Source organism: Anomalospiza imberbis, chromosome 5 (assembly GCF_031753505.1).
Source record: "Anomalospiza imberbis isolate Cuckoo-Finch-1a 21T00152 chromosome 5, ASM3175350v1, whole genome shotgun sequence".
Lineage (NCBI taxonomy): Eukaryota > Metazoa > Chordata > Aves > Passeriformes > Viduidae > Anomalospiza > Anomalospiza imberbis.
Genome location: NC_089685.1, coordinates 42,019,975 through 42,164,153, shown reverse-complemented (window position 1 = coordinate 42,164,153; position 144,179 = coordinate 42,019,975). Strand labels below are relative to the sequence as shown.

The 144,179-nt window shown below is 37.9% G+C and overlaps 3 protein-coding genes across 14 annotated transcripts; all 3 read left to right on the top strand.

Moving 5' to 3' along the window:
- Window positions 1-24,319: 24,319 nt before the first annotated feature.
- Window positions 24,320-84,822, top strand: ATP2B1 (ATPase plasma membrane Ca2+ transporting 1). 8 transcript variants are annotated; one of them, XM_068190362.1, is made up of 22 exons: window positions 24,320-24,477; window positions 50,549-50,960; window positions 55,747-55,944; window positions 56,770-57,024; window positions 57,105-57,230; window positions 57,611-57,754; window positions 60,276-60,314; window positions 60,657-60,818; window positions 62,172-62,386; window positions 63,369-63,611; window positions 65,977-66,218; window positions 68,959-69,196; window positions 70,078-70,257; window positions 70,346-70,433; window positions 70,745-70,851; window positions 72,369-72,560; window positions 72,763-72,976; window positions 73,106-73,317; window positions 75,205-75,312; window positions 77,143-77,325; window positions 77,629-77,742; window positions 81,904-84,822. In XM_068190362.1, exons 2-22 carry the CDS (start codon window positions 50,756-50,758, stop codon window positions 82,213-82,215), a joined length of 3,777 nt encoding a protein of 1,258 aa, XP_068046463.1. In that variant the 5' UTR covers window positions 24,320-24,477; window positions 50,549-50,755; the 3' UTR covers window positions 82,216-84,822. The 8 variants fall into 8 exon arrangements, with proteins under 8 accessions (XP_068046463.1, XP_068046456.1, XP_068046462.1 ...); XM_068190361.1 differs by having other exon boundaries at window positions 24,321-24,477; window positions 77,629-77,782; XM_068190355.1 differs by lacking the exon at window positions 77,629-77,742.
- Window positions 84,823-99,420: 14,598 nt separating this feature from the next.
- On the top strand, window positions 99,421-143,760 carry POC1B (POC1 centriolar protein B). Of its 4 annotated transcripts, none has more exons than XR_010999125.1 (13): window positions 99,421-99,579; window positions 99,809-99,893; window positions 107,622-107,793; window positions 108,585-108,764; window positions 110,045-110,152; window positions 111,026-111,141; window positions 111,490-111,623; window positions 112,362-112,430; window positions 115,405-115,557; window positions 123,709-123,795; window positions 134,600-134,728; window positions 135,607-135,776; window positions 142,142-142,288. XR_010999125.1 is itself a non-coding variant. In XM_068190351.1 (12 exons), exons 1-12 carry the CDS (start codon window positions 99,466-99,468, stop codon window positions 143,741-143,743), a joined length of 1,503 nt encoding a protein of 500 aa, XP_068046452.1. In that variant the 5' UTR covers window positions 99,421-99,465; the 3' UTR covers window positions 143,744-143,760. The 4 variants fall into 4 exon arrangements, 1 of the variants encoding a protein (XP_068046452.1); XR_010999126.1 differs by lacking the exon at window positions 142,142-142,288 and adding an exon at window positions 137,737-139,086; XR_010999127.1 differs by lacking the exon at window positions 134,600-134,728.
- Window positions 99,706-103,018, top strand: GALNT4 (polypeptide N-acetylgalactosaminyltransferase 4). 2 transcript variants are annotated; one of them, XM_068190350.1, is made up of 3 exons: window positions 99,706-99,893; window positions 100,064-100,137; window positions 100,383-103,018. In XM_068190350.1, the coding sequence occupies exon 3, from the start codon at window positions 100,383-100,385 to the stop codon at window positions 102,132-102,134; it is 1,752 nt and encodes a 583-aa protein (XP_068046451.1). In that variant the 5' UTR covers window positions 99,706-99,893; window positions 100,064-100,137; the 3' UTR covers window positions 102,135-103,018. The 2 variants fall into 2 exon arrangements, with proteins under 2 accessions (XP_068046451.1, XP_068046450.1); XM_068190349.1 differs by having other exon boundaries at window positions 99,707-99,893; window positions 100,064-103,018.
- Window positions 143,761-144,179: the final 419 nt, after the last annotated feature.

Sequence of the window (144,179 nt, the reverse complement as noted above, 5' to 3'; positions counted from 1 at the left end):
AGAAAAGAGTTCACACATCTGCAAAATGAATTTTCAGTTAATGCATGTTTTCTCTATTCTTTCTAGCACAAGTGCTCAAGACTAAAAAAGCCATTAAAACCACTGAAGCCTTAGTAAATTTAATTTTTTTTTTGCTTATGATCTTGCACTGTGGTCTTATTTTACATCCAGCTGCCTCTCCACTCCTGCATGTTATCCTGCAGAGGCCACAAACTGTGTACTTTATGTCTGAGGGTAGACATCACAGAACTTATTGCAATCAAGAAATTAAACTAATTTATATATGACTTACTGTGTACTGTTGTAGACAAAGCCATATTGAACATTCAGAGGTCACTCAAACTCACAGTTCTGTGTCAACTCAAGTCTCATTTCTTTCTTCATGGCCTTTATTATGATAGGTAAATCATGCCAGAAAAGAGAAGTGTTCCCCTTAGGCACTGAGCAATTACACAGCTTATGCCAGTCAAACATAACTGCCATACATATATTTTTCATAATCTCTTCAATCTAGCACTGCTTCCTGACTGCTCTTTTCTCTCAAGTCTAAACAAAATCATGTGATCTCTTCAGTAATGCACACAGAAACTGAAATTCCCATTGCTATCATATGTCTTAGGATGTATTCTTAAGAGTAGGGAAACATGCAGACAATCAGATAATACAGGAAAATGTGTCCTGTTATAACTTTTAAACTATTATCTTATGTATTAGTTTTTATCAAATCTAGCTTTATTTTATTCGGTAATATGAAGCAGTGTAAACCCAGATTAATCAACCAGTTTTGCACTGTTGAAGAGTAGTGGTCAAGCTGGCTTTGTACATTAATTTCCATATCTCACTTTTGTCAGAGTCTCACAATTCTCGTACACTTACAGAAACATGGTTTAACTTACTGTCGAAAGTCACCAAAAACATAGTCACCCAGCTGAAAAGAAACTAGAACAGCATCTCTTTTCAGGCTGATTCCTGCCTTGTCATTGTACAGATCTGAATGTTGTGGTCTGACATTTCAGGAAAGCATGAGAAGAAGAAAAGCTGAGCTGCTAAGTTTGCATGTTACATGCAGTCAGAGTGGATTTTCTCCCCACAAAACATTCAACTTAAGAAACAGATGTAAGATATCTCTCAGCAGTGTCAAACAAAAGCCCAAACAACTAATTAATGAACCTAGATCTGAAGGTTAACATGTAAATAAATCAAGCACATGGGATTGATGACAGACAAGCTAGATTTGTCTACTCTGTGAATGATACCCTAGCTCTCACCCTACCTTTCCCTCTCCCCCTTTCAGACACATATCAACAAGTGGAAGGGATGGTGGTTGTCTTCAGGGCATTAGCTATACCAGCTAATTTGTCCAGTGGAAAGACTGGCTAAACAACCCTCTTTGTTCGGATGCCCAGATTTCTGTGACTCCTGTGTAAGATAGTCAATTTATTGCCCATTTTTCCTAGTACAGAATATCCAGGCTTCACTCAGCCTTCTTTCTCCTGCTTTTTTCAGATCTGCTAGCTGACACAATCGCCATTCAAATGTTAGGCTTCTGTTAGCACTGTAAATGGATTTGGTGCTGGTGATGGGTCCTAAGGTCCAATCTGGACCCCAGAGAAGGAGCAGCCCTGGGATAGCAGGGTGTCCTGGCATCCCTCCCTGCATGGCAGCCTGCAGACCTCAGCCCCAGGCAGCAGCAGGTACACACCTACCCCTGCCCTGAGCCTGCCAGTGGCATGCAACCTCAGAAACCATTTTACAACTCATTTCATCTTCAATTGCTGCGTGTGGGCATAAAAGATACAATGGAAAAAATTACTCATGAGATGCTATCAAATAATTTTTCCCTCCACAGCCAGTCATTGCTGTGGTAAACAAAATGAGCTGGTAATAGTAACTCACCTTTACTCCTTGCTTTTGATACCAAGATTCCATATGACTACTTTCATTTTGGAACAGTATTTATGACTTGCTTGTGATTCACTGCAAACTTGTGCCAGTTTACACCAGAATAGGTGTACTGACTTCAGGGACAATTTTTGCAGTTTGCATTTATGCTTAGATTTATTTTATTTAAATTACATTTATGCCTACCTATTCTTTGCATCTAGATATAAGCAGATTATTGCGTAGACTCTGTTTACAAAACAAATATATTCACAGTGATAATCTAGGTCATCAATTTTAATCCAACTAATTTCTGAATAGAGCTTCTGATTGAACTACTTTCATGTCTATGAAACAAAAAACAGTCTGAAAGAACTGAACAGAAATCCTTTGTCTCCTTTGACAAATTATTCTAATAGTCTAACAGGTTTGCTTAACAGATATCTCTGTATCTTGGATTAGTTTTGCCGTTAGGGAAAAGTAGTGGATCCATTCTAGTAGAGTGCAGAATATGGATGATGGCTGGAGCAATTGGAGTGCCTTTTGAAAGGAGACTGGTAGGAGGTTGTGGTTGTATAATCTGGGTGTTTCTCAGTTGTATAATCTGGGTGTTACTCAGTAACATGAAACTGCAGCAGATTCAACCAGCTTCCTTTTAGTAAGCGGATAACATGTGCCAGTATCCTCTGTATATAAGAAGTGTTTATATGTGATGTGACATAGGGGTCCCTAGTGCTGCAGATGACAATAGGGTAAGCCAAAATTATTGTATGCACACAATGGAAGCAAGAAGAGCTCTGAGTGGGTGGCTATGGGAAGATGTAAAATGGATTTATATATGCCTATGCCTTCTAACATGATTTGGTGTCATATACCCTTGAAATAGGTGTTCATGATACAGCTCCATGCTCTCATCTCTGTGGCAGTCAGAATCACATAAATCTACACTGATTCAGCAACATGCAAACTTTATCACCATGACACATGCACTGCCTCTCAAATCGCTGACTGTGAAGGTAGCCTGAACTTTATGTTCCCATGAACTCACAGGGTACTGATATCACTGAGAAGTGAAAAAGTGCTGATTTAATTATCTCTCCTGTGATTTTACTAGAAGAAAAATGGGGAACTAAAATGGAGGTAGCTCTTCCCCTTTCCACTGCACCCCAAGTGAAATCTGCTTGCAGTCATGTTACAAGTGACTTCAGTTGTGCAGTTCCAGCACGTCCATCCACAGGGCAGCAATAGCCAACAGCAGCCAGCTTACTTGTTCTAACATCCTTAAGGCAGGATCGGACCTTGATTTGGAAACCTAAACACACAAGCAGAACATTGCTTATCTTCACAATAGCTGAAAATGTTACTTTAACATTGTTTCCTCTCAGTCTTCCTTCTGCCTTTCCCTAGGCCCTAAAGCAAATACAAAACAAATTTATTAATTTATTGAAAACAGGAAAATCAAACCTAAGAACCATACACACAAGCAAATTTTTATTTCATTTAAATCACCAGAATATGTTTCACTGGAAAGCAAACACAATACAAACAACTAGAACAAGACTGCAGATTAAATCTATTTCAAATGTTGATGTCCCTACTGTTCGCACCCTTGTGCATTGTCCATACATAGCATGACATTTATGTAGATTATTTATTGGGCTATGATTTAATTAGAAGCATCTCTAAGGTGACTGGAGTCAAATCTGATATCAAGAACCCCACAGCTTTTAAGCATCATTAACAATTCCAGAATATATCCATATTGTTCAAAAGTCACTGACAAACTCCTATCACATATAAATAAGTTGCTATGAACTTCTGACTTCAACACTATCTGCAAAAAATCCACGTTGTTTAAAACCTAGAGGAAGCAGCATGCAGTGTAAACAAAGATGATGTTTGAATATCAATATTTAATGAAAATGTAAAACCTGCCAAGCCAAGTCTCAGATCAATGTATTTGTTTTCTCCCAACTAAAAAGTAGTTGCTGTTCAGGTTCTAAGTCACAAGTCTCAGATCTCAACCTTGTTCATTTTGGCTTCATGAACAAACAGAAACAAATTGCTTTTACCTTCTCTTCCACTATCAGAATAGAGAAAAGAGGGACTAGAATTGGTACTGCCTAGTGGCTTTAAACACAAGCATATTGAAATTAATGTTTTGTACATAACTCATTCCAAAAGGAAATAAAAGTGGAGAATTGTTGTATGCCGGGTGGGTTCAGTTAGGAGTTTCAATAAATGTTAGTTAGATCGGTTCTGTGTACCCCTATTTTCCCCTCAAAATAGTTCGTTCCAAGCTGTCTGCTACAGGAGCTTTCACCTATCAATCTTGTAACCACTCCCCTTCCCCACAGAAAGTTCTGTGTCAATCACCCCACCTCTGCAATCCCATCTGTCCCAGAATGCTGTACCCACCCCTGTTATGTTCCCGTAGGTTGCCGTGTTCCGCGTCACTCCCCTGTTGTCTGTCCCCATTGGGCGAGGGGGGCTTCCGCCCCTGTCTGCCCACCCCCTATTTAACCGCATGCTCCCTTTGTCCCGGCCGCCATTTTGCCCATGCGGGCTCGGGAACAGCTGCATTGTCCACCACTGCAGCCATGCGGGAATAAAGAGTTCTCAGCCACATGAGCAAAGTGCACCTTCTCTCACTGTTTATCTCGCCTCAGTGTGAGGCTACAGACGTGGCAGACCCACGCAGAGGCTCAACCCTAGAGCTCTGCACACACACGGCGGCCCCGGTCTCACCAAAAGACAGCGCCACTAGTCGGGCACCCCCAGCTGCCCGGGACCGGGGCAAAGAAAAACTGAACGCCACAGAGAATGACACTGAAAAGCCAGATAACTGAAGAGATGGATATTCTGACAGGGTAAAAAACAATACATGTAATACATAATAAGTGTAATAGAACTGTAAAACTTCAAGTGACCCTCTGTGTCCCTACACTCAGTTTTGGTTTCTTTCTTAATTTCTTTTATCTTTCTGCCTCTTTCAACTTTTCCTTTCTTTAATGCTGTTTCCTACCTCACTCGTTGTCAGCCAAGCATCTTTCTTTGCTTTCAAGGCATATCTAAAACTCAATACCTCAATGCAGCCTTACTACCTTACCCAGTTTTTGTTCACACCTTCCTCTTCCGGAACTTCTTCCATCATCTGTACTGCCTAAAGCTTACCTTCAGAAGACCTCCATGTTTGGAACCATGCTTAGGGTTTTTTTTATTTTTTATTTTTGCAAAGCATGGAAGAACAAACCAATAATTAACCTTATGGGTGCTTGAGGCTTTTTGTGGAAGCATTATGCTACTCACAGCATCTTCCTGAGATAAGCTGCTGTGCCAGTAAAGCATCTTCCTGAGATAAGCTGCTGTGCCAGTAAAGGAGGAGGGGAAGTCAACTGGTGCACATTTTTGCAGGTAAAATATTAATTCATCAGACCAGCTAGTGACCTTTTTTCCCACTTCTCCATTGTTTTCCAACTTCTATTTCAGGATGAGCAAATTGAAAGCATCTACCCTGTGGTCTCACAAAAATCTTTGCATGGGCTATAAAAGAGATGTTATTTGCTCCTTCCACACCCTTGTCTGTCTTCTACAACCATGTAAGGGAGACCAAGATTGCCTCTTTCTCATCGTCCTTCCTCCTACCCATATTAAGTATTTTTGCAACACAGCTGAGATAATACCTACAATATGTTGCCAGAAATTAAATGCTGCTTTAGTACCCCACAAAGCATGCTTAGAGCTTTTCTGTTTTCAATCATTGCACTAAATCTAGTCAGAAAACAAAAGTACAAAGAATAAGTGAAACAATGACACCATATACGGTGGTGGGAACTTAGCAACAAATTAAACTTGAAAAGAAAAAAAGGCAACTCTGCAGTACTTTGAACTTGGCAGAGTAGCAATACAAAAGGTCAGTGACAAATAATTTCTGTGTAGACTAAATCTCCATTTTTAGGAATGTTATCCTAAACTTGAAAGAGAAATGCCAGTTGAAGAGAAATGAGAACTTCCCCAAGAATCTCTTTCAATTCAACAAGCTAGAAAAAATTCCAATCTAGCCTTTAAAGTTTACACTCTGATAATGCTATGACAAAATATAGTGTGAAAGATATACAAATAACATAAAGAAAATCAAAGCTTAAAATAAAATGTATTAATATATCAATATTAAAAGATAATAAATATTCAGTAAAAGTAAGATAAAAATGAAAGCATACATAGCAAATCAGATAGTCAAGGTATTACCAAAACAGCCAAGGTCCTTCACCAAGCTTTGTGTCCTTATTATCCTATGTTAAAAAATATTTTTATGTCATATAAGACATAATAGAAGGCACCATGCAGTTTTCCAGTTCCGCTTTATAACACATTTTTATTTATCTCTGATTCTTAAAAAGATTTTTTCTATTTTGCAGTGCAACGCATATTGAAAAAAACCCTGTGGTTTACAGTGCAAAGCACCATGTGTGAGGATTTACAGATCAAAATATGATTTATGTAACAGAAGCTAAGACTTTGACACAGGGAATACAAAGATTTTAATAGAGGTATTTATGGTTTAAAACTGTGCAAGTGTGTTCTGATACAAGTGAAATCCACAAGACTATATGTATACAGTCTGGTTAATTATCTACCTTAAAGTTAGGAAGAGCAGTTCATTTACTAACTTTTAATTGAAAAAATACATATAATTGTGGATGTGACACTCAACAACGACATATAATAATTTTCATTCTACTATAACAGAAGATTTGTGTTACATCATTGATGATGACTAATGGCAATTTTCAAATAGTAGCCCCCTGCCTGGATAAAGATTATGATCAGGTTTTCTTCAGGGCCCACCACATGATACCCCTTGCATTCCTTCCAAGCCTCCTATGGTCTCACCATCATCCTAGCTCTTAAGGAGTATTTAAATGTGTTACTACACTCTGTAAGCTGCAAAGGCTCTAAACCATATCAAAACCCAAAGTCTTGACTGATTTGTCTACTCAGGAAAGCTGGGAGCTATAGTACAGAGCACAGAAGCCCTTTAGCATTTTAAGCAGTGTTGATTAGGTCTGCTCTAAGTAGATAACAGCTGGCAGCTTTGTTTACCCCAACACTCTAAATGCTGCCAGCACCTGAGGACCAAAACAATTGTTAGCAGCACTGGGACCAGTTTGCAGCATTTGCTTGTGCTGAGGAGAGCTAGATCTCTGGCAGTTTGACCCACATCCCTCAAGCACAACCTGCTACCACATGGGAGGAGAGTTAATAGTGCCTGCAATCCTTTCATTTAAATTGGACTGTCTTCTCAGGTTCATTTTGGCTTTGAATGAAACACTGATCACTTATTTATATAAACACAAGGAAAACAACCAGGCTATCACAAATAATAGTAATATTCCATAATACTTAAAAAAATTTAAATCCTCTTGTCATTGCAAGAACAGAAGAAAGCCACTTCTGGGAAACACAGGGCTAAGAAAGTCTCATATCTTTTGTGAGAAGAATGGATGAATTGAAAAAATGAAGCCAAGTAGAAAGAGCCCTCCTTTTCAGCCTGGGAGGAGAGTCACAACGTATGTTCAGGCACCCATCAGTGCTGCTGGCATCCTGGATGTGGCCTCAACTAGATGAACACTGTGTTTCCACAGAATTACTTTTCTTTCTTATTTTTCATCAGAGGAGGCTACAAGAACCAAATACCAAATATCTCAGGGGTTGATATTTCACCAGGAAGTAGAAGGCTGAAATCTCCTAAAAAAGGAAAGCAGAGTCATGTGCCCTATCTAAAAGGTGAGAGGTTTAACCATCAGGTTAGCAGTTAAAGGAGATTCATCATCATTCTCTGAATACATGCAGTGGGTTAGATGATTTGGGAGTCAATTTCTATTTTATGTATTCCAGTGACCCTTTCAGTCCTGTGAGTTTGTCAGTATCTCTGAGCACACTCAGGTTAGACCTACTCCCACTTGCAGAATTCTGCTGGTAAGAACAGGCAACACAGGTGACAGGCAATGGCAAGTTTGAACTTCCATATTTTGAAATTAGGTACCTGCATTTGCAGCCCATAAATAGCACTTCAGCATTGATCCACTTTCCAAACTCCACAGGAATAAGGTTAGCCCCTGGGGAGGACATTCACATTTTACAGAATGAAGCTAGACTCTGTTAGAGTAGCCCTTAGTAAATGGCTACTAGATGCAATGTAAATGGCTACTACTAGATCTTGGCTGGAGGTCACTAGTGGAGTCAAATGAATAATCAGTGAAGACACACATAAGTATATGCTTTTTTGGATCTAGGCTCAGGTAACACAAAGAAAGGGATCTAGTTAAGATAATTATTGCATAAGATGCTCATTACTACAAACCCACTTCAAGTCTGTCATGCTACATACTATTTAATATGTCTATATGGTAACTGTCATGTAACAGTTTCTTAAATTGAAAGTTGCCAAGTTATGGTCTACATGTTCTTCTTAAGCTGCTACCAACATCTTTAACAGTAGCAAACTGCTTATTGACAGTCAGCTTAAATCAACTGTGCAAAACCTACCCTGCCAGTGGAGCCAAGAGCACAAACAAATAGAGGCTGAAAACCTTTCACATGGGTGACTGCTTTGGATCACAGTCAGGAGGGTATGCTCAATCTGACATCCCAAAATCTGTTTAAAAGGAGTTCTGACTGCAAGTGCTGAAGATCACGGTATTTTTTTATCCACTGTGCAGAGAAGACAGTCTACTCAAAGCAAGTGTTTTTAAGCATGATCACCAATGAGATTGCCACAAAATTTCAAAGCACTAAGAAATTAAAGTAATTTAATCAATGCATATATACCTAATTAGAACATATATGCATCAGACCAACCTGCATATTAAGACTATTTTTAAAAAGAATTGACTCTTCCAGAAAAGGCCATTAGTAGACTAAAGGCATTTCAGACTGGCAAGATGGATGAGTCCTGACCCTATCTATTTTGTCAGCTATGAAACCCTGTGCAGTATGGCTAACAAGGTTGCAGGCTGTCCTTACCTTACCTAAAAAATCCATTTAAAACTGGTTTAATTTTCTTTTCACCTCACTATTGGCCCTTTTCAATGATCTCAGTTCTTGAGTTCACTTCATTCCATCTGAAACTTGTAAATAAGAGTATGTACTAACCCTCCAATCTGTTATTTCAGTCAAACTTTCATTTCAGAATTCTGTCTCAATTTCTTCTTCAGGATAGAAATTTTAGGTCTTTTCTTTCTCACCAGTTCACAAATACATCACAGATATTCAACTTTCATTTGCTCTGATCTAAAAGTAAGTAAGTGTTACTACATAAGTGGACAAAATGTTGAAGAAAAATACATTGATCTTTAGAATAACTTTTATCAATATGATAAAGCTCACAATTTCATCTGCTCAAAGGAGAAAACAAATATAGCCAAAGATTTATAAGTAGCAGGCTTACATACAGGACTTCTAAGTGCATACATCTCAAAACTCCTGAAGACCCAGCAGTTAGCAACAAGACAGGAACATTTCCTCTTTCTTCAGATTGCTCTGGCAGAAAATTTCTGCTTAAATAGGCTGACAAAAAAGAATTGAAAAGGTGTTTGTATTTACTTTAGCTCCTTCTGTTCTAAGCCTTTCAGTCTGTTTGTCAGAGAGGACCCATCAGATGATCACAAAGCCCTGCTGCACAAATCAGTTGACCAAGTAGTCTTTACAGTTCTACTTTATTCCATAGAAACTAACTCATTCCTCTATGACTACAATGTTTCAGTTAGCTACACAAACCAACTATACAGATAATTCCACTGAAATTTTACTTCACTGAAATAATGAAGCATCAAGGGAATCAAGGGAAAACAAGTACAACCATACAACCCTTACAGACAAAACAGATTTGCAGTCTGCAACCCAGTGGTGTACAACCTGCAGTATTAGTGACACAAATCATCACAGATAGATGCTTTTATATTTGTACTTGAAAATTAAATGCAGAAGAAAAAGAAACCAAAAACCAAGGATGTACATGACTTTTGGAGATATGAACATAAAACTGAGATCCCAAAGGGAATTCCATAACCCCAATTATAGAAGAAGCAAAATATATGGTACAATGAGAGTTGTCACAAAGGACTGCTTATCCAATTTAACTGCTCTATTGTACCTTGTAGAGGAACTGTCAATCAACCTTCCCATAAAAATTGTTAGTAGGGTAAAAGAAGACATAGCTTCCTTGCAATAGTGAAGAATGTGCAGATCCAAGCTGCTTGCTCTTTCCCAGGAAAATTGATCTTAAGATTGCTATGAAAGAACCACAATGTAGAATTTGGGAAGTAGCAAGCAACCAAGAACATGTTGTAACCTGCTTTACTTTGTAATCCCTATGTCTAGATGAATAGGAATAACTAACATCAGAATAGGCTTTAAAAAGTAGGTTGGGAAATGCAAAGTTATCCTATTAAAGAATTAGTGATGCAGAACTCAGAATGAGGCATATTATCCTCCAGCTAAAAAGTACTATGGTTTTTCCTGCCATGCTATCAATAAAAAAGTCCAATTTTATGAAGTTATTTGTGAAGTTATTTTTAGCACATTGTGGTGAGAAATACTTTTCATTGCTACTGAAATATTGTTTCCATGGAAATTTTCTCACTCAGTGTCTCTTTTATTTGCCCTTACACAGAAGAACAATTCCATTAACATCTAGTTATATAGTTACAATCAGTTCAGAAATCTTACTGAATTCCTTAGTGGTTCCACAGATAGGGAAGAAGAGAAGGAAAACAAAAAGAGAGGAAGGAAGAAAGGGTGGGACAAAAGGGAGAAAGACAGGAGGAGAAGAAGAAGAAGAAGGGAGAAAGAGAAGGAAGAGAAAGGGCTGCTTTTAGACTGATTAAATGTCAATATCCTTCTTCCATCTCTACAAATGAAAAGAAAAAAAAAAAAAAAAAAAGCACAGGTATGGCTACAAGTAAACAGCCTTCTCTGTCTTAATGGTCTATTGCCATGCCTGATTAATTACTCAGCTGGAAATAAAAATGCAAGAAAGCAGATAGTAGATTGAAGAAAACATTAAACCAAATAAGAAATAAGATCACAAGACCTAAGGAAATGCAGAAATTGAAAATGAGACCTGAAAGACAGGAAAGTCATGGAACTTTCCTGTCACAGATAAGGCATATCAAGCAGAACTTTTATGTAAAGCCTTGAACTCTTTCCTCCTTAATGCGGTTCTGTTTACTGAAACTATAAAATCCAGGTCAACAAGTTCGTATAGGGTTCATATGGGGTACTTGAAACCCATAGTTTCAAGTACCTGCTGTGCACTGAAGTGCTGTAGAGAAAAGAATGATAGTAGCAGCATGGTTCAACTGCCTCTGGAGAAGGTTAGGATTTGTTTTTCATGCTCCTTTACAAAAGCTGGGAGAAGAAAACTCCTTAGCGCAGCCAGACCAGTACAGGAGGCATCCTAAGGATGCATGGGCCCCAGCCTAGTGACTTGCTAGCTGGGCAAGATTTGTGCCTGTTTGGTTGTGGTGGGTTGATCCCAGCTGGATGACAGGTGCCCACCAAGTCACTCTATCACTCCCTTTCCTCAGCAAGGCAAGCTGAGGATAAAGCAATTCAAGCACGAAAAAACTCACAGGTCGGAAAAAGGCAGTTTATCACAGAATATTCTGAGTTGAAAGGGTTCCAAAAGGATAATTGAGTCCAACTTTTAAGTAAATGGTCCATACAGGGATCAAATCAACAATCTTAATGTTATTAGTACCATGCGCTAAACAACTGAGCTAATCTCAGCGTTGATAAAGAAAAAGTAAAGGTCATGAACAGAAGTGAGGGAAAAGAAAATATTTATTCTCCACTTCCCATCAGCAGGAGATGTCCAGTCACTTTCTGGGAAGTATAAGTGGTTCTCCAAAAGACCAAACCTCATAACAAATGACTCCATCCCCTTTTTCTTAGCTTTCATTGGTGCGCAGATGCCACGTGTTATGGAATATCCCTTTGGTCAACTGTCCTGTCTGTGTCCCCTCCCAAGAACTGGCCCCTTCTCGGCCTGCTGGTGAGGGGACAATGTTGGAGAGACAGTCTTGGTGCTGTGCCAGCACCACTCAGCTGTAGCCAAAACACCTGTGTGTTATCAACACCTTTCCAGCACCAAGAGGCACCACAGCACCAGGGGAGCTGCCATGGGGAAAAGTAACTCCGTCCCAGCCTCACCCCATGCAATGTTAAATCCTGTCCCCTCACACCCACTGATCATCCAGAATGAGTGCAACTGAAACAATGTGGGCAAGGGTGGCAACACTTTTAATGCCTTAAAACAGAGGAATTTTGCATAAAGAAAACAAATGTATCAGACCAAGGATACATAAGTACAGGTTGAAACTGCTACATTTCACTAATTGCAAGTTCTTAACATTTCCTGTGTTAAAGTGTTTCAGTAGTTCTTTCCGTATTTCTTTTTTCCCCTGAGTCCACCCATCACACAAGACATTTAATTTTAAAGTCTAAAAGGGTCCTCAACACCTATTAGAACTTTAGCAATTCAGAAAAATTGCTAAGCAAGTATGGATTTTGTTTTCCAAATTAGCAAGAAAATGAAATGAGTAGTTAAATGAACCAAAGACAATATATCACAAGACAAATACCTTGCGATGCACTAATTAAATCAAATGTAGTATTTCACAGGTAAATAGTAACTATCCTAAACTGTATGGAATAAAAGTACAAAAATCTCATCAGTGATGCTTCTTTTCCCCCCCCTCTATTTTAAATATATGATGAAAAGTGACAGAGCCATTGTTTGTGTAGAAATTATGATATGTGCTGGTTAGCTAAGAATGTAATAAAGAGGTTATGGTTTCCCAGCAAGCTGACAGAAATTTAGGTGTCTGAAAAATACATTGCAAGTTGTGGCTATGAGTTTTCATTTCAGTTTCTTCTTTCTTTTCTTTCTCCCATGATAACTGAACATATGGAGATTAATTTAAGTGTGGGAGTGACATTGTAGATGCCTAATTAATTGCCCTAGAAAATAAAAAATGTTTCTGCATTACCCACAGAGGCAATTTGCCTAAAGTAGTGCCTTGCATTATCAAAATTTGGATGTAATATGCAGCATTTGATGTAAAAACGGGGCAAAAGGCAGAAAACCTAAGAGTCCATCTTAGCCATTAGCAAACATTTCAAGCTGGAATAGATAAACTGCGCTGCCATGTATGTGTTCTGGTTACTGCTTGTTGGCTACTGAAGAACTACGAATATGAACAGGAACAAGTAAAATAGCAATGAGTTTATACATAACCAAATATTATCATCAGATAGACATATAGATGAGTTTTCTTTCTCAACTTTAGCAGATAATGTTTTCAGGAGAGGTAAGGGTGAAACAGTGCTAAGGGTGGTTTGTTACCCTCATATAAGTCTGGTAGACACGGGATTTACGCTTTCAAGATTTAGGTTTTTATGCTTTGTCAGTTCTTGCCTTAACAATCTGGCAGATAATTTTCAGTAAAAAATTCTCTGAAAGCTCTTCAGTGCAATGTTACCTACATGATGGGGTTTGTTGAGTTTTTTTCTGAAGAGGAGCTGATGGATATTGCCATCACACTGTACAAGCCCGCTCTCCTAAGGGGAATACTCTAAAGAGTTTCAAGCTGCTAGGGTAGAAAAAGGTTTTGCATGGACAAAGCAGCTCTGACAACATACAAGGAGACAGTGTCTCTGAAAAAGCTCAGAAATATGCCGTGGTCTCTGTCTGATAGGCTATGATGCTGATGTGACACAGCACTCCAAATCATTATACAAGTGGTGCTGATTACAGATTTGATGAACAGACATTGCACTACAGACAGAACACTTGAATGACTACGTAAGTTAGTAGAGAGAGATTACAACACTGAGTAGTAAAATACCATATAACTTATTTTATAAGAGAGGTACAATTAAAGGAAGACAACCATCCATCATCAAAAACAGAAACTTGAATTATTGTCCCATAAAGCATCTCATCATTATCCTGCAGAGGCATAGCCCTCATATATTTATATAGGCTATGAGAAACATCTTATATTTGAATCAAGTCTTCAGAGACATTATTTTTTCCTTATGTGTTTTCCATTTCCAAAGGGCAATGCCTAACAAATCAAATGTTTTGAACCTTGCAAACCTGTCATCAAACATCCAAAGTTCAGGAGAAAATTTAAGTGGGCATTAAATAAAAGGCTAAGAGAGTGTGATGGAAAAAGCAAATCGTTTCACCAAGAAACTGGCAGCAATTCAGTGGACTAAAAAAAAAGACTATATCACAGAAACGTTTTGTGGGTAAAGCAAATTGTTTAATTGCAAAGTTATACTATCATTAAATAGGGAGTAACAATTATATCAAACTATATTAATTAAAAAACAACACCATTATTAACTTGTAAAATTCCATTTAATGAGTGAACAATATACGAAACAAAGTGTAAAAAAAAAAAAAACTAATATCTGTTTGTAGATTAGATTTTATCTTTAAAAATTAGGATTGTAAACTTTATTAAGGACATTTGAATTTTGTAAATTAGAGAATGATCTGATATTAATGGTTAATGCATATTTCCTTTCATTATATCTTCTCTTTGTCAAAGCAATATTAAACCCATTGTTAGGATAAATATTAACTATGAAGAACAGCAAATATCAGAGGAGAAAATAATAAAATGTGGATATTTTTCTCCCAGCATTTATTTGGACTGTAAGAAGCTTTACTCTGCCATGCTTATTCTGGTGAATATTGCTTTATTTATTTACCACCTAAACTGGTACTATCTGGCATTTAGAGAATGTGCTTTTTTAAAATCTCTTTCACTAAGAATCCATTAGAAGGCTCTTGCCTTTTAAACCACACTAAAAAGTAAGCATATTTTCTAACCAATGTACACAAACATTATTTAAGCTCATCTAAATTCTCATGAAACTTTGATATGTCTTCCACAATTTTCACAAATATCACCTTTTACTCCTTCATGCATTTCATTTTGACAACATAAAGCTCCTCCTTCATCAGGGACACCTGATTATATTTTGAATTTTTTTTCTTTTTTTTTGCTATATAATCTGATTTATGTATAACAGATATCCTAGTATAAGAACACTGTAGAATAATAAAATGAAAACACCAAATACTAAAAATTATTTCTTCTAAGACATTTAATATACAACAAATATGACAACTATTCTTTAATTATTGGATTAATTAAACAGATCCTACAGTCATCAGCTGAATGTACACAATTTAGAAATAACAATAGAAAAGTAAGCCAAAAGTAGAAAACACACAATCCCTATCATGAAGGAAGAAGCATCATATAACCAGCGTGCAGAAGAAACCTCATGAGTCATGTTTAAAATCAAATCATCGTCATCATCATCATCATAATACCCCAAAACTTGTGTCAGTAAAGCCAAATGGAAACATACCATACCTTACAGATTATGGCATACAAATGAAATATTTGTCTTAAACACTAATAAATTATTTTTGATATGTAATTAAGATACATTTGGATGTGTCACACCTCTTATTTTACTGATAGTTCAAAATAAAAACTAAAGTAATTGGAACACAGGTGAATGCATTTTATATGATTAATTATATTTTTTGTTCAGCTAGTTTTTAATTCCTGTAGACTGATAAAGTTCCTCTAAAGGCAGCCCTGAAAAATAGGCAATGGCTGGATTGCACCAGTCCACTAATGAATATCTAAGATACTATGACTCAGGAGCTGCTTGAGATCCATTACCTTTCTGATTTTCCCTTACTCTTAAAAATTAATAAATGTATTTCTAAATGTTTATACTCCAATAGGTCAACATATTTAAAGTATTAGCTGAGTAAGGGTGTGTGGAACCAGGACTTCATTATTTAATTTTCTTTCTCCCTCCCTCCTTCCTACCACTTCATTAAAGAGCTGAGCACTCAGAAAAGTTGTTCATCCTTTCCACCCAGTGGGCCATAGGTAAAAGGTGGGGAAGCTGAACAACAAAATAAGTTGGACTTGCCTGGTGATTTCTATTTTTAAAAACACTTGCTGATCCTTGTAACCCTGATGAAAATGACACACGCCATGAGGCTTCAGATCACCGTGCTTCTTTGATGTATTTCAGGCCTGCAATAAAGTTGAAATATATTAAGAGAAAAACCCCAACAAACATTCCTTTTTCTGGTAAGGATGGCATATGAGTGCACTTCTTTAAATTTTCAAAGGACAGGTTGCAGTTTTGGAAATTACTTTTAAATATTGCATATGGAAGATAATGTCTATAATGAGAGATACAGAAACTCCCTGACACAACACAAGTAATACAATTTTGTGAGTTCCTTTAGGCAGTTTATGTCCTAAACGTGCAAAGGCATGCACAAGTTCAAGTAATCTACATACGTGTTCTGTTTGGAGCTTGCAACAGAATGACAAGAAAAAAGCCCCATCTAATACAAGTATGAGATTTATATTATTTTTAATTGATTTTTATTTAATTAATTTTAGTTATTTATTTTTCTGTTATTTATAATTGATTTTTCTCACATACCTGTATTTACTTTTTTTCAACCATAAACCCAAAAATATTATAAGACTACATCCCAATGTGCAGAACACATCGCAGGGGAAAAGAGAAATGTTGTAGTAAACTATTAAAAAACTCCACTTCTCAGTCTCAAAACAAAAATTTTTGAGGGGAGGCAAAAAATTATGTTATTTTTATCTATCTCAGTCAACAATGAGAAATTCCACACTCTAAAAGTACTGCAGTATGGGGCAAGAGTATTGTTATAGCTACATCTCTTGAATTTCCTGGCACTATGGGTTTAAGAGAAGCACTTTATCTTAGCTTTACTTGCCCGCCAACTTAATGTTTCATGGAGTTTTTTATCTAATTTAGAAAAGAGGAATAGATCAGAGGAAAAGGGAAAAAAGCCAAACAAACCTTATCTGTACAACACTACCTTTTTTCTGGCTACAGAGGTCTTCATTAACTCTTGCTGTATTTCTTGTGGTTAACTTCCATAGTTTACAGTAAGAGTTCTGGTTCCGTTTGTAAAACACACAAATAAACAAATGAAACAAAAAATAGACAAACAAAACCCAACAACATTTTGCATGGTCCCCATCTAAAACCATCAGAGCTCCTAACTTTTTTTCTAAAATGGCTAATTTTCCTTGTTTTCACAGCAAAACTCAAATGGATAGGGATATATGCATGAGGAAAGAAACAGTAATAAGGAAAGGAACAATTCTGGCTTAGGTAGCAAGGTAGATTATCTAATACTGACAGAATTTATGGTCATTATACTGTTGTCTTACAATTTTTAAATTTTTGTTTTGCTAATTATAATACTGTTCTAGAGTTTTAGCTGGACATCTTTTTAAGTTAGGGTTTCCTTCTGAAGGAAGATCTCTATATGTATATGTATGTTTTTATACTTATTTATATATACCACATCTTTGAGAGGGATTCTTGAGCCATTTCCAAGTGTTTACATTTCCCTGTAATTTGACAGAGCATCATGAACTTCATCAGAACCACATAAAGGTGGGAAGCAGATAAACATATAGTATTTACAAAGATCAATGCTTTTGACATTTTCAAAACAGGTTGTTATATTTCTGGCACTTCGACCCTGCAACTCATACCTTATTCTTAAGAAACTCCATGAACTACATCTGTTAAGGGACTCACAGTCATTTTCTTCCCAGGGCCAGCTGGTCTTGCAACATTTTTAAAGGCCACTACTTATGCTGTCAAGGACATCTCATACAGTTACTCCTACTAGTTTCACAGAGCAGCTGTGGGCCCTTTCTGCTGTCCTGGTGGACCATTCTGAGTGAAGACTTCATAAAAAAGGCACTGCCAGGGCCTGGGGGTGTGAACATGAAAGGCACAGAGAAGTGGTTGAACAGTGAAAGGGCCTGATTGTTTTTTAACATCAAGCTGAGTGAAGCACAATAAATAAACAAATTTAGGTTTTACTGTAGATCTAATACTGAATAGGTCTAAAAGCCTTTTATATGTATTTACTTTAAAATATCTTTTAGTAATCCAAGATATTTTTACTAAAATAGACATCAGCTTTAGCAATTACTAAGCATGTGCAGCTCTCACTGAATTCAGTCTGTCACGAACAAAATATTTTTCTTTTAATCCACTTCTCTTGTAAAACAAACTGCCTTTACTTCTGCCTAACATGTTGTAGCCTGAAGATAACCCACAGCAGTTCTGTTACTAGAAGTGCCCATAACATGGTATATTCAAGCTCTGCTAGCTGAAGACAAGGCTGCCATGTTATCCTATTGACAAAAGGGAACTTAGAGGAAAACCCTATTGATCTTCTCTACTGGTACATAATAGAAATATAGTTTGCGTTACAAGAATTTAGTTAATTTTCCTCATTTTTATGAGCTGACAAGCAACATTTTGAGTTATTTTAAAAAGTTTGTTTCTAATTACCTTAATATATATGATTCTATTATTACCTGACAATAGAAACAACACTCAAGGCAAGACTTTCTTCTTTTGACTGCCCATAGTCTCCATTTAAACACTGTAAGCATACTTGATTTTATATATACACAAATATAAACATTTTTTGAATACTTTTGCTATAATTTATACTACTGTGGAGAGTGATTTGTTTTGATGTTTTCATATTAGATATTTATATCTACACCTTTTCATAGATATCCAAATTTTGACCTTGATAATCTTCAGATTTGTATTTGTAATCTGCAAAAGATTATTCCTGAATAAGTCTTGCAAGCTGAGCCCAGAGGTTTAAACTATTAAAATTGAATGTGAAGTAGGTCATTAATAATATTCCTCAAAAGCAATTTTAGGTAGGTGGGATGATTTCCTTAGTATCTTGAAACCAGACAAGATGATTTAGAGCTGTATGTGATCAACAAAGTAAACAATTTTTTTTTTGTCTATGTTCTGGTAGTCACTTATTATTTGAATTATTAATTCTTGACTAAGGTAGTACAAATAAGGTAGTGCATCTTTTCTGAAAGAAATGCAGAATGGGAGCTGTTACCTCTAATGACTCTTAAATGCTTCAAACCCATCTTGAAAAATTGCCAAGGGGCAGAAATGCAAATGTTTGCTGAAGGAACCTAAAACTTAACTGAACTATTTTCTTATCCAACGACTTAGAACTAGCATTGCTAAGAGATCTTTTTTTTTTTTTTTTTTTCCCTTAAGAAAATTACCAGCACTGATGAGATCAGGGAGGGTCTACATTTATTCTTTGTAAGACAAATTTTTGTGAGTCAGGAGTGTGACTGAGACTGGTCAGTGATGTTGATGAGAAAGAGATAGTTTGGTTACTCCTTTTGCTTCTTATCTTGGGGAGAGGAGGAAAAAAATAAGTCCCTTGTTACTTGATCACAGAGGAGAGGACCACAACTTTACAATTTACAAACAAGATATTCAGTCAGCATGAACTGGAATAGGTCACAAAAGGGAGTGAATCAATGAAGCCTCACAAACTATCAGCAGCTGACAAGAGGCTCTCAAAGATAAGGCCACAGCTTCATCAGACGAGTTAGAAGGGTTAAAAAGCAGTATATATAAAACCACCCATAGTATCATCAACCTAATGAACTAACATTTTTATTTCAATCCAGAACTGTACATACCACAAACCCCCAAAAGGACTTTTGTAGTTTGGTAAGTATAATGGACACTCCTATCATTTTGAGTCTTAGGGTGATAGTTGAGCTGCAAGAGCAATGTTTGTCCATACCAAGGACAGGTACTGTGAGTTGATGCCTAAAAGCAGTTCCTGGGAAATGAAAACAGTAGCTTATTTTTAACAAACCCTTCTAGTCAACTGGACAAAACTGCTTCCAGTTTCTGTAAGGACAGCCTTGCTTGAAACTTTGGCCATCCTTTAGGAATTCAAGAATGAATTTGCCATGGGGGAGAAAGTATCAACTCCAGACTGGGGAAGTACTACATAGGAAAAGACACTTCTGTGGAGGTGGCTGGGTGCTCACTGGATGATTTTTTAGTAGTTATTTACTGAGTGATAGCATACATCCATTCACCAGTCATTTTGCACTTTCACAGAGAGGCAGCCATGGTCATACTGTCATCACCATCCATACTTGGTTCTAATGATTTATGTCTTATCATGAAAGTCTTCGTGAATGTTTTTTTTTTTTTTTTCTGCTCTTTATAGATGTGTCAATTATTGCTATCCCACCCAGCTCTACTTTCCCCTTCTCTCTCGTGCCTGCTTGAATTCCTTTAACTGATCAAATTCTCCATCAATTCCAGGATTTATGCTTTGTTGTTTTGTTGGTTTTTGTTTGTTTGTTTGTGTTTAAATTTGCATGTAAACATCCTGCCCTTGCTCAGGAAATCCCTTTCCACTCTTTCATCAGCTTTGGAACTGTAACGTTGCTGAGCTGCAGAGATGCTTGAAAAGAACAGGTAAAGAAGAAACAGTTAACATATTAAGTCCAGTGTATCTTTTTCTGATATATTTAATACACAATATACATGAAAACCGATTTGTGTAATAACTGTTACTCATTGCATTTCTTTGTTTATTCTTTTAATCTTTCACCCTCCTGATCCTGCAGTATCACAGTAAAACATAAAACTGAATGAAAAGAAAAAAAAAAAAAAAAAAACCCAAATGATCCAAAATTGTTGAGAGGGAAATTGAATAGAGAAAATAAAATCAACGATTTGAAATTATCATATGCATTCTCGAAGGGAAGCATATTATGTACCAATTCCTGAACAGTCAAAAGGAAGAATTCTGAGCTGATAAAAATGCAAATGTTTACAGATAGGCTTCTTTCCTAAGGGTGGAGTGGAGGATTTCAGGATGAAATGGAAATACTGTTATGTTACACAAGGACATTGCTAGGCTGCATGGGTGAATGATAGAGCAATTCGGTCATTGTGCCATCTAAGGATGAGTGAGTGGTCTATTGTTTTCCTATCTAGGTGGCTGTTTAGTGTTTTAGGCAACAGATTGATCTTTTAGAGTGCCTCGAACAATCACAAGATGTAGCCTTCAGGGCCTGTTAGGAACGAGCTCAGGGCATCAGCGAGGAGCATGGAAAACAGGAATCTTCTCATGGTGGACTGAAGAGATTCGTCAAACAGTAGTACTGAACTAAGAATGTTAACTGGGAGACATGTACCTGTACAGAAACATTTGGTTCTGCAAAACCCGTGGAAGCTTAAGACACTCATATCTCCTTGCTCACACAAATATTCTCCTAATTTCTCATGCTTTATCTGTGCTCTCCACTTCCACCCAATCTAATAAACTGACAGAGTTTGAACAGGATCAACACTAACAAAACAGACAAGAAAACAGTTTCAATAAAGTTAAGATCTATACACAAATTATGAAAAGCCTGTTTTCTCTCTTCTCAGATCAAGCCTATAATATTTTGCCAAAAGTCCCCTAGTTAATACAGGATGGTGAGGCGGGCCTTTAGATCTGGTCTCCTTAATAATTTTTGACCAAATATTGTAATGATCCAAATACTCTAATTCTTACTCTTAGGTTAAAAGTCTCATAGTAAGTAGATTAGATATAGGCAATCTACTTATATTTGCTGTGACACATTTTCTGTGTCTATTAAAATGTTTGATGCTTGTGTTGTTAGCATGTTGGTCATGGAATAAGCTGAAGTACTGGCACTGATTCATCAAATATGGCCTTTCCAAATGGTCTGCAAACCACTCTGAATTTTCCTGAAATGGTACTGTTTCTTCAAAAGTTAAATTAAGGATCTCCAGAAATATTCCTTTCTGCATCTTGGTTTTGCTTGCTTTATACTGTTGGTGACCTACATTATAGGGAATGTTTTCTGTTAGTCAATTACATGTCCTAATCTTTAGAAACAGCAGGAGCACCTCTTTTTCACAAAAAGAAAATAAAATTTTAAAAATCATGAGGCACGTTGGATACTGAGGATTAATTTGGAAAATTATTAAATCCTCAGGGAGAAGATTCTGTGGAGATATTAGAAATTTCTCCTTATTTCCAGTCAATGTATTGCATGTTTTTATGCTATCTCTGTGTATCACTAAAGAGGAACATTAAATGACTACTGTGTGCCTTGAAAAATGTATCCACTGAGAAAATTCTATCATAAAAGATAATGATGATATGTACCCCTCCCACCTTTGCTTCCTTCATGTGAAGAATATAGGATATTATTGCCATTTCATAGAAAAAGTACTGAAGCACAACCTACCTATCTTCCTTCAAGACAAACGGAAGCAGGTACAGACATGTACCCAAACTGCAGTGCTTTAAACACATCATCTCCTTCTTAGCTGTACCAAAGCTAATTTTATCTGCCCGAGAGCCAGGAGATATGACAGAAATGTGCAGAACACATCTGCCAGTCTTACAAAGCTGTATTGAGAAATGTAATTTCCAAGTGCCTGGGGAAGGAAGCCTCACTGAGCTACAGCCATAAGTGCAGAGGAGGATGCTGAAGTGCAAACAGAATGCAAAAGAATTTGTTTTATATATGTTCAGATAGTTTTATATTATCCTTCTGGGAAGAAATGCAAGAAATCTCCTCAACAGAACAGTCTGCAGGATTGCTTACCTCATTATTTTGATTTTTCAATTGACCTCTAGATATGGAGAAGTAAGGTAGTATTTTTAGCAACATTCAAAATGGGCAGGAGCCATTTACTGCTCACAGTCCCTTTTGATTGCTTCTCTTGAGCAAGGAGAAAAATGTAACAGACATTCAGGTAAAAAAGAAAGAGACTATGAACCTCAGGCAAGCCATAATAATAGCGTAGTTAGGATGATTTATTTATTTGCCAGTCCTTGTGGGCTGCTTTGTGCTGACTTCATCCTGTTGCTTTAACCCTCTAGGCTCTGCATCATCTCAGATCTGCGACTGTAGAGCTGCATAAGCTTCTCCATTCATTTCCTTTGCAACAGTAGGATTTGAACGATAACGAAGGTAAATCAGGGTGCATAATAATCAGCTCAAAGAACCTGAGAGCCTGGGATGCAGCTGGCCAGTCACTCGAGTGAGATGTCTAACAGATGAGAGTGGAGGATGTCAAAACACAGCTCAAAACCCCACACAAATAGGTTATAGAATGACATAGTTTATGGATGGGTATTTTTCGTTGGGGGGAGGGGGCGGTGGGAGGTCTACTGCATTGGAAGAGAACTGAAATCAGGGTTTTCATTTCCAGTGTAATTCCCAGTCCTGTTATTCACTTCCAGCGTCTCCCCGGACAGCTCACTCGGGCTCACTTGATAACCCCATTTGTTTTTTTCTCCAATCAAAAAGCCTTCGGCGGGAGACTGGGAAGCGCTGAACACCTGCGGCCCCCACACGTTCCCCGTGCTCCTGAGGGAGCTGCCAGGGTTTCCCGAGAGGGGGACACGCCTGACGGGAGGCTGGATCCGGAGCTCCCTAATCCCCACCGTCGGCAGCGAGCGACACTCTGGTTCCTGCCTCTCCGGACCCGCCAGCGGCCCCACGCAACAGGGACCTCCTGCTGCATCGCATCCCGGCAGACACAACGGAGCCTCGCCCAGGCTCCACCGTGCTCCCCGCGCCCGCTGCTCAGGAGCGGCCAACGCGGCTCCCACCGGCTGCTCTCGGGAGGGGGAGGCCGTGGGACGACACCGCGCCTGCCCCGGCGGGCACTGCACGGCGCCCCCGCGCCCCCTGGGGCAGGGGAGGACCGCGCCCCGGGCGCCCGGCGGTCCCGTAGGGCGCCTCCCCCGACGGCACCGTCCCCGCCCCCGGGACGGCTCCGGCACCAGGCACGGCTCCCGCCCACCGGGGCAATAGACGCGCCCCGGTCTGGACGGTGGCCGCCCCTCCCTCGTGGGACCGCGGCCTCTCCCGCCGCCGGGGGATCTCCGCCCCTTCGCGGCAGCCAGCGTCCCAGCTGGCGGCGGCCCGCGACCCACGGGCGGAGAGACGCGACACGACGCCTCGCCCCGCCCCCGCCCCGCCCCGCGGGAGCCGCTCGTGGCAAAGTCACCGACCCCCGAAGCCCGCCGGGCTCCATCAAACGCCGCGGCCCCGCCCGCCGACGTCATGGAAACAAGCGCGTCAGTCTCCCGCCCGCCAGTGGCGGCGGCGGGGGCGGGCGGGCAGCGGCGCGGGGCTCCGCCTCCGCGGGCGCCGTGCCTACCGGGGCCCCGCCTCCACCTCCCCCATTGAAGAGTCCGCACGTCGAGACCCCCCCCTTCCTCGGCCGAGAGAGGGGCCCCGTCACGTGGCCCGCACTCCGCAGGCGGCGAGCGCCGGCGGCCGCGGCGCCGGGAGAGGAGGGGGCGACGGGCGCGGGCAAGTGAGTGACCGCGGCGGGCGGGCGGAGGCGGGAGGCGGGCGGATCGCTGCGCTCCGCTCCGCCCCGCCCCGCCCTGCCCGGTGGCGCCCGGCTCCTGTAGCGGTTGCTCGGCGGCGCAGGGGCTCGGCGGCGCACACGGCGCTGCCCGGTGCGTGCGGGGGAAAGGAGGCGGGCGGGTCCCGGGGAGCGGCGGCGGCGACGGTGGGATCGCCCGCGAGGAGGGCGAATCGCTGATTCCTGCCGGTGAGGCGACGGGGGCGGGGCGGGCGGTCCGCGCCCCCCTCCCTTCCTCCCTCCCTCCCTCCTTCCTTCTCCTCCCCCGGCTCTCCCCGCGCCGGTGCCCCCTCCCTCCCTCCTTCCCTCCCCAGTTCGGTCGCCGCTTCACCCCCCCGCCCCCTCTCCCGCCCTCCTCGCGCGGCCGCAGGGCGGGGGCGGCGCGGCGAGGCCGGCCGGCCGTGGGCAGGGCGGGGAGCGCGGGGACCTTGTGCGCTCGGCGAGCGAACGAGCGGGCGGCGTCAGGTTTACGGGCGCCTCGTCCTGGCCCCCGACCGGCGTCTGTGTTGGCCCCGCGGCGCAGAGGTAAGCGCGGCGGCGGCTCGGGGCGGCTCTCCTCCTGGCTGGCTGACCGGGGCGGGCAACAGCGTGGTGGCAGGTGCAGCGTTGCTCCGCTCCCGCCGCGGGGCTGCGAGCCGTGGCCGGGCTCGCTCGGTGGGGCGGCGCGGCCGGAGGGGCTGGGTGCCGCGCTCCTGGGCTTTCGCCGGTTCTCCCCTCAGGTAACCGGAGTGTGCACCTGGCCGCCACTGTGCAGCCGGGGCACGGCGTGACCTTGAGGGCAGCGGATGCGGGGCTGAGCCTCCGCGGGAGCGCACCGCCACACCGTCGGGGACCCCGCGGCTGGACGCGGCCGGCACGCCACGGCCCTGCAAGCTCCTGGCGGGCGGGCGCACTCACGTCGTGGATTAAGGTGGTGCTCAGCCCCGCCGCCCGCCGGGTTAAGTAGCCGGGATTAGCCCGCTGCGGCAGCACGACACCGACATCCCGGGCACTTCGCCGCCCCGCGGGGGCTGGGAGCCCGGCACCCGCGCGGCCTCGCCTGCCCGCTGCGCCCCCAGGGCGGTGTTTTTGGCCACGGCTGAATCGTACGCAGCTTTCCGTCGGAGCGGACGGGCTGGTTTGATTTATCGATGCCTAGCCGGGCTGCTCATCGACCGGCGCGGATGAGGAAGGGATGCGGCACTACTTCGGGTGCCGGGAGAGCGAAGCCCTCGCGGGCGTTTCGCCGCGGGTGAGCCTGTCCCCGCGCGGGGCCGCTCCGCGGTGGGAAGCGCCTCTAACGGCGGTGTCATCCTCGTCCCGGCGGTGCGTGTAACCTTTGGCTGTTGCGCCACGTGAGTTCGGGAGCGGGCTGGAGCCTCCGCCGGGGATGGCTGGCCGGTGCCGAGCGCGGGAGGCAGCGCTCGCAGTGGGGAGGAGTGGGGTCGGTGTCTACGCCGCCGTCTGCCCTGGCTTTCTGCCGAGCCCCTCGGTCGGTCGCTAAAGGCTGAAGTCGGAAGGACTTATGATTTCGAGAGGAAGATCTCATGAAAAGCGGTCTGTTGTCCCCGGGAGCGTTTCCTTTAAAGCGGCCGTGCGAGTGGCGTTCGCCAGGGGCAGGAAGGGGCTCAGCCTGAGCACGGGGAAGCGTTTAGGAACGGAGAGCTGTGGTTGAGTCTGTCCCAGGGTTCGCAGCCTGAGGGGCGGTGTATTAGTTCAGCTGTAATAGGCGGCTATGAAGTGCTGCGCACGATCCATACTCCACAAATTATGTTTTACGTTCGACTTTTTAAACTATAGGGGCTGATGACGAGAGACATGAACAGTAACAAAATTTCGTGGTTTTTTTTCCTTGTCATTTTAAGATCTACATTTCAGAAATCCTTAAGTACTTGTTATATATGGCATTTGTACATTTATAACTTCAGTTGCTGAGGCTTTCTTCTCAAGGTCTGTTCAGAAAGAACTGGTGACAGTACCTTATGCTGTGTCTGAAACCGACATTCTGAGAATGTTTGCTGGTATCTCGTCTCAGAGTGCTTGAGAGGTGACTGGCTAGGTGATTATTCAAATCATGTCCCTTCTTAGAAGTCAAGTTCCAAGCCCACTGTACTTGTGAAATATCTTCATCATTAGTGGTTGGCAGTCTTGACTTCCTGGGGAATGAAGTGAGCATGCCTTTGGAAAACTACTGCCTGTTAGAAAGGTGCTATATCTCTAAAACATTCCTGGGTCCTAATGAATTTAGGTTAAAATCATGTGTTTTGGTACTTCGAAAGGTGTTGGTTAGATAACTTGCCAATTCCTTGTTTCACGATACTGTGTGTTCAGAAGGTGGTAGCTGGAGCTATAGCCAGGGCCATTTTTTTTTTTCGGCTGTTTGTTGGCACTTTTCAAGGATTTCTTCCAAACACCACAAATTGTGAATTCCAATAGAAGTAAACTTGTGTATCTTTAAACTGTTGGCTCTTCTAGCAGAAATAGCTTCCAATGTACTAGGGCTTTAATACTTATGGCATAATGAATGGAAACTCTTGGTGTCAGTGGAAAAAGTGGTCACTGAATTCAGTGAGGAAGAAAAACTTGTACACTTCCATGTGAAATTTTCGGTCTGGAAGAGCATCATTGTGTGGTTCGGTTTATTGCTGCTCCTACTGATGATTATGGTAACTGACCCAGGCTGAGTTAGCTGAAGGAAATGTGAATCCTGTGTTGTGTACAGATACTTGCAGGTTTTCCCAATCAATGTTCCTATGTCAGTGCTGAATTGCAATTATTACTTCTATCCACTCAAAGAAAAATGCATGAAAAGCCATGTGGATCGCTCAAGTTATACAAGTCAAAACTAATTTTAAAGGGAATTGTGGATGTACTATTTGTAAACACACATACTGTTACTGTTGGATATGAAGCAAATGGCTTTGGGAATTTAAAGCAGAAAACAAGACTTCTGTCACATTAGCATTGAGTAAACTGTGTAGTGGTTTCTTATACAAAGTTGCATTACATACAGATAATGGTACAAGGAGAGGATCTCCATTCATGTAACACATATTCTGCTAATAATCTGGGGGTAATCCTGCAAATTGAAATCCACTGTAGTCTAAAGGAAGAGTCTCTTTTAGAAAGTCACTCTTTTGTGGACTGCAAAATATAGAGAACTTCTGTCAGCTGTTAAAATTGCTAACATCTAAACTGTTTTCTAGAAAGCTTAAAAGGAAATTTGGAGACTTGAAAGTGTCCTGTAGCAAAGGCACAAAGGTCTAGTAATTACTTTTCTTATCTTTATTTTTAGCTGTTTGAATTTATTTGGAAAGAAGAATGTGATAAATGGGAGGTAATTATGAGATGACACTAAGAAGGAAGAGACATAGGGTGGATCTGCTAAAGCCAACTCAAAAACAAATGCTTTGGAAGAATTAACTTCACCAATATTTAAGATTTTAGAGCTGGGAATTTACTATTAACTGACAAGTTCAAAATGAATGTGGCAAAACAATAACATGCCATAGCAAGAAAGTCTCCCTGGACAAGAGGGTAGACAAGATAACCTAAAGTATCTTCTAACTCGAATTTCTTCCATTAAGGTAGACTAAATATTAATGGCATTCTTTACCACTGAAATGTGACCTCACTAATGTCTTTCAGTGTTTGAACTCATTTTTATATATGTTTTCTTCTGTTTTTAAAGAGAAAATAATACTAGTGCAAAAAGGGATTCACATTTTATTTAAAGGTGAAGTCAGGTTTCAGTTAGCAAAATTTAATGCAGAATAGTGAACAGCTATGATTAGTCCTGGGCATTAAAAGTAAATATCTTTTGAGAAATAAGGAAGACTGCTTGACTCTATAAGAGATCTGCGTTATAGAAATGCATGCTTACTTTATTACAAAAGGATCAATAAAATTGCAGTAATAGCCTTAAATTTGTATTCTCTAATATTCTCTACTTGACTTAAGTAATAATAATAATAAGACTTGTTAAAAGTTGCAGTTCAGGAGATAAGGATCTTTTTCTATAGAGTATTTTAATTAAAAAGTAGATAACATCTAGGAGTTGCAGAATTGTGTCTAAAAAGCTAGGATTAGCTCTGCCTACTGGCTTTCTAGAATGTGTGCAATAGTCTCAAGCAGGTTTTTTTGGCTTTATCATTCAAACCTGTTAAATTTTCTCTGAAGACATTTTTATTTCTTGCAAAGTTTAACAGATCAAAGAACAAGGGAGGGAGGAAAGATGAGGTGATACTGTTACTGGTTTGAAAAAAAAAAGTGAACCTATGATACTTTATGTAGAGGATGGGTATTTCTCACAAGCATTAAGATTTACTAATTTATTCAAAATAGCTTGCCTTTATAAAGATTGCATTCCTCCTCTTTTCAATACCTAATGTTAGTGTTCTTCTAACTTAGGTTCAGTTAGCTGAAAAGACCATGTTCATTAATTGAACAGCAGAGTGATAAAAAAGTAAGATTTTTTTTTTTAAATTCGTGAAGCCCTTCAAACATCTCTTAATGCATGTGAAAAACAAAAATGTGTTCAGCAGTTTCACACAGAAGATGTAAGCAATGATAATGAGCAGTATAGAAAGGAGGATTTCCAGGAGGTGACATGTATAATGAAATCAACAGGCAAAATATTAGACTAACCCATCTTGGAACAGTTGCACCTACTCAGACAGAATGTAATTTCTACACAGACACATGGTATTGTCCAGTTTGTCTTTTATTTTTAAATTATTAGGCTTTCAAATACAGTTAATTAAAATTAATTTCTAGTTTTCATGACAGATTTCACTTGATGTGAGCAGTATCTTTGAAGGAGCTGTCTGTTCAAGCTATTGGTATTCCAGTAAACGTTATGAAAATTATTTCTGCTGCCACTTATAAATCTTCCTCTAACTGACAGATGACAGCAGGAGGTGTTATTAGTTTAATTTTGGTGAATTGCAAAGTAGGTATGAGGCTTTCTCCATTGGTATTTCAAAAGTCTTATGGGAGAAGAAATCTAAGGAAAATGTAGGAGGCATTTAAAAAATAAATCAGAAATAGCTTTGAAAATAAATATTACTTATTTTTTTGTCCAGTAAGAGATAATATGTAATTGCTCTTATAAAGTAGACAAATAACATCTGCCTTGCCTTTGAAGGGGAATGGACTGAGAAAGAGAATATATTCCTCCTTTCTGGTGTTTGCAACTGCAGTGTGCAGTTAAAGAGTGTACAGATCCACTTTGAGGATGACATTTGATAAACTAGTGCTGGCCATTAAGTCTGGCTGGTTCTGCCACTTACAGCATGACCAGTCTCAGCACTAGCAGTAGGTAGCCCTGGCTTCTTGCTGGCTATAATCTGATGCTGCTTTGTAGATGAGAGTTAGGTAATTTTCTGGATGGTTTCCTATTTGCAGTGGATTTCAGTGGTTTGCATGTCTCATTTTTCTTAATACTGTGTATGAGCTGGATGTTGCCTTAATTCCCAGTGAGCACAGGAAACACCATGTTCTTAAAACACACTTCTTGGAGCCTATCACTTGTAATCTGCTACCCTTACTTGTGCCCTTATATTCACAGAAAGATAAGGTAGCAGCAGGGAAAACAACACTATTGGTTTCTCACCACTTGGTGTACAGTGTCTGGTCCTGTACAGAGGAGGCCCAGGATGTACCATGCTCAGCACAGTTGATAGCAACAAACCCCAACTCAAGGCAGGAAAGATGATTCAGCCTGCTCTGCTTTAAGCAACTATCTAACTTCTGGGACGCACCCCAAGGGTTATAGTGCTGTGCTCTTTTTCCTGCTTACATCATCATTAAAACTTAAACTTTCATATTAATTTTAAGATTTTGAATCAAAGATGAACTTACTCACCTTTACATTACATACACCAGTAAAAGAAACACAAGTGCTCTTCAGTGGAGTGTTACAGATGGGCCTTGTACATCTGTAGATTTCTACATATGTAGAAATCACGTAACTTTTTCTGCACTTGTTATTTGACCAGTGACTGGTGGCTTGTTTGCATGGCTCTTTCAGGATTGCCCCTGTGTCTCTACAAATACAAGGATGTGTTGCTTGTGGTGTATATTTTGGCTTCTGTCTAGATTTTACATAAAACAACTGGTGACTCCATACAGGGATAGGAGGAAGAGTCACTAGCTGTATTTGGTGGAGTTTTTCCACTGTAGAAAGAAATAACCATAGTGCTATGGCCTTTATTGAAATAAGGAACTTAGGCCACTAGCAATAAAGAAGTCTTGTAGCTGCAGCACACTTTTTAAAAATACTATTGTAGAGCGTTCTAAAAAGTTGAAGGTGGTCACTGTGACTCTCCAAAAGCTTGGAAAACATTTGGTTTTGTATGGAAGGTGTTTCAAGACATAGGAGTCTTTTAAGACCCTATCAAAATATGTGTTAGTCACTTTTGTTAATATGTTTGATGCTTTTTTAATATTCCAAAGTTTTATCAGACTCTTATGACGGCCTTCTGTAGCTGCTGGTTGATCAGCATAATCCAAGAGGCTGGGGACAGAGAGAGGATAATTTGTAATTGCCTATTTGGCTTGTCACTGTGAGTGCAAAGTTTCATGGGCTGGCTGAGGTGATCTCATGGCTACTTTCATTTCTGTCTTAGGCTAACTGCAATAATTCCCCCCTCTTTTGTGCCATCTCTGCCACTTTGAGTCTACTCAGCACACCACTAGATGGTTTGTTACACAATCTTTGTGCACAAACTGGTCTCTTCAAGGTGAGAAGCGAGGCTCACATGAGGAAAGCAACATGAATCTTTGGATTGATGGTTGGGAATATTCCTCCTTGTGCAGTAGTCACGTGAAACCATTCCCTTGGAGAGTATTAACCTTTCCACATGGGAGAACTTGAAGTTATTGTTTTGGCAGTAGGTGGGAGAGTGGTTTTCAACTGGCGCTCAACTAAACTTTTATGGTGTTCCATAAAAGTATATTTGGGTTTAAACACAATAATTATATGCCTAGGTGGTTTCTGATACTACAGTAGAGTAAAAGAAATTTTGTTTTTGTTAAGCATCCAGACTTGTTTTCTGATGTTTTTACGTAGAGAAGACTGAGTAGATAGTAACAATAAATGTGTAGAAAAGGTGGCAGGTATGGTTAGGCCTTAAACTGTTTAAGAAAGATGGTATTTTTTAATCTCTTCTGGTTATTTATATGGAGCAGATAGTAGATCAGGATCTTAATATGCATATTGAACAGGAGTTTTTTCACTTCCATCCAGGTGCTACTGCTATCAGTATTGATATTGCACTTCAAATTGCTTTATATTTCTTGGATCGGCCAGTTTTTCTTCACATGGGAATGAAGCTGGTGCAGAACTTCATGAAGCCTATGGAACACAGTGCAAATCAATACTTAAATTAGAGCAGTGTCTACCAGCCTCATTCAGTTGAGGTTGTATGAAACATGAAATTTAAACCGGCTGTCAGGGTCTGTGCCAGATGGCTTTCAAATATGCATAGTTGAGACTGACAGCTGGAGAGAGTAGGAAAGGTGCTTTACCACTGCTAGCACAACCACTTTACTTCTACTTTATTAATAACTCAAATCATTATGGTTTGTGTTCACCTACTTCTGCTCTGAAATCTGTGTAGTTAACATTGACAGTGATTTTTCTTATTCTGCAATGAGCTTGCTTTGCATATGAAACATCTTGACATCTTCACAGAGTCTGCTTTCAGATGCATTTTGATAATAGGTAGATCTTGTGGTGACCGCAGATCTGAGGATTTGTTCCTAAACTACAGCTGTATTTCTTAAGTGAGTTAAAAGAGATTTGGGAATAAAGGACTAAATTGTCTGGGATTTGAAAAAGGCATGGTCTCTTTCTCTGGATTTTTGTGTATGTGTGTTGTTTACTGGTGGTGGAGACACTAACTTAGTGGAGTTATCCTGCATGTAGAGTTACTCATTCTGCAATGCATACCAGGTAATGGGAACCTTTTGAAAGAACTTTGGTACAAACACACATATCCAAAATTAGATGCCAGCATATAAAGCAGTGTTACATGCTAAGTCTTGCCTGTGAGTGAATAATTTGTGTATGGCTCTCTTTTTTTCTTGTTGATCCTGGTGTTGCTGGGCACTGGACAACAGCTCCTCAAACCATATTAGCAAAATGGTTTAGAAAAAGTTGTCTTGGTTGTGAGAAGTCTGACATCCTAAAGCTGTGTTGTGTTACCTTCTAACACAGGAAATTGGTTTACTAGATGGAAAAATACAAGGGATGTATGGTTGAGGGGAGTACTTCATGTTTTTTGGGAAGATAGTTGTAGCATTCTTAACAGATTAACCTCTCATTCCAAAACTGCAACACTGAATTTGCATAGGCTCAAAGCTTTATATTTATCTTCTATTGATAGTCAAATCTAAGGCTACAGAAATTCTTATGAAGGATGAGGTTGTGTATATAACCCTGGGCAAAATACTTTGAACTGCACAAAGTTAATACATGTTACTTTGAGGCAGCGATTGCAAATTTCAGCGATGGTAAAACAGGCCAATTTGAAGCTCCTCATGAGGAGCTGCCCAAGGCCTCTCCTGAGCATTACTGAGCTGACAAAGTAAAAACACTTCTGATGGGCTTTCCCCTTCACTGTCACAGTTGGCAGTAGCTGAAAATGGTGACGTGGTTTTAGGGCTACTGCATGGCCTAGATTCCTGGAGTGAGGGTGAACAGGAGAGCTGAGGCTGGCTGGCACCTGTACCCTACCATGGGGACGAGGATGCCTGTAGGAAAGGTCTTGGCCACCCTGCAGGACAGGGAGCCTGAGCCAGCTGCAAGGCTCTCCTGTGTTGGCAAGGACTGGCCCATGCTGGGCAGCATGAGCAAGAGTGTGACCAGTGAGTTTTGCCTTTAGTCATGCTTGTGAGGCCACATCCAAAAACGGTGCCTTGTTTTGCACCTCTCATGACGGTCAATGAAGGGCTGTCCTGCGGTATGTGGAGAGAAGTAGAGTGACCTGGCTTTGTTTGACCTGGAAGGGGGAAGGCTAAAGAGGGACACTGGTGATGGTCTGTAGTGGGGCTTTGCAGGAAAGGTGCAGCTAGGCTTGTCTTTTTCCCAGGATGAGCATGGGGGTGTGGAGAAAGCTTCCATGATTGACTTGAGCTTGTGAGGCCTGTGCTGGCTGGAAGGGGCAGTCCCTGTCACTGTGTGACCTTCAGGAGGAACCGCTGGTGTTGCTGCTGTCTTGCTTGTCACCTGTTCTCATCTAGGGCTGTCCCCTGACCTTGAGGTCAGGTGAGCGGCGGTGCTGGCGCAGGGCTGTACCTTCTGGCAATAGCACAGGCTTGGGTATTCCTAAACTAACTGAAGCCACATCCTTCCTCCCGCTCTGACATGGTAGTGCAGCTGCTTGATATGTGAGTTCAGCCCAGCCGACTGTGCTTAACTTTGGCAGAGCAATCCTGGCCACTTACATAAGCGTCTTAAAAAACTGAAACTAGTCACTCTGGGCTGCTTCTGTTGCTGAAGCGACGCAAACGCATCTAAGATGAGATGCATGTGACTATTTTAGATCATGTCCTAGGTGGCTAAATTTAATATTTTGATATATATGTTTTAATTTATCCATTGCTGATTTACAAAAAATGCCTGAAGTGCCTACCTTTGAGGTAGGTGTTCCCGTTTGGTCAGGTGAATCTTGCATATGATGGAAGGAATGTAAAGTTTTAACTCACAAAATGCACATAGGCTTCAGAACTTGAGATAGACCCTTCAGGTGGTGAAAACAGGTGATGGGGCAGAGCACAATTTCAACACTGACTTTTAAAAAAGCTCTTGCATCTGCTGCATGCTGTCTATTACCAATTATTGAAGTACTAAATCATGGGGAGTGATTAATGCTAGAATCAGTAGTTGTTCAGCTGTGTACTAAATGGAAGGGTTTCAGGTTAAAAACTGAGATAACGACAAGCCTCTGTAGATCCTTAAAGACAGCTGTAGTATTTCTAAAGTATAAAATTCTGTGGAATTTGCTGTAGAAACTTCACCAAGATGAAGGATGCTCATGTTTCAAGGGGCTTTTCAGCCCTTTCTTCCACACCCTACTTACTTTATATAAATGGATCATGTATCTTAGCTTGCTGATTAGAATCCTAATGTCAGCCTCTCAAATGTGAAGTGTGTTATAAACATAGTTAGCTGGGAGCTTAGCAAGGCTCTAGTTGCCAGATGAATTAGAATTTGTTATATTTCCTGTGAGTATGGTTTCATATTTGCTTCACCCAAGCAGGTTTGGTGTAGTTCTGTGCCTTGTTTTGAATTGGCACTGACATTGGATTATCTGTGTGGTGAGTCTGGTTAGATAACCATTCTGCTGGGGAAAAAAATAATTCTTACTATCTGTATAAGACTTCGTCTACCTGCAGGAACTTTACTGTTGTCACAAGAGACTGCAATAACTTGGGGAAGTAAGGAATGATCAGAGTGGCTGGTATGCATCCTGACCCTTGAACATCACCATGTTTGTGATGGAAGAAGCATGGCTTTCCTTGCTGTAATTGCTCTGCATAAAATGTATTGAGCAGCCTAGCTGGAGTCCTGGGAACCACCCAGGCACAGCACATAAACAGAGAACACTGCAGGAGCTCTGAATTTCAACAGCAAAACTGTGAGGTGGCTTTGTTGCATGATAGAGGTAAAATTTTTAATCAGCTATAAAATATCATGTAAGCTCTGTAAGATGGGAACCAGTTCAGCCCACTCTGACTTACTAATTTAGTGAATCTGCCATGTGAAAATGAAGCTGAGAAGTGAACACCGCTTTCTTGTAGATGAGGAGAAGAAACAGCCATCTAATTTGCTGAAGGGTGGTTCTTCTATTTTTAAAACCTGAAACAAGTGAAGGCTAAATTATGTAGCTACAGGCACATTCTTCTTCAGTAGGTAGTAATCAAAATCTAATGATTAAAGCTGTCAAAGCTTTTTAAAGTTCATGTGAAGTTTAAGATGATGGAAATTTATCTTTGGGAGGAGGAGTGTTTTGCTGTTCTGGAAGAGGAAACTTTAAGACAAAAGGCATTTATTGCACTTGTATGAGTTTCTCATATGCAGACTTCTAAATAGTGAAACTTAGAAATAACCACCCAAAAAATATTTTATGAATGCTTAAGATTGGAAAGAATTTTATATTAGCTTAGCCTCATGCCAACAAGCTAAGAAATGTGAACTTTATCTAAGAAAAAAAAAAATCCAGTCAATTTTGTAGACTAAAAAACGTGAGTGTCTATTTGTGGAGTTTTTGCCAGGAAGGTAAGGTATGTTGTCTCATACCTCATACCAAGGTATGTTGGCCTAGAGTTTTGGGTTTACCTCCATGAGATGATGGCAACAAGCTATCAAACTGTCTGCTCAAAGCCTATTTCTGTTTCCAAAAGTGTTTCCACAGCCGCCACTGTGTCAACACCATTCAGTCATAATTGTCAACTCGAAAGCAGGCTGATCAATGGAAATGCTAAATAAAGCAGCAGGACTCTTGCCTCAAAGGCTGTGCAAAACCAGATTTGCCAAGAGGTGTATGCATCTGTGAATATCAGCAGAAAGGTTTGCTGTTTGTTGTCTTCTAGTCCAACACTGCTATGTGCCTTCAGGGCTCCTTTGCTTGAGGCTGTCTTGAATTCTGAGTCTTTCAGCTTGTCTTCCAAGTGAAGTTGTTTTCTAAGAAATGGACAACCAAAAGGGTTTAGTTTTTCAGAAACTGAGAAACAGTGGAATTCATAGGAATAAAAACTTGAATTACAGCTATATGACAGTTTTGGTGGTCGAGTTTTTTGGACTTTTTTTCTTTTTTTTAATGCATTTTAAGCATCAGACCTTATGGTACTTGTTAATACTGTTAGAATTGTTCCTGCCATTCATCGGCTATGAGACTTTTAAGATGTGACAGCTGGTTGAGGATCAGAAACAAAACACCGACTCTACTGCCCATTGACATATATGTCTATGAAAGACCAAGGAAGTTCCTGGCCCGCTTTAAACAAAGTGCATTAGATTTGCAGGCACAGCTCTTTTAGTCCTTTCTTACAAGGTATCTTTTTCACAGCTGATAAGTAAAATGATGTCTGTACTCCCTCTGCTGGCTCTGCATAAGTAGCTTTCATGAGCTTAAATAGCTGAGTAGCACCTCTTACAAATATGCCTATGTGTAATTCTGAGTTAAGAACAGTTTAATGAATAGAAGAGGGATTTTCCTGAAAAATGGGTCAACAAATAGTTGCTGAAAGCCAATCAGGTGTCTCAGATGCTATCTCATGCTATAATGGTAAACACTGGTGTTGTATATACCTTTGTAATTGTAGTCTGATCTGTTTTTGTGTATCAACAATTGGATGGGGCTATCCATTAAAATACTTGTACATCCAGTTATACATCTAAGCTCTACTTTTATAGGTATTCTGTTCTATATGTACATGAAGAGCTATGATTAGAAGACTCACATGGGGAAATAAAAGTTATCTCCTTCCATAAATTAGAATGCCATATACCTTTATTTGCTTATTCTGAGACTACTTGTTTCTTTCTATGTGAAGAGATATTCAATACAAAAATTCTTAGCCAGAATGGAAGATGTTTAGGCTTGAATGAAGTCTTGGTATATATATAGGTGTTATGAACATAATCAAAACAATTTCACTTGAAAGTCAATAGACATCTTTATATGCCAATGTAGTTCATTCTGTTATCTCGTTTTCTGATATTATTATTCTACTATACTACTGCTCTGATTATTTTTATTTTGTGGAATTCAGTGACAGCTTCAGAGAACCAAAAGGGTAACTCACCCTAATATACTGGTCAGTAACCAGATAAGTGGAATAATAACCCAAACTGCCTTTTTACTATTTGTCAGTTCAAAACATCTCTGAACAAGAACCTTTGAACCTTGTGGTGTGGAGTCTGACTTTTGGTTGTGAAGTCTGAGGAGATTTTCTGGGTTTTTGACCCTGCAAGATGCATTTCTAGTCTTTTGTCCAGACATTTTATTTGTATAATTCATAACTGTCAAATATTCCAGAACAGTAAAACTCCTGTGCAATCTCAATTAAGAATTCAGTGCAGCCACTGTAGTTCTTTCTGTTGAATTTCTCTTTGGGTGTACCTGTGGCTGTCTGCAGATGTCTTCAGGCATTGCTGTACTGAGAAAAGGCTTTTTGGCTGCAAAAAAAACAGACAGCTGCCCAGGCCTTCACACAGAGGTTAGAACAAGTCGTCTTTTCACAGCAAATGCATTCCCCCTACCAAATATACTCTTCTTTCCCCTGCTATGGTGGATTAAGTTCCTGAAGTTTATCCCCGTGACTTGGTTTATGATCAGAATTTAGAGTTTTACTGCCATGCTTAATAGCCATGCTTAATAATTTTTTTGAAGTCCAAAGTTCCATTTTATTAATCATGTCAATTGACAAGCAAACCAAAAATTGTGGACCTCCATAATATAGGCCATTAAATTTAGCTTGGCCATGTCTGCCTTCAACCCTGGTTTTGTCAGACAAGAACGATGGAGGATTCTCCATGGACAGGAAAATGCATCAATTTTTTAGGAACATCTAATAGTATGTTTCAGAAATCTCCAAATTAAAGAGTCAGAGAATCCTGATCTTAAAATATCTTAAAATAATAAAATAGCTTGGTTTAGGCTTCCTGTGGGCAATTTTGCCATGATGCAATTGTTTAAATACATGAAAATATTTGCTCTGTGAAAAATGCTTTGTGACAGCTGATGGCTTATTTTAATAATAATTGCTCAACAACAAGGTAAAGTTTTAGTAACTACCTACTTTTTCAGATTTAAGGAATAAAGCTGTCTTGAAAGCTGTTTAGCTTAATTATGTGCCTGAAGCATCACACATCAAACTAGATTATGACTTTGATAGACAGCTGTGTAATTGCCTAAAATTGTTTGTTCTTTTACACTTAGTTTGATTCTAGATTCTGACTGTATACTCTTTGATCACATTGCTGACTTCCTTTATTAAATAACTGCTCAAACACCAACAAAATTAGTTATTCCACCACCCCCCAAAAAATAAACCCCAAACAAACTAACCTCTAGCCTAATTTCCTGCTGTATTGGTTAGAGCAGAAGATTTCAAAGGCAATGGATATATGTGCAAAAATCTTGACTCCTGTCTCAGGGGTATGGTACACAAAGTAGCAACTTGCTTTTAGTAACCTAGAGCAAGCTACTAGATACTGGTAACAAGTCGGAGTGCAACATACAAAACTACATATAAACGTTCAGTATAATGGATGTTTTTTGTCTGAAGGTGAACTGGGAACATTTTTTGTAAGCTGTGCTGCTATGTCTGAATAAACATGGAGAATTAGAAGTCTGTTGGTATAAATTTTTGTCTCTCTTAAAGCATCTCTTTGTCCTGTGGTGACATCTCTTTCCTTGAGAAAAGGAGGAAATGGAAAACAAATGTTGTAAAATAATGGACGTGAAATCAAACTAAAAAGTTAATAGGTTACAGACCATGGTAGAACTGGCCTGTCAATCTGCTTGTCATGGTGTACAGATTTGAATTAGTACATAACTTAAATGACCAAAATTTATAACAAATTTGAAATGAGGTGTATGGTTGGTTTTCACTGTGCAAGACTTTTCATTAAATTTCTCTTCATCTTCCTTACCAGTGTTTTCCTTACCTCAGATCTGAAAGTGTGAATAACAAGTCTGCTACTTGCTACTAGCAGAATTACATACTTGCACCAGTTTTTTCTAAGTCTTGTCTACATTGGGTAGGATTTTTTTTAAAGGCTGCTAAAATAATGCTTAATTATAGAGGTTTTCAGATGGCTTCTTTCTATATTTCCCTTGACAAACTAATTAAAATAAACCATCCTTAATGGGACTGAAAAGCAAGTTTTTGGAGAGCAGTCCTAGTACAGCTGCTTCCTAGTTGTCTGCTTTCTCTTGTCCAAATGCTACATGTCCTTCAAGCTTAAGGCTTTATTGAAAGTGCCAAGAAACCAGCTGATGGCATCCTTTGAGGAAAACAGGGATACAGTATTTTGCTTAGGAAAGTGGACCAGTAGGACCAGAGAAGGAATCTCCCAAAATTACCTTCAGAAAAACTGAGTCCCTATCTGTGGGAGTTTGGGTAATTTGTGCTATATTTTGCTTCATGGTGCTGCATCATTTTTTGTTTGTTTCACAATACTTGATCTTCTCAGTCACTTCCCTCCACTGGGGAAACAGGCATTTCACTGCGTATTACTAGCCCCAGGCTAGAGGAAGCTCTTGTCTTCCTTACTCTGCTTTACCTGCATGCTGCATAAGAGAAATTTGTAAATTGCAGGGTTTAGATTAAAAATATGGTTGGCTTCTGACTTAACAAGGGTTGGTCTGTGAGCCTCTACTCAGCTGTATAGTCAAAGAATCTCATGCTGAGCCGAGGTGTGATGCAGTCAGCCGTGCAATGGCACTGGTCCTTTGAGGAAGTCTGTTGGAAGCAGTGAGCTGAACATACAAATCTTGGTTATTTAAAGAGTTTGTGCCATCAGCAGTTGTAACATGCACAAATTCAACAGGATGCTTCAAGTTTGTCACTTGAGTGGAGAAGCTGATACTGCCTTTCCCAATTCCCTTTCTTCGGAGACACTGTATGCTTTTGGTATTACTAGAAACAACATGATTGCTAAAGTTGCACACTGTTACAATGTGTCACTGTAAAGCAAACACTTGTGGGAAGTAGCTTTGTGTAGAAGGAACAAAATATGTCTGACTTTGCCAAGACAGAATGATGACCTGTAGTCTTCATGGGTGGGTAGCCTCTTGGCCCTGAGCTGCAGATGAACTATGAGCACTTATCTGTGCTAAATGCATTAGGGTCTCAATCCAGATGCCATCTTTTGGAAGGACAAATATTAAGCTTGTTAAACTAGCAATTGCTACTGAGGATTCAGAGCTTCCTTATCAGAAGAGTAACACCTCGCTGTGCGTGCCAAAGGTAGCTATGCTGCAGGCATCTGAGTGCCTGCTGGTTTACCACTTTACTTCTGCTAGCCTTGTGTCTTGATAGGGCAGGGGAGAGAAGGGAATCTGTGGCTGATCCTCAGCTCAGAGTAGGTTCAGCTTGTTGTGATGCAGTTCAAGGCATGGCCTTTCCCTGCCTAGGGGAGTTGTGCCAGTGCTAAATTAGACACCTAGCTTGCCTCATCATTTGAATGATTGCTGATTAGCCTGGGAGCAGAGCTGTCTGCAAAGTGCTAGTGAAGACTTAAGGCCTTTGGCTTATGGGAACTGGAGAAGGGATTTTCTTTATTGTGTGGTATAGGACTTATAAATATTATGACGGAGCATGTTTTTTTGTGTTTTTCCTGAGTTGCTTTCTTTTTTCTAATTCATTAATCAAGCACTGATGTCTTTGTAATCTCAGAAACCTAGAGTTATGCACAATTAAGTACTTCACAACTGAAGACTTCAGAAATGAAGATATGATTATTAATTGCACATAGCCAGTTTGTATAGCAATTTTATATAGCCTACCGAAACTGAGAAATTAATCAAATTTACTAAATCTGCTTAAGCCATTGTCTAACAGTCATGTGAATTTGCTGTTCACTCCAAACAAACCTTGTCTGCCCTTACTGAAAAGTTATGTGCCATGCTATGGTTTAGTGGCAAGTCAGTTGACTTGTGTCCTGGATTTGCTCAACCCACTGCAACTTGAAATAACAGAGGGAAGAGGAACCTTCCCTTGAAGGCAGATTTAATGTTATCTTAAAGGTGGCAGCCATATAGTTCCATGATAAAGAGGCTTCTAGCATCTTGTCTCTTAAGCTGGCATATCCACGTTGCTTGTATGACTTCTACAAATAAATGAACCCCTCCTGGTGTCTTGTGGGAAAACTTGTTCAGACAGTAGAAATGCTGCTATTTAAATTTTTCCACAGAGGTGGGGGAGATCCTTTTTGGATGACAGCTCTCTGTACCACACAGCTTCAAGTAGCCCACTCACAGGTGTAGAACCATGGCTACCATCACAGCTAGTGGGAGAGTGCAGGCTTGGGACCACGGCATGGTGCTTTCTTGCTTCTTGGATCCTGAGGGGGGCAGATTTCATGACTAGGAAAAAAAATTATTTGTTTTTAAAGATCATACAAGTACATGGAGGAAAGAAAAAAAAAAAGTGAAAAAAGAAAAAAGCATTAGTAAAGGAAGAAGTGCCAAAACTGTTTGGAGTGCTGTATATGCCATGAGAAATTGACTTAGAACAGGACCCAAAATGAAATACCTTCCCTCAGAGGCTGAGGTGCTGTAAAGAAGAGTAGAGAAGCGCACAAGAAGTGTGTGTTCTGGGCCCAAGGTTGCCTGTGTGCCTGTTGCAACAGCAGAGCTCCCATACTCTGTTACTTCATTAATGCAGTTGGCAGAGTCGATGGCTTTTCCCAATGCAAAAGGATAAGGGGGGCAGGTGTAAGTTGCAATGTTGTTAGTGTCAAATAATGAGAGCTGCTTCAGGACCTCTGTGAGTGGGAGTGTCACAACATGTCACTGTAGCACAGCCATACCTTTGGTTGCCTGAGGATGTGACAGACTTGCTGCTTTGTTAGAGTTACAAAGTGCTGTGATGGGAATCTCAGCTGTGTGCATTCTGTCTACTAACGCTGCTTATATATTCTCTATGTTTAAGAAACAAACTCTTGAGAAAAGTGTTTATTATCTTATATTGGATGGTGGACATGGGATTGTCATGTGTGTACTGATCACAGAGCAGAGAGGTGTACTGATCACTCATTCTACAGAGGGGTGCCAATAGCTATATTGCAGAAATGCTTCAATGTGTGTAAAACAATCCCAGACCAGCAATCAACCCTGCATAAATGAGAAACTTTGGAGTAGCTAGAAGTGTGTGACAATGCATGGAGCATGACAATTTAACCTTTAAGTGGGTGTCAGACATCAGAGAGATGGAAAAGTATTATCATGAGTAAAGACTAGTTTCGAAACTAGGGATGTCCCTGAAGGATGAAGCAATATGTAGCCTTACAAAATATGTCAGATAATACCATGAGGTGAAGCATACTGAACATGCTTGTTACACTGTACCAGAAAGAGGAGGCCCAGTAGAATGGATTAGTGAGCTAAGCTCTCAAAATTTACCAAAAAGAGCTAAAGGGATGACCAGTATAGTCATAATAAATAATTTTGCGAGAGATTTCACTCTTGTGTTTCTGCAAAACTGTACACTGGAGTCTCAAATTCAAATATTGAGGTAAAAAAGCCCTTACCAAACAAAAGAAAACACAAACCAAAAGAACCCCTGAACCTCTTGACATAACCAACAGGAGCAGCAAAGTTGTGAAGAATTTCTTAAAGTGCTGCTCAAGTGTGGACTAGTTATGATATTTGAATTTAAAAACTCTGTCTCCTTAGGAAGAGAAGATGGCAAACATAATTGCAGTTTTTGAAAGGGATTTTCTCAGAATGACTCTTTTAGCCAGTTTATTTAGTGTATTTCTAGCAGGCAGGAATTAATTACATTCAGGGGAAGCTAGCATGGCTTTCAAACTATAGGTTTCTGAAGAAGTAAGGCTCTTTGAGGGTTTGAGGATAAGGGTATACTGTGGTCTGGTATTTCCAAAAGTCTTGTGAAAAATCTGAAGTTGAAGGTTCTCAAACTGGCTTGTTACAGGCCAAGAGGGAAGTTTCTTAAATTTTGACCACAAGAGGACAAAACATATATCCAATTTAGCATCATAGTGTGAGCTCATTGAGATGGGTGACCAGACCTGAGGTTTTTGTTTAATTTTTCTTACATTCCAGACCCTTCCTTGGTTGGAATGGTGATTTTGAGGATCATAAATGGATCCTTTACCACATTAATATCACGATTTGTATATTATCTGTTTATGGTTCAATGAGTGTATAGACTATTTTGTGGTACTGTTTGTACTTAGCAGTAAGCTAGTCCAAAGTAGCAAGAAAAGCCTCAAAACTTTGCCAAAGTTAATTTTATTGCTCTAATAGAAAGGAAATAGTTATATACAGAGGGTCTTTATTGAAGTAATTTGGCTCAATCTCATAGGCATAAATATTTCCTAGTAGTTTTAAGACTAATTTTAAATTTCTTTGAAGTTTTCTGAATACAAGAAAAATCAGGTAAGAATGGACTTTTGCCTTTTGCCTGAAGGCTCATAAATCTAAAGAGCTTTTTGCATCTCTTTGAGGTCATGAAGCATGATCACAATCAAAAGCCTACTGCTCTGCATAAATGGAGATTAGCATAAAGTAATACTTTCTGAAAGAAAAAATGGTGAGTATTCAAATCAGGATGAAATGGTAAATATAAGTTCTGTGAAAAAAAGGTGAAAAGATTTCTCAAGACAAGTCATATACCTGTAGGAATAACTGAAGAAGTCAGCTTCTGGTTTGCTGACATTTTCAGAACTGACCAGCTGGATGAATTGCAATGAGCTCTAAATGCAACAAGTATCTGAAATCTAGGAATCCAGCTCCATCTCTGTTGGATGCAATTTGGTACCATCTCAGTTTACCTTTACTTGAAACTTAGTTGCATATAGTGATGTCATATGCCTCATTTAACACACACCTGTCAGGGTTTGTGACCAGAACACATTTTGCACTTTGGGAATGCCAGTAAACTCTGTTGTAGTCTTATGATGTGTAATTTTAGCGAGTTGGTTGCCATGCTACCACCCTATCTTTTTTTAGAAAAGTTCAGCTTTGTCTTGTCATTTTTGTCAATATGGTTTTGACAAATGTTGATGAGAAAAGTGTGGTAAGTTGTTAATGAACCTTGTAATGTGAATATTTGTTAATGGATGACTTTACTACATTTCAAAAAAAAAACCACTTTTAGGTTTATATATTTAGCTATTAATATGGAAGATCTGTTAAAATAACTTAGTTTACAGCATAATTATCCTAAAGTGTGCAGAATAAAGAGACTTGAAATCCTCAGTTATCTTTTTTAGAACTCAGTGGATCTGAAGGAAAGGAGAATATTGATGGGCTTTGGGCAAACATTTTTTTCCTTGCATCTTAAACACCAGCAGGTTTGCCTTCAGCCATCAGCTGCCTTAGTCGAAATTTTGACAGCTTCACTCACCTGAAGTTAGATGAGGAAATGCATCTAAATGCATGTTAGGCACTTGAACACACTCAAAATGATTCTGGATGGGACAGAATCCCATCTAGAGGTTAGAAGTTTTTTTTTTTTCACTGGGATTATAGCCTTAAACTGGAGTAACCTTGTATCACAAACAGTCCTCTTGAATGTAGCCTTTAGTTTATAGTGTCATCACAGAGCAAAAAGTAGATGAGTTTAGGAAAAAGAAGTACAGATAAGGAAGCTTCAGGGCCTGCGGGTGAAGAATAGAGAAGCTGCCTGAGTGTTGATCATAGCTGTGGACTGCAGAAAAGTGTTTAAAGTGGTTACAAACTTGACACTTTCGCATGGTTTTGTCTTAAGTGTTTATCGTCTTGTGGACAACCAGCAATGTGATATGAAAGGGGTGACTGTGAAAGCCTAGCATTTCAAACACATGGAACACTTGTTGCTTTCTTTAATGATGATCACATTGCTTTTGTCCTCTGGGATTTTCCAGTATGTTTCAAAGTCTGATGTTGAAAGTGGTCATAGGTTTTTCTGGAGCCCTTATTATTGCCATCAGTCTGTCTATTTTTGGATCAGTAATATCTATTTGGTTACCTCAGAAAGCTAATGATTAGTTTAAACACTTGAGAAAATAGTTTCCTACTCAGACTATTCTATACAGCACTTTCTGATCTTGTTTCTTAATCCAGGTGACACTTCAGCTGCAGCTGAGTTGTTTAGTGAGTGGGGAAGGCCGTGGCTTGGACAAGGCAGGGCAATGCAGGCCTGTGCAGATGGTTGATGGCATAACAAAATGTCTGCTTGCTTGCTGGGCTCCTGGAAGAGGCTGTGGACCAAGCTGCTTTGTAAGAGAAGCTTTTGTCCTTCATGTTATAATAACTCACCTTCAAGACGTACAGTTTTTCTTTGCTACTATCAAAACAGGAGGAAAATTATGCAGAACCTGCGTAATTTGTACTACTACCAAACCGACTTCAGACTGAAGTCCTAATTTGTTTGCTATAATTTCAATAAGAAATAAATTTGGGGTCTTAAAGGAAAGAAACCACCAATGGATGAAATGATTTCTACAAGTGTCAATCACAGTAGGCATCAGAAATCCCTTAAGGACCTTTAAATGCCATCTTGTCTAACCTCCCTGCAATGAGCAGGGACAATACCAGTGTTTAGATCCAATGCAGAACCTAGGCCAGTTTTTATTTCAGATGGGTAAGTACATCTGCTTCCCAGGAGATTAGGCTTCAGAAATAATCAGATTTCTCTTTGAAAACTATGCAAAAGTTTTGACCTTTAATGAATTTACAGTGTATAGCACATAAGCTGTAATAACTGAAACTTGTCATTGCAACACTGTTGGGCATATTTAAGGCTGAAGATAGTATGCTAAAATCTTTGTTTGTGCCCTTTGCCTCCTAGTTCTCCAGTCTACTTGTACATGTCTTTTCATAACCAGGCTGTCTGAGATGTTTGCTCTAAAACAGTAGCAAGGCACTGAAATTATTTAACTCCTATTTGTTCAATTAGGCACATTTTAACTTACAGAATAGAGACTTGTAAATGCATACTATTCTGTATTAATGTTTTGCTTCACTAGCATTCATTCATATTCCTTGTGAAACAGCTGGTGAGTTTCTGTGGCCTGTCAAGTAGGTGGGAGGATCTGTCTCTTAGAGTAAGAAGTTAGACCTTTCAGAGTACAAGACTTCAGTAAATTTCAGTTTGATTTCCAGGTTACTTTCTCAGTTACAGTCACTTTTCACTGTAATAATATTCCATTATAATAATATTGCAGGCAACTTCCCTTCTTTCTTCCCCACACCCCTGCAATGTTATGTGGTGGCTTGAAGCTGTGGATCCCACCCAAACTGAAGTATGCAAAAGCATATTATATTTTTTTCAATATCTTTGAAGCTGTAGGCAGGTTAAAAGGCATGACAACTGAAACATATGAGGACAGTTTTTATCACAACCACAACAGCTTCTTGATATGCAGATCTATCTGGTATTCCTTGAACTAATTCGATTAAACAAAGGCTTTCCTGAGATAATCACTTTGCAAGCACTTTCCTATATTACAGGGCCCAGTTTTAGTGTGTTCCTGAAGGCCAAATGCTACCAGCTAATGCTCAATATCTGAATGCATACTGTTCAAGCAGATGTATAAATGAAATTGAACGACACAGTATTCATAATTGCTGAAGTTTTGACTCTTGAGGTATGACTGTGCTTAGGTGTTTTTATATTGATTAAGAAAATTGTGTTTCCTTGTAGGTTAGTGAAGCAAGTATTAAATGTAATCATAGGAAAAGCTTGGATAGGGGTCTAAGGTATGCTAGGTCCTGTGCATCTGGGCAATAGTAATTGTGCCACCACTGGAACACCTCAAAAAACATGTTGCAGTTTCTAATTTGGTCAGTGCAGAATGTTCTGGTAGCACTAAATAGACAAGTAATCTGTCGTCTCTTCATGCTTTGGTAAGCATCTCTACATGTAGACTTCTGTTTAGAGCTTTTCCTTTCTCCAGTCCAACTACAGAAGCTTATGATGTTGTTGATCTTCCAACACTGGCAAAGTTGTCTAACCTTTGTTTAATGGGTTATGGGTTTGAATTAGTGTCTTTGTCTGGTAACGAAACACAGTCCGTTAGCAATAAAGTGATTTGATTTGGGTAAGGAAGTTATTCCTCATAAGCAGCTACAATGATATGATGTGTCAGTGAGGTTACTACAACCAAAGAACAGCAAGGAGGGATTTACATAAGTATCTGAATCCTACCTTTGAGAGTATGTGCCACTATTGAAATGTGCCTCTGCAGTTCAAGTTTTTTAGTCATTTGAGTGTGACAGAGAACACCTTTAAAGGTATTCTTAGTCTCACTGATACAAAGGGATGAACCAGGTGTCAGTGATAAAGTATTATCCAAAAGTTGATGTGTCTAATGAAAGACAGACATCTTAATAATTTTGTATGCAGCTTGTTTAAGCTGGACACTAACACAAAACTTCAACTGAATTAAACTTTAAATAGGATGGAACTTCATCATTGGTGTATAAATGAGTTTTAGCTTGATAACTGTTTCTTGAATTTAAAATTTGAGATATTAACAGATTGGAAGTTTGAGGTGAGTTGCTTTAAACTATAGTGCTTCAGAGCTCATGCTATTCAGTTATTTCAAAGGACTGATGTAATAATTGAGAACTGAAACACTGATGAAAACAAATAAAATATTTCATTAGCTGGGAAGATAAATACTATTAGATGATCTTTGTAGCTTTAAAATGCACTTTCTTTTATGCTACTAAATTGCAGTCATAATAGTTTCATTTTGCATCATCATTAATATTACAAAAGTGGACTCTTGGAACTTGCTGTAACAGGAACTGATTGAATGTTGCAAGATTTTACATCAAAACTGCACTAAGGATATTTCTTAAAGAAAGTTTCTTTGTTGATTCCTACAGAACAATCTGTGTTAGACTAAGTCCATCCTGTACCTGTATGACAAGAAGCTCTCTCTGTTAAAATCTCTACTGAAGCAGATCCTGGTCTGAATTTGTGTTAAAATTGATAATGTTTAATTAAATGTTTAATAATTTTTTTATTATCTGGAGCAACACTGCACTTGTTCAGCATTCAGAATTTGAAGTCTTCACACTGTTCCTTTTGATTTTCCACAGTTCTTTGATAACATGAATGTACCAAATAATTTCTATCACTACTAGAGCTGATCTGTAGAACTGCACTGTTTTTGTAGTTAATGAATGCTTATTGAATTTGCCTGTGAACCCTAAGGGTCCATTGGTATGTTGGGATGGCATTTAGAGCATATGAGGACCCCCTTCAATATAAAATTACTAATGACTAATCTGGATTATTACTTATTTGTAAAAATTGTTATGGCTGCTAGAGAGGTTAGAACTGGAGTGCAAAGCACACTGAGTTATGACTAAGCAGAGTTACCGCTCTTAAGTTTAGTTGCATATAAAAGCAAGTTTGGCCCACTCTATGCATATATATGGAGACAGAAAGTCCTAAAACTTTTTGATGACAAGTGAACAAGTGACTAGAGCTGTAGTTTTTCCTATCCTTTTCTCTTGGATTTGGGTGTATTTAGGCATCAAGTACAGGGCTCCTGCCAGAGGCTTGAACAGAGCTTTTCTTAATTAAAATTGAATCAAGTTTGATGTAATTGGTTGTGGGGCCTTCTGCTTGGTCTATTTTTTGCCTAATTAGCAGCTGCAGCATTTTCTCCATAGCTATACAAACTCATTTGCCTGATCTGCTTCTTGTTATACTGTCATAGCTTATGATCAGATGCCAGCTGATAAATCCTCCTAGGCTACCAGCTGGACAACAACATCCAGCTTTTGGGCATTAGATAAGAATGTGGCATGTCTTTAAAGAAAACTCTTTCATACACAGTTTGCAAGAAATTCTTCACTTGCAGGATACTCTAACAGAACTTATTAGAGTCTTAATCAAAACTATATCCTAGCAATGCAGGTTAACACCATCATCATAGACTCTTCAACTGTTGCAACATTTTCTTGCAAGTAACAGAGAAAACAACGAAGATTAAAAATTAATTTTTAAATTAACAACTTTTTTGATGTTATAGAATGTTGGAAGATTTATGCATGTGAATATTGATTGATTTATGCTTTTTGTCACTCTCTGAGAAAACAGTGGTTTTCTCAGAATCTCCTGTGACAGGAAGAGAAGAGCAGTTGCAGTTGTAGAAGTTGTAGTACTGCCAGAGATGGGCCTGTCACTTGTGGTCAGGTGACACCAGTTCAGGGGTTTACAGTGTCAGTAGTTGTTCTCAGGGCAAACAGTGCTTTAAATGGTTGTTGTTCAGTGAACAGTTGTTCTCAGTGGCATGGTGCTTTAAATGGTAGATTTAGTATAGCTGCAAGAGATTATTTCCAGAGCAGAAATCTGAGTCTTTCCTGGAACCAAGACCTTAAATTTCTGGTAATTGGGTGCTTATACCTTTAGCACGGATTCAGCAGTTCAGCCAAACAGTCCTCTAACCCAGCAGGGAATAGCTAGAAATCTTTTGTTTGCTGATGCTTTGCCTTCATATTTTTTGCCTTTGCTAGACATATGACACCTGAGGATCTTGTTGACCTGTAACTGTCCAAGTTATTGTTCATCTGAGCCTGGCAGTAGTGTTTCATGGGGAAATATATTGTTACACATGCTCATTGCACTTCATTATGCCAATAAAGCTGATTTACGTGATCAGAAGTCTGGTTTTGGCACACAGCAAATCTTTACACAGGCATGAGGAGTTAATGTGTGCGCTGCCCTGTTGTGTAGCTACACATGTACATGCAAGATAAGTCAGCTGAGCAGGGATTATGTATAGAATCCCTGTGCAAGTTCAGAGTCCTGTGGCTAGATGATAATTTCTCAGCTACAATACATAGATCATCAGACGGAAGAACTGCTCTCATTTTGCTCATCCTTTCTGCAGAAAGGTGATATTGTGCATTTTCCCCCTCTCTTCAAATAATTAAATGGAGATATTGTGCAAGGCTTGAGTTGTGATGAAGTGAGCTGGAGCAGGGCTAAAACTGTATAGATGTGAAAAATTTATTAAGAGCTAGGTCTGCCTGAAGATATAATCCTACTTAGAATATGAAAGTACTTCATGTGTGGCTAGCTTAGTCTTGAAGTTTTTTCTTGAGTTTTGCACAAACGAATTAATGGGAAGACAAAACAGCTTGCTCTTCCCAACTCTGAGGTGAGGGCATCATTGGAAAGTGGGATTTTTAACTTGAGCGTGTTCTTTCCCCATGTGACATCACTCGTGGATGTTTCCATTTCCCTGGAAACAAGATTTAATTTTAGGTATTTTTAAAGGTTGCTGCTTGATGATGAACCATATGAACATTTGAAGGAAAATGCCAGTGTTAAAGGCACCAGTTGTTACAAGGTTAATGATTTTAAGGAAATCCAATAATGCAAGGTTGTTTTGGGATGGGAAACATCCATTTTCTTCCTTGTCACTATTGCCTGCGGAATGCAAACTAAAAATATTATAGGAAATTAAAAAAGAAATTTGTTCTGTAATCTTGGTATAAAGAGTAAGGATTGTCTTACAATGCATTTCAGTATAGCTGTTATGTAACTGAATGTGTATTTATTCTCTCCCTAGACTGTACATGCCTTTTGGTTTTGGGGAACAGAACGCACCATGGGACAACCTCAAAGATATCTCTCCAGATGGGCTCTCTTGCTTGGGTGATGTGTCTGCTCTCCTGACTGTCTTCATACCCAAAGGATATATTTTCCTTTTGGAAATATTTTAAGTTGAAATTTTGTTCCTTGCTGGAAACTGTCTACGCTAAAGACTGCATGCATCATGGGTGACATGGCAAACAACTCAGTTGCATATAGCAGCGTAAAAAATGCTGTAAAAGAAGCTAATCATGGAGATTTTGGAGTTACTCTTGCAGAGCTCCGTTCTCTTATGGAACTTCGAGCTGCAGATGCACTGCATAAAATACAGGAATGCTATGGTGATGTACATGGCATCTGTACAAAGTTGAAAACTTCACCAAATGAAGGTAAGTAAATTTTAACACTTATTGAGGAAGCTCCATTTAGGAAAAGCCTTAGTCAGTAAACTGCTTTTTTTAATAGAACAAAGTTTGTAAAAGCATTTTCGTTACCATAACAAAATATTGCTTCTTTTTCCTTTAAGACAGAAGTATGTCATGGTAATAAGAAAGCAAGAGTTTTTTTCAGTTGGTCTAGATGCATGTGAGAGGTTGTATTAATGAAGTTGCACTTGGAACAAAGTTCATTGAGGTAGACATCCACATATGAAACAGCAATGCAACATAGCAGTGTTCAACTCACTGTGAAAGCATCAGTTTTCTGAATAGTTCATATGACCTATAGTTCACAATTCAGATCATGCTGTTGTAGAGCACAGGGTTTTAATATTCTAATGCAGGGCGTATTAATTCTTCTGTGTGGCTACCTAGTTCTTGGATTTGCTAATGCAGCAATTTTTAAAACTGATTACATATTTTCCATTTGTGTTACATTGGATTCTTAGTAGCAGGATCTAGTTTTTAAATCTGCAGTATTTTTGTAGATTTCATTTGAGCTATGCAAAATAACTACCAATATAACTTGAAGCACTGATGTGTACTCTTAGTGGAAGGTTTGCAAAGTGATTATACAATCTTATTCCCTAGAAGTAAGCATCTCTTATGGAGTCTTTACCATGCTGGACTTAGTGGCATTCTGTAAAGTGTGGCTACACCATGCTTTTGCTATCTAGAGTTATTACTCCAACACAGACTGTACAAATGTGAAGAAATAAGTAAATAAATGTATTAAGTCTCCTTCTTGAGAACCTTCCAGAAGTTCTCCTTAAGACCTGGCTTTTTCTTACTGCTTTCTTCCAATGTAAATCAAAACTATTAAGTGTATTTGTGAAAGATAGAAATCATACTTCATAAGGTACTGTAGTATCTACATACTGTAGTACTTGCAGTAAACTGTACTTAAATAAAAATATGTAAAAACATTAACTGAAACTTATTGTGAAGTCCTGCTGTTGAGAGCAATTGAGAATTACCAAAATCAATATTTTGGCAAATTGCAGTGTCTCGGTATTCAAGGACTCACATAGATTTTAACCGATGTGGTGTCACGTTGGTAGCAGTAAAGTACCTGCTGTCTTAATCCTGGAGAGCCGTTGCTTTCTGTTCTTCAAAAATGCTATGGAAAGATTTGTCTTCTTGGACCAAGAACAGCCTACTAATGCCGTAAGGTACCTCTGGGTACATCTGCATTTAGCATGTTTTGGCTTGATCTGCTTTTGAAGCCAGATTTCCAAACTCCTGAAATTATCAGTAGATGAACAGGGTTCCTCTTACTGAAAGTAGCCAGCTGACATGGCTGAACTACCAGTGAATGGGAGCAGATGAATTTCAGGATGAAGAAGTTTGTGAAATGTGAGCAGTACAGACTTCTGTTTCTTGGCAGTTGTAATGTACAGTGCATGTGTGTGAAGCACTGTAGTGTATAAGCAGTATGACACAGCTCAGGAGCAATCGGCTCTCGTTACCCTGTTGACCTGTTGCATAGTATTGAAAGGCAGTTTCCTTTCTCCATGAAAGGAAAAGTTTCTACAACTGGGAATTGAAGCAAGAATTGAGTTCTGTTGTACAGTGATCTGCAAGGCTAAAGGTCTATTATTGCTGCAATCTAGGTGGACATTTTACATAGCCACAATGCGCTAAGCACCAAATACCTTGTGTACTGCAGGATTCACTTTGTCTCTTAATATGACAAACATGCCGGTTATTAAACATGTCATGTGTGAACCAACTAAAACTCAAGGGTTGGATGCCCTTTCCTGCAGATTGATTGTGCTGTACTGAGGGCTGTGTGATCAAAGGCCTTTGACATTTAGATGTACACTGCATTCAGTTACATATAGTCGCTGACTTAATAAAAGGGTACCATCCTTTTTTAAGTGTGAGAGAAGCTCATAAACACACCAAAGACTCAACAGTTGAACATGTAAACAGGCTCAGAAAAGGTTAATTGAGTTAGAACAGAGCGTCCAACAGAGGTTTTATTTTGACTCTAAACTACAACATGAAATTTTAGAGAATCAGCCTCTCTGTCAGGTAACTTGCTGTAAATTTTTTGGAGGTAGTACTGGAGAGCTCTTGTACAGGTAGAACTAGGTCTCTGCTTTTGTCAAATTCTAACTGTAAGTATAGAAAGGGAGACAATACTAATGGAAAAAAGTCTAGGGTAAATCTTGCAGAAAACTGTTATGCATTAGGCTAATACTAGCACTCTAAAACCTCGTGTGTATACCTGCAAGACCCTATGACACTTTTTCCTAATCACATGCTTTCTTTATGACAATGACACTCTTACTGCTATGTAATTACCAGGGGCTTCACAGGAAAAGTACAGGTAGTTCTGACATGGTACACAGTGGATGAGTTCAGCTTGTTCCATTTCTTGCTGTGAAGTTGACAAAGTAAGACAACGTCTATTTTCAGGCAAAATTTGGATCAAACCTATCTGATTTGAAATGAGAAAAATCCCTCACCAATATTACTTAAAAAATGGACACTGAGCAGACTTTACTACTTACATGTATGCAAATGTGCAAAATTAATGTTTGATGTATCTTTAGTAGCAAAAGTCTGTCTAATATTCTGGTCAGATATATATATTTCTAATAAAATTTGAATATGAAGCATTAACTAGTACTTTGGCTAATATTTTTCAAACTTAACCCCAAATAACATAAATTGCCTAGTTAAGACACATAATTAAGAATATAATGGCAGTAGTTTTGATCTCAGGATTGTAGATTGTGAACTGTGGAATTGCCAGCTGTCTGGCAAATGTAGCAAGTTCAGTAATGGTGCATGGTGTATTACAGTGTATTTTAAAAATACAAATGGTTTTTGTCTTTGCTAGGCTTATTTACTAATCTACACTAAGTGGTTCTGATAGTAGCTTGACTCTAGCCTCATTTGGAAAGACTTTTCATTTTTCAAAGACCTTTGTTGTGTACTTCTGATGTTCTGCGCTGTGGTACCCTGGAAAGGGAGGAAGAGAGTGATGTTGCTAACATTATGTAAATAAATTTCCAAACTCTGACATGTTAAAGGAATAGAGAAGTAGTATCTTTTGCAAAATAGCAATATGGCCCAGCCTTTTGGAATGACCACGCTGTCCTGAGTTTCTGTAGATCCTGTAATGTATAGTTTGATTTTAAAAATAGTCTTGCAGTGCTCTTTGAGTTGAGAGTGAAAGTAAGCACCTTAAAGCTTGAACTGCAAGAAGTGTAAGGTTATGGCTAATGAGTATAATTTCTTCTTTCTATTAAACCTTCAAAGACATGAATTCAAGGTGAATTAAAGACTGTTAGAATAAGTGTAATTTGTCATATGCACAGAGTATGTTTAATTAATTTCTCTTTTGAAGAGATCTGCATATAGTTTGCTTTTCAGTTAAGTGATTCCATAGCAGTTGTTAGTATTTAAAATTGAGCTTTGCAGCTCAGTAACCTTTGCAAAGTGTCTTGAAATGTGTGATGATTCTTGGAAATGTCTGTTAGAGTGCTAAATACCCCCCTTATTATGAAAGCCAGCTGCAGTGGCTACTGCTCTTATTTATTACCTAACATGTTTGCAATGCCTTTATCACTAAGCAGTTGAATTAGCTACTAAAAAAATTGCTACTAAGAAAATAATTGTCTTTAAGCTGGTACTAATCATAACCTTGGGGTCAATATGATTCAAGTATCCAGACCTTTGCTGTGAACGTGCCTTGATGTTTGGCAATTTTGATTTGAAAAATAAGCTTAATTCTGAATGGTGGGTTAGTCAGCTGGAATTGTTTAGAGGAGTAGCCAGGAGATGTGCTCACAGAAGACCTTGAGTGCATGACTTTGCACTGAAGATACTTGGTATTCCTTTATTCTTATTCCTTTAAGACCTTGGCAAGCTCTTGAAACATGCTGTAGCCTTTCATGTAGGCCCCTCAGTCTTGTCTGCTAGTGTCACTTAAGGATAGCACAAGAGTTGAGACAGAGGAGGACTCACATATACCATATAAGAAAGAAGATAGGTACAAAACTGAGGTGACAGACCTGACATAGTGCTAAACATGGGTTCTCTCTATGTGAGAGGAGATAGAAAGTGAAGCTTCAGAAGAGCAAATAACTACCACCACTCCAGGTGGAAGCAGCATCATAAAGTGGTTGCATCTTTCCACATGATGCCTGCAGAGAGCTTCAACAACTTTTAATAGTATTTTATATAATAGTTATTATGGAAATATAATAATTATAATAGTTACATTTTTAATTATAATAAACATCTCATTACAAATGTTACATTACTTTTAGGATCCTAGGATGTTGTGTCTGAATACAGAATCCCTACACTGGGAACCAGAGCTGCCTTCACGGGCTGTGGTCTTGCTAAAACTTTATGGTGCTACTCAGTCTCAATAGTAGTAACTCTACTAATGATCTTGTCTTGCAAACTTGTTTACTTTGAACGAAGGTATGTGTGTTATTATTACTCTGTTCCTATGTCATATAAAGTGACATATTAAGCAGGTAGACCATCAACTTTATTTTGGCAAGGTGAGAATTGTAAAATATAGCTGGCTTTCCATAGTGATTCTGATTTAAGGGTATTACTTACATAGTTATGTTTGAGATGTGGTTTTTCTTTGGTTTTGTTACTGAAATATGGAGTGGGACTTGATTCCATGAGTGGGAGACTTCAGTCACTTCTAATGTGAGAGTGAAATGTGTGTAAGTGTCACTAACTTTGTCTTATTGTTAAATAGGTTTAAGTGGAAATCCAGCAGATATAGAAAGGAGAGAAGCAGTTTTTGGGAAGAACTTTATACCTCCTAAAAAGCCAAAAACATTTCTTCAGTTAGTATGGGAAGCACTACAGGACGTTACACTAATTATATTAGAAATTGCAGCCGTAGTATCCTTGGGCCTTTCTTTTTACCAGCCTCCAGGAGGAAATGAATCATGTAAGTAAACTTCTTGAAAAGTAGGTATCAACTATTACTATACTACTGACTTTCCTGGTTCAGCATGCCTATATGGTAAATCTGATGGGAGACAGTAAGTCAGTGGAAAAGCAGCTTATTGTTCCTTATTGAGAGCACATTACTAAAACTCTAGCTTGCCTTAAAAGGGCAACATGAGTTTTCCTTTGTCACGATCTGGTATTATTCTGACCATAGGTAAATTACAAGCAGCAGGAACAAGGACTTGTTTGAAATCCAGTCTCTGTGCAAGTGAGGTTTTTTTAGCTTTGCCTCAAATATTTAAGCAATTTATTAGTTGCACTCATGGGCTTTCTCTGGGGAGTCAGCGAGTCTTAAATTTTCCTTGATTTGTGATATGACACTGGTAACTTTAGAATTTAAGAAATTAAGCTATATTTATATTTCTAAACAGAAAATAAAGGGATTGGGACTTCATTTAACTGAATTTTTGCAGTGATATGTGGTTTGTTAAGACAAATGTGAAGTGGGATATGTTGACAAAGCAGAATGTTGTTTACCAATCTGGCATTCGTATGCCATCATTTAACAAAATAAGGATGGGAAACTTTCTCTGTATCAACTTCTCTTGTGTTCAGATAAGCAGCGTGGTTTAACTTCCTCAAGTTGCACTAGCTTTCAGATTCTTTAGCTTCTTTGTGTGTTACCCTTATGGAAATGAAGGTGAAATTGCTGAGAAGACTAGCATGGAAAATGCTTAGCAACTCTAAGTTTTTTGTTTGTCAAAACTTTCATTGTTGAAATGTCTTTGTGAACTTTCTTAAATCTAAAACCTGTTTTCTGCAGTATGTGGATCAGTAAATGTTGGTGAAGAAGAGGAGGAATCTGAAGCAGGTTGGATTGAAGGAGCAGCAATCCTCCTATCTGTAGTTTGTGTGGTATTAGTAACAGCTTTCAATGACTGGAGTAAAGAGAAACAATTTCGGGGATTGCAGAGCCGTATTGAACAAGAACAGAAATTCACAGTCATCAGAGGTGGCCAAGTCATCCAAATACCAGTAGCTGACATAATTGTTGGAGATATTGCACAAGTGAAATATGGTAAACATATTTTTAAAGTTGAACTTTCTTTTATTTTTAAAAAAGGAACTGCAGTCAACAAACCCAGTGATCTCTCGTAGGTGACCTTTTACCGGCTGATGGTGTACTCATTCAAGGAAATGACCTCAAAATTGATGAAAGCTCGTTGACTGGAGAATCTGATCATGTCAAGAAATCTCTGGACAGAGATCCTATGCTGCTGTCAGGTGTGTAGCATTTGACAATTTTGGAATAAAGTAGCTTGCTTCTGCAGTAAGCTGGTTATTTAAAATTTTGTGGTTAAAACTAGCAAATTGTTTTTTTATCTAGGTTTACCCCTAGAATTATCCCAAGCCAGTCCAAAAAGTACAGAACTTTGTTGGAATGATCAGATGTATAAAACTGACAAACATTTGCTGTAGTTGCTTATCGGTTTACTCTCCAGATAGCTTTGGCAGCTAAAGCTTTAGGGGGGAGCACAGTGGTACATATACACAGCTCAAAGTTTCATCAAAGTCAAGTTTAAAAGCTTATTTTCCCAGAGTACTTGTGTGCCCTGCCATATAACTGCTCATGTCTCAGTGGAAATCCTGATTCAATCTTTCAGGTACACATGTGATGGAAGGCTCTGGAAGAATGGTGGTTACTGCTGTAGGTGTGAACTCTCAGACTGGAATCATCTTTACCTTACTTGGGGCTGGAGGAGATGAAGAGGAGAAGGAGAAGGAAAAAGAAAAGAAGGAAAAGAAAAGTAGGCATATTAATCTTAAATACCTTGGTATGGGAGTGGGGATGGTGGTGAACTTTTGAATATTACTGGATAAAAACATGTTCTAGTCATTCAAAGCCAGAGAGCTTTTTTAAAAACTCATACCTTCTGTAGGTTTCACAGGAAAAACAATTTAGGTCCAGTTTTAGGTCCAGTGACCTGAGAGTGCACCACTACTACCAACTCTTGTCACATGGAATTCAGTTAAACTTCAGATCTCATTGATGAGTCAGAGTTTGGAAAGTTTGCAATTCCTAACTAGCCATACATACCATGTATAAGTAGTTAAACTCTCATCTTGTGTAACTTCAAAATACACTGATGTCTAATAGCAAATACTTGTTTATGGAAAACAAGTTATTATGAAGTTCAACCTAATAAGTATCTAGTTCTGCATTTGACAGATAGAAAATGCCCCTTATAGGGAGTTCTTCCATAACACTTGAAGGGGAGAAACTTAGGTCTTTCATACTGCTGAGTTTGTGGATAACTTAAACATATATGACTGATTTTGATAAAAAATGAGCAGACACTTTCTGTGGCATTTTGAGTGGCATTTCTGCCACTCCTTTTCTTCAGATGTGAAATTTTGAATGCTCAGAGATATACACAACACAAATTCCTCGTAACTTAGTTTTTGGAAGGATGAGGGGCTTGTAACTGAGCATATTGTGGAGCCCTTCTGTGAAGAATGCAATGTGCTGTCTTCCTTATTATAAGGTCACTTATCTAACCTTAGCCTTTATCTTGAGAATCAAAGCTTAGAAATGTTAAGCAGTAATGTTTTGATAGTACTGCTCGCAAAGCATGTTCAGGACTGAGCTTCTTGGTGAAATTTTTTCATTAAACCATTATGCAGTCTTTTGGATGGGACTAAGTCTAGGTCTTCTTGGCACTAGAACAAAAAATTAAATTATAAACCAAAGTATACTATTTTTTATCAGAGGGATACAAGACAATAATGGAAAATTCACACAGAAATGTGTTTAATATTCTCAGAGACTTTCAAATTCAATAGGTAATTGCTAAAATGTGTGCTCTGTGCAGGAATTGAGATTGAAGAGCAGAAGTCTCTTTGACAAGTAGTGTTTTGGTTTTTCCGAGGACACAAGCTCTTGTGGGGCTTTTTTGTCTCCCAAGATAGATAGGTTCCTCTTTCCCTTAAGTTAGGTGCCTAATAAGATTCTCCTTGATAAAATTCAGGTTAAACTAAATTAACTTCCCTGTGAATGTTAAGGAGATTAAAGTGACTATATTTAGCTGGCTGTGTATGGCACGGTTCAGAGTGAAAGCAAATGTATGTACAAGGAGTTACAAGTAACTCAAATGTAGAACTTCGCTTTTGAAAGAGGAAGTGGGGAACTAGGGGAGAACAAATACAAAATCAGGAAACGATGCGTTCTTAAGAAGTCTGAGGTGGCATCTTCTGGAGAAAGTGAATAGGATTTTTTTTTTTTTTCCTGTTCAGCTGTTGTGAGAACGCTGGGAGAAATCTTATGTATAGAAATCAGACTGTGTCTACAGTAATGGTGTAGTGGAGGTATTAATTGTCATACCAGACAGGCTGCTTGATAATTTGATTTTATTCTACCTGAGTACTCTTGTAAATTTCGATCTACATAACCTAAGGTCAAAGACTTGGTGAATTACCAGTAATACTGAAAATGTTTGGGTTTTGTTCTAAGTTTCTCAGTTTTGTGCTTTCATTTTAGGTTATCACAAACAGTAATCATAACCCTTGCTTCCTCTACTTAGAAATAAAGTTTGTCACTTTCTAAGCCCCCAAAAACAACACATGGTGTGCTAGTCTTCTAACCTTTTATATTTCACTTTTTAAATTATTTCATTATTTCACTGTCCTTCTTTATAATCTGTTGTTGAGTCCCATTTCTGAACACAGGTAGGAGTGATATTTTATTATGAACTTGAGCTATTCTCACAGTGGTGTATAGTATATTGCCTACAGATTTATGCTTGTGTAAATGCTATGCTTGTTTATGCTATGTTTGTGTAAATAGCAATCCAGTAATCCAGTGCTGTACCTACACTAAGCTTTGCTATGGATATATGAATATTTTATACTACAGTAGCTTCTGCAACGTTGTACAAAAGCACTGATTCTCAAAGTGACACCCCCTTCAGCTTATTTACAGAGGTAGCAAGATGGAGGCCACCAGAATCACTTAATTGTCACAAATATCTTTCCTAGAAAAACATGTCAGGCAGTCTTTTGTGAAGCTTTCCTCACAAGCCATAAGTGTCAGTATCAGTAATTTGTGCAAACTTAACCATGGTAGATTAACACTGCAGCAGTCTAGTATGGGAAAAGTAAAGTCCAAAAAGAGCCATGAGTTGTTTCTGTGAGCTGACTTACATGTTTTACTTTTTTTTGTAAATGCAGTTTCCTGTTTTAGCAGAGTAATGTAGTTATTATATAAAAACAAAAAAAGGAATAAATTCTGCACAGCCAGCTTAAAACACAACTTTTTTCCCTCTCTGACAGGTAAAAAGCAAGATGGAGCTGTTGAAAACCGTAACAAAGGTAAATGTAGGTTCTCTGATTCTTTCTTGCAAATCTGTTTTCTAAGAGTGTAGATGAATACAGACTTCCCTATAAAAATGCATATTGAATGCTTATATCCAAAGTGCTTATGGTAAAGATGGCATAAGTGAATCTGCCCAAAACAAGTGTTTCACTGAACCTGGTATTCTATCACCTGAACACAGTACATTTATTTAAACATTCATGTATAGTATGGCCTCTGTGGATACAAGATATTACTCAGTGCTATTATATTTAGTGGAGCTGGATATTAGGCTTTTTAGGTATCCTTGATTTGGGAGACTCACCAATGACTAAACTATTATTCATCTTAACTTCTAGCTAAAGCTCAGGATGGTGCAGCCATGGAAATGCAGCCATTGAAGAGTGAGGATGGTGGAGATGGAGATGAGAAAGACAAGAAAAAAGCAAACTTGCCAAAGAAGGAAAAGTCAGTTCTCCAAGGCAAACTCACAAAGCTTGCAGTTCAGATTGGCAAAGCAGGTAAAATCTCTCAGTACTCTCTTTATGGTGATGTCATCTTAAAAAAAGTTGGAACGTGCATAGTTTGTGTGGAGATAAAATAATCAAACCACTCAAGGCTGGCTACTTAAGTGCAAAATTCTAGTGCATGTAAGTATGCTGCTGTGCCTGAGTATGCTGATGGCCTCTCAGACTATGTTATGTGGATGGCTTTTATTTTTTCTTATTTTAAATAGTGTCAGGCTTTCAAGTGCCAACTTCTAGGAGGGGAAATTCCAGCTTCATAACATTGAACAAATGTTATGGAAGGTCTTTTTAGGTTAGATATAGCATTTAGCAATGTACTAAGAGAACTTTAAGTTGAGTGAAGCCTGGAAAATGTGCTACAGTCAACGAGATTATCTCTAGTACTTTCAGAGGCTTAGAATTTTTTACTTAACATATGCCTTGCTGATACATAGCATTTTTATTGACTTCCTACTTTTCTATCAGCTAATATTCAGCTGCCTTGTCAAAATATTTGGTAGACTGTTGCTGCTTGAAAGTAGGCTAAAACAACAGTGAAGTTCCATATAAAATTTAGGCTATATTATCTAGTGTATAGTGGTTTAATTCAAATCTTTCAGGATTTAATTTGGTCCATGTAAAATTGTTGAAGGGTTCAGGCTGGAAAGAATTTCAGGAAGACTTGTAGCCCAGCCCACAGCTCAAGAAGGCTCACTTTAGCATTTGCATCATTAGACAGTTACAGCCTGAAATGGAGCAGTGAAACTTTTAGGTGTAACACTTTGCAATTGTGTATGGTGATATTAATTTTTCAGTGAGATTAAAATATTCCATTATATGTGTACTGTAAACTACTGTCCTCATCAAAGATTTTTTTTTCATATCTTCCAAGAAGTGTTGTTTTCCTTTATGTACCTTTTGACCCATTGTAGTTCCCCACACAGCCTTAATACTCATCTACTTCATGCATGGAGTTTCCTGTCCTCCTGCTTTGAGACTGCACTGAAGCACTCTACTGAATCAGTCAGCATAAAATTGGTGAAGGCCTCCTGAATTTTTTCACTTCTCGTTCTGCTTAGTCAATTGACTTTACATATTAGTCTGTCCTGTTACTAATTAGCTCCATGCTTTTCAATTAAATTGGAGAAAAAAAGATTTATAGGAATTTCTAGGTGAAATGCATGAGGAAATACTTGCATTGGAAGCTGGAACACCTCTGAGAACTGTCTCCATATTTTGATTTGCCTGTTTGAAACTTTAGTTCTAATCTAGCTTGCATAAGGGCAGAAGTACTTGCATGTATCTAAAGTCTGTATTGCCAAATATTTGAGATAATTTCTTGAAACTGTTCATTCTCTTTTTAACAAGGTTTATTGATGTCTGCAATCACAGTCATTATCCTTGTGTTATATTTTGTAATTGATACCTTCTGGGTTCAGAAGAGACCTTGGCTTGCTGAATGTACACCAATTTATATTCAGTATTTTGTGAAGTTCTTCATTATTGGAGTTACAGTCTTGGTGGTGGCGGTACCAGAAGGTCTTCCACTTGCAGTCACTATATCTCTGGCTTACTCTGTTAAGGTAAGTAGGTAGAGGGCAAATAGATTTTTTTTTTAAGGTAGGTGGGCATATTCATTAGTTGTTAACTGCAAACTGAGTTATGCTGCATTATATATATATACACATATATATATATATACACATATATATATGTTAGACTGGGAAGAAGCTTTTCTTGTTTTCTGAACTGCATAAGAATTCTCCTGCACTACTTTTCTTCATCTTTGAATGAATACACACTGACAAGAACAGTGAGCATTGCCAGCCTGTTGCCACCAGCTCAAGATGAATGGGTTCAGTATTGCATATGCAGTATGGCATATGCATTGTAGCATTTGCTTACAAAACAGATGTCTTACAGTTTGTAAATAATAAACTTTGCTGTAAATCTGAACTTGTACCTAGCTTATTTGTATAATATGAAATTCATCTTCCTCTTAGAGGTGAAAATACTATACAAGCCTGTTAAGGAAAGAATTTAAAGTGATATTTAATCTATGTTACTCATGTAACACTCACTATTTTAGTTGAAACATTAAGTTCCCAGTTTGTATTTGATTATAAGTCTGAATCTAGGATCTTTGAAATCTGTATTATCTGATCTTCAGATAGATCAAATAAGCTACATTAGACTTTTCTCGTAAGCAGAAACACTTTTTAAACATTGCATCTGGTAAAGCTCAAACTTTACCTCTTCTCAATTTCTAAACATTGTTATATTGTTTGCTTCTAACAGTTTGAATAGTATCAATAGTCAGTGTGACATGCAGGTACAGGAGATTAAAACTGTATTTATGTACCTTGTTCAAAATGAAGTTTACTGTGACATAATGGGCTTGGAGGAATCTATACACAAAGTGGCAGCTGCAAGTTCTTTCTCTGCCAGTTGTCTTATTGACTGAGTGTTATCTGAAAGTGCTGTGTAAGAACGGATCCCATAAATGAGAATTTCTGAAGTAAAGTAATGGTCATGGATTACTGTTAACTACTTTTATTTCCTTAGAAAATGATGAAAGATAATAACTTGGTGAGACATCTGGATGCATGTGAAACTATGGGCAATGCAACAGCTATTTGCTCAGATAAAACAGGAACATTGACTATGAACAGAATGACAGTGGTCCAAGCCTACATCAATGAAAAACATTATAAAAAAATTCCAGAACCAGAAGCTATTCCAGAGAAAACTATGGCTTATCTTGTGACAGGAATTTCTGTTAATTGTGCTTATACTTCCAAAATACTGGTAAGTGGATTTTTTCATTCAAATCAAGATAACTGAATAACTTCCTCAAAAGATGCAAATTGTCTGATGGCCACAGGCAGTTTCGATGTAAATGTGTGGCACAATGCAGGGTAAGGTATTTTGTACCTGCTGTAAATTGCTCAACCATTCATTTGAAACTCAATGGAAAAAAATAGCTTATTTCAGTTAGAACTGATCATTCAAAGATAAAATCTCAAGATCATTTCCTTTCACGGTCAAAGTTGTTTGTTTTTATAAGTGGGGCTGTTTACCTTACTTGAAGAGTGTCTTGCCTGGATTTGAGTGCTACTTTAAAATAAATATTAAACAATTAATATTTAAGAGTAATACATTAAATAAAATGATGAAAAATGTAACTACAGGTAAGGATTTTAATGGATTTTTATACCAGATACTGCTGTATAAGTTTGTAAACTTTAGAATTGTAACATATTTGCCAAAATCTTGTTTGAAACTTGCAAAATGTTTTGAAATTAAAGACTAATGGGCTGTTACACATTTTAAATAGTGGATTATTTAACATTTTGTGTGCAGTATTTTCTAAAACTTCAAATATAGCTTCCTTGCTGTAGTTATCCCAACATGTTGTTTAACTTACATTCTTCAGGCAATAAAAATAAGTAGCATTTAGTAAATGAATTAGCATTTTAATATTTTGTAAAAGCCTCCACTGTGGATACTTTGTACACAAATAGCAGTGAAAAGTCAGTCCAAAAGCTACTTATCAGCCAATAAAAATGGTATGTCTGCAAGACTTTCCACAATAGCAGTACTTGAGGCAGCACAAAGTTTGACAGCGCTGATTTCTCTGAAACCAGATGGAAATTCTATAATGAGTTACAGCAAGAGTGTCACAGTCTGTTTTCTAAAGCTCTTTCTAAATCCAGAGCAAGATAGCTGTATGTAAGATGACCAAGTCCCTTATTACTACAATTTTACCTGAATTACATCCACTGCAGTAGAGTTAGGCTGCTTTACAGAATCAGAGGGCTGAAAGGGACCTCTTGAGAGAACCTCTGATCCACTCCTCCTGATCAAAGTGGAGTCAGCCAGGGCACATTGCTTAGGACACTCACTCAGGATATAAGAATCTCAGAGGATGAAGACTTTGCAACCTTTTGGGCAGCCTGATCAAGTATTTTATCACCCTTAGAGTAAAGGATGTTTCCTTATCTTAAAATGGAGTTTCAAAATCTTCAGTTTGTATCCACTGCCTGTTGTGCTCTCACTGGGTACCAGTAGGAAGGTCTGGCTAGACAGTCCTTACCATTGTTCCAACCACCTGCCTTATTCAGGCATTCAATACCCACCAAAAAGTTTCTCTCCCAGAGTGTTGTCTTCTCCCTACTGAACAGACCCAGCCCTTTCAGCTCATCCTCATATGTTAGGTGCTTGAGTCTCTGCATTATCTTTGTGTGCCATGGATGCACTTACACCTGGATGTTGATATCTCTCATACTGGGGCACCCTGAACTGGATGTCTTGAACTGCACATTAAAGTGAATGTTTTCAAAGTGTGAGTATTCAGTACAGCCAAATTCTAAATCTTGCAGCTCTAAACAATGAAAATGGACCACTGACTTATGATTAATGTAGTTCAGTTCTAGCCACCTGAGACATGTCAGATTAAGTAAGTGCTTCTCCCTTTTTGCTGCAAAAAAAACACTGCAGTGTTGTATGTATAGAAGCTCAAATATTTTGAGAGAAATACTTCCTATAGGTCTAGTATGTGTATGTCCCACATTGTTGAGATAGGAAACTTTTTCTGGTATTAAAGGATTGAAAACTTGTTTCTGAACTCTTTCCAGTTAAATAGGCCATGGCCTGGAAAACAGAAGTAGTGAGACTTAAGAAGCTTAAAGACTTAGTTTGTTCAGAAGAAGGCTAACAGGTGATGTGGTCATATTCTAAGTCATTGAAGCATTATTACAGGAGAGGATACTTTAATTTAGCAGAAATAATGCCATTTAGCTTGCTGAAGTCAGTATATGTGAACTTATCTGTACTTTTAAAATCCAAAACAATTGTTCAGGGTCTACACACAATTGATCAGATAAATATTTAAAGTAATGGAAAATGTCTTTTAGAAAGGTCATGTTGGGGCTGATACAAACTTAATGGGTGATTTCTGAAGGATTGAAAGATCCTAAATAGGTACAGAAGTTACTTTTAAAAAGCAGCAGTATGACTTTAGATTATGACTCATAGGAGTTTATTAAGTAATTACTGAAAACGAAAACTTCCCCATCCGAGCACTAAGCTTGTCCTTCCTTGTTTTCTAAGTGCTGTGCTTCAGTGGTTTATAAGTCAACCTAATCAGTGATGGTTCCTGTTCTTCTTGCAGCCTCCTGAAAAAGAAGGTGGCCTACCGCGTCATGTTGGAAATAAAACTGAATGTGCCTTGCTGGGATTGCTCTTGGATTTAAAACGTGATTATCAGGATGTAAGAAATGAGATACCAGAAGAGGATTTGTACAAAGTATACACCTTCAACTCTGTTAGAAAATCGATGAGTACTGTGTTGAAAAACTCTGATGGCAGTTTCCGGATATTCAGTAAAGGTGCCTCTGAGATAGTTCTTAAAAAGTAAGAACAGCTATTACTGTGATTCAGCACTTAACTTCCGCTAAATGTTGTGAGAGGTGGAGAGACTGACATGCTGAACATTGTGACATAGTCTCTGAAATACTTGTTTCTCTAATCACAGATAAGTGCAGCAGTCCTATACCCTTGTGACTGCAGCTTCAAGGCTTGTCTCCTTAAGGTGTTTGACTTTCTACAGTAAGATGCGCCATTAGCACTTTAGTTACTTTACCTCGAACACCCCAACCCTACCCCTCAAAACAAAAGAAAAAAGAAAGAGATGGTCTCATGCTTTAGTTAAACTATTTTACTTTTTTAGGTGTGGTTGATCAAAATGCTCACCTGCCTTATAGTAAATCCCATCAGTTGATATGCCTAAATTCCAGGAAGGGCTTGTACCTTTCAAAATGATTACTTTTAGCATATTACTGCTTAGACTTTGCAACTTCTCTTGAAGTTGATCATTTTAACAGGAGGTTGAACTTGAATGTTCGAGCAACTTGAGGGGTTTTAATGTGACAAAGCAATTGCTTCCTTATCTATCTGCCCGCCTATAAAGTATTTATTAGACTAAGATTAGACTTAGTGAGAGATTAGGTACCACTGGGACAAATCTTTATAGGTGTGAAGGCAGCTGTGGTAGCTCCTAACTCGGTGAGGAAAGACGTCAAACATGTATGTATCATGTTCTCTAGGAACAGCAGTTGGTAGCCAGGCCTGTTTTGGCTCTGATGTCAAACTGTTTCTAGTCTGAGGAGCACATAGATTATATTAATCAGTTAAATTTACTTTTTTGTTTGTTAATAGCTCCCCAAATCATTACCTAGGAAACTACTAAAGTACTGAAAAAAAATGAACTCTTCCTTCTCCTCAACTTTTGTGCTCAGAACTAAATGCCAGTCTTTAAAGGACTCTTGTTCCCCTTGATATGGAACTTAAAATCTGTACTTTATTTTGCATAGCTAGATTTTAAACCAAACCTTATCAATGAATAGGTGTGCCTATATTCACATTACTTCCACCTTCTGAAGTATTTTGTAACTTACAATATTGGACAACTGTACTGTAGAAGTTGCTAGAACTCGGTCATCCCAGACTCATGTGGTTGACTTAGTAAATGAAATAAGAAAATAAATAATAAGGGCATTTGGCAAAGAACAAGAAAACCTAGACTGATTTGGATATTATAGGAATAGTGTCTAAATGGGAAACTACTTCAGAGTATGCACTGAATAGGACAAAGATATAGCCATCATAAGCTGCTTCCTGTGCAGTACTTGTAATCTGGTTTGTCAGTTGTGCTGCTCTTTCTCTTATTATAGCATATGTAACTACACTTGAATACACTTGAATACTGTAACTACACTTGAATACACTTGAAAACTTAAACATGAACATTTATAAGACACAAATGAGTCACTAGTAAGTGTAGAAAAAATTCAGAAATGTTTGCAGGTAGAGTACTTTCTTTTTTCTTTCCTTATCACTAAGTCAAATATTTGAAGTGAGTTCCAGTGTGGTTTTGCATAGAATTTGTTTATGTGTATTTAGTTCTTTTGGAATGTTTGAATTTGTCACCAGCCTTATGATTGCAGCTAACTCTAGATATCCTTAATGACTGCTGACATTTGAACAGATAAGTAAAATCAAAAAATTCACATAGACTTTGAATTTCAGTTATGATATGAATTTTGAAGTTCTAATGGACTGCTTAATTTTAATTTTCTGTATGAGGTGGAAACTTTTAGGGAATTCCCTAAATCTATACTATACTATACTATACACTTAACTGTAACACATGTAATCTTTGTGGGTCTGCAAAGTCTGAACTTGATATTTAATGAAAGTATTGAATTCTATTTTTTTTTTGGGTGCTGTAGTAGTACTAATTTGTAAAATTAATGGTTAATAGTGTTACTTTATGGCAAAACTTTGTAAAAAACACATGTGCAAGATTTAGTTTCTTGTTCAAAATCATTGGTAGTGTTATATTCATGGCATCAATATTAATGAAGTATATATGCTCTCCGTGAAAGCAGTGGCATCTTTGGCATGAAGAAACAAAACTAGGAGAGCATGTATTGAAATGCTCAAGTGCATAGTGGTGAATCTAGTCTCCTATACAAACATTTAAATCAGTTTCGATATTTGTTTTTAATTTAATATTTCACATTGCCTCACATACTAGATGCTCTCTGAATTCTCTGCACTTAGGCTGGGGGGGAAGGGCTGCAAACTTTTTTGTTCTTAAGGGTAGCAGTACCTAAGTTTGCTTATAGTGCTGTAAGTTTAGTGCTTGCAGCTGTTCAAGCAGCACATGCATGTTCTGAAAGTGTACTTATTTCTGAGACTGTATTGCTGTTAACAAGATGGGATTATTTTGCTGAGCTTGAAACTGGATTGCCTGACTCAACCAGTGCAGACAACAGTCTGTTTACATACAATGGAGAAATGGATACTTCCTGGAGCTAATGGATGTTTGTATGTGAAATTTGTCGGGCATTACTTTCATCCTAGGATGACTGGCTCAGTTTAACTTTCTATGGAAAGTATGTTTTGCAACTGAAGAAGTAAAGTGCATTTGGAGAAGATTACCTTAGAGATAACCCTACCGGCTTTTTGTGCCTGTGTGTTCGAGTCTAGCAAAAACACAGTTTATAAAAACTTAGTGGAATTGACTGATAAGCTCAGTGGGTTGAACTTCTGGTTAAAATTTGATAACTCTTTAAACCTTTCTTTCCAGGTGCTTCAAAATACTGAGTGCTAATGGAGAACCAAAGGTATTTAGACCTAGGGACCGCGATGATATTGTGAAAACTGTAATTGAGCCAATGGCTTCTGAAGGTCTCAGAACCATCTGCCTGGCATTCAGAGACTTCCCAGCAGGGGAGCCTGAGCCAGAGTGGGACAATGAAAATGATATCGTTACTGGTCTGACATGCATTGCTGTTGTTGGGATTGAAGATCCTGTGAGACCTGAGGTAGGGTCACCAGCTAAGCTGCAGTGATTCTGTTACATGGGATTCATGTTTTTCATCATCCAGAGTACAAGGAACTGAACTGCTATTGTATGCCTTAAGCATAGTTAATAAATGAAAATCTAATTTCTTGAAGGGGAAGTTAATGGAGCAACAAAAGCAGATTAAAACTACTTAATGTCAGTTATGCTGTGTTGCTGAAGCACTGTACAAACTAATAACTTAAGGTACTTACTGTGCAGGATCTCAGTAAATGAAACAATTTGTTATTTTTTTACCACTTGGAGTATTAGGACACTTGGTTTGGATAAGATTAGCCACTGTGCTTGCAACCAGCTTCTCATGAGGAATGATGGAGAGTGGTGAGCTTCTCACCTGAGAACTGAGGGCAAGGAGTATGGCTTGTGGTTGAGGTGTAAAGTTTTTCAACAGTGAAAGCTTTTATGCCACATGCATGTGGAAATTGGGGCTGATCTGTGACTATTGTCACTTTACAGTAAAAGTTATTGATGAAGTACTGGAGCATGAGCTGTAGTTTATTTCACATAATCATAACTAAAATGCCAGTACTCAGTACAGCCTAATATGTCATGAGGATTTTTGTGGTATTTTGAATACTGCAGTATTTGAAAAATTGCAGGAGGGAGGGGAACAGACATAGCAGTGGCACAAAGCCTCTTGCCAGAATTGCAACTTGTGTGGTTTTTAGGAAAAGAATTGTGGTAAGCTACTTCATTTTTTTTAATGTTCCATAACTACAGTCTTCATTTTAAAATAACAGGTATCCTGTACTGAGCCATAAACACTCCTTTCGCTCACATGTCTAGATTTATTTAACTAATGTACAGTCTCTGAGCCTGTGGGGGTTTTTGTCTTCTTTACAGGTACCTGATGCAATAAAAAAGTGTCAACGTGCAGGCATAACTGTACGTATGGTCACCGGTGATAACATTAACACTGCTCGTGCTATTGCATTGAAATGTGGTATTCTGAATCCTGGTGAAGACTTCCTATGTTTAGAGGGCAAAGACTTTAACAGGAGAATACGCAATGAAAAAGGAGAGGTAAGCATACTGACTCTCTCATCAAGTAGATCAACAGATATGCTAAGTCTCCTACGTGTGTAAAATATAACCAATGCTCTTTCTGCAGATAGAGCAAGAGCGAATAGATAAAATTTGGCCAAAGCTTCGTGTTCTTGCAAGATCTTCTCCCACTGACAAACACACTCTAGTAAAAGGTAGGTAAAAATTATCTGAGCTTCTAAGTAAAGTTGGATTTTCTTTTCCTGTGCTTCTAGGGAAAAAAATAGGACTGAACAATGGGAAATGTCTGTGAAGTTGTTTCCGACTGATTTTTTTCATTTCTGCTAGAGAAATGAAGCCAATAAGAACTTTTTTTTTGGTGACTGTTGTTTTTGGGTTTTTTGGGGCTTTTTTGTTTGTTTGTTTGTTTTATGACTGATAAAGACAAAAACTAGGTTTCTCTTTCAGATTAAGTCTTTGCTGTGTTAATGTAGAACTGTAACACTTGTATGTAATTTTATTTTAGGTATAATTGACAGCACTGTCTTTGACCAGAGGCAAGTTGTAGCAGTGACTGGTGATGGTACCAATGATGGTCCAGCTTTGAAGAAGGCAGATGTTGGATTTGCTATGGTAGGATTTTTTTTTTTACATCCTCAGTATTTTATCAATGACTTATCAAATCACTTCAGATCAAAGAACCTTGTTTTATGAACGGGGACATCATAATGGAAGAGACTGCCAGTTCATGTTCAAAATGGCTTTGGAGGCCATATCTTGTACATCTGAAGTACAATTGAAGCAACAGCGTTTTATGATAGTGTAGTATCTGCCCTTGTCTGGATGATTTGTTAGATTACATGGCTTTCTCAGTTACCCTTTCACGTGGCTTCCAAACAGTGTCTTGGCTTTTAAGTGCTTATCCTGCATAGCCTTGTGTCTTAAGTATGTGGGTTTCAGCTTTCTTTCAAAACACAGAGTAAGACAGATTCCTCAAGCTTCCTTTTGCCACAGGATTCCTCCTCAGTCTTAAATGTAAGAGGTACACTTTGGTCGTGGCAGGTCATTGTAGTCTTGAAGCAATTGAAAGGAATGAAAAAATGAAGACCACACTCTTCCTATACCACATGCAGAAAAAGAAACACTGACTCAGATTCTACTCCTGAGAGAAAAAATGGGAAAGAGATTTCACATCATTCTCAAGGAGCTTTTTTCAAAAACATAACTTAAAAATTTGACAGCTACATATGAAATGTTCTCTAGACTGTAACAGTCTTGTAACAAGTATCTTTGTATAGCTGCTGTAGTTGCCACTGTCGGGGCAGATTTGTTTGTCTGTTTTGAATGTTTCCTGCAGTTGCTGTCTGTGTTCATCTGTGTAAGGAACTGCTTACCTAACTGCTACCTAACTCTCTAACTGCTTACCTAAATAGCACTTAAAATATACCGTATGATATCTAAAGGTAACTTTTAAGGCGTACACATAGCTGTGCAGGTGACTGGTTTCCTTGACAAAATAATATATCAAGAATAGGGATCATAAAATTTGCTATTGAGTTAGTGGATTTGGAATGCCAAAAGAAAAATTAAGATTTTTTGAAGTAGGCGTCTTCAGGCATCATTACATAGAACAGAGCTGTTCGGGTACTGTAGGAGACTAGAGGTGCTTAAAATTTAAGACTGTCATGTTGCTTTGCAATGCATATGCAATGACATTACATAGTCTACTGTTCACTGCCAATGCCCATCTGCAAAAGGTTATTGGTAGTGTTTACCATCCTACTGTGTAGCAAGCACATTGACTGCTGCTGGAATCCATACAACAGTATAATTAGGGTAGAGCTTGAACTGTAGTACTGCACCATCTGGTGGCCTTCAGCTTGAACAGGTTTCAGTAACATTTCTTTGGGAGAACTTAACGTGTCTTTACTGTCAACTCTCAAATTTATATTAAGGTCTTTATTTTAAAGAGAGCATTACTTTGTTTTCATTTTCCTAAGACTTTCAAGTAGAACTTGTTTCAATACACCTTTATATGCTTACATTAAAGGAGTCCTTCAGATGTTGTGCATCCAAATGACATAAGAGCTTTTGTCATAAAAAATGAGTGCATCCTGTTATATTTCATAATGTTTTTCTTTTTCTATCAGGGTATTGCTGGAACAGATGTAGCTAAAGAAGCTTCTGATATTATCCTTACAGACGACAACTTCACCAGTATTGTTAAAGCAGTTATGTGGGGACGAAATGTCTACGACAGCATCTCCAAATTTCTTCAGTTCCAACTTACTGTCAATGTAGTAGCAGTAATTGTTGCTTTTACAGGAGCATGCATAACACAAGTACGTACCAGTGGGGAATTGTTTCAGCTAATAAAGGTTGAAAAAGTCATGACTGATTAATTCTTGAGCTCAAACTTTCACTTAAACAGTAGTCCAAAGATCATAATGCTCTTCAGAACATGCCGATATTGTTATGATAGATGCCTTTAATAGGTGTAATTTCTGCACTTCTCTTGGAGGGTTTATGTATCTATTTTTATAGGATTCTCCACTTAAAGCCGTGCAGATGCTGTGGGTAAATCTCATAATGGACACATTAGCTTCTCTTGCCCTGGCAACAGAACCACCCACTGAAGCTCTTCTGCTGCGGAAGCCTTATGGTAGAAACAAACCTTTGATTTCTCGTACAATGATGAAGAACATTTTGGGTCATGCATTCTACCAGCTTGTAGTGGTCTTCACGCTCCTGTTTGCTGGTAAGAATACTGAGGCTTTACCAAGTTATTCTGAATGTTGTAGAGAGGTGGTTTTTTAAAACTTTTTTTTGCTGTAGTGTGTGTATAGAGAGACTAATCAAGCTGTTCATAAATGCCTTTTATATACAGGTGAGAAAATTTTTGATATCGATAGTGGAAGAAATGCACCTCTGCATGCTCCTCCTTCAGAGCACTATACTATAGTATTTAATACATTTGTGATGATGCAGCTCTTCAATGAAATTAATGCCCGAAAGATTCATGGTGAAAGAAATGTTTTTGAAGGAATCTTTAACAATGCTATCTTCTGTTCTATTGTGCTGGGGACATTTGTTGTGCAGGTAAGCAGATTCTTGGAGGGTGGGGGAAAATGCATTTAATGCACTGATGTACTTGCTTACCTTGGAAATGCCAGTCAACTAGTGCCCAAGATCTAATTTCTGCAATGTCAAAAACCTCCAGCATCAAGCACACAATAAGTAAGTTGTAAGTGCAGCTTTATGGAGTTTTCAAACCTCTTTGAAGTTGGTAATGCTGGAATGTTGTATTTGTAGTTACCTTTCGATTTTTTTATGTTTTTAATTTTATCTTAGTGTTCTAATCTCTTGGCAAAATATGAAAAAATTATATGTGTCATCTGTTCATTCACCCCTTGCCCCTAAATCTTTCTTATAATATCTACCTGTGTATCTGAGCGAGAGTCCATTTAAACAATAATAGAAAAAGAAAAACTTCTTTTATTTTCTTAATGAGATTAGGACATGAATAAGCTTTAGAAATTTAAATATCAGTTTTTACCTTACTGGTGCAGGAACCAGTGATACCTACTGGTATATATTGTAGAAGTGCTGTTTTAAGTGAAAAAAACCCCAAATGTCTAGTTACCTTCTGTTCCAGCTCATAGGGAAACTCATAAAAGCTAGTTAGTTAACTCAGTACATGTTAACAAAGAAAATTAAATGATCTTCAGTTGATTGGAGTCACATGCTGGTGTTGAGAAACACCAATTTAAACCTGAATCTAAAGAAAATAGTTTACAAGAAATATTTTCATCCTCTAAATAGCCTTAACTTTAATTAGTCAGAAGAAATAACAAACAAATTGGTATGATATTTAATTTCAGAATCTATTTTCATTTTGGATTAAGTTATTTGGGACATATAACCTACATATTAAGCTTCTCCTTAGACTTGATAATACATGAAGTTGATGGAAGTTATATCAGTTCAAGCACTGGAAATGTATGCACTGCTGCTTTGCATTAAGTCAGGGAACTTACTCTCTCAGGTTTAGATTGTTGTACATGACACTTCTTCAAAATTGCTCTTATTTTTGGGGTTACGAATGCAGCAGATTGAATCTTGTTGTGCAACCAAGCCAAACATTTAGAAATTACTCCTGACTGCCACTGTGTTCCCTTTATAAATTTGGCAGACTGAATGCCTTCCCAACTCCTGCTTTGTTATCTCAGTATTTAATTTGGAGTTAATAACAGAAGATACTTTTTGCTTTTTCAGCTGTCAGGTGTCCTACTTAATGGTCAATACTGTCTCCTTTTCATGCCTGCCCTGCTGCTTTGAATTGTTGATTCTCCAGGGCAGACTTTCATGCATATAATTCCTATGCAGAGGGACACCTTGCTCATTGGGGCCTGTACAGCTTGTTGCAATAGCTAAGGCAGTAGGAGCTCATTTAATTTAGCTTTTGAGAACTTTTCCTCCTTCCCCCAAGATTTACTACATGTGGTGATTTAAAGTCTGAAATTTAACACTGATGTGATACGTAGTAATATCCTGTAGAAGTACTTTTGAGATATTTCATGTCTTATGGATCTATGAATTATATTAATACAAGTTTATGAATTTTGGACCTAGTTCCAAGATGGGTGTTCATAGCAAAAGTAATCACTATATATTTGTAGCATCAAATGCATGCTGTAATTGTGAAATGAAGGGAAAAAAAGTGGCAAGCAAAATTGAGGAGTCAGCAATTTTTCATGAGTGCAACATTTGAAGAATGAATGGGTAGTTCTTGGAATGCTGAAAAGCAGAAGAATGGCGGCATAGGTTTGGGAACTTGCTCAAACTGCTGAGACAGTGAAAAAATATGCTTAATAAGATGGGAAATCACATGTTCTCTTGCAGAGCTGTCTGTTGTGATCTTAAAGCATTAGGGAATTTTCTAGTAACAGGTCCCTGATACAAGTTTAATCATGTTTTTCTTCACAGATAATTATTGTGCAGTTTGGTGGAAAGCCTTTCAGTTGCTCAGAACTCTCAATTGAACAGTGGCTGTGGTCCATTTTCCTGGGCATGGGCACACTACTCTGGGGCCAGGTAAACTGATTTCTCAAAATGCCAAATATCTACTTGCAACAGTATACTTTAAATGGAAAAAGCAAACACACTGTCTTTAGCATTCAGATCTTTCAAGTGGACTATATGAATATATGAAGACTAACAGTAAATATTAATTATAATTGACTTGTTCAATAGATACAGAAAGTCTCTAGTTGAATATTCCTTCCTCAGAGTGGATCAATTATTAACATTTCATAACTAGATACTGTGGCTGGTTTGTTTAGCAATTTTTAACTAGAAGCAGCTGTAGTTACCTTTTAAATATGAAATTGTATCTTCAGCCAAATATGAGTACCAGAAAATGTGGTAAGAATACAAGATGCAATGAACATGCTAATGTTAAAATATATTTAATTTGGTTCTTAATGATTTTCTTGAAAAATCAAAATTGCTAAATTTGGCAGTATTTTCTTGATTTAAAAACCTCCTGGAGTAGCAAGAAATGCAGCAAACTCAAACCAACTTTCTCTTTAATCTTTATTTGCATAATTGTAGCATAATTGAAAAGTCTTCCCGCCTAGTAAGCCATTACATTTGGACTTTTATTTCGTTTCCCCTCCCCCCAGAGTGTCATTACTATTGCATGCACAACAGTGCTTGTAAGCAGCAAGCTTATTTACATGAAACTTTAGAGCTACAGAGTTTTCTATTATTTAATGACATAGTTGTCTAAACTTTTCATACTACATGAAGAGTTTTCCATTACAGTTTCTTTCCTTCCACTAAGTAAAAGACACTTCATGTTTCACCATAAAATTGGTAGGATGAATTTTAGTTGTAAATACATACATAGACATACGTTCTAAAAGTGACTAAGCTTTTTAACAAGGTTCTCTGGAAAATTAATTATTTAAAAAAATCAAATAGAGTCACTCTGAGGTGACTCTTAGAAGAGAACCGAGATGGCTTGAAATACCTTTGACCCAAAGTGTCTTGCAAGGGCAAAGCTTCCCTACTGCCATTCATGCTGCTCTAGCATCTCATTAAAGTCAAAGAGCTTTAATTTTCTGAGAATAATAGAAACTGAAGTGTGAGCTGGGAGCATTCATAGTAGCAGTTTCAGCATAAAGGGCTGTTTATCTTGCTTTTGGAGCAGACTTTTTTCCTCTGCAGCTGCAGAAATGGTCTTCTAGGTTTGTGATGATCAAGGAAAGCAGTTTTGGAATTGATCTGAATCTGCTAGATATAATGTACCAAAAGATGACTCCCCTTAACCACATGTAGTTTTTGTTTAAGATATATAAATTGCTATACACCAAGTAGCAAAGTAACAACTTGAGATACATAAAATTTCAGACATATCACTTACCTTGCAAATGGATTGATATCTCCCAGGTCACAAATGAATGAATGTCTCTTGTGTATTTCTTGAATTAATTGTGGTTACTTTAGGTATTGGAGGTCCCACTTGAGGTGAGACGTCATGCTCACCAAAATGATGATACTCTAAAAGCTCTAGATACAAATACAATCTACAGGATTAATGGCTTTTTTAGCTTCAGTACTGCTCCTTCCTGGCATTGTCAAGTAATGTTAATGTGGAATTCTTTGTCCCTGGAAAGGCTGTTTTGTAGTCCAAGTTTAATTTCGCACCTTGGCTGAGGTAGTAAGTATATTCACAGCTTTGCAGCTATTCAGCTGGAGGAGTGATTGTTTTACACTGATGCACTCATCCTGTCTATGTAATTTAGTTTTTTCAGCTTTGCTAATTGTATGCAGGATACCTGTTAAGCCTTAAGACTGGTATTACTCTTTTTTTTTGTTAAAAAAGAATTATCCTGATTTATGTATTTCATCCACTGTTAGTTGATTTCAACAATTCCAACCAGCCGACTGAAATTCCTTAAAGAAGCTGGTCATGGAACTCAAAAGGAAGAGATTCCTGAAGAAGAGCTAGCAGAAGATGTAGAGGAGATTGATCATGCTGAAAGAGAATTGCGTCGTGGTCAGATTTTGTGGTTTAGGGGCCTAAACAGGATACAAACTCAGGTATGGTCTTGAAAAAGGTAGGATGCAATGGGTGTTATGAGGGAAATTTCTCCATTTTTGATTAAGGTGGCTGTTCTAACTGGTGTGATTTAGACTGCCAAAAGGGGGTATGGATGGATGTGTAATCCCTCAGGGTCCTCTGTTTTCTTCAGCTTTAAATGCAACTCTTGCCTGTGTATCTGCTCTGTTTTTAAAAAGTGCCTTTTTTTCTTTACTTTTTGTGTGTTATAGATGGGATGGTCCTTTCTCTTGTTCTCTCTCTCTCTTGCTGAGCAAGCTGTCACAATCTCTGATTCCTTGCAGATGGATGTAGTGAATGCTTTCCAGAGTGGAAGTACCATTCAGGGGGCTCTAAGGCGGCAACCCTCCATCGCCAGCCAGCACCATGATGTAACAAATATTTCTACCCCTACACATGTAGTGTTTTCCTCTACTACTGCTTCTACTACTGTGGGGTGTGAGTGTGTGTTCCTAAAGTGCATGAAATTAACATTTCCTAATTCACGTACCTAACGTTTCTCATTTTCTCCTTAGTACTTAAAATCATCGTTCAGGCTTTTATAGAGCTCTTCCACAAAGTGGAGTCCTCAAGACTTTTTTTTCTTAGAGGGCTGAGAACAGGTGGAACAGTTTCAACAAAAGACTTTAATGTGAAAGCTGTGAGCCTGCACATCCTGTGCCTTCATCCATTCGTGTACAGAGGGATTTTTAAGACAAAAAGGGAAAACTGTTGTAAATTTTCGAGTATATGCCTCTTAGGGTGACTTGCATTGAATAAGTGAATATACTGTATAATCATGGACCCAGGTCAGCAAAAATAGATCTCTTGCACTGCAGCACAAACAGTACTTAAGTAAGCAAGCTGATTTGGAAGCAAACGGTATGTTGAAGATATGAATATTGTTAGAACATGGAGCACTAAATGCATTTTCTTTGTAGCCTGTAAGGAACTTTATGAATCTCTGCTTTCATTGGACCTTATTTACTGAATAACAACTTTTTCAACATCAGGATTCAGGTGGTGAAACAAGGCTTCTAAAATGCATACAAGTCAGAAGAAATATGAATTAGCTAATATAAAAAGGAAAAAAAATAAGCATTAAATGGCAAAACTTTCATTCAAATCTGAAGGGTTCTTTTTCCTCTCTAGGTTCTTCTGGGAGCAGTTCATAAGCCATCAGTGAAAGTGAAGTTTGTCTCATCTCAATTCTACCATCTCTGTCTTTTTGCTCTAAGTGGCATTTCAGTTTCAGCCTTCCTCTCTGTAGAGGCTGGAGATTTATTTACTCTTGGATGTAGGCCTAAACTCTGGAGCCAGAAGATGCATAGTAGTTGTAGTTGCATACTGATAGCCAATATCTTTGTTCAGTTTTCCATCTTAATACATGCTTAACTTTCTTCTCTAACTTCCTAGAGACAGGTTAAATAATTGCTTTTTTAAAATAACTCTGAGAGGGCTGCTTCTCCCCCTTCCCCCCTTCCCCTCCCTGCTTAAACTTTCAGATTACCAGATGGATGAAGACCCTTAATTTCAGGAGCTGTCTTAAGTGAACTGGTGAAATCTTCAGACTTTTTTTTAAATTATTTTTGGGCTTGGACAGAATTCGCGTGTGAGCTTGCACAAGTTTTTACCTCTGTATTTGTTCTCCAGTGGCAAGACAGGTATTTCTCTACCTTTCAGTAGTACTGAGAAGCTCAGCTCACAAATTTGCATGCCTCAAGAACACAAAATTAAAAGTAGATTTAACACTTAAGGATGCACAGGATTGCATCTCCTAGTTAAAATGCTAATTAGTAACCTGTATCCCTAACTACACTCCAGAACATTAATTAGACATTCAGAATTCTCTAGAGAGCAATGTCATTCCATGCTGCTATTTGAGCAGAATCTACTGGGCACTGCAGCATCTCATTGCATCAAATGACCAATGCAGATACAGAGCTACTATTGCTCTGTAGAGAACCATAGAGAACTAGTTTTTTATCCTCACTATTACAGCCTTCTGCTACACTCTCCAGAAGAACAGCTTTTGAGAACTCATATAGATTAATGGGAAGCAGATGTGTTATTGTCTCTTTTTTAGAGCTGCTTGTTGGAAAATAGTTCCTGTGAAGTAAGGTTGCAACTCTTAAGCAGCCATCTGGTTAAGAGGATTTGGAGTGCCAACTGCATTCCTTGCTATTCTGGTACTAATATGAGGAAGGCCTGATGACAGTATGAATTACACTTAACAAATTGTCTTGTTTGCACCTCACTTACATGATTTATTTATAGTTATCCCTCTAGTTTAATTATCTTGAGTGGTTGAAAATAGAGCCTTCAAAACACCAAATTTTCCCTTTTAAAGTGCTGAAAGTTTGATTTCTGCCTTTGTGGCTGGACTCTGAGGTTTGCATACCACTTGCGTAGTATGCATTCTGCATGGGAACCAAGCCTTTTTTGTGGGTATGCACATATTCTGTGATAATTACAGCTGTCCTCTTAAGCTAGAATTGTTTTTCATTGCTGCTGATGTTCTAAATTCTCATGTGTAAGCAATGAACAAACAGTGCCATGAGACATTCATATTTCATTTTGACACATAAGTGGCACAGTGGGATGCAACATGCCAAATAAAGTCATTGCAAACTTTCAGTCTGGTATTGACACTGCTAATTTTCTTGGTAATCCAGTTTAGGCAGCTGGCTGGACTTTTTTAAACTTCATATAATGTATCAACTCCTTGACAGTCTGCTCAATTCTTTTCATGCAGTGAACAGTCAAGTACTAGCTGCTGTTGTACTCTTTTCTCCAGCAAATTCACTCTCTTTTCTGTCCTCTCCTTACTGGTAGTTATGTCCTCCCCCTTGATTGTGTGCCCCATCCCTGTTTCCCCTTATTCCCTGTGCCTTCTTCCCTTGCCTCCATGGTTAATTGGGCTCAGCATGTACCTGTAGTATAAAAATGGGGACATGATCACTTTGGAGTAAAATTCTTTGTGCAAGTGGTCTGAGGGAGCAGAGGTGGGGAAATGATGCTACTTCTAGAGGTCAAAGAACACAGTCAAGACATGAGACTTTATCATGTGCAGTGGTTCCATTTAACCAATTTGATTTAACACATTGCTTTTGGGGAGCCCTTCTTTGTTTACAGTGAACTTCCCTGGTGTATCTTAGCTGTTTTGTAGTCTCTGCTCTTGAGCTGCTTGACCTTCCAGCTTCATTCCTTCACCTGGAAGTCACTTTATTTTTTCTGTTGAGGAACTCTGGAAGCACTAGTCATGATGTGTTTCTCAGCTTGAAACAAGTCATCTTGGATGCGCTAAAAAAAGCTTTAAATTTGACTTGCTGTTTGTAACAGCGAGTTCTTGTTTACTACGGAGATGCTCTGCTGCTTACTATTTAACACTATTTCACACTGCTTTGCTGGAGACTTGCTCAGGGTCGGGATGTCGAGAATTGAATGAGTCAACAGGAGGGGGAAACTGTCTTGGGAAAAGTGTTGGATAAATGAGTCAATGACTTCTGCCTCACCTTACTTGTTTTATCAGTTCAAGAATGAATCCTCAGTTTGTCTAGTTGATCAGGGAAACACGAGGCATGGGAGAAGGAGGGGGGTGTGGACAGCTGGTTTCATCATTCAAGTAATAGTTTGGAAAGCTTAAATTCAAGTCAGCCTGGACATGCACAATTTGCAAAATAAAGCTGTACTTTCTTTTGTATCTAATTTAACTATGAAAGGCTTATTTATGAAATCTGTTAGCTTAGCTTTCTGATTCAAAAAATATTAAACAACAAAAAGACATGAAACAGTCCTCAGCCTGGGAACTGTGTCCATGAATTCAATGTAAATTGAAGACTTGCGCAAAGGCTGATCATCCTGCTTTTCTCATACTTGGTGCTACTTAAGTAGTCTCTTCAAAGTTACAACCTGTACTGGCTACTAAACTGTACGATAGAGTATTCAATTTCCTAGTTCTGGTCTTAAGTTTCCAAAGCACTGTTCACTAAGGAGCTTTCTCTAGAGCGGTAAATGGCTATATACTCGAATATTTACAGCTGTTACAGCGGTATCTTTTTTTGCATGACTTTGTAAATGTTCGTTCATTGTGACATTGGCTTACACTTGCTTGGCTTTTTCATAGTCAGTTGACATCCTAATTCCTAGCATGAGAATTAGTGACCCTTTCCCCTAACTTATTTTCAGCCTCTCCTCCTCCTTCCCTCCCTCCAATCTCACCCAAATATTCAATAAAACACTAATTGAGATTTATTTAATTTTTGAATATGTAAATATTTGTTGGCCTCACTTCTGAAAAGTGCTTAGCCCGTGTTAAATAATTTAACAATTCTAGTGCCATGTCTGAATTTTAGGGCCCTTCCGCTTTTTGCAGTACTTTCACAATTTTTATTCCTACTGTGTAGACTGGCAGTGCTCTACTGAAATGCTCTTCATTTTTTACAGTATATTGCAAGTTCCACTGCATCATACAAATTTGATTCACTCATGTCTAGCTGTTTGTGGATTCAAACTCATAAGAACCATGCCATTCTCAGTAAATATGCAATATTTTAACAGTATTTTTTCTTTGTTTACAGATCCGAGTGGTGAATGCATTTCGTAGCTCCTTGTACGAGGGGCTAGAGAAACCTGAGACACGAAGTTCAATTCACAATTTTATGACACATCCTGAGTTTAGAATAGAAGACTCCGAGCCTCATATTCCCCTTATTGATGATACTGATGCTGAAGATGATGCTCCAACAAAACGCAACTCTAGTCCCCCTCCCTCTCCCAATAGAAATAACAATGCGGTTGACAGTGGAATTCACCTTACAACAGACAAGAACAAGTCTGCTACCTCTTCATCCCCAGGGAGCCCACTACATAGTTTGGAAACATCACTCTGATTGTAAGCTGAATGTTAACACACTAGCTGCATTGTAAAGAAATTGAAACTGGGTCTCTTCACACATTATGATGGACAAGATGATATTCTTGTCTTGGACTTCAACCGAAGAAACACTTGTACGAATGTAGATTTATTTTTTTAAAAAAAAAAGCTTTCTGCCAGACTGGAGGGTGCTTTTCTGGGGGTGGGAGTAATAATGAACTCTGACAGATAAACAGTAACTCAGCATAAGTGACCTGTGGATCATCTGTTGTACTAAGAATGGTCCTGAAGAGTGTGTTAGCAGAGCTTTAGTTTATCATGATCCTTTTCTGAGGGGAAAGCTGGGAAGGGCAAGGAGGCCCTGGATCATTGAATTGATACTTTAATTTCTGCTGTTGGCTGTTAATAATTTGGATTATTTATGTTTATAAATGATACAGATCTGTTTACAAGGTTTGTAGATACTTTTTTGTTCCTGTTCATAGATGGGAAGCTTCCTTATAAATGATGCAGAGAAGATGAAAAACAAAACAAAAAAAACCAAAAAAACTAGTCCTTCAAATACTGCTGTATTTTCAGGAAAAGGGTGTTTCTATTGAAACTGTACTGAATTTTGCCTGCAATTTACCTTGTTAAATATTGTAGATAAATTGCTACTACTAATAGCCAAATAGATAACACTAATGCTTTGTAAAAACATGAGCAGTGGTGTTCTAATGAAGTTATGGCCTCTGTCCTAATTAGTTTCTTAAATACATTTACTACTTAATGGTTTTGAAACAACTGTTTAATTTTTAAAAATTTTGAGAAACTTAACGAATAACTTTTGTTCAGAACTTAATAGGATTGTTTAATGCAGGACATCAATACGTGATGGAACTTGCTTGAAATATTTCTGTTATCTTGGGCAAAATGGATTAAATCAAAATACATCAGAATCTTAGTCCTTTGTTTTTGTCTAATCATGTTAGTTTAGTGCTGTCTTGGTGAACTGTGAGTGGAACTGTGATTTTTTTCTAATCTATAGAATCCTTCATGCAGCATGAGGGCTGTTGGCATTTTGAAAGGATGTTAGTGGGTAGCATACATGTTCTCCTTTTTGTTTTTGAAACTTGTTTGTAAACATGAATAAATCTGCCCTTTTGTTAAAATAAAATTGCAGCAATGGTTTCTTACAGATTTTTTTTTTCTCAGCTCCTTCACTGGAAATACAGAAGGTACTCTTTTGTGTTACTGATTACCTTTAAACTGCAATTTCAAGATGGTAACAGCCCCACTCCAAATAGCTCTTTGGGTAAATGGAATCATGATGGCTGCCTCCAGAATGAATGTAAGCTAAAGGTACTCAAAAGTCTTCACTGAGCCAAAAGGATACTCCTGGGGAATTAATAGGTCTGCCTGAAATTCCGAGACTTACTGTGAGTACCATGCACTAAATGTATCTCTGACTGCTTAAGTGAGGGAGACTGAGAACTGACATAAAGCACAGGTGAAATGCACCAGAACTGATCGACTAGAGATTGACTGAAGAAGTTATGGTCTGCCTCTACTGTATTGTTCAGACAGAGAAGGATGATGAAACAGTGCTTGATCTGGCACTTCCTCATTTTTTCTTGTTCCAATACTACTTAAAAGAGCAACAGAAGACATGAGTTGTAAGGTTTTCTTTTTCCAGCTGTATATTCTTAAAAATAGAAAACTAATTTTTTTGTCAAATAATCCAGAATTATGGACATTTTTTAAAGTGGTCCCTTCAAAGGACTGCAAGAATTAAGTTGGTAATGAGGGAGGAGATAATAGTGGAGCTAACTGCAGAAATGAGCACGCTGGGAAGCTCAAGCACATCTTTCCCTTGTGTTGGGGTACATGCATGCTTGGGGTTTTCCTTTAGTGGATATTGTTCAAGCTGTGGCACTGTATCCCACTGTCAACTACTCCTGAATTCCATCTTTTCTATTGTATTTCAGTAAATACACTGAATTCTAGGCAAGGGGGTAGAGGGTGGGGGGTTGCACTTGACACTTTGTATAGTAATTTCTCCCACATTTCTAGCACTTTTCTTACATCGTAGTTATTATCTAGAGTGCTTGGTAGGGGGGTCAGTTTTTATGTAAGCTATTTTCTCTTTACTACAGAAGTCAGCTAAGCACTGGCTTAAAATAAAGGGAGTTTTCTTTACCTGTGAATTACACTGCTATGTGGAAAAATATCTTCATTTAACTTCGTTAATGAGTAATTATTTGACTTCATTTCAAAACAGACTTTAATTTTCCCCTCTTCTCTAGGTGTGATCATGACTGCATGTTAATCATATTTGGAATAAAATCTACACTTAAACCTTTTGTGGGGGGTGGGAGGGTGAATGTAGGCTTTGTACATCGCTGGTCCCTCTTGATTCTGTTAACATCAGTGTGCTGTTCTTATAGGAAACATCCTTACAGAAATAAGGAAAAGTTGTTTAAGAGGGGGGTATGCTTTCTTTGTGATCTCAAGAAATCATAACATTGCCTAGATTATGAAATGGTTTTCACTAAGCTCATGAGGCCTTCATTGCCTTTCTGGTTGTAAGGTTTACTTGTCTTTCTTCTTGTAACTGAAATAAATAAAAGTGCTGTTCATCTCAGTCTGCATGGGGACTGAAATTCTTGAATGTCAGTACAGTACTGATTTAAACTTGAAATGCATGCCAGTTATATAAAACAGGTCTTGCTACAATTTTATGCTCATTTGCTCTCAAGAGGTCATGGTATATAGTGTACATGGTTGAGCGATAGTGACTCGGAACATAAACTCAGTTCTAGACTGGGTGGCTTAAAAGGTGGTTTGGAGTGGCTTAAAATGTGGTTTCCTGGGTGGGATGTCTACTATAGCTGTGTGTATGTTAGGACACATCTAGGCTCTGAAGGAGGGCTGAAAATGGTAATTAATATTAGAGGACTCTTTTTTTTTTTCTGTATTGGCCTTAACAGGAAGAAGAAAATGCTGCATCATGGAGTAGTCTGGAGAGAATAATGGAAACATGTGCCTTAATGCTAAATAAGTGGGTAAATGCAGGGGTCTATAGCAAGTACAAGCAGCCAAAAAATAGGAAATAACATACTCAAAGGCTTTCTTAGAATAACAGCAAATTTTCCAATGTGTTTTGAAGTAAGCAAGCAAACATATTATTCATGTAAGGATAACTTGTGTATACTGAGTATTGGAAAATGATTCCAAAGGCCTGATGTGTTCCATTTCTACTGCTAATAGTTCTAGCCTCTGCAGAGGTCTAGAATAATCCAGATCATAGTAAGCATTCTTAATGTCTGTACTACTTTTCTGATGCAAATACGTGGTCTTAAAAGAGTTACTGCTTTTTTTCTACCTGCACCCCCTCCCCCAGCAGTGCATTTCTTCTGATGTTACAGATTTCAAGCCCTTACTGAAGTACCTTAACTTTGTTGGATGAGCCCGGCCAGCATGAAGGGTCTAGCTCCAATTTATCTCCAGATTGATTAGGCCTGCTTATTCAGGACCATGTCATGAGAAATTATGGGCCAGAATAAAGAGCCTTATAGCTGTTCCTGCCAATCTTCTCCCCTGAAATGTATACAGAAATACCTAACCACCTTCGTCAGGAGGCTGCAGCATCCATCAAGGAGATATGACTTAGTTTCTAAAACAGAAGCCCCCTACAGGTACTACTTGTCCTTTGTGCTCAAAGATGAGGGTTTGCTGAGAAAATGATGGGATGGGCTTAGACAACTGAAAAAAGACAACATGTAAAAGGTAGCACACTGGAGAGGGACCCTTTACTACTGTTAAGTACACCTGACAGAGTTTTCTACAAAATCCATACAATTTCCTGTTTGAAAAGGGTTCCTTGACTTGCCCCAAATAGAAGATGGTGGGAACTTAAATTTGGAAAAATAACAGGAGTATTTCTGGGAATTAACAGCTTTTGGTGGAAGTGTACATACTGGAATACTGGAACAGCATCTCACATTCTGATGTACTGACAAGTGTCAAGCCAAACCTGAAACAACAGTTGCTCACTAAAATGGAAGTATGCATTCTGGATCCCTTTGCGCCCTTGCAAATGTAGCAGTATCTAACTATTCTGAACATCTTCATTGGCTTTCCTAGGCTGCCTCTCTTGTAGGGCATGAAGCTGAATTATGCTGAAAGACTGGAAGTATGATCATACAGAAAACTTTTCTATGTCTTCCTCCTTGGCAAAGGCACAGTCTTGGATTCACTCTATGGCAACTTCTCAGGCACAGAATGAATACTGGCTTTTCCTGTTTTAAAGCTCTCAGTCTCTTGTAGAGAATTAGGGTGTATGGTTCAAATACTCTGTGTGAAAAGCCTCCCAAAGCTTTTCATTTAAGATACAATAAAAACCACAAAGCCACTCTACAAATAAACCCTAGAAGATATGTTTGTTATCTTTGACAATTTCAGTATTACAAATACAGGATTTAACTTTACTTTCTCAGTTTTCCACAAGTTGGTTGCTCTGATGGCTGCTTGGTACAAAGCCTCTTCAGTTATGACCTAAGTTTGTTGCAAGATCTGAAGGTAAGCCTGTATTTGGCAGATGTTTGTGTGGAAATACATAGCTTATTTTGAATACTGTGCTGGCAGCTACTGCATAGTGTATTGTGTTATGTATTTTAGGAGAGAATCTATGAAATGAACAATTTACAAAATTCAGATCCATGCAATAGGACCTGTAAAAGGATACATGAGTCTGGCACAGAATGCCTGAAATAGGAAATTATTCAAACTGATATTTTGGTAGAAACCAGGATTTTGTTTTGGACAACACTTCTTTAGAGATGGGAAGGTTTTTCTTTAATCACTTGCCATGTATTGGCTGTTAATGTTCTGATCAGTGCAACAGTTTAATTTATTGAGGACCATCATTCAAAAAGCATTCTAATAAACAAGTGTTTTTAAATAAAAAGAAAATCTGGAGAAGGTACTTTTTCTCATATTTTAATTTCCCAAAAGATGAGTCATTCTTAGCTTCTTTCCTTTTGCCAAATCAACTAGGCTATGTTCTAATAAATCTAGCAGTATATAGACGAGAATTACAACTTGGTAACTCTTTCCTGTCTTCCCCCTTCCAGTCTGCCAAGGATGATTATAGGGAATCGGTGAAGCACAGATGGGGTAAGATGTGCAGCTGTGGATTTGTCTCTTTTATCATATTTCTATCTTGCATTTTGATCTTCTTTACTGCTTTCTTCTTCAAGATCTCACCCACTCTCAGTAAATTTTGGGACTACTTTTTATATGATAGCATCTTTCGGTGCTGTAGCCCAGAGCAACTCATAGGAGAGCTCTTTCAACAAGATCTGTGGAAAGAACTGGCTTTGGAAAAAGACAGAATGAAAGAAAGACAGACAGCTTTTTTTCTTTTCTCCAATTAGAAAAACAATAGTATGAGTTTCATTACAAAGTTTTTAAACCCAAAAGAATTTGCAGACCAAATATCACCAGAATGGCTTGGCTTGTTACTTAGCCCATAAAGATTCAGAACATAGCTAAATTGATGCCATTATAAGAAATTAGTTTCTGATTTTCCCAGCCAGTCAAAAGTGACAGCACATGAAACTGCCTGAACACAAGAAAATACACAGAGAGTTTAGGGTGTCTTCATCCTTAGAGACACTCAGAACTCAGCTAGACACAGCCCTGAGCAACCTGCTGTAGCTGATGCTGCTTTTAGCAAGGGTTTGGAGTAAATAACCTGCAAAGGCCCTTGCCAACCTCAGAATTTCTGATCCTGAAATTCTTGAGCTGGAGGTGTAATTCTATTGCATTTCTTCATTATCCTCATGGATATTATTTCTATACATAGATGGAATTCAACAAAGACATCAGTCACTGGAACGATCAAACCTAAAGCAAAGCAAGGAAGCAACTGATTGTTTTCTTTCTCTTATCTTAAACTGACCTGACCGAAAGGCTTGCTGATATTTTCCTGCTGTAATCCCTACTGTGATAGCAGAGCTAGGATCACTTCTCCTCTAGTAAACCTTTTTGAATGATGACTGGCTGTCTGTAGTTCATAGGAAAGCCCACAGATTTTAACATGACCTCTAGAAAGCTGCAGACCTGTGGAAATCAGCTTCTCTTCAAGGAGAGGATTTCTCAATTTATTTGCCTCTTTCAGGTGTAGAAAGAAAAAAATTGCAGCTGTTTCTAAGGGAAATTAAATTCCAGCTTATTTGAAGATTTGTGTGGTTTCATTGCCCTGCTCTCTACTTAGGACTCTCTTGAAAGAACCTGGTCCTTTTTCTCAAAGCTACTACTTTTTTTTTCTGGTTTCAAGTGTTTAAGATCAGCTTTAAAAAAAAAAAGAAGGTTCTCTTGCAGGCATATAAAGTTAATGAAATTTATATTATTCTAATGGATCAAGACGAAGAGCACTGAAAAGTATGTCCATAATTTACACGGAATTGAGAAGCTAACTTTTCTCCTTACCTTAGCTCATGGAGTGGTGGTGTTACAGGCTTTTATCTAATTGAGCAAAGTATAAGTGAAATTACATGAAATGCCATATCAGTTCTGATCTTGCATACAAATGCTCCCTTCTTCTGCCTGGAGTTACAGAAATATTTTGCTACACTTAAAGAACTTAGTGATATGTCAGAGTTGGATTCTCTTTTTATTTGTTGTCATATAATTGTCTATAAAACTTTATTGCTAATGTAGGAAGACATTATGAAACTGCCATTCTGATCTTAAAAATGTTGCAATACGAAAAAGTTTCAAAGAGTCTATGCATAACCTGCATAGTAAAACTAGCTGCCTGGCTGATCAAGTGTTATCGTAATGAGATTATTCAATCCAAAATTTTATATTCTAACTATTGAAAAAATAGCTGAATTTCTGCAAAACAGAAACATGGTCTTTCTTTTGTTAGAAATAACACATTCTTTTTGAAACTAAAACACATTTAAAACAAGTATGTTTAGAGGGGGAGTGCCTACGACACTAACTTCCAATATGCCGTATAATGGGTCTATAACTTAAAGGTGCAGGAATCTTTAGAATTTTCATCTGTGGAGTCAATATATTGAAGCATATTTCATTTCAAAAGTCTTAATGATTCAATGAAAGATAACTGTACAGCAGGAGGTTAAAAGTATTCTGAACTGCCATTTTTAAAGAACTTGGGATGCCCAGCTAATTCTATAGGCATGTCAGTACTTGAATACAGTTATTACAGCTTTAAATCTCATTGACTTCATTCTTTTTCAAAAGGGCCATAAACAGTCCAAGTCTGAATATCAACTAAATGATCAATTGTCATCTTCATACCAATCAACAAAATCAGCATTTTACATATTTGAATGAAGAAGTGCTACAGGCTTTTTGATCACTGGATGAGGAGTGTGAGCTGATAAAATACTGCTTGAGAAAATGATTTTCCATTGGTTTTCTTCATTACTGTTCCCAAAGGCAATCAGCACAACCAATAGACCCCCGTCAGTGTTTGTTTTCCAAGGTCATGCTTCATCTCTGACAATCATTGTCAAAAAGACTGAAATACTGGGACACACTCATGCATGTTATCATATACCCAATTTGGAACATCACTCTTGGAATCAATCCAAGTCCAACAGTTAGGCCATAGATATCTATTTCCAAACTGATTACATCTGAGATATTGCCAAAAAACCCAGAAGTGCTCCCATGGCTTTCTTGCCTTGCTTTAGTCTGGCAAGTCTTGATGATTTTGACTCAGATATTCAGGCCTCAGTGGAAACTTCATGAAAAAATTTATGTACTAAGCACCCTAACAAAATGATACAGCTCAAGTGGTTTATTTTTGTGTTATGAAATGAAAGGGCTTAGCCAATTCTACAAAGGAAATTTGTTATTTTTCTGTTCACGCCTGTTGGTCTACTATCTCCAAGCTTTTGAACAAGCTTTGCCACCTGTCAAGGAGGATCTGGTGCCGGGGATCTCTTTTGCTATCCCAGCAGCTCAAAGCCTTCCTGGCTTTCCAGCAAAATTGTAGCTTTCACAAGCAAACTGCTCCGCCTCGTTGCAGGGATGTGACTGGGTTGAAACTGAGCCTTTCACAGAGTGGGGATGTAGCATGTGATGCTGGCCCAGGTTACCACTCCTCTCTTCCTGCAGTGTTCTCTCTGTTGTGTATTTCAACAGCTTCTGTGACAGTGTGGTCAACCACACCGGAACCATTTTTGTGTAAACTGCTGCTGCAGGCTGGTGGGGTGGGGTGGGGTTCTCTGCACAGCAAAAACCAGCACAGACCTGCTCCTCCTGTAACTCCTGCGGCCCAGTCTGCAGCATGGGGAGCTAACAACCAAGGCACTGTAGATGAAGGACGTCGGAATTGAAAGGGGACAGTAAAAGGAAACATATGAGCAATGAGAAGGCTTTTGAAAACTTTTGGGGAAGAAAAGCAGGATAACAGGATAGGAGTAAGAAGAGCAAAAAACACTAATATACAAGTTGAAAAGCTTGTGTTTTAAAGCAGATTTATCCAGCTTGAGGCACTAATGTCAGAAGCACTACAAACTATGCCCTCTACTTATGCTAGAGTACTTCAGTCACCTTTACTTCTTGTTTTGGTTGGGAGAAGAACCAATGATGATCTGTGCTCTGAATCTGAATACCAAAATTTGAAAACCACTATGGATCACTGTAGGATTTCACATAAGTGATGATAGGTTTGAGGAAGTGTAACAAAACTATAACACCAACTGTTCTTGGTAAACTGATGCAAGAAACTTAATCTAGTGGTTTTTTTTATTTAAAATACCAAAATTAAACATGGATAATATAATTAAATTGTGTGTCACAGTAAAAGATGTTTATCTGCAAGTGTTCATATATATTTGGTGAAGACAAAGTTTCACGATCATATTGAATACTAACGCAGGAAAACTTCCTTGCAGCAGGAGTGATCTTAAAGGTGGCTTTTGTAGCAATCATGTAAGACCCTTTTCTGGCAACAGCTGGGGAATTCAAAAAACAGTGTCTGTTTTATGGATGCAAGAATAAGCTGCTTATACTAATGACAGGCTATGTTCTTCAAAATATAAACCTAGTTAAAGATGAACTCTCTTAAACTAGAGTGAAAGTAGCCAGAAAACAATTTCTAAGTATTGTATAAGTATTAGGATAAGTATCTAAGAATTAGGAAAAAAAAAGTAAAGAGTGCACAGAGTAAGTTAGAGCTCTCATCTCCAACAGGCTTGCTTCTGATAATTTTAACTTGAATTTAGTATTTTGTCTCCATCAGAAAGATTGTGCGGCGTGAAAACACTTTTTAGGTTGCAGCCTTACAGCATATTGATGGAAAACTGCCTGGCTTTGCTCTGAATGGGCAGAAGCCACCAGACCGTGCTCCCTTGGCAATTTCCACTACTGCACCTGCAAAAGTCTGATATGTGGCCCTGTTAGCTCTTCCTGCAGCTAGGACCAGTCTCCATAGTACCTGTATTGTTAATTGCAACTGGATTTTCATGGAATTTCTGCATATAGTGTGTCCATATGCTGCATGCTTGCAATTAGTAATGTGCAAGATGATAAAACCAGTTAATGTTCTGTGATACAACAGAATGCTACAGGAAGCCTGAGGGGAGAAAACTGAGAAAACTGGGGGCATTCTTCCTGCCTTCATTTTGTGATACTAAACAGCTGTCTCCTTCTGCTCCACTCCACTCCACTCTATAATACATGGCTTGCTCAGCCACTCAGGAATTGTCCTTCTCTGAAACAGAACCTCTCATTATGCTCAGAGCAGCATAAAATTTCATAATATTAGAGCCTCTACAAGAAGGGGTTGATACAAGCTGACACACATACAGCTATGTATGAATACAGCCTTCCTGCAAGAGAGGAAACGGAGTTTTAAAAAAGAATGCATGGAATGGGTAAGGTATTTGCAGTTTGGACTTTCTACCTCCCAAATGACCCACTATATGTGCAAGCCTCACCAGTGGAATAGGGCCTATTGATTAGATTTTTACCATTTTATAAACATTATTTGATAAGATGTAAAACCACTCATTTTGGAATCAGACAAGTTCTAGCTATCTCAATTATAGTGGCAGTTTTTGTACTTGATACCGGCACACAAGCAGAATAATATATTTAATAATGAAATGAGAGTCTGAAACTACTACCACTCCCTTCATTTTTCTCTCTGCATCAGCCACACAAGTAAGAGTCAAGAGAAATCTATATGGTAGCAGCAGGAAGCATCTGTGGCAGTCCGTCATGTTGTGGGTTTGCCAACTGTCATGCTGATGCTGGAAAGTTCTTCCTGCCCAAGTAGCCAGTGCTGCAAGAAAAAAAAAAAGGAAGCAAAAAAAAAAAAAAAAAAAAAAAAAAAAAAAAAAAAAAGTGCAGATACAGGCTTTCCTTGTCCAGACACAAGTCCCCACCCTAGTCTGGTAAAGTAGTGATGAACGCAGATGTAATTTGTAATGTTATCTCTCTCGTGTCTTCTCTGCAACTATCCTGAAATGAAGCAGTTGCCACTGCTGCCTGACTCCTGTCCCACTGGACAGGTAAGTAACCTAAGAGAACCAAATTCTCCCAGTTCTTTTAAACATACTAATGGAAGTTTGGTTCAGCCCTGGTAAAATAAACTGGTGACTCGGTCCTTAGATAGATGCCACAAAGTGGCAGCAGAGGAGAGAGCATTTAGACACTTTTAGATCAGTGCTCACGTAATTTCTGGACCACTCATGAGATACAGAGTGAAGGATCCTTTTAGAGGATGCATGGGTGGTGTGGAGCTGGGAGACTGGCATTATGACATTGCCAAACAAATGCACAGAGCACAGCCCTGTGCCAAGCACCCAGAGTCTCTGGTGGGTCAGACCTCACCCTTCAAAAAGCAATTAGCAGAAGAAATTAACATCACATGTTGTAGCTGCAGTTGTTCAAGAGCCATTAGGTTCCTTATTTTTCAATAATTGTGGCATATTGTTTTTCCTCACTCATTTTTGTAATTACAATTGTTATCATTTGTCTTACTTTGTACCTGGCAGTTGCAGACATTGGTTTCAAGCACTTATTTTAGCTTTACTGCTATTGAAAGACTGCTGTTGAAAACATGCACTCTAAAGAAACTAATTTTATGGAGGATTATAGAAAAATCAGAAACAGGATTAATGTCTAGCTCACAATTCTTATTTGAGTACTCCAAGAAATTACTAGTGTGTTTCAAGGGAATACTTACTCCTGAAAATTATGTATAAATAAAATTCAGAGTTGTAAGAGTTGTTTTTTTTTTTAAAGGCCACTTGCTAAAATTACCTATAAACGTGCATAAAATAGTTCCACTTGGGCAATTACATTTTTTCCTGAAAATTTAGGCAAGCTCTGATATCAAGAGCTCATTTTCCTAGTTAGATTTATCATTCTAGATTCTTTGCTCATGTTTATTCTATTTCCTAGATCATTCTCCTTTAGGTGAAACGTCAACTTCTAGTACATACCTAAAGAGATACTTTACCAAACTAGGCATCTCCATACAATTCACCAGTTTTCATTGTTCACCTTTGCAGCTAACATCCACGTTATAGCAGATGAATGATCCTGTTATAAGATGTACTAAGTGAAGATGCCCTAAAGCATTCTATATAGCATCTTCTGAAGCATGAATAAATTTGTACTAACCTTTGCTATGTCGTACTGAATTCTTCCAAAATTGATCTAGCTCTCATGAACTCAGTAAGACACAGGAATAGTTTTTGATTTTTAAGTGAACATTACCAGATAATTTGCTAAAGTAACTTGATTCCAATACATTGAATTTCACAACACGACAGAATTTCAGGTATTGTATGGCAAAGAGACAGCATACTACATATCTATTTAGAAAAAAACTGCTTTACTTATTTTTAGAAAAGCTGGATGAAAGTGCATTGAAATAAAAATGTATTTACTGACATACCCATGTTACTGGCAACACAGGAAACCTTACTGGTATTGATCATCCATTAAAACATTAGGGAAAAAAAAAGGAAGATGTTATTTAAATTTGGAATTGCATATGGATATCCATCCATAGAGCAATGCTACTGATATAAAACACCATAATAGGATTATCCCAGAAAATTACATAGTAAAACCTGCTCAATTATCCAAAACCAATTAGTGACTGCAACCTTTCTGAGATTCAAATAATGCACACACATTATAGAGAGCAAGAGTTATAGTCTGGCATTTAAAGTAACACTAAGAGACTTAAATGCAGCTCAACACATGCTGCATATTACTCTGTCAGTAATTTTATTGTGCTGTTTGGGTACTAAAGGAGGAACAGTAAGGGATTTAATCCCCATAGTCATTATGAAGATATGTATCTTTTACACAAAAACATCTAATTAAAAGGAAAAAACAAAAAAGGACCTTTGGATAACACACCCACTTTTATACAAATTCTAATGACTTTAGGTTCTTTGGCAGAGTAATTGTCACTCTCAACTTCTAATCCAGATGGTTATTTGTTTTAGTTGCTGGTCTTGAAATATGCAGTTTTCTTTCACACTTGTTTCCCTTCAGGCATCAGTAATAAGAGATAAATTCTCTTATTTATCCTTCTGTACAAATACAATCCCTACACTGAAAAAAGAAAAATCTCAAACATCTATCTACATCAATAGACTACTCATCATTTTTGTGGTCCTCCTCTGGACCTGCTCCAACATGACCATGTCCTCCTTATGTTGGGTGTCCTAGCGTTGGACACAGAATTCCAGGAGTGATCTCATGAGAGCAGAGCAGAAGGGAAGAGTCACCCCACTCAGAGCAGTAGTCATGTTACCTTTGATGCAGCCCAGGATACATTTGGCTTTCTGGGCTGGAAGTACACATTGCTGGGTGATGTCCAGCTTCTCATCCATTGGTACTCCCAGTACCTTCTCCACTGCTTTCGATCCATTCACCCCTCAGTGTATATTGATACTGGGCATTGCCTTAAGCCAGGTGCAGAACAATTTTAAACCTCATGATGTTTGTACACGCCAATTCCTCACGCCTGTTAAGGTCTTCTGGATGGCATCCCTTCCCGATTCAATTGAACCACTCAGCTTGGTGTCACCCATGAACTTCCTGAAGGTGCACTCAATCCCACTATCTATGTCATTAATATATTAAATACTATAGGCCCCAAAACAGACCCCTGGGAGGATGCCACTCAGCACTCTTTGGTTGCAGTCATAGAATTCCTTGCCATTTAACAGTCCATCCACCAAATCCACATCAATTTAGAGGCAAAAGCATTGGAAGGGACAGTATTAAAGGCTTTACAGAAGTGACATCACTTACCTTTCCTTTGTCTCCTGATGCAGTCACTCCATCATAGGCAGCCACTAGGTTTGTTGGGTATGATTTGCTCTTGGCAAAGTGTTGCCGTTGAGGCGGTCACGACACAAAGCAGAGACATCAAGCAGTCTTCTGATGGCAACTCTTTATTACAGAAATGGCTGACCTTTTATACATTTTCTAATTGTTTATACTTCTTTTACCCTAACTATAGGCCACAATAATTCAACATAACACCATTGATGAAAAGTAACAGTGACTTCAGCTTTCTTGTCCAGCTGCAAAGTTCCCTCCTTATCTTTCTTCAATTCCTCTCGTCTCTTGGTCTCCTTGGTAACAGCCTTGAAGAGAGCTCCTTATCAGCTTCTTCTTGCTTCTCAGCTTCTTCTCCCTCCTTTAGCTAACAGGCCTGCTGTTAGCCCCTTCCACAGCAAAGCTGTGTCAGCTGTCTCTAACCACCTTCATACAATCACCCCTCATATGCTTTGACATAACTTCCAGCAGGCAGGACCTGCTCCATGATCTTCTTGGGCACAAAGATGAGGCCGAATGGTCAGCAGTTCCCAGGGTCTGGGTGTGATAATCCCTTCCCTCCTGAGTGCCTGAGATAGTTACAGGTAGTCAGTGTCACTCTAGTCACTGACTGGTAGTTACAGTCCAATTATCAATACTTTTCAAATATCATGGAGACATGGCTCTGCTGTTACAACTGCCAATTCCCTCAGAACTAAGGATGTTTCTTAGACTAAAAGTAACATCATATGTATTCCAAATCATCCTTCTATTTCAAATTGTTATGTACCTACTTGATATTATTTTCTTTTTCCATTCTCTTGCTCCTGTTAGCAAACACTTTTTGATAAGAAAATTTCAACAGAGGCAAAAAACCAACACAACTCCACAAGTTATTTCATAGCTTTAATATTTATTTTATTTTCACAACCATTTTGATGGAGAAGAAAAAAATATAGGATCAGAGGTTGGAAAGATCCTAAGGTATTATAGTTCTACGACAGCAAGACATCCTGCAATTAAATCTTTGTGCCCTTGGACTACATTCTCTTCCTGCTTGTAGGTGGATGAATGCCCGCGTGGTGGAGTAACACCACGCTGGCAAAGCAGATCTCACACTCCCCTCTAGTGACAGAGTACGACCTCCTGAGGCTTCTCGGCAGCCTGGACTGCTGTGCTGCTAACACAGCTGCTCCCAATAGGATCCCACATAATTACAGTTAGGGTTCTTAGTTTTATTTTAAAGTAGGATTAACGCTAAGTTAAAATACCTCATTTTAGATATTAAAGAATTTTTGGTGGGCTACTATATTGCTAGTATATATGCCCCTAATGCTCATGTATTGTTTTACATCAATTATTATTATGAAACCATATGTGATTATTGTAATTAATGTGTGCATTGCAGCATTCATGCACTGAGGTTATCATGTCTGTCCATGTGTCCTTGAATTCTTCACATCTTTTTACTAATTCTTTTCCTGCAGTGACCATTTAGTCAGGACAAGCCTGGAGCTACCATCTTAAAGTGTTCTTCTCTAAATACAATTTTTGTTTGTACATGTACTACCTAAAAACAGTGCCTGAGAAAAAACCAACTCCATAGCTGCTGAAACAGCAGCCTGATGACACATGATGCTTGGAACATATTTTCTGAGGCACCATTTATCATTGTCATCACAGTGCACAACAACTTATTACAGTAAATTGCTCTTGCATATCACAACCTTAAAAAGACAATGCCAATTCATAATTGTGTTATTAGGAGATTACAATAATCTTAAAATAATTTTTAAAGTAAAATCTATACATACTAATGAGGGAACATAATCCTCATAAAAACTATTACCTGCCAGCTTTGTAACTACAGTCACTATAGCTAATTACGTGTCTGCAGTAAAGGTATACTTTGCTTGCTACGAGCATTTGGGGGTCCTCAAAGCACCCTCAGGTGAGGAGAAACAGCAAGAAACAGATTAACTTTGTAAGCACTACAAATTGAGAAACACTCATCTATCAGTTTGTAGAAAGAGGGATGCCACCCTCCTTCTCTCCAAAATCACAGCCCTTCCTTTGCTTTATGCCTATCACCTGGCAATTTACAGTCCAGGAATTTTGTGGGCAGGTAGAGATTCCAATTTATTGCTAGCATACCAAAATTAGTAAAATATACTGACCTGCTCTAAAGAAGGCAAAGGGAAAAGGATTCAGTAGGACTGGGAATTGTCATTCAGCTCAGTTTCTAAAATAAGGAACATGTTTCTGACCACTGGGTTTTAAGCAGCTCCCAGAACAGATCCAAACCCAAAAACACAAGGTATAAGACATACCAAAAACACGCAGCACACAGTTAAAGCAGCAAAGATGGTACTTTCTTCCATTCAGGAGATGTGAAGTTGCAGAATAAACTAGTATCACACAAAGTTTGGTAGTAGCCCAGAGGGACAGAATCTAAATGCAGTCTCCCTGATGAGACACATCATTCACAGCAGAAAAAAAACTGGCAGAAAGAAGATAGTTGAGAAAAAAAGGTAAGAAAGGCTGGAAGACTTTAATAATGGTGAAGAGGTCAATTTAAGTTTAACTAGTTAACTTACTGTTCCTGCAGTGGGGTAGAGTGCAGAACATTTAAGTCGTATCATTACCAACTTTTTTTAATGCTACATTTTACACTGTGATCTAAATCACAGGGTCTAAAAGAAAAGGATGGGAGGATGAGCTATGTAGAAGGGAAAAAAAAAAAAAAAAAAAAAAAAACCAAAAAAAAAACACCAAACCAAAACACTAAAGCAAAACTCCTCCAATAAGCCAAACCAAATAATGGCAAAAAAGCTGTAGCTTTTGCTAGGTCCAAGTTAAAGTCAATGTGTCATGTCCCACCACTTATAATTTTGAAAAGGGTTCATATTGTGAAGACAAAATGGAAAATTATCAGCCTACATAATCTCAGTGTAAGGAATGCTAGTAGATTTTCATCAAACTGCCTTTTATACTTGTGATAATCCTACTTTTTTCACCACTTCCAAAGTTGTTATTTTAATTGTGCATTTCATGCACAATTAAACACAATTTATTTGGAACTGTCCTATAAGTGACAATTCTTATATGTTGGCCTAATTACTGACCTGATTCTGTAGATGTAAAAGTTTAACGTCAAAACAACCAGTAAAAGGCAGACTGGATTTAAAAAAGAAAGGAAGGGTAATTGCAGTATAGCTTACTTCTTCAGGAACACTCATGTATCGAATGACAGCTTTGACATCACAGCCATTCTTGGTGCTAATTGCTGTCAACGCCGTTTTTACTGGCAAAGCTATGGGAGCGGTATTTTCCGGCCAGGTTGGTTCCCTCATCTAGCTTTCCATGAAGCTGCATAAACATTCACAACACTACTAACACCAACGCTGCAGCAGGAGGTTTTCTTAACTTTTGTTTAAGGCTGGTGCAGTTTGTTAGAGTATTAAAGGTCTGTTAAAAGAGCACTCTGTATGATACAGATGCGAGTATCAATTTAGAAAGCTAGAAAGTCCGACCAAAATAAGAAACAACTGAAGAAAAAAAAAAGACAAGAGGCGAAACTACCTAAGGTAGCTTAATACAAAATCAGTCTGAAGTTTTAATCACAGCTGCCCTGCATGAATTTTTAAGTCATAAAATCGAGGTAACATGGGCCAGACCTTCCACTAGCCGAGCATTCTACCTATGGCCTCGGCTCCGCCGAACCGTGCCCCACACTGAGAGCTCAGCCCCCCGCAAGCCCTAAGCCGCCGTGTCCCGATCACCAGGCAGACTCGGAGGCCTTAACTTTCCCGTCCCGACTGCGGAAGCCGCCCCGCTCCAGCCCCACCGAGCCGGGGCAGGCGGGGGCGCTGCGGCTTTACGAGCGATCCGCGCACCGGGCCCGCGGTGCGGCCCCGCCCCGCGCAGCGCGGCCGCGCATGGGCGGATGGGGATCCGCGCTCTTGGCGCGGCGGATGAATCCGGGGCTCGGCGGGCTGCCCCCGGAGAGCGGGGCTCTCACGGGCCGCTCCCCCCCGCTCCGCCCATGGCCTCCCCGATGGTAAGGGCTCGGCTCCGGCCCCCGTCGACGGCCGCGGCCGGCGGGTATCTCCCGGCGCCGGGGGCTCACCGGCCGCGGCCGCCGCCCCCGCCCCCGCTGGTGGAAACGCGCCGGACGCCGGGAGTGGCGGCTCCCGCCGCGCGCGGGGCGTTAGCGGCCCCCAAGGGGCGGGGGAGGGCGAGCGCGGCCGCCCCCGCCCGCAGCCTGACGGTGCGCACCCTCTCCTCAGGAGGACCCCGTCCTGATCCGGCCTTTCCGCGGCCACACGGCGGCGGTGACGGGCCTCGCCTTCGACGCGAACTCGGCGGGGATGGGTGAGTGCGGGGCCGGGCGCCGTTTGCTTTCCGGGCGGGGCAGCCCGCTCTCTCCTCCCTCTTTCTCTCCCCGGAGCCGCCGGGCGGTTCCGGGCGAAGGTCCGAGCTCGGAGGCGGGGCAGGCTCCCGCTCCTTCGGGCGGGCTAAGGAGTCTCGTCCCCTTCCTTAAGCGACAACTTTTTGAGCAAACCACAAGGCTGGAGGAGGGGTTTGTCCCGCGGAGAGAGAGGAGGAGGAGGAGGAAGTAAGTGAGGGGAGCGCCGAGGCCGGAGGGGCAGGGGCTGCTCCGTGCCTCCGCTGCTGCCCCTCTCCCCCGCGGTCCCCCTGGAATCTACCGGGCCCACCACGGAGGGCAGGCTGCAAACTCTGCCGGCGTCCCGAGCCCGAGGCCGGGAGTGCCTGCAGCCCCATCCTCCCCGGGGAGGCGGGGACAGCCGGCAGGAGTTCACGGACCCCTCTCTGCTAAGGAGCTGCTTTTAACTATCCAAGATGAGGATTCGTCTGGCGAGAAGATGGACGTGGATCCGCAAAAGCTGCATGTTCCTCGGCTTCTTAATGATCGCTTACTTTGTGGTCGAGCTGTCGGTTTCTTCCTTCGGTGCCTCCCTCACCGGCAAGAGCATCACTAAAGGGAAATGGGAGAGGCGCTTTTCTGAAGGAGCAGAAAAAGCTGTCGATTTGGCTCGTCCAGTTTATGACAAACCCCCACCTGATCCTTATGCTCCAGGAGAATGGGGTAAACCCTCTCGCCCCCAGCTGAGTCCTGAGGAACAGAAACAGGAAGAAGAGCTGATTGAGAAGTATGCAATAAATATTTATTTAAGTGATAAAATTTCTCTCCACCGGCACATTGAAGATAATCGACTGAGTGGTTGTAAAACTAAATCTTACAACTACAGAAGACTGCCCACAACATCTGTTATAATTGCTTTCTACAATGAAGCCTGGTCAACACTGCTGCGGACGATACATAGTGTTCTTGAAACATCACCTTCGGTGCTTCTGAAAGAAATTATACTGGTGGATGACCTGAGTGATAAAGTGTATTTGAAGGCTGAACTCGAAAAATATATAAGCAGTCTGAAAAGAGTTCGCTTGATAAGAACCAACAAACGAGAAGGTTTGGTTCGTGCACGCTTGATTGGCGCTACCTTTGCTACAGGTGATGTTCTCACATTCCTAGATTGTCACTGTGAATGTGTTTCTGGCTGGCTGGAACCACTGCTCGAGAGGATTGCTGAGAATGAGACTGTTATTGTTTGTCCTGTCATTGACACCATTGACTGGAAAACATTTGAATACTACATGCAAACAGCAGAGCCCATGATTGGGGGGTTTGACTGGCGGCTGACGTTCCAGTGGCACTCGGTGCCTAAACATGAACGTCTCAGGCGCAAGTCAGAAACCGACCCAATCAGATCCCCAACTATGGCTGGTGGCTTGTTTGCTGTCAGCAAGAAGTATTTTGAGTACCTGGGAACCTATGATACAGGAATGGATGTTTGGGGAGGGGAAAACTTAGAATTATCCTTTAGGGTTTGGCAGTGTGGAGGCATGTTGGAAATTCATCCGTGCTCCCATGTGGGCCATGTGTTTCCAAAGCGTGCGCCCTATGCTAGACCAAATTTCCTTCAGAATACGGCACGTGCTGCTGAGGTGTGGATGGATGAGTTCAAAGATCACTTTTACAACAGAAATCCTTCAGCAAGGAAAGAAAACTATGGAGACATTTCTGAAAGAAAGATTCTTAGGGAGCGTTTGAAATGCAAGAGTTTTCACTGGTATTTAAAAAATGTATTTGCTGAGTTGCATGTACCAGAAGATCGTCCTGGCTGGCACGGTGCTATCCGCAGCACAGGAATACCTTCAGAGTGCCTTGACTATGTCTTACAAGAACATAATCCTACCGGGTCTCACCTTTCTCTCTTTGGCTGTCATGGTCAGGGGGGCAACCAATTTTTTGAATATACATCAAATCAGGAGATTAGATTTAACTCTGTAACTGAGCTATGTGCTGAAGTCCCTGAGCGTGAAGACTTCATAGGTATGAGGAGCTGCCCAAAAGATGGATCTCCTATCCCAGAAATTATTATCTGGCACTTCAAAGAAGATGGGACTATTTATCATCCTCATTCGGGGAAATGCCTTACTGCTTATCGTACGACTGAGGGGCACGCTGATGTACAAATGAGAACTTGTAATGCTGGAGATAAAAATCAGATTTGGAAATTTGAGAAATAATCACTGCTGGTAGTATGAATTGGATGGAGTGTGGTCTCCAGGCTTTTTACACGTGTGAGCACATAGCAATGTTTGATTGAATACTTTGAAATGTTTTCACATCTGTCTGTAGTGGTGTAGAAACTGGCTACTATGCTGAACTGTATGGAAAGCAAAAGTGAATAGTGGAGTTCAGTTTCTAAAACATGGATTAGAACATCTAATGCCTTTTATTTTTGTAAAATTTTGATCCATTATTACTTTCCTCAGTCTTGATTATAAAACAAAGGCTTCTGAGTGGACTGAAGACATATTTTTTTCATCTTAAACTTATGCAATAATCCTGTGAGATGAAGTTCCATGTAAACAAAAAATTTTTACTTACAGAAGTAAAAGTTAAGGTTCTTGCAGTGGTATTAGCTGACTGTGTTGCAGATACGTTATAAAATATGTATGTAACACCCTAAGTAATGCTACAGTAGCATGTGATTGAATGGACATTGATGTGGAAAGTTGAATCTAAGCCTTGTAATGGTCTGCATTTTTCTGGGAATGTACATGCTGTTAAGGGTACTATATTATACAGAAGAATAGGAAGTTTATTTACTAGAAGGGCTTTGGCACTGCTTTGCAGTCTTGTACCTATTGTAAAAACCTTACCCCATGGGGCTTAGGAGCTCTCATGCATTTAGAGGAGACTGTGGTAGCAGTGGAACCAAGTACATGCTGGTGATAGCATAAATAGAAGAAATAGGGATGGCTGCAAGTAAGAATTTTGTTTAAAGACAATGGAGAAGGAAAGGAACCACAAAATTGCCTTAGCTACTGCTATTTCTTTGCTATATATTTAATGTATACATTGCCTCTGTGTAAGCTTTTCCATGTTCAGCTCCACATCTTAGGGACACGAAAGTTATGTGATCTAGACCATGATGGAGTTTTTTGTTGTTTGTGGGTTTTTTTTTTCATTTGGGCTGTTTTATTTTGCTTTTTGTGTTTAGACAACAGCTGGCATAGGTCAGCCCTGGGAAGAGTTTTGAAATAATACAGCGTAAGCTGCCTATTTCTAGTCAAAACAATACCAATGGAGACCTTGGGTAAGGCTGGGAAGCTGAAGCTTCTGACATAAAGGGAGTTGGAAAGACAAAGGACAGCTTGGAGGAAACTAAGATTTGTTGATGGTTCAAAGAATTACCTAATTAGAATGTTTTCTTTATCTGTTATGCTTTTGAAGAGTACTTATTCTCAAATCATGTCACTAATCTGTTTTGATTGTGATTATATATGGTAGATGTGCTAGGTATATTGTGTACTTGAAAAAAAATTTTGCATTAGTATCTGTATTTTACTTTCATAAGATTTAAGTTGAACACTTTTCTTAATGTGTTGGGCATTCCAGCTGTTTTGATTACTCTCACTGAAGTGATAAATGTGCCTCAGGTAGCCATAGTGTAGAAAGTCTTTGCATGGGACTGGTAGGTAGAAACTTAAGCTAGTGAGCATTAGTTATCTGGATACTTGAGGAATGTAGTGGATGTACATTTACTACAGGTGTTAGTAGGTAGAAGGGTTGAAAAGGGACAAGTGAGACCTGATGTAGTTGAAGTTTTGCCAAAAATAAAGTTAAGAGTAAGTTATAACATATTCTTAAATCTTAGTGACTTGAGAACTTTGAGATGTTTGGGTGGAAGCAGGTTAACATAGAAGATGAACACAAGAAAATGTGGAGCTTGAGATGCAGCATTGAATCATGCTTAAAATGCTCGCCACTGTGTGGCGTGGATTTTTTTCAGACTTTAATTTATTTTTAGGCAGTTACTTGCAATTTGATTTTTTTTCTCTTTTTTATCTTCCTTTTTCTTCGAAGTTTTTTTTTTGTTGTTGTTGGTTTGTTTGTTTGTTTGTTAAAAAAAGGGAACTTTTTACTACACTAGGGAAGCATTCCTGAAAAATTGCATTCCACTTTGCAGCAGGAATTCTTTTGTGTACCTGCAAGTTATGAACCATTTATTGAATTTTAAAAGGCAGCCAGTTGTTATGTACTGGGGCAATAAATTATATAAAGTATGTGCTTTTGTGAAAAGCTTTCTGTAGGCTATTACATTCAGTAGAAATGACAGGAAAAAGGCCTAGGTGCTTTTATGTGCAGATCATAAATAGTATGTGCAATGCATGTTTTTTCAGATGAAAGTAATTAAATGGTGTGAATACAGACTATGCAAATTTTATACAGTTAATTTTTTAGCACTTGGCAAAAACTGCTTTTTGTATAAAGAAATACCTTCAAGTTAAACCTGACATTCAAAGTGTTCCTTATCTATTTAAGCAATAACTATATGTGAATCTGCCTCTGAGTTTGAAAAGTAATTCTGTGTATCTGGACCCTTCCTCCTCCCTATGACTTCCCTTTCTGTTTTTGGAGTTATTTAGAAACAAACTGGGGAGAACCAAAAAAAAAAAAAAAAAAAAAAAGGAAAAAAAACTAAAACCTTCCAAATGGGAATAAAAACATGTGAATAATAGGAGGAGGGACTAGAGAAAGAAAAAACAAACAACACCTTACTGTTTCAGTACTTCTATCCAATTATTTTTCAGTATGTACAGATTTCTGGAAAATCTGAATAGTTTTCTATTCTGTTAGACTTTGAAGATTTGGTGAATGCTTGTATGTATTTTAAACTACTGACTCTAAGTGACTTAAAAGAAATTGAATGTAAACTTAACACTGAATAAATGTGGAGGGCTTTGGGATTTCTTTTGAAAAAATAAAAATAGAAAATTAAACCTTGGCTAGCGTGCTGACTTTTCTCAGTTCTTTTCTTCTTGTGTACTTGTATACAAAATACAACAAAACTGCCAATAACTTGAATTTATGGGAGTTATTAAAAGTTCTTCGTATTTTTTCCACTGTGCTTAGAATTCCAGATTGGCTTTTTTGACAGAGGTTCAATTAATAATATTTTTTCTCCAAGTAGGAAATCTTGCAATTCATTGCAAAATATGTTTACATTGTGATGTTGTACTGTATTATTGAGAGCTACAGGGTTCCTGTAAAGTGTGGGGCTTTGTTGGCAGTGGTATTGTTTGAATATTCACACACCTATCATATGCACTGTATTCCATCTGCCCTATAATTCTTGCACTGAGTGATTAATTATATTGGAGATTTTTCAGTATTTTGAGAGATGTACATCGAGCTGTTAAAGCCTGTCTGAGTTTCTCTCTTGATCTTTGCACAACTTTCTTAGTCACCACTTTGTTATTGTGGGAAATGAGAGTGAAATGGTGATTCTGCATTATAGCAACTTGTGTTCATGTATTTGTGTGTGAATATATATAAATGTATACCCTGAATAGTTACAGTTCATAAATTGAACTTTGTTTCATTGCAAATACCATAAAATCTTTTTAATGGCATATATGAAGCTTAGGTATCTGCTTACACACCACTTTGCTGTAGATCTCTCAGCTTGGCCTTTGCATAAGGCCAAGTCATTGTTTTTTGTGTTCAGTTCTGTAATGACTCATCAGCAGAAAAGCAAAAGCAGAAAAGCAAAGATGTGTCTGCTATATGTTGGGTGTGTACAGAAGTGCTGATGTTTAAAAAAGAAAAGGCACTCAGGTTATAAACTGGAGTAAGTTGTATATTGGAGTCAGCTCAGTGTGACTTTTCAGCTTTCTGCATTTTAGTTATACTTTTCAGTTGATCATAGCAAGGGCAAATTGTCTTTCACCTCCAGACATGGTTCTGGTTATGTCATGTATTCTCTGAGGAGCAACAGGCATAGGACCTAGGACCTTCTGTGCTTTTTTTTTGTTTCTGATCCAATATTTAAGTATTCCATAGGCAGAAAGGAGTCCAGAGGGAAAATAAGGAAGATGGTAACAGATGTCCCACAGGAAGGAGAACTTCAGGTCACTTCTTGTGTCTCATTTACTTTGGGACAGCCCATCTATGAGACAGCAAGCTACAAGAAACCAGGCTGACATCAATGGTGCTGTCATCTTTCTAAGAATATTTCCCTCAGTTTTTAGAACTGAAAGCTGATACTGCACAGCCTTCATGCAGTTCATAAGATACCACAGGTATTTTGTAGTTCATCAATGATTTGTTTTAGAAGCCATCAGTCTTGTCTGTTTCACATTTCCAGCCCTATGCCTTCAAATTCTATTTTAGCTTATATTTCACTTTTTCCTTTTAGTTTTACTCCACTGTAGATCACTTTTCAGAATCAAAGGGGAAAAGGAATTCTTTCAAGTACAATTAGAAAGATCTTGCTGTAAAACAGGGTTTTGAAAAGTTGAAATGGGAGAAAAGATCCTTTATTTCTTTGTCAAATATAGGCCTGTTGATATGGGCATAGAGATAGTCTGGTCTCACATCTTTTAGCAGAAGCTAGTCTTTTAGGAATAAAAACAGTATCTTTGTAGAAAATTCGTAAAGGGAATTTAATAGTGAATATTTAATATTCTAATATGCTAATATTTTGTTTGAGGCTTGCCTTGACATGTGATAATAAGGAAGCTCAATTTCTTTGTGCTATGTTGGTGCTTGAAAGAAACTGGGAAGAGAAAAGCCATCTTCGTGTACTCTTCCAACTTCCAGGAGTTCTTTCACTCCCTTCTTTTTTCTACTAGGGTTAGGAAATTGACAGCTGAGGGATGGGAGTGTGAATACCTTGTTTTTATTTATGAATATATACTAACATTTAGCAGAGATGAAGATGATAGGGATATAGGAAAATCACATGTACCAATTTGATTCAACTGCTTATTGTCTTTGCTTCTTACAGTTTCTTGAAAACGATCAAGCTCTGGTGAAAATTAGGTTTGCCTTTTTGACTGTAGATAGTATAGTTCACCTGTAAAGTGACTGCAGAAAACCCATCCTCAAACATGCTGTGTTTTCAGAATGCCAACTTTATGTTCTCTTTTGAATTAGACAAGTATTAGTGATATACAATTGGTACTTAAATAGGAATTTGGAATTATATATCGATATTGTCACTCAAGTGTAGATATCTGAAATGTTAGAAGTCATGTCTTCAGTTTAAGTTGGCTTGTTTTTTTGGAGTTAAACACTTGATACTTGAAACAAGTTCCATCACACAGATCAAAATGAGATTACTAAAGTATTTTCCTATTGTTTTTAGGATTTGGTAAAACCAAATCTGGATTCATAGTTACTGATGTGCATGATGTTCGGCTTTGAACGTTTTGCTCGCTATCGTCAAAGTACTTGTAAGCCAGTTGGCTTAGTGTGTGAGAGAGCTATCTGTTAAGAATTATCCTTTACTTCTCCCAGTCATGTGCCATCCTTCTGAAAGCCTGGTGATGACATTACTTGCTACCAGGCTTCTGCTTAGGCTAAGTATCCATTAAAGCCTAATAACTCCTCCCCCCCCCGTAATACCCATTAAGTTCTCTGGTGAATCCAAATCCATAGTCGTTGGCTTTGGCTTTCATAAGAGCAGTGAGCAGACTCCTAATGTCTTTTACTTCTTGCAGTTACCTGCTCTGTGGATAGGCTTCTTATATTGTGGAAGCTGAATACGCAGTGCAGCGCCTACAGATTTTCAGGCCATTCGGAAGCGGTGACAAGCGTAGAGTTCTCACCAGATGGGCAGGTGCTGGCTTCAGCTTCTCATGATCACACTGTCAGGCTATGGATTCCTTGCATGTAAGTATAACCGAGCAATGTTGGATATGTGTTTCATTATTGTACAATGTGAATGTTGGAGGCTTTACTCAAGTTTCTTTTTCCTTTCCACATGCCTGGGCTTTGACAGAAACAGAGATTGGGGACCACAAGCAACTCGGTTCTTTACTGTATTACTTTATCCTTTTCTGAATATTCTGTTGTTTCAAAAGAAAAATATAGCAACTCAGAGGTCACAAATTTCATGTGTGTAGAACTATGCTTTGTAATATTTCTCTGGTTTCAAGATTATATTTTAATAAGGATTGCATGGCTACACTTCATTTTGGGGAGACAAGTGATGAAAACAATGGTTTTTAAACAAGAAGATTTTAATTGACTTGCTTTATCAGACTGTTCTTGAGTAGTAGTAATTATAAGTAATTCGGTATGATCTTAGGCTTGAACTTCCAAGCGTTACTTGAACTTGAAGTTACTTGAATTTCCAAGCGTTTTATAGATAACTATATTAAAAAATTCTCTTTCAAATACTAATGCTAATGAGACTAAAGGCCAATGCTGCTACTTAATTGCACTGTTCTGTAAAATTGGTCGTGCTAAATGCCACTTGAAGAATGTTATTCTAACAATATTTAAATAAGTATAAAAATAATGGTGACATTAAGATTTGGCCTCTGTATTCTGTTTTTCATTTGAGTAAGATTCTGAATAGGCCAAAATTGAATTTTATGGGGATTTAAGCTCTTTAATATAATTGTGGTCTGTGACTTGGTATTCAGGGTTTTGTTTCATTTTCTTTATTCCCCCCTTAGTCATGGAGAATCATCAGTATTGAAAGGTCATACAGCATCTGTTCGGAGTGTGAGCTTCTCCCATGATGGCTGCTCTGTAGTTTCAGCATCCAATGATAAATTAATAAAAATATGGAGTGTTTGCTATCAGCGCCTTTTGTTTACCCTATTCCAACACACTGGTTGGGTTCGCTGTGCCAAGTAAGTGTTGTTTTTATTCTCTTGGTAAAGTAGAATTCCTAACAAAGGGGATTTTATATCCCAGAGTAGAAATAAGAGAAGGAATGTTTGTGAATGACAAGTAATGATCTCTCACCAATAACTAAATTTTAATAAATGAATCTTACGCACACATGTTTTGTATAGACCTAGCTGAAGTATGAAAGCTTGCTTTATGTTAATATGTGTACGTATTAAATCAGTTGCTGTCTTCGTTCCACTACATTAAAGGACAAATGGGGTCTTCTGTATTTATTTTCAGTCAGCGTCCTGTCTTTCCCGAGTTTTATTTAGTTTTTTGTTGTGCTAACTTATTTCCCACCACTTATGTCTAGATTTATCATGAATTACAGGGGTTTTTCTCAACTATTCTTGGAATAGTAGTGGCATTAAAGAATGGTCATGAATCCAGATGAATTACATAATTGGAAAAGGTAAAAGAAATGGCCTTTGGACTGCAAGTTGGGATTCATATTCTGTAAAGACAGGACAGCTCTTCAAAGACAAGAACAGATTGTTTGCTGATTTAAAAAAAAAAAAATTCCTTTCCTCCATATTAATGGAAAATCTGCAGCTAAGAGAGGCCTGATATAAGCCTCTTGAGAAAGGAGTTTTACACTGGTGAAGTGCAGACCCCTACAAAATTTCAAAGTATCTGATTGTTGAAAAGAAAAAGGAATGGTCTAGGAAATCACATCTGAAAGGTCTTGAACAGTTTTTCAATGTTATTGTGCTATTGCTCAATAAGTGAAATAATAATGATTGAGGAAGTTATAGACAAGTCAATTTTCCTCTTTAAAAACCTGGTCTGCTAGTCTAGGAATAATTGTGAATGCTTTCCTACTATTTATTATTTTAGAAAGAACTCAGCTAACATAAATATAGGTTAACACTGAACACAAGATTCTACTGTGTCCTCTTTGTCTTATTACCTATAGTTTTCTATAATAATCTCTTTGTCATCTGAAGTGACATCCTTAGGTTGCTGATACCTTCCCCCCAACCCCCTCTCTTCCTCTTGCTTATGGCTCTGTTTTTAATTGTAGTTGATTGTGAAATGGGCCAGAGTGGAATATGGGGAGAAGCTTTTCTTTTCGGGTTTATTAGTCCATGAGAAATACTAGAAGTTCAAATGTCCTTTAAATGTTACGCATCCTTATTTCAAACAGGCTTCCTTGGTTCTGCTGTTTTGCTACTTATGTCTCTCATGCTAATATAGGCAGAATTAGTTCTTAAGTAATGTATACACTTCTGTGTTCCAGATTTTCACCTGATGGAAGAATAATAGCATCTTGTGGTGAGGACAAATCTATTAACATCTGGGATACAAGAAATAAAATTTGTGTTAATAGCTTCTCAGATTATGAAGAGTAAGTTTTACTAGAAAAAAAAAGGAGAAATGTAATAGTGTAATGGCATTCATTTAATGTTCTATGGTACTTACATCTATATATGTTAAATCTGAAAACAGATCAGAATTCTACAACCCATATCAAGTAAAATAATTAATATAATGTTTTTCCAAAGAGGTTAACTGGCTGCACTTATACAGCTGTTTTTCAGCAATCAGGAGGTAATCCAAACAGAAGTGAGATTATTCTTGGATTTTGGAATGTTTCCATGTTTTCCCTCAATTTTGATAATGCTGTTTGATATTGGATGCTTCAACAAGAAGAAAGCTTTAAGACTTTTCCACTTGTGGATGAAAACAATATTTTGTTATCTTCAGTGATCTGCATTATTTAAGTTTAAAAAATACTTGCTTTTACTTATATGCAGTTTTCTTAAATATCTTAGATCCAAAGTTTTAGTTAACAAGTCAGTGGAATATTTATCTTGTATGTGTGCTTTGCTGATTTCATGGCTGCCTTCATCCTTTTTCAAATCCAAAGTGTTGTTACAGCTGGATGCTCAGTTCTTAGACAAAATTATTTGTTGCTTACAAACTCTTTGCAGCACTATCGTCCAGGAACTTTGTACTCTAGCACAAACTCTGAAGGTTTGATTTGGATCAATTATACCGTATTTTCAACAAGAGTGAGATTATGATTTATCATGTACATCTTGTTTTCTTATGCTTATTTCAGTTACTTGAACTACCTTATTTGAGTTTCTATACCTGTAGATTCCACACAAGTTTGTGGCAACTCAGTGTTAAAATTGTGGGCTTTATATATATATATGCACACCTAAATATTTATGTGGAAACACATTATAAATCTGTTTTCATTAATTATATTTAGATTTCCAACTTTTGTGGATTTCAACCCAAGTGGAACATGTATAGCTTCTGCAGGTTCCAATAGCACAGTGAAACTATGGGATATTCGAACGAACAAGTTACTGCAGCTTTTCAAAGGTAAAAACAGCGTAGTTTATTTCCTTTACAATGGGCCTCTTTGCAATTAAATGTGATTTATTTAGAGTAATACTGGCGAAAGTTGACAAACAAGTCATATTGACATGTTTTAAGTATTTTTTGTAGTCTAGCAACCCCAGTCTGAATCCTTTTTATATCTTTGATTCTCTTAATTTTTAGAACTGAACTAAGCAAATACTCTGACAAGTCTTCTATACCTCAGCACTTTTGTTATTTTTCCCTCAAATGAAGTAGTTCTTTGGGAAGTAGAAAAGAGCAAAGAAATAAAGTGTACATATCCTCTTAGTAGATATCTGCAGCTTTTGAATATTGTCTTCTGTAAATCAGTTCACAGAGCAGGGGTTAATTGTATATCATTCCATCCTTCTGGTAACTACCTCATCACTGCTTCTTCTGATGGTACCCTTAAGATTCTGGACCTCTTAGGAGAAAGACTTATTTACACTCTTCATGGACACAAGGTATACACAGTAATCCTCTTTAAATGGAGATCTTAATAGGTTGTTCAGTATCTTTACAAAGGGAAAGTAACATTTATGCCATTGCGTTTTTTATCTTGCAACTTGTAGATGAAATTTAGTGGACAACAAGGTGTTCTGTTAAAGCACCTTGTCACAAGTGGTTAAGGAAATGCATCAGTTTTTACCTGTAACCATGCTTTTTACCTGTCAATATTATACGCTTGATGTTAAGTAAAAGCTCATGTTCTAAATTCATTAATAATTCACTTGATTTTCTAAATCGTGTTATTTGGCACTTCAGTCCTATTGTCTATTGAAAACCAGTGTTTTCTAAGGAGGGGGAAGCTTACAGAAGATAACTTACGTGAAGAATGGCAGGCATTTCCTCCTTTTCCTGTTAATGCCAAACAAACCCTATTTTTGATAACAAATCATTCAAATGTATTGCTTTGAGTAATGTAATGTATATTTTGTAATTTTTCATTACAAAGCTGAAGTATAAAATCTAAGGATAATACCACTATTTTCCTAGTATAGATTGTTGTAGTTGTAATGTAACATCTTACTAAAATGTTCAATATTAACTTTTCAATCAAGTTTTGCAGAAATTTTACTACAGTAAAATTGTTCCTTATTGCATTAAAATTGAAAAATCTATTACATTAGGTAATGGCATCAGTGTTTTTCTCTGCACTGAAATATCATGATTACAGTAATAGTATGCAATTTTTTTTCCAGGGACCTGTACTTTGTGTAGCTTTTTCAAAAGGCGGTGAAAATTTTGCCTCAGGTGGAGTGGATGCTCAGGTTTGTGGTATTGTCTCCTTAAATGAAATGTCTTAATGTTTGTTACAGCGGATGGGAGTTAAATATAGTATGTCACAATAATTTGGTAATTACTCACATGCTCACATGCATTCTGTCTACTTGTGAGTTCTATAGACTTTCCATTGGATGTTATGATGAGGAGAAGACTAGCCACTTCTATTTTACATATTAAAATAATGGAATGATTTTTAATTAAGAATATTTAACGTGTTGCTATTCAGTGTCAATGAAGTAGTTGTGTTGCAATTAATATTAAGTTCTACCTGCTTTGTTAGGTTTTCACTTCTTATAAAATCCTTACTTTGTAATTGTAGGTATTAAGTTGTATTACTGGGAAAACTTTGGCTAGAACTGGGCAAAAAAAACCTCATGTTACCTTTACTAGTTTACTTTGGTGAAACAGTAAAGTACTGGATTTTATAAAGGGAAGAAGAGTAATTTGAACATTTTAATAAAAGTTAAACAGTAAATCTTATAATTAATCTCTATCTGCTGTAATAAATTTCATAATTAAGAACAAATATTATGAAGCTTAGAATCATCTCTATCAGGTCTATAAAGTTTGCAAAAAGAAAGAAATTTTGTAGCACAAGATTTAAATTTTCAGTGTGTAATGTTCCTTAGTTGTCTTTTTCTTTTCCAGTTACAAAAAGCTAAAAGCTTGACATAGTTATAAAAAGCTTTGCTGTTGAAATTAAGATCTTTTGAGTTTACCATATTTCATGGCTATATTCTGTTTTGTGGAGTTTGAAATAAATTTCAGCTAGTAGCAGGGATGGTCTTGGGAAATAAAAAAAAAATTGCTTTCTATCACAAAGTGTTAAGTAAGAAGTACTGCCAGGACTTGAAGTTATTGGAAAAGTGAAAATATTATCAAACATCCAATCTTAATTTTACAAGCAGGGAAAAAAAACCTGCAAAAACCAACCAAGAATGGGGGAAAGATATTTATTTCTTGACCCACTAGTATGGTCCTTGATTTTCCATACTGAAGTTTTAAATAAGATTTTAAGTCCCAAAATGCTACTTAGTCCTATGTGATTCTCAATTGTTCACCTTACCTTCTAGGAGTATTTTATTTTGGGTTTTATGACTGTTGGTGTATTATAATTAACTTGAGAGGAACAAAAGTGCATGTATTCACATGACAGAAGATTAATTTGAGAAGCTCTGATGAAGGCAAGGACTTACAGTATTGAGCCTAACACAGCCTACCCATTGAATGCCAACACACCCTGGGAATGCCTGTCTTACTTCAAAGTCCTTTGAATTTGGGGCCCCCTGAATGACATGTGTGTTCAGTGCAGTCATGTCATTGCCTTTTTCCTGCCCTGATTTTCTGTTGTAAAGCTTCTGGGGCATGAGAGCATGGAGAAAGTCGGTAAAAACCTGTCTCATGTTCCTCAGATGTTAGATATAGTGGGTTCGTACTGAATATATGAGAGGGAAAATCCAGTTTCATCAGGAAACACTATCTTAGTTAAATGTTAAATTTAAAAAGTAGTCATAGCAGATCTAATAACTGTTTAATTACTTTAAAAATGGGCCTTCCTATGTTTGTTAAAGTTTTTCACTTTGTTTTGTGAAAGTTTTGGTGGGAGAGGAGTACTTTGCTGCAACTTTCACTTTCTTAAGTTTTAAAATGTGCTAACCACTGATGGGTAACTACCAATGTGTATATCTTTAGCTAGAGTAAACATAAGAACTTTATTCTTTAGTGTCCATTTTCTTTTGGTGTATACACACATACTTTTCAAACATCCTGTTTTGCTGACCCATCCACAGCCTTCTTCCAGGTGAGCCAGAAGGATGGTTGTGGGACTTCTTCTCAACTCACTGTGATTATTGGTTTACTCTAATTGTAGGGTGTATTTGCTCAAAAAGTTCTGCTGGCAATGTCATGCTTATGAGCAGAGGCTGGCCATAAAAGTATCATTTTCTATCCCTCATGCAGTACCAAAAATATATTGTCTGTTCACAGTATGTGCTGGAGGCAGCTGATATACTCTTAAGTTTATGGAAGACTGCTTCCTTCATACATATGTTATTTCAAGAAGTTTTCAATCAACAGATCCTTCCATACCTTTCCATCAAAGAAGGAAAACCAGTATCTCTGCTTTTAGTATCAAGTTTCTGATTGGTGCAGAACCAGCTGACAGCGTTGTTCAGAAGCAGGTTAAATATTTGAAACAAACACTGGATACTTTTTTTTCTTTCTATTTGCTTCTTTCCTCAAACAAAAAAATCTCAAAATGTAGTGTTCTGTCATGTTCCTCACATTTCTGGCTGTATGTGCACATTGCAATTTATTTCATTAACCTGTTGCCATGGAAAACATAAGACCTTTTATGTGAAAGAGCAAAGTTATACCTATTTGTTTGGAAAGTAATAGCCTATGTGGAATATTCATAAGACTGGATAGAATGCCTCTGAACTACCTCTGTATCTTATGACTGTCTGCATTTGGTCATTGTGTGACTTATATATGGTTTCTTCCTGGAACACAATTAGACAAAGTTCAGAAAAGAGATTCCTGTTGCTAAAACACTGGAACCAGGTGTTTTAGAGTTCTGTGGAACTGTCTCATTTCTCCTATTCCTTCAAACATTCTTGGTAGACCTGCAAGCCTTTATAGGGGGCAGAAATTTAACAGTATATGATCCCTTAATCTGGCAGAAAAGTAACTTGGGACAGTTCAGTGGGACAGGAGTTTGCTTTGTTTTGTGATTATAGATGTGTTTTCGAGGCTACTTTTTAAATAGATTGAACCACATCTTTTAGATTTGAAGTAAAGATACTCTGGGGAAGTGCCTGTTTTGCAGTAAAGATTGGACTAAGACACCACGGCAGTTATGATGCAGTTATCTACTAGTAATAGCAGACTTTACTGAATAGCCACGTTTTGAGCACTGAATAGCCTTCAAATAGTTACTGATATGAAGATTTCTTATAGGTATTACTATGGAAAACCAACTTTGATACTTTGGATTATGAAGAAGTTCTCAAACACAATTTTAGAACAACATATATTGATGATCCTCCTCATCTTCTTGATGTTTACCCAAGGTCATCTCATTTCCATGATGAAAAGCGTAAGTCAATTGAGGTGAGTGCAATAAATTGTCTAATATAGGAAACAAGAAGCTTCTGTGAACACTGTCTGACATTTATAATTAAATATGTTTTATGTATACCAGGGAGCTTTTTATTGTCATGTGTAATTCTTTTCAAGCAACCATAATTTATGAATCCTCATGAGGGTTATTAGGCAAGCTGATGCTGGCAGGTTTATGCTGAAATTACTTTCATGCTGCTTCTGTGTCTATACATCTCATTCAAGCAAAACATACATGATAATCTGGTTTCTGAAATAACTGCAAGTGTTGCAGTAGGTATCTGAATTTCCAATAAGCTTTACAGTACTTACCAAAATACATCATTATAAGGAGAACAAAGTGCTGATATTACTGAAAGTCAAATACTTTCTTGTCACAAGCTGTCCCTCTTTCCAAGACCTTTAGGTGTTGTGAGAAGGTCTTGATATCTATCTAAAAGACTTTCTAGACTAGCAAGTGTGGTTTACAGTACTATGTAATCTGATTTCCTGATATTTAATTCTTGAACTACTTTACTGTCAAACTATCTACTGGCATCCATTGAAAGTGTTGGAAATTAGGGAATCAAAGTGCAATGTCAAATGTTCTGTGTCAGTAATAGGAAAAATTTTGTGTTTGTCAAATTGTCTGAAAGTTATGGTCAATAGGTAACCAGTGCTATGCCTTCAATGAGGCCATTGTTCACGCTTTATTTGTGACAGTTCCTGATAGAGCTGGCTGGCTTCTGCATGACGATTACCTATATTTTCTTCTCTTTTTTGATAGTCTCCAGGTTCCTGTAGTGTTGAAGAACTTACCTGAGATAAATCTAGAACAGCAATCAGAACTTTCTGATTGCTGTAATATGCTACCAGAGTAGTATAGAAGTTCACTGTTGCCTGGTTGCCTACATCAAAAATGTAGATAATGCTGCCATGGCATTTATTTCATCCTCAGAGTTTTAAAACACTGACATTTGGGGATATTGAGCTTTTTTTTGGGGGGGGGGGGGTAGGCATTTTTTCAATATGAATACATGCAAATGAGTAGTATAAAGATTGAGAACATTTGCTGGGGGAAGAGAACTCTGACAAAATGCATGACAAAGATTTCTTCTGTGCCTGGTTCTATTGTCAAGTCAGATGTGACACTTTCTAATGCTTAGTATTTTGGTCAGAACAGGATGACTGCATCCTGTTCTGACCAAAAGCTTCATAAACAAACAAGCTTCATAAACAAACTTCCATGCTGGACTTTGATATTTGTTGTAAGGTAAATGAATGAAGTCGAGTTTACTGGTACCAGCCTTCAGTATAGTTGGTCAGTGCCAGAACAAACTCAATCACAGCATTTGCCAGCAGATTGAAGCCAGTCTTGCTGGAGCAACATTTTCTTTCAAGACCATTCAAATTGCACCCAGTTTTAACATGTACTAAACAAACACAATGGCTTATAGCTGTAGGGGTTCATTGTCTTCTTTTCAGGTCAACATTTCCAGACCTCTCTGCTGTTTACATGCCTGGCAAAGGTGTGAATATGCGCTAAACCAATTTCTCAATTTTTTTTCTTGTTCCTGGTCCTGGTTAATTGAGAAGTTCTGGAAAAGCATTAATGAGTTCAGGCTAAAGTTAAACTAAGTCTAGGAAGCCTCATTATCAATACTAAATAGGCTCATGAAGGAAATTCAGTAGTTGAATATCAAGAAATTATTTATTAGTTAGCTTTGACAGAGTTAACTTAGCCTTATGTCTGCATTTATTAATGGCTGCAGCGCCTGTAGCAGCTGATAGGCTCCTGGGCTGCTCTGTAGTAGTGAAAGAGCTCTATGGCTTTGTCAAAGTTTTGGACTCTTTGTGTTATGTTTTCTGGCCTGATTTCAGAATTTTAGCAACAGTTGCTGTATTTAGTTTTCTATTAACATCATATTGTCACTAGAATATCTTTCTCTAAGTAAACATCAAGTATCTTATATTCTTTGAGACAAAACAGTGTCTGACAGTATCACAGAATCATGAGGTTGGAAGAGACCTCTAAGATCATCAAGTCCAACCTATGCCCTAACACCTCAACTAGACTATAGCACCAAGTGCCATGTCCAGTCTTTTTTTAAACACATCCAGAGATGGTGATTCTACCATCTCCCTGGGAAGACAATTCCAGTACTTTATTATTCTTTCGGTGAAAAATTTTTTCCTAGTATCCAACCTATACCTTCCCTGACATAGCTTGAGACTGTGTCCTCTTGTTCTGTCAGTTACTGCCTGGTGAAAGAGACCAACCCCCACCTGTCTACAACCTTCCTTCAGGAAGTTGTAAAGAGCAATAAGGTCACCTCTAAGCCTCCTCTTCTCCAGGCTAAACAACCCCAGTTCCTTCAAACGTTCCTCACAGGGCTTGTATTCCAAACCCCTCACCAGCCTTGTTGCCCTCCTCTGGATGTACTCAAGCATCTCAATGTCCTTCTTAAACTGAGGGGCCAGAACTGGACACAGCACTCAAGATACGGTCTCACCAGTGCTGAGTACGGAGGAAGAATGACCTCCCTGCTCCTGATGATCACACAATTCCTAATGCAGGCCAGGATGCCATTGGCTTTCTTGGCCACCAAGGCACATTGCTGGCTCATATTCAACAGGCTGTCGACCAGCACCCCCAGGTCCCTTTCTGCCTGAAATGAGTTTCAATGAAATTGAAATTAGTGAATTATTGTAATATAATATATTTTTATATTGTAAATTAAATACTATAGTAATAGTGATTAGAATCGCTTTTGCAGCTAATTTTTAGAATTAATGTAATAATATAATAAATGAGATGGTTTTAAGGTGAAATTATTATCAAATTTTCTCACTCCATTTGTCTTTTCTTGATTTTATTTCTCCTCCTGTCTGTCTCAATAAAAATTATGGGATTTTTGCTGTGGTGAGGAAGAATAGACCTCACCAACTGGACACAAACATAATTTATACAGACAAAATTGGTATCAGGTTACTATCAGCAGTAACATGCTTTAGTTAGCATGCACTAATTCCTAGGTAGCACTGTGCTTGAAATTTTTCAGTGTCCAGTTTTCATAACTATTTCCTCTTGTAACTAAGAAAAGCATAATGTCTAGGCCCACTGTGCTGTACTCTGGAGAAGGAAAAAATGAATTTTTGTCCTTCTTCAGTTAAAACATTTTTTTTTTCACATGCCAACATCTTCCTAAGCCAGAGGCAATAGAGAGAATTCTAGCATTAGGCTTTTCCACTGCAATCCTACCCTCATCTTTCAATGGCTTATGTTTCTAATATATATGGGAAAGGAAGAATGGAATCACAGGCATGTCAGAGGGAGCTTCTGGAGATCATCTATTCTTTCTATCAGTGCTACATCAGTTCACCTGTGTTTGGTTAGAGGATCTTGAAGAGGTTTGGAGATTCCCCTATCTCTCTGTGTGATCTGTTCCACTACAGCATAGCAGTTGTAATGACAATTTTTCCTATTATCTCATACACTTCAGATAATATGCAGAACTGCTTCCTTTCTTGTTATTTTCTTCCTTTCTTTTCATATTTCTATGTGAACAGGGTAAGATAATTGATCTTAGTCAAACAGAAGTAATAGTATTCGAAGAGGCTTGGTAACATATACAGGAGTTACAGGCAGGCAGAGGAGGCAATTTGGAGACGGGATTTTTAAAACTATCAATGGCTGCTTAAGGTTTGCTACATGCCACTACAATAACATCTAAATGCTTGAGATGTGTTGTAATACATTGCCTTGAGTTATGCTCAGCTGGTTAAGTTTAGTCCCCTGTACAACAGGACTGAAGAGGAATTGCCTTGGGATAAAATTAAAGGTGTTAGAATACAAAAAAGTTCAACAGATGGACAGGCAGAACTCAAGAGGAAAGTTTTTAAAAATACCTGGTGTTTCACACTTTTATTGCTTTTGGTTAGCTATTGCTTCTCTATCCCTGCTTGTCTCAGTGTGGCAAAGTCCCTGTAATTTCAGAACTTGATTCAAGGGGAATAGTATACACAAAAATGGAGCTGGCTAAGAATTTATTCATCTGGGATCAGAGGCACAGTTGCAATGTTTTCACACATCACCTGTTGGAAATGCTGTTTTGAATAAAGCAGGTAGCGCAAGGGTGTTAAGAATTGCAGGTATCATCTGGTGTTTTGCCTTCAGGATAGTGACAGAAAGATAAAGCTTGAGTGTATTTTGCCTCTTCTGATTACTTTTTCTTATTCACACTTCAAAGCTATACATTGAACCAGTAATATTTCAGATACCTTCCCTATTTTATTTTCACTCTACCTATTTTTAAGGCATAATTAACTTTTACAAGAAAATCATTAGTTGTGTCTTCTCAGCCCAGTAGCCTGAATTTTAATGCAATGTTGAATTTCATGTTGTTGAGTTGTAAAACTTTATAACTGTTCTCCAACTGCACTCATCAGTGTGATTCTTGAATATTCGAGTAAGTAGAGTTTTAATGCTTTTAATAATTTCAATTTTTCAGACAACTTGGAAATGTAAATAAAATATTTGTTCTCTAAAGCCGTCTATATTTTTCTGTTGGTCACAGAGGTAATCTTAGGTGATTACCTGCTCAAATGCAGGTGTCTAGCAGTATGTCTAAATTTAGCTGAGATAAATCCCAGTTGTTTTCTCTGTTTGACATAAGGATCTTGTGGAGTTATTTGAAAATAGTAGTTTAATCAGTTTAATTTAATCAGTTTAATTTCATTTTAGTGAAATATACTAAAAATTGCATTCCACTTGGTGAGAATTGTATTTTTGAATTTGCCATGTTTGTATGTAATTGACCTTTCATATGCTAAAGGCTTCTTTAAAATAAATGAATTTCTTTCAAAACAGCTTTGGGATTTGAACATATTAAGGTGCATTGAGTTTATCTCTTGTGCACAAAGTGCTTTTATTGATTCAATGTAATCTTAGAATTTTCAGTGTATTTTCAGTTGTAAATACTTTCTCAGATGAAGGAAATTCAAATATACACTAGGTGGCAGTAGAAAAAAAGATTATATGGGGCCTTGCTTGGCTTGAGGGCCCCAGTCTAGAACAAAGAACAGTGTTTAATCAAATTGAAAGCTAATTTTCTCTTGTTGTGTTTGGAGAGACTATTTCACAATAGCTAAATCACTTTCCTAAGAAATACTTTGTGAGTCATTTAAAACTTCCTCTTTTAATTTTATTAACTTTATTTTAATTCATGGAAGATTCTTTAGAAACCTTCCCTTCAAATATATTTTATTGTACTATGGATCAAAATGTGCTAATTGTATTATCATGTTAGAAGATGATATTGAAAATATATATGTATCAGTTTACCAGAAAATTAAAGCAAGGCTTTGAAAGAGTTTTTGAAAACCTGTAATATGTGACAGTTCTCCCTACCTTGCATTTTTGTGCTCTGGTTTTTCTGTCTTGTTTCTTAAAGTTAAGTCTTTTCAAAGACTTGCCTTGAAGATTTCCATTGGTAAGATTATTTTACAGCTAACCACATCACCCTTTCAGGAAATATCAAGTAATTTGAAACTTTTACATTTAGCTTAATTCCATTACCTCATTCATTTTTAGTGCAATATTAAACACTGATATTTGTATGAAGGACTTAGATACAGCCTTTAAATTTTTGTGCATTTTTAAATGCCTTTTAGATGCTATTTCTGACTAGTTGCTTAATAACTTTATATTTAATTATTTTAGTATGGCTTATGACAGTTCCTCCACCCCCAGTCAGTGTTTACAGTAGTCCTCATCCTCCCCTTATCACTGCTAAAGCAATAAGCAGAAGTATACTCAGAGGAACTTTCATTCTAGCTCCAGGATGTGACACTTCTATGAAAAGAGCATTTTTTAAAACTTAATAATACCATGTATTTATTTACTAACCTGTATCAAGAATTTAACTCATTCTGCAATATCTCCAATGTATGCAATAGATACTATCTCAAAGATGTTTCAAGAGCTATTAGTGATAATACTACAGTAGAATACTCCACATTAGAATACTGAAAGGTAGTAGGTATCTAGTGTCCCTCTTCTGCAGAATCCAGCAGATGCATTGTCCTCTCTTCAGTGCCCAAATGAGGCATGTCAGAAAATTATTTCAGTCTTACCTGTCCCTAATATGATTGGCACTTGGATAATGCATTAATTATATTTATTGTAGGGCTGACAATGTCAGAAGCAATGTCCCTGATTATCCTGGGAACTGAACAAATGTAAACTCTGTGGACAGTTGCCTATGTAATCTCAATAGACATAATATGTATGGAGGCAAAACAGTAAAATTTGCAGTTCCTCTCCTGGTCACCTTAGCATTCAAAAAGTGGTAAGCAATACTGTATTCAAAGGAGGTTTTCATTAATCATGTTTCTGCAGAGAAGATGCTAAAGGAGAAGTCCAGTTAAAATGATAGAATTTTCAGCTAAATAGAAGGGTATTATAGATCATGTTACCTGGCTTTGGTTCTTCTCTCTCCCTTTCTTTCCTCCAAGTCTATTTAACAAAATTGGAAGAAAGCAAGACTTGATCCTAATATCTATAAGTGAGGGAGAATTTTAAATGTTCAGCTTTGATGACCATGTGGTTGAATGGGTTTTCTTGATTGTCCCTGGGTCCCTGCCCATTCTTGACTGATGCACTTGTAATCGGAAGACAGAAAAAAAAGATCATAGATGAAGAATGAAGGGCTTATTGAAACTGAATAAAAGAAAGAACTAAGTACTGCTACTCAGAGATGTGAACAAGCTTTAAGATCTCACCTTAAGTAAGGTTTGTCATCTCTGATTTGTAAGTGCTGCAAAGTGTAAGAATCACTTTTACTTTGAATAATCAGGTAATATCTGTTTTAAATGTTTCTTTACCTTCTAGCTTGCTAGTAAACTGTGTCCATCTTCTTCACTTGTATTTACTGAGGGAGATCTTGTTTCTATTAATTTTTACCTAGATTTCTGCATGTAAGTTATGGAAATCTAAATAAACTGAATGAAATGTCTTCAGGCAGTACAAAGTGTTGCTGCCCTCCTTCCCTGGCTATTAATTCCAGATATAAAATTGTATTCTAGCTACTTAACAAACATGTCTCTGACCTAAAGGTCTTTATACCAATGTATGGACCCTAGCATCAGGGATTTTTCCTTGTGAAAATAACACTGAAGCAGTTACTGAGTGAGCAGCTCTGGCTGAGCCAGAGTTTTGATAATTTTCAGGTGAAATAATAATATCTTCCTCTTGAGAAGTCAAAATAAAATGACCCTTGTAGCTAAGAAACTTTCAGCGACTAAACTTAACCCTGTCACTAGGCAAGTGTGAGTTTTGGGGGTTCTGGGATTTTTTTTCTGCTTTCAGTAAGGTGGTTGGAATTAATATTGTCTCTGGATTACTGATGATACTGCAACAGACTTCTTGGTGATTTGAAAGTCATCTAGTCTTTCTGTAAATTTTGTCTTTATGTAAATTCATAAAGTAATAAGAATAGTACTTCCATGCATCACACTGAGAAGGCAAACACCTTCGGCTGTTATACACATAGATAATATAATGGTAGGGATAATATGCACACAGATTCTTATAGGGAGGTTATTCTGATCCTTAGGTGAAACCATAAGATAAAAGCAGTGGTTTTCTCAAATTTCATATTCTCTGGTACTTTCTTAATGCTTCACTTTCAGGAAAGGATATTAGCAAAATATTGCTAAAGTTATAGATTAACTTCTATAGCCAAAAATAAGCAAGTAGTAACTGTGATATTAAGAGCAAAATTGCAGATGTTGTCATGACATTTCTGTCATCTATCATTCTATCTGATCAATCAGCCTTTGACATTGTCCCAGTATAAAGCAGTTTTTCCTGTGGTTTCAGGAGCAACATCTTTTATCTTTAATCTGTTACCGTATCACAGATTTCAGTGTTACCTACTTTCTGTTTTCCACAGAAGTGCTTTCAAATTTATTTTGGCAGTCAGAGTTGGTACAGAAGAAGTAAGCATATCGACAGTCTGTTAGTAATGGATGACTTAAGGAACTTGAATAGGGATTGAGAACCAATTGATCTGGGCTGCTAAGTGTGTTCTCAATTTTATTTCAGTCTTATTTCCTTTTCTCTGTTGTTGCTGAAATAATGATATAATTCATTTTCAACAGGTCAATGCTACCTTTGATGTGCCTGATAAACAAACACCTGACCCAGTTATCATCGATATTAGAACGTCTTCATATATCAGTACTCCTGTAAGTTGCTTAAAAAAAAAAAGAAAAAAAGAAAAATTGAGAAAGGGTAAGGTATAGCTGTCATGTTTCAGAAATGTGCTTTTACTGTCCATAAGAATGAAATAGATTTTTTAGCAATTGTTGAGTGCTCAGAGCTCAATATCCTAAATTCTCAACTTAAACCTTCTGTCACAGTTCCCAAGTCTAACCAGAAGATGGTGTAATAGCAAAGTTTTCATTTTATACCTGCAATTTTACCACTACATGAAGCACAAATTCTATTTATAAGCCCATGCTAAGTAAATCTAAATATTGGTGTTAAAATTTGTGGCTTATTCTCAAACATTTTTTGTAACTCTGTCTTTATCTGCAAATAATGGTAGCCCTAAAGAATCATTGTCTCACTGATGCAATTCTAAAAGTGATGTTTTATTATTTCTCCTTTTAAGGCATTTAATAGTTACCTAGAAGGAAAAAAAAAAAAAAAGTCATACATTTTAAGACAAAGTGATAGGATTAGAGTCTTCTAGTGTTGGCTTTACATATGACATTGGTATGGTGTGTGGGAGGAGAGGAAGGCAATGTTTTAGGCGGCAGTTTCGTGGGAGGAGAAATATGCTTTCCTGGTAGGAAATCTAAAAGACATGCTGTTCTAGAATTAGGCTAAAATGAGAATTTTTCTTTTAGCTCTGAATCTCTTCCTGTGAATGTACAAACTGTGTCTTGAGCAATTTTAAGTTTTATGAGTTACCATAAAATGTTTGTGTGGTTGAATGGTTAATACCTAGGAAAAGGCAGTAGGTGTGGTTTCTGCTGTTCTATTTTGTCATGAATGCTTTGTGAAAGCTATGTATGTGAAGGTACTATATAGAATTCTTTAAGATTGTTTTTGAAGATCATGATGCACAGGTTGATGAGAAACCTTAACTTCAAAACAATAATCATATAATGACTTATATTTGAGAGGTGATAATGTTATATATTTAAAGATTTATCAGTTGTGTCGTGTCTTCATAATGGAAATATGGTTCTTTGTAGACTTATAGGCATCTGTTTAGTAGGCTTCACAGTGGATTATGGTAGATATAATTTTTTGACTGCCTATTACTTTTAAGTACTCTGTGTTTATTACCTAATCTGTTCATCACAGAGTTCAAATGTATGGTTGCACTGTAATTCTTTATTACATACCTACAAATCACTTAGTCTCCATTAATTCTTTTGCTATGAAAGCAGCTTATAAAACTTTATGCCCAGAACTCAGAGGAGTACATTGATCCAAGAAGTACAGCATTTTTTTGACTGCTATCTGTCTGGCTTTATAATCGTCAGTATAAAAATGTTGCTTCAGAATTTATGCTTTTTTGACTGTGTCAGTAATCACTATTTTTTTTCCCAGCATCTCAATCTACGAGTTATCATTGGTTCTCACCACTGTTGCATTTCAGCATTCCCCATCTGGGTCTTTTTCCATCTAGAAGCATTTATATAACCTTGTTACTTGGACTGTAGCATTAAGGGCAACTGTCCTGTTCAACACAGGTTAACCCTAACCCTGCCACTGTTTACACAAATTCAGCAATCATTTGCATGTTTTCTTTGCCAGTAATATCCTTCCTCTCCCATAGTGAAATAACACTTTCTCCAACTTTGCCAAACTAATTTGGTCCTCACTGCTTTCTAAAGTCAGTTCATCCTTTTGTATCATCTTCCTGTCCCGTGTCTGTCTGTCACATAACCAGCTTCTGTCATTTGTGGAATTATCATCTGTTTCTTAATCAGGCCAGCTACCTAGACTCTTTGTGTCTTGTTTCTAGAGGGTTCAGGATCTCAGTGACTTGGACCTTTTTATCTGAAGCTTTCTCAGTTTCCCTAGTGTATGGAGACTCTGTCAAATAGAGGCTTGATGTGTTCTTCATAAGAAACAAGGAGAAAAGGGCAGGTGCTGCCTTTATTTCTATCACACCTTCACTGATAGATTTCCTCTTGATCCAGTTTGTCCTCAATTGTATGATACTACTTTTGTGCATTGTTTATATTTTTTTTCTTAGTCCTTTTTCAACTTGAGGTTGCCATCCTCTAGTACTGGTCTAATTCAGCACCCTACCTCATGCATATCCCTGATTTCAGTCTCAATGGGTTGCTCTTTTTTCTACTGGCTGTCAAAGACATTATCACTGTGCACTTTTTTTCCCCTGCAAACATTTCAAGACCCATTTTAAATCTGTTTATGGCTTTTTGGCATTACTTTGACTGAAAGAATGCTGTTCAAATAACAAAAGTCTTTGATCAGATTGTTGGGTTAATTTACACATGTCCTATCTATACCTACTTACTCTTTTAAGGCTGTGCCTTAAGGAGTTCTTCTGCCCTCCTGATACGTGCAGAGAGAAAAATGCAGTCTGCATTTAGATGTCTTTATGCATTCTTGTTCAATGCATTGATCACACATGTAGCACAGCAGGATCTTAAGGGTTATTTACAAAACATATTGGCAAGTCCCTAGACCCCTGGAAGTAGCTAATCAACATATTTACTTTAATTTTTCTGTTAAAGGAGAGGGATACTTGAGACAGTGATCCACGAAAAGGCAAGTTTTTAAATACAGCCTTTCTCTGGGGTGAGTAACAACACTGAAGCTTTTTTAGGGTCTCTGGTGAGTTTCTTAAAGCTACCTGAAATGCCTTCAGGAAGATTGGAAGTCTGTGCAAAACCTTGTAATTTTTTGTTGAATAACTACCAGAATTCCTGACAGCAAGTGGTTAAAAACTTCTGTAGGTCTCAGTCTAGTCCAGAAGAAAGGACAATAGGAGAAAGTGCTCTTCTTACTGAGAATCTTTTCTTCAGCTGGAATTGTATGTTGTCCTACTCCTTTATGGGAAATACATTATTACTGTCCCTAAGATGATTTGTGACAGAGCAAAAAGGTTTTTCCTTTTCCTTCCTTCTGTGAAGATTTGTTAATAAAAGTGATATAGTATATGTTGAGAGGGATGTCTGGGGTCGTTTCATCTAACCTTCTCCTTAAAGCAAGGCCAGCTTGGATCAGGTTCTTATAAGCCTTGTCCAGTTCATTTGTTCTTCTTCAATGTGTAAGGATAGAGATTCCACCACCTTTCTGGGCAGCTTGCTCTAGTGTTTGGTTGATGAAAATATGTTTTTTCATAATACGTAACTAGAATATCCTATGTTCCAGCATGTCTGTTGCCTTCAATTTGTAGCAGTCCTCTAATACGTGTGTGTCTGTCTTCTTTCTAGCTACCTGTTAGATATCTGAGATGGCAGCAAGATCTCCCTGCACTTTTTCTTCCAGAGAACAAACCTGGTTCTCTGTCTTTTCTCCATATCATGTTCCAGATATGTTATCTGGTTCACTCTCGACTTGCTCCCGGATGTCAGCGTCTATATGGGACCAAGAAGCCCAAAAGAGGACACACTAATCCAGATAATCAGGGTACAGCAAAGTATCACCATCATCTATTCTTGACAACAGTCTGCCTAGAGAAGATTTTAAAAACAAATATTTAAAAATATTGATTCTTTATTGCGAATTTAAAATACATATTTAGATATTTTCTTAGCAGTTCATTTATTTTGAGCTGTAGCTGTCTAAGAAAATACTAGTATTATCTCTTCCTCCTACTTCTCCTCCTTTTTTCAAGGAATTTTAATTTATTGCTTCATGAAAACCAAAGTCTATCACAGGTTCCACACTTAAAATGCCTGCTTTTGTGGGGTTTTTTTGGTGTTTTTTTGGTTTTTTTTTTTTAATTTAGTTGTATTTTCTTGCTTCAGAGGTTAAGCTAAGATAGGGAGATATGAATGTTCTTATAGGGATTTTGCTAAAAACACTTCCATTATTAAACTGCCTGAATTGTAAACACCTTATCTTTTCAGCTTCTTTTCTAGCTTAGTACTAAAGCCACTTGTTTTTAACATGGTGAAAAATCTTTTTTCATCTAAGGCTCATATTGATGCAACTTCTTTTGTAAACTCAGTGAAAGGAGTATGGTCCTTGTGTCAGTGGAAAAATTTCAGTGAAATCTTCAGTATGGAGTTGCTTTCTTTTGGACTACAATTACAAAACCATTAAGAATTCCTGTGTATTATTATGGTTAGGAAATAGCTTTGGATTTGATGATTCATTTATTCAGTTCTCCTGTGTATTATTGAAAGCACTGTAAAAATTAGCTATGAATGCCTAACAAACTGGTACTTGTGTAATGTCCTGACATTTTCAATTATAAGAGTCCTTATATGTTGCAGTTACTGGAAATTAGGTGTGTTCTAGCCTTTTGCACTCTGAAAATGTTCACTAAATTTGGGTCAAATTTGGGGGTTGGGGATGGTGCTTCTTTCTCCTTTCTATTTCATTGAGGAGTCTGAAAGCATTACTGCCTCTCTCCCACTCCTTCATGTGTCAAAGAACTTCACGTTGCTTTTGTTTCTGAACTATTGAAAAGGAAAAATTGGAAGTTTTGTTTCTCTTTAGGACTACTTCTTCCTGTTTCATCCTTCAATTTTAGTTTCTGTCATGAGGGAAGTTGGGTCTTTTCAATTCTGTAAGGCAATACACTGGTAACCTCTGGTCCCTGATAAGCTTTTGGAAACAAGGGAAAGTTGATGGTGTCTCTGTAGTTTTTACTGACAGAAGCAGGAAATCACTGTAGAGGCTCTCTAATGTTTCATCCCCTGACCTTGCTCATGTAAACAGGATTTGGAGGAAGCAAAGCAATGTGCTGTAATCTGGAAGTCAGAATGTCTGTGCTAGCTGGGAGATGTTTGCTGTTCTTTCTCTTCCAGTGCCATTTAACACTAAAAACAAGACATTCTTATTGTTCGTTTACAGTACAACTCCTGCAAAGTTAAGACTGGGGTTAACTACTGAGTAAGGAAAAATAAGATTGTTTCTGTTTGGAGCAAAAAGAACATACTAAGTTTTAAAATAGAAAGTTTATCTGTACTGCATTTGTAGTAGGTTTCTTGAGGCAAAAAGCAGAAGTATCTGTACTCTCAATTTGTTCAGTACTCATTGCTTTCGCAGTTTGTGTTTCAGCGTGTAGGTATTTTTTTATATACTTTTCTCTGCCTTTGTTTTGAATTTTAAAAAAAGCCCCAAAAAACCAACCAAGCTCCACAATCAGAAAACACCCTTTGTATTTGGAAAGACAGCAATTATGAAGGAAAAATTTGCATGTATTTTTCCATTTTTGCATACATGAAGGCTTAGTCGACTCTTCTTCCTCATGGAAATTTGCTTTGAAAAGTTATTGCAGTAATGTCTCTTCCTTGTTCCTTAACATAACTCCCAAATCCAGTAGGAGAGGATGATAATGGAAATTGTATCTTAAAAACTAATTTTTAAAATACTTTATATTTTCCTTACCATGCAACTTCAAATTTTTTCTGATTTGCATCCTTTCCTAGCTTCAGCCTTACATGGAAATAAACACCAACTGTCTTCAGTGAGGTTAAGGGGAGGGTAAAAGAAAGAAAGGAAATAATGGCAATTTTATACATAGATCATCTCCTCTGGGGCCTAAGTCCAGTTCAGAAGGGAACAGCTGGTAGAACAAAATTCATATGTCACTTCATTGTGCAGAGTAGTTACCTTTGCTGTTTTTTATAGATCATTTGCGCAGCAAAGCGCAACAAATAGCTTTCTGTAGTTCATGAATATCAACTTTCCTGAATGTCCTCAGACAAAAACTCTGATTATTATATGGTATGCATGCATTTTTCTCTACCAAAGAAAAGTTCCAGCAGTACTCCTTTTGAAAGAAAGACTGGAATCTGTGCCCCACTTGTGTTCCTTGTCCAAAACTCAGTTGCCAGTTAGACTGAGCTCTGCACTGGCGAATGATCCCATGGGTAAAAGGGCTTTGATAAGAATTGACAGTTCCCAGCCTCTTCCATCACCTTATTTTCTTTGTTTAAAACAATTTGTGTATGTAATCTTAAAATTAGTATGCTTTGATACCACGAGCATCAAATAAAGCTTAAGGATCAAATGCTTGAAGGTGAACCCAACGCATGTAATAAAAGAGGAATATGATCCAAATGGTCCTTGCATTTTGCGGTGATACTGTTCTAACACAGCATGTAACTGCTGGTTTACAAGGAGAGAACAGGAAGTATGTTATGCCTCTACATAATCAAGTAATAATATATGTCCTGATATTCCTTACTGGTCATGATTGTATTCTCTTAGTGAACTGGAGCTGAAGAGAAAGTCAGGTTTTTATTGAAGACTGAGTTCTGAATTTGGACACTAGAGAGTGCAAGAATATAATATTTCCTATGCTATTTTTAGCCTGCTTTCCTGAGGAAATGTACTTTATGAGATTGTACAGTTTGTCTGTCACTCTTCTGTCTCTCTAATAATTTTATAATCAAATAATTGGTGAATTGTTTTTTAATGAAATTTGGAAATAAGCAGTTAGAATAAGGAAATATATTAGTACTATCACTTAAGAAAAAGTCAGTGGAGGTGATACTGGAATAGGTATGGAGCAGCTACTGGTGAACCACCGTATAACAGTGTCTCAGCACATATAGAGGGAGCTTGAGTTCTCATAGAACAGGAAGCCTAGGAGAGGGACCTGACAGGAAAAAAATTGTACATGTGCACACATACACAAATATTTTGTAAGAAGACAGGCCTTTTAAAACTGGCAAAATTTTACTTTGTGTAGGGTCTTACTCAGGGCAGCTGTGTTTCAGGAATGTTTTTCAAGTTGATCCATATATGTATATTGTTCCTTTAGCACATTAGCACATTTCTGGGAACTGGAGGGATGGAAGTTCCAGGTATTATTTCTCTCTCAGTTTCCTGAGATACTGTACATGTATGCTCTGACCTTGTCTGCTCAAGCAGTGTTTTCCTCTGTTTTGACTGGAAATCTAAGCTGCATTCACAGTTCTCACAGCTGATTCTGTGGCATGCAGAAAATGCCTGACAGCTATCAGCCCACACATCCAATAACAACTGGTTCCTTCCTCTTCCTGGGGAAGAGTAACATCCTCTGAGAAGAAGTGTCCCCTGAGGAATGCAGGAACAGCAGCAAGCCTTTCACACAGGAAATTACTACTGTAGCACTTGTAGAAAAGTGTTTCTGTCACTTGGATTGTCAGTCTGTAATGAGCTTCCTGCTGACCTAGGCATGATATACTACTGATCTAAATGCCATTTGTGAGTCATTTAGCTTAATGGAAGTTAAAGAAGTTATCATTCAGTGGTTCTGTTACCCTGTAAGCACCTAGTTTAACTTTTTTAATGCAGTAGTACCAAAAAAGTTTTCAACTTTTTAATGTTCACAGGACTTTAACAATTCTGAGATTGTACATTTTATGGGACTAAATAAAGGGAATCCAAAGTTTGGCTGTGTGTTTAGCTATGTGTGTCTCTTAGAGAAGGCTGCAAGATTTTCTTTTTGTTTATCTTAAGTTGCATAATAAAACTGAGCTACAGATCAAGTATTTCAGAAAACAAGATTGCAAAGCTAAAATACTGCCCTTGAATTACTCTTTAGTTGTATTCTTAAATACAACTGGAGGATAAGTTTAGCACAGCATGCTTGCAACCGTGTGGTAGAAACTTGACTATAAAATGAAATTTATTTTTATATAAAACCCATATGTTATTCAAAATTGTTAAAGCAAGTTTGTTATAAAAGCTAACACTTGAATACTGCTTCAATGTTTTCTTATTTTTTTCCTAAATGACAGTGCTTAAACAAGTGCTAGCAAATTCTGTTTATCACTTAGAATGATGTCTAAACCCAGAGGATTCTTTTTGACTAAAAGCTTGTTTGACTGTTTTCCAAATAGATTAGTTATTCCAATACAACACATCTCTCCTTGAAGCCATGCTGCATTACTGTCGAGTTTGCAGTAAGAAATGTAGTTCCTTGCTTAATGTGAGATAATGGAAACACTTGAGTCACATCCAAAGATTACATAGGTTGCTTAAAACAAGACTAAAAAAACGAGACTTTTCAAATAAAATTCAGCAACTAAGGAAAAAAAATTCTTCAGCAGATAGGTGTTTGATGTAGAAAAACATCTTGGCTCGTATCTTCCACCAAAATAGTGTGGGGGTTAGAAATTAGGTAGAACAATGCTAAAGGATGATTTCACAGTCATTTCAACTTAATGACTGTTTTTATCTGGTTAACTTCATCCATGTCAATTCACTGATCTGTTCAGCTGTCCAAACACTAGTACAAGCACAAAGGAAATAATGAGAAAAATTATTTAGAGATGAAGGAGTAGATCAGAGCTCGCTGTAGCCTAACTGAATTGACTGATGTCTGTGGAGCCGTGTATCCAGTGTGATTGTACTGTAATACAAACAGGTGTGTTACATGCATGCAACAGCTGAATATCTTTTTCAAGTTGCAATGGAAAAAAAATAGGAGGACAGGAAGTGGTAGTAATGGTTTCCTTTTGTTCAGGAAGAACATATGTTGGATTCAGTTATTTTTTTTCAGCCTAAGAGGATTCAGATTTCTTCTGTCTGCATGACTGTAATGTAAACAGCAGGTAACAGAGACTGAATGGAGGTAGCTCCATCCTTTTTGCTTGAATTTGAAGCATTGTAAAGTGAAAGCTGAGAGTATATGACATCTGAGGAAAATGAATGAGAAACAGTCAATGGTTAGTGATTCTGGAAGAGGAACACTGGATTATATTGCATTTTGCAATAAAAATATTTGGGGAAAAAATGAGTAGCTCTGTGGGTAACGCCATCAGTGGAGGTACTGCTCTGTAAAGTTGGTTGGTTGGGTTTGGGCTTGTTCTTTTTTTTTCTGTATCCCCTGACATATGGTACTCTGGTTGTAGCAGTTTGGGTTGGTTGAAGGAGAGAGGTGGGGAGGGGAGAGATGCTGTCCTCTGCTATGTTCTTACTGCATGGATATTTCCTGTACACCAAAGTGTGAGTTCCACTCTGCATGATAGATCCTGAAATGAAGGCATTGCAATGCAACTCTTGAGTTACATGCTGCAGTACTTTTGTTGTAAAGAAAAACTCCTTACTTGCAACAGGGATTTAAAATAATTGCTCTATCCTTAGACTGTTCTTAGATTAACCAGTATCAAGTGTTCCTCACTGAAAAAAGTTACTCTTCCAAGATGTTTCCTCCTTACTTATGTCTCTTGGGAAAGGAATTCAGTGTCCACACTTCCAATTTTTGCTAGTGTAGTGAAATAGTACAATACTATTTGCTAGCAGTTTCAGTTTGTTGCATGTAAGATACTGTAATTCTTCACTCAGTAACCTTATCATAAAGGCTTATCATTTTGTCCAGGTATGTGTCATTGTAGATATTTTCATCACCTCTGCTTTCTGTAGTGTTTTCTTCTCTGATGCCTTGCATGTGTACATAAAGTTGCATTTCAACAGTTGAATGAGGTCAGAATGCCAAGTTACCGTTTTTTTGTCACCTGTAAACTTGATTTTCCAGATTGCTGGTACATTTTGTATGGGACTAAAACAAGAGCAGATTTCAATGGAGTCACTAAAACCACCATAATTCTGCAGTGTCATTCTGACTTAACTGTTTTTGAAGAAACATTAGCAAGATAATTGAGTTCATGATGCATTACAACCTAAAATGCATTAATACAATTGTAGCACACATATTATGGATATTAAAAAAAGAATGATTTTATCAGTAACAATTTTTACTAAATAATTCATTAGAGAAGTCTTCAGTTTGAAAAACCTTTAATTTTTTGTCCCCTCAAACTGTATTGATGTTAAGCCTTAAATATTTGTTTTGTATGTCCTAGGTCAACTTTTTAGTTGATTTTTTGGCTTTTTCCTGACACAGTTCTCATGCTGACTGTGATCTGTGACCACACAGTTCTCCTGTTTATCCTTTGTGATTTCTGATGGAATTTCAGCTTCCCCACACCCCTGCTATTTTCTCCATTATTGCAGGATATATTAAAATCAGTATCATTATCTGACTTGTGAAGTCATTTCAAAACCAATAGTCTTTTTTGCTGTGGTTGGAGTAGAAAGTATTTTGCCAGAAATACAATTACAACATTTATTATCTTCTGAAATGGAAGATAAAAATACCCCATCAAACACATAAAAAATATGCATAATGCTTTAACATCTCTAGCTAATAAGTATGCTGTTGCTGGGGCTTCTTTTGTTTCTGATACTTTTAAAGTACAAATAATCCTTGAGTTACAGAAATTATTTTTCAAGAGTATAACAGTCCTGTCAGACCACTCCAAAGTTAACATTTCTTGGATATTTGTGTGTAATTTTCAAATTTATCCGTTTCTGCTGTTCCCTAATTTGCTATCACAGTAAATTTTAAAACTCAACCGACTTAAGTACAAAGTTGTTCTGGTGCTAACAAAGCAATTTTTTACAATCCCACCTTTGAACAAAGCAGGACTGAATATTATGTTTACCTTGACAAATGGGACAGCTTATCCAAACCTTCTGATTATTTACTAATGCTGAGCACTGAAATAGCTCAGGATGGACTTTTGCTACTTTCTCCAGGTATTTTGTTAAGTCTAATAAAACCACATAAATTTGACTTTTCAATCAAAATTTTGGAGCTTCATTTTATCCTTACGGGAGTATTGTTGTGGCACTGTTGTTAAAATGTTTGATGTTCTTTGGAAACCTTCATCATCCACTATAGGTGTAACATGTCATTAACAAAAACCTTGGTAAAATGCTGAGGAAACATGTTTCTTCTATTACATAGTAAAATATATTTTTCATGGCTATAGTCAGAAGATTTCAATTCCAAGCTATGAAATATTGGACTTTTTTTTTTTTCTTTTGCAGATAGTAGTATTTGTCTCTTTGGCAAAGTGTTCAAGCAGTTGTGCTGGCCCTCTTGGATTTAACTTTGGATTCTGCTATGCTGGATTGCTAACTTAATTTCAAATGTTTTTAACTCTTTGATATTTTCCTGTAAGTAATTTGTATTAGAGGAGATTTGACACTTGCTTCTATGGAGTAAACAAACTCTGTGGTATTGTCGATAGCCACCTGGTCAAGTGGTATAACCACCTGTGGTTACTGCTGCCTGAAAGGAAATCAAAGCTGTCAGATCTCAGCTAGGAAGAGATTTCTCTGTGAAATCTTTGTGTGGACATCCTGCCCCCATAGCATCCCCTAACAGGAGTCAGTTTAGGTTTGTCTGAGCAACCAAGTTTTGTTATGACACGAGTTATGTTGATATGAGGTAGCAAAATAAGAAAATTTGTACCATAGAACTGACACTTATCCTGACAAAAATCATTGATACAGCTGCAGCTGTGATGGCAGAAAGGAGTTTCTTTTAGGTTTGCCTATAACTTTGAAAGTAAATTGTGTGTGATATGCATATAAGTGTATAGTTATGTAGGGGCTGGTAAACAGCTTCAGTGTGCTCCTGCAGCAGAGGGCCCTGCTACAGTGCCAGTGCATGAAGGGAGGCTCTGCAGCACAAGCAGCTCTGCTCTGTGCCAGCCTCCTGCTCTTGAGGAGCACCAGACCCCTGGCTGGAGCCCAGGAACTGCAGCCCTTCTCAGCTTTCTGCAGGGCTGAGGACAACACTATTCACAGCCTTCAGTTCTTGTTCTGGCAGAGCCTGTCTATTCAGGATTTTGCCTTCAGTAATTTTTTGTCCATTCTCATTGACAAGTGGGGTTTAAGACAGAAATGTATTGCGTTAGTTCTTCTCATTTACCTACAGTGTAAGTTGTTTGAGATTAGTTTTGCCCCAACAGGTTAAGTATGAAAGCCTTATCTCAAAGAAATCAATTGCATGTTGTAAAGTATATTCTTTTATTTTATTTTTTTCTCAGGAGTAAACATGCCTTCAAGAACAAGAAATTCCTCTGGGTTTGTTGATCAGCCTCTTTTCATTGTAAATTCATGTTGAATATGGATATACTGGGTGACTTTGAATGAGATAGAGGAAGTGCTGTCTTTATATATAATTTAAGACTCTGTACAACAAACTCACTGCTACCAGGTATTGTTTCTTTGTAAAGTTCAGTTAAACTTTTTTAGCTAGGTATTGGTCTAAAGGTTTTCACTCAGTTTTTTTAGGTAGGGGAAAAAGGACAGAAAGGAGTCATGAGCAGGCAAGCAGAAAAATGGCTGTCATTTCTCTGATTAGATATACTCCTGGGGAGGATGCTCTACTCTATCTCATACTCTGTCTCCTTCCTCCCATGTACTTGATACCTTTGTGAACCCCCACAATCTGCTATTTGAAGTACAAGGAGTTTGCCCACATGCTAGGGAAGTCCTAGGGTTTTTATGCCTTTGTTTTTATTCATTGACATTTGTAATATCAAAAATAGGAGGATATTCTATTTATAGTGGTAGAAAGGAGGCCTTGTCCACATAGAGTTATTAATTTTCTATCGTTACTTCATTCTAGTAAGCATTTCATTATATTTCCAGTTTCTGTTAGAAGTATTCTTCCTGCCCTCCTTTAGCTTTTCTCTGACCTGGAATGGATAAGAAGTTAAAGCAGAGTCTGTAATACAATTTTTATTAGGACTCTATGTAGGTAAAAAGATTCCATCATGGAAACTTTTTTTAAATTTCAGCTATAAGATGTCCCCTTGGGTATGCACGCTAGCAGTCCAAAGTAATTTGCCTAAATTAAACTTGGCTACTTTATTTCATAATTGTAAATAGTAGGAGATGCTTCTATAGTGTCATGTTATTTCTTCTTAGTTTTGCAAAGCTTCTTGCTGAAGCTGAAGATATATTGAAGGTAATTGATTACCTTTCTTTCCCTTTCTTCTACAGGGTATATTTTTATAATTTGGTGCCTGTGTTGTAAGTGTTTTTATAACTAATGAAAGTGTTTGAATATAGTCTTCCTGAACTATTACATTAGAATTGACTTCCTGACAGGGGATTCTCACCTTTGGAAGTGGAACCTCCAATGTTTTCTGCCTGGTTTGTTTTGTATGTTCATGATATGCTTTGGGGCTGTTTATTTGGTTGTTTTGCTGGGGGCTTTTTTTGTTTGTTTGTTGTTTTGTGGGTTTTTTTGTTCAGTTGGTTTTTAGTTATCAATTCCTAACTTTTCACCATTATTGCTTGTTTTCTGGGGAGGGAATCCTTGGCTTTTTCTAAAAGTTTAAACTGATGCAGACTTCTAAGAGGTTTTTATTAGGGAAATAGAAATAATTTTTTAATGTTTTTTGGAGAAAACAAGGCTTATTCTATGCTCATTTTCAGTGGTTTCTTGATATGGATGGAATACAGAGCAAATATTTTGGTTCTCTACTAGATTCTGTATATGTGGAATCATAAAATACTGAGTGCATTGGATGTATTCTGTTTCACAAGGTTTTCTCAAACTAGAAGCAGCACTCTGGGAAAAAGATGACATAAGAAATCTATGTAGTCAGTTTCTTATTATGTTTGTGAAAGGATGCTTGTAAAATGTGATGTAATATCTTTGCCTAGAACTTTCAGGATGTCTTGAGATGTGCCTATGGATAGAGGGGTTTATTATTTCATGCTATCACAGGAATACTAAATTCAATATAGGTGTCATCCTGATAGAAATAAATCTGATTATTCAGACCATAGCTGTATGTACACCAGGATTTCAGTTAATTTTGTACAGATAATTAAATAAAAAACCCCACCAAAGTAAGGTGTGAGTTTTCATTGCTTTGTACTGGCCTTCTGGCCTTTATAACCTCAGTTAGCTTCAGGCTGAATTTGCTACTTTCAAGACTTAAAGTGTTATGCTCTTCCATCTAAGGTGAAAATGCCTGTTTTGCTAAAGAATACAGTCGGATAGTTTAGCCTGTTTTATTGGCTGTGTTTGTAACCTGGTACCACTGCTCATGATGAGGCTCTAAACTGAAGGGTGCTACCTTCAGTGGTCCTTCAAGGTGTTTCCATGTCAGACTGGATGTGATGCTCTTCTCTTAAGTGCTTTAATTTTTTTATTTCAGCTTGGGCATTTTTTTAAAAGCTGGAGAAGACTGATATGTAAGATGACATGAAAGACTTTGACTGAAGTGTGAAAGTCTGTGTTACAAGTTCTGAAAGTGGACTGCTCAATTTAGAAATGCTTAGTAGAACTTTGCTCTGGATGCACCACATAGTTTATCTGTATTTTACTGCTTGAATGCAGAATTTCATTAAAATTTGCAAATAAACTATTCCAGAGATACCTCATCAGATGACATGGGGCAGAAAGACACAGTTGGCACATGGCAAATTGTTTCTGTACTGATTCATGTGCTTGAAAGAGGAGAGGAAATGAAGAATGCTGTCATCAGCTGAAACTACAGGGAAGTTTTCTTCAGTAGGAACTGATAAAAGAGATTGTGATTTAACATACTCAGCATTCAACTAATAGATCAGAGAGCTGGTTTATGTGGATCACTCATTGACTGAAAAAAAAAATTTCAAACAGTAGAAGTGATCTGTGAGTAATTATATCCTACAAAAAAACCCAAACCAACCCCCCAAAAAACCCCAAAAACAAAAACCAGAAAAAAACAACTCTGAAATGGTTAAATTTAGCATTTCCACATGGAATCATTTTTATATGAGGGTAGGTTCACAAGAGGAGGAAAAAAGTAGTGATAATGATAGTACTATTCCTGAAAACTTCCCATGATTTCAAATAACCAAAAGACATGGGAATTCAGCATCTGGTAAGGTAGCACACTACTCTGTTATGCCTTTGCTCTTTGGTCTGTTTGAGCTTAATGCCCTGCTAATGACTAATTTGTAGTTGTTTTAATCAGAGTATCAGAAATATTTTACTATTAGTAGGCAAGTGTACCACGTGTTCAAAATTTAAAGGTTTATTTTTAAAAAGCAGACCATGCCAATTTTTGTGATTCATTAGGAAGCTTACCAATGTCACTTTTTTATAAGACCATCTTAATTATGAAGATCTCTAAGATATGCTTTTAGAAACTCTGGTCTGTATTTTCCAAATTTGGAGCTTGTAAAAGATGGAAGCCTGTCGATACACAATTGCGTGAGAGAGACTTGTATTTTTTCTTTTTTCCCTTGAGGGATTTTTTTTTTTAATTTATTTCTATTAATAAAACTGCTCAGGCATCCTTATATATGGATGCATTTTACTCAGATTCTATTCTTAACAGTTATGAAGCAAAGGGAGCCTGGGATGCAGTGTTTGTGTCTATGTGCTGTGTGAATGTTTCATGGGAAAACATTTGGGAACAGGCAGAGGTGATAAGGTTATGTGTAAGGATTTTTCACAAATTGATCAAGTACCACCCACAGAGTTTTGGCTATTTTCCTTGACAGAAAACAAAGATGAGCAGTTATGGTTTGCTGTTTGTGACATCATTTTATAAGCTAAATTTAATTTTCTCCTGAGCATCCGCTGGTAATGTCATGGTAATAACTTCCTATTGATTAATTAAATCTGTTCTTTCTCCTCCTTATTTGTATCTTGCGTGAAGTTGCCCAAATGTGGGTTTATGTTATTACTAATGGTCTGTGAAGGGAAACATTGTACACAATTTTCTTCTTTGCTTTGCTCAGAAGTAACAGTTTAAAATTGATTGCCTTATTAAAATTTATTCTCTCAAAATAAGCTATAGCTCTGATGACTCTCAGAATAGTTTGGGTTTTTTTTTTTCAATATGTGACATTTTTACTACATTGGTGACATATAGAATTGTTGTTCATGAATTGGTAGCATTTCAAGTACTTTAGAAAGGGGCTAATTTGAAGCAAAGACAACATTTAATTCTTGAAACTTTTCATTTGCAATAGACTTTGAGTAGAAAGACTTTCTTTAAAAGGAACTTCATTGAAAGTGAAATGTTGTGCTGAATGAAAGTGTTGGACATGAACTGACTTATATCCAAAAGTAAAGGAAATCTTTTGAGACTAGTGTCCCTCCTTTACAGCAAGATTTTGGCATTTGAGTGTTGTGTTAGATTTCAGCTAGTTTGGCTCCTTTGATGAGCTGGAGGAGATTGTAAAGTTAGATATTAGGAAAGGTTAAAATATAAAGCAGATCACCTTAAAATTACAGCAACATACTTGATGTCTGACAGTGTTTAAAGAAGTCTCCACAAATTTCCAGAATATGATAAAAATAACCATTTTAGACACAAGTGAGATAAATTGAAAATTTGAAATGGTCTTTTTTAATTTCTCTTACAAATTTTGAAACTCAGTTATTTGCTTATCTTGTTTGAGTTTTGACAAACATCAAGGTCTTTACCTTACTTCTGTAAATGCTTTTATGTTGTATTGTGCTTTTAAGTCTTTGAATATGTAACAGAAAAATCTCAATTTGCTGCTTAACCCAGTAAATTATAAAAGGACTTTTCCATTACTCTGACTTGCAATGCTGGTGGCAGTTTATTGAGATAAAAAACATTCTTTCACGGCGTATTTGTCTGATATATTGAAGTTTGGATCAATTTTACTGTGGGACAAAAGTGGTGAGCTTTTGTAGCTTAGCTTTTGCTCTCTTTACTGAATTGATAGCTTTCCTCCTTGGGTTGAAATAATCTCTCTTACTTCAGACCTTAACTGACAATGCTATGATAGAAGAAATCAGTGGAAGAAATCAGTGATGTCAGTGAATACCATGGTACTATGAAACTTTGAGGTGGGTTCCCTCTGGCTTTGTGGCATTGTCAGTAAAGGTGTGAAGTGTGAAGTGCATGCCTGGGTATGTGCCCCTGTCTCTACTAAAGTCATGCTCTGCACTTCATAGGTTCTTGCCTGGGGGCTTGAGACCTGTCCTTGTAGAATGTAACTGCACAATGGAACTTTTATCCCAGGGAGGGTTGCAAGACTTTCTTCTTGGCTCGCTTACCTCACCAGCTGAAAGTCTCTGCTTTCAGCTGTTTCCCACCACACAGGACTATGCAGGATGGCACTGAAGACTCAGGAATGTTATTGTGGGTAATGCAGCAGTAAAAGTTCACAATAATATTGATATGATATAGTATTACTTAAATTTAAAATAGTTATATTATCATCGTGGCAGTATTTAATCCATCAGTCTCTGAGCCTATGTGATTCAAAGGCAGGGTCAACTACATGTAAAGCATTCTTGACAGAAACTCATCAACATACCTAGGTGATCTTGTAAAACTCTGCTAATTATTCTTCCTAGCAATTTACATTCTACAAGATTATTTTCGAGACTTATGAGATTTTTTTAAAATGTCTGACAATGATTTTAATACTCACTCTCCTTTCTTTTCAGTCTTCTTTCTTTCTATTCAGTCTTCAGTCCTCTCTCTCTCTATTCAGTCTTACAACATAAATATATTTTGAGCACATTGTAAATATTGTGTATTTTAAATACATCAGGTGAGACTAAAATTTTCCCTTTGCGTAGCTAATGAATATTTTCTGTGGGCTGTCAATAAATTCCAGAGAAACAGTTTAATTGTAACCATTTAAAAGGCTTATTTTGTAAATGTAGATATATCAAATGTAATTAGAAATAGTAAAACTTAACTACTGTAATTTAGTTTAGTGTATAAGTAAACTAAAATTGTCTGAAGATATAAGAAGTTTTCAAAGAAATCTCAATAAGTCATTAATTACTCAAGTAAAGTTGTTGTGAAGGACTTTCTAATGAATTAGTGATGATTTAACCTTTCATGACTCAAAAATACCATTAAGAACTTTAAGGCACAGACAAAACTAAATTGGTGGGGAAGATCATGCTCTCTCACTTAGCCTGAAGCAAAGTTTACACATCAAAGTTTTTTCTCTCAATGTTACATTGTGTGGATCTTCTCTGTTGTTTCCTTCTCCTATTTTCTGAAGGAATCAATTTTTCAAAAGTACCATCACTGAACAAACAACTGAAAACTACCTTTTTTAATGCTGAAATAAGATGTTAATTCATACTAAACAAATGTTTCATTCTATGAAGTTGGAAGGAGCACTTGTGGTTGTCTAGTCACATACGGATTTTTCATCCATATGATTACTCTGAATGAATTTCTTTGTCAACCAGAGCTATCTTTTTGGAGAAAATGCCCCTCATTAATTGTATTTATTCAAGCTTTAATTCAAGCCCTAGTGGTACAGCATGTAGCTCTTCAATCATATGTACCTTAAACATGTACCTAAAGACTGCTAAAATTTCCCTTATTGCCTCATCCATCACAACTGGAATTCTCTCTTAGGTCAGAACAAATTGAAGTGTTATGAATTGGACCTGGTACAAAAAGCAAATTTGAGAATCATTGTGTGTATGCATATATATATGTGTAGATTTTTTTTTACTTAAAAGCCTGACTTTTGGCTATCCTGTCTATCTTATTGTGTGATTCCACTGAAATGAAGACAAAGGCAGCTGAATCTTCAAATGATGTTTCTGTATTCGAGGATGTTGGCAGAAGTGAAGAACTGCAGAGTCCCTCTGCTTCTTTCTCAGCAATAAGTTCAAAAAGCAAGGCAGAGAGTGAAAGTGGGTCAGCTGTGCATAGTGTGGGACAGCACAGAGGCATCCCCTCCTCCGTGGACTGTGCTTTGGACCACATTGTGGGGCACCTGGAGATGTTAACTCTAGTAAGTATGCAATAACAGGTGACACTTCCAGTGCAAAATGACAGTGGTATCAAAGGGCAACAGTACCCTGGAGTCATGTTCATAAATCAGAACTTTAAAGACTATGGGATTATTTTGAATAGCTCTATAGTCAAGTGACTGTTTTGGTATTTTCCTTTCAGAAAATATTGATTGCATGTATTGTGTTTGCTAAAGTGAAAACTTCCTGGTACATAATCATAAAGATTGTTGCTGTATTTTTAACTCTGGATGAAGAGAATCGCTGTTTTTCAGTAGTTAGATCTAGGTAGTTTTGTCAGAAGCCAGTTGTTTAGCAGACAATCCAGCTGGAGCAATCACGCACTAGCAGGGGATGAACAAAGTAAATTGGCAATGTACCATTAAATCCCTTTCCCAACTTGGTGTGTGAGGTGTTGGCTTAGGTAGGAATCCAAGCAGTGCAGTAAGTCCTTGTGTGAATGAAACTGCACAAATACTTGATCTCAGTCCGTGACTCTGAGTCACTTGCTTGCAAATGCTCAATACAGCTTTTTAATCCAAATTTAGCTTGTTTTCAGATACTTCTTTCAATATATATGAATATATATATTGTATATATTATATTATATACAATATATATATACAATATATATATTGTATATAATACAATATATATTGTATTATATACAATATATATATTGTATATTACAAGTCTGTAATATACTGACATTAAATCACTTCAAAATGGAGCAGCTAAGGGTTTTTTTTTCTGTGTTCTTTTGCAATATATATGTTAATTTGGAAGAAACAAGTTCTGGGAAGTATGGAGTCAAGTCATGAGTTGGAAAGGATGGGTGTAGTAAGTTGTAAAAGAAACTGCCAGCCTGGGTCCAAAGACCTACTTCTGCTGAAGATAATATCTTGGAGAATAAATGCCTTTTAATAGTGTATTTATTTCTCACTTCCTTTTCTTGGGGATGCCTTAAAAGTTTCTTTTAGTTTTTTGAAAGATATCATTTGTGGTCACAGTGATGGCTGTTTTTCTATTGAAATACGGATGCAACTTTCACATAGTATTTCAGAGTACTTTACATTATACATGTATGTATTTCTCTTTCTCAGTGAAAATGTTTTGTGAAAACAAAAGCCTTTAGACAATCTCCATGGAGGCAAAGCCATAATTTTTAAATACAGTTGTAAATACTGGAATAGCTAAGGAGAAACCATCTTACAGTATTTTTTCCTGTTGAGTTAAAATTCCTTTTCTTATGTTGCACGCTTTTATAATACTGTGTGAATAATATAAACCCAATTGAAATTATTCTCTTTTTCATGCAGACTATTTCAGTCCTGGAACAACGTCTTACATGTATGGAAGATAAATTGAAAAAATGCATAAAAGATCAGCAAAAAATGTTACTTAAGGGAAAACGGAACTAATAAAATACAAAAATGAACTATGTTGATGAGTATGCTTCATAAAATCACAAATCACAAGGAATGTTTCTTCACTGGATTTTGCTATAAGCAGAAACATCAAATTAAAGTAATAAAAATGGAAGAAATTAAAAAAAAAATTCAAACATTGGTAGCAAGCAGATATTCTGGTTATCTATTCAATGAAGTGTAGCCCAATCAAAACTATTACTTTCTAAATAATTTCCATTGAACATTCCAGACCTCTTATTTCAACATAACAAGATCTTTGAATATAACTAAGCCACTGACTTGTATTTTTAGATGAATAGCAGTTATTATGCAGGTTACCACTGTGCAGATTTTTAAACTCAGTCAACGATGGTGAAAATAATGTTCTTTGTGCTAAAACAACATTACTTAAACACCTAAATTAAGTAAGATATAACACAAAAATGCC

What these genes read in the sequence shown, in the direction of transcription:
- ATP2B1 (XM_068190362.1), top strand. Translation starts at nt 50,756, where the DNA reads ATGGGTGACATGGCAAACAACTCAGTTGCATATAGCAGCGTAAAAAAT. An exon ending in TATTGCACAAGTGAAATATG is followed by an intron (nt 57,025 to 57,104) that starts GTAAACATATTT and finishes GATCTCTCGTAG; the next exon opens with GTGACCTTTTACCGGCTGAT. An exon ending in AGAAAAGAAGGAAAAGAAAA is followed by an intron (nt 57,755 to 60,275) that starts GTAGGCATATTA and finishes CCTCTCTGACAG; the next exon opens with GTAAAAAGCAAGATGGAGCT.
- GALNT4 (XM_068190350.1), top strand. Translation starts at nt 100,383, where the DNA reads ATGAGGATTCGTCTGGCGAGAAGATGGACGTGGATCCGCAAAAGCTGC.
- POC1B (XM_068190351.1), top strand. Translation starts at nt 99,466, where the DNA reads ATGGGGATCCGCGCTCTTGGCGCGGCGGATGAATCCGGGGCTCGGCGG. An exon ending in CGCCCATGGCCTCCCCGATG is followed by an intron (nt 99,580 to 99,808) that starts GTAAGGGCTCGG and finishes CCCTCTCCTCAG; the next exon opens with GAGGACCCCGTCCTGATCCG. An exon ending in AAAAGCGTAAGTCAATTGAG is followed by an intron (nt 115,558 to 123,708) that starts GTGAGTGCAATA and finishes CATTTTCAACAG; the next exon opens with GTCAATGCTACCTTTGATGT.